General features: G+C 46.8%; 1 long non-coding RNA gene across 1 annotated transcript; it reads left to right on the top strand.

The window, feature by feature from the left end:
• The first annotated feature begins 74,243 nt into the window (after positions 1-74,243).
• On the top strand, positions 74,244-114,878 carry LOC146813510 (uncharacterized). The gene is made up of 3 exons (XR_014966990.1): positions 74,244-74,435; positions 78,047-78,385; positions 110,591-114,878. It is a non-coding gene; the product is annotated as an uncharacterized LOC146813510 (long non-coding RNA).
• Positions 114,879-144,179: the final 29,301 nt, after the last annotated feature.

Genomic DNA, 144,179 nt, shown 5'->3' with positions numbered 1-144,179 from the left:
GGTCATACCTCATAGAGGCTTCTAGGCGGAATTCGCTATATTCTTTGACGAAAAGGTGAAATCACTTGTAGATCAGGTCATTCACCCTACCTCTACAGAGGAGCGCAAATCCTTAACCATTTGGCAAAACTTTGACCCCATCTCTGATGATGCCCTCCTTAAATGCATCCTCGATACAAAGCCCTCTAACCATTCTCTTGACCCCATCCCTAGTGCCATTGCCATTGACTTCTATACCTATTCTCTTTCCTATTGGACCATTCTGGTCAACCTCTCCCTCAGTCAAGGCTCCCTTCCTGTTTCCTTCAAAACTGGGCAAGTCACCCCTCTGCTTAAAAAACCCACCGCTGATGCGAACGGCCTCAACAACTACCGCCCCATCACTAACCTACCCTTTCTTGCGAAAATCACAGAAAAATGTGTAGCGAAACAACTCTCTCGTCATATCAAGGACAATGATCTTCTTGACAATTTCCAGTCCGGCTTCATGCAAAACTGCAGCACTGAAACAGCCCTGCTGCTAGTGATGGATGACGCGCTGCGGATACTCGATTTGGGAGAGTCTTGTCTTATAATCCTCCTTGACCTTTCTGCAGCCTTTGACACTGTCACTCACAACACTCTCCTTAACACTCTTCAAAAGAGAATGGGCATGGAGGGCACTGTGCTTAAATGGTTTGCCTCCTTCCTCTCTGATAGATCCCAAATGATCAAAATAGCGAACAGTCTTTCATCTCCTTTGGCGGTCGGTCAAGGTGTTCCTCAAGGCTCCATACTTGCACCCACATTGTTCAATCTCTATTTAGAACCGTTGGGAAATCTCCTGAGTAAATCCGGGATCCACTATCATCTATATGCGGACGACACTCAAATCTACCTTAAGGTGGCCTCCACTCACGATCTCTCCTTCCTAAGCTCTACTCTCGACTCCATTCAAAACTGGATGTTAACTCATCAACTGATCCTGAATCCCTCCAAAACTGAATTCCTCCTCCTCACTTTCTCCTCCCCCAGTGCAATCATGGATGGATCAGATGAATCTACTGAACAATAAAGCCATCATTGTCGACAGCGCAAAATCCCTTGGTGTCATACTCGACAAAAAACTCAATCTACTCTCCCACATCGATTCCATTTCAAAGTCTGCTCGATACCAACTGTGCCTTCTTTGGGGGATTCGTCGCTTCTTCCCGGAGCACGACCTTAAAACCCTGGTCCAATCGCTGGTTCTCTCCAGATTGGACTACTGCAATTCTCTTCTTACTGGCCTCCCCAAATCCCACCTGTCCCCCCTGAAGTCTGTTTTCCATTCAGCAGCTCGTTTCATATATGGGGCCAAAAGAAGCGACCACATCACACCCATTTTATCCACCCTCCGTTGGCTTCCCATAGAGGCAAGATCTATCTACAAGACTGCCTGTATCACCCACAAAGCCTTGCACTCCTCCTCCCCTCGCTACCTGGCGAATAAACTGAAACTCTCTGGAGGCTCCAGACCATCACGTAATGCAGAAAAGGTATTGCTTGAACCTCCCACTTTCAAGAAGGAAAAATCGATGGCCCAATCCTTTTCAGGCAATGCGGTGAGAATCTGGAACTCACTTCCGCCTCAGCTCCGGACCACCACCTCTTCCCAGGCCTTCAAAACTGACCTCAAAGCTCTCCTCCTTCAAAGACACTTCCAAATTTAATTCACGCCCTCTATTTTCTGAAGGAAGTCCTTCCATTCTAGGAAATTCTGTTCTCCATGCCTATAGAAGTGTCTTCCCAGTGTGTTTTTGTGTTTTGAGTGTCTGCCATTTAGTGCAGTATTATACCTCTACTTGTACTTTGTACTCTTTTGTAACATGCACACATGTCACCTTTCCTTTTGTAACGTAGCGTTTGCTACCTCTTGTATTTTGTTTGCTTTTGATACATGCACAACGGCCACCACTGCCTTATGTAACGTAACTTTTGTTTTATGTTTTGAGTTTCTGCCATTTATTGCAATTTTTTACCTCTACGTGTACTTTGTATGCTCTTGTAACCTGCACACGTCACTTTTTCCTTTTGTAACGTACCTCTTGTATTTTATTTGCTCTTGATACTTGCACAATTGTCACTATTGCCTCATGTAACATAACGTTTGCTTTTGTACATGCTCACTTGTAATTTTTCTCCTTATGTATCATTACTGTTCCTATTGTGAAGTGCTCTGACACCTTCGGGTAAAGTCCGCGCTATATAATAAAGCATTAAATAAAAAAAATAAGAATAAAAAAATAGGCGCTTGTGCAAATGAGACAAAAAAGATACAAGTGACTCTTCCACCCCCAAATCCCTCAGCACAGCCCACAGGTTTGATCCGTCCACTGTATCAAAGGCTGTGCCAAGGTCCATGAAGGCTAGATGTATGTTTCCCCATTTAACAGTTGTATATTTGTTGATTACCAAATATAGTTTAATATTCTCTTCAATTGTCCCTCTTCCCGGCATAAAACCACACTAGATATCTGAAAGAATTTCTCTATGATCAGACCAGTCCACCAATATTTTTAGAAGAATCTTACCCAGGACCTTAACCTTGGAATGTAATAAAGATATAGGACGGTAGCACGCTGGATCATCTCAATTGCCCTTTTTAAAGACTGGTACGATGATTGATTGTTTCCAGGATGTGGGGATATAACTATGGGCTACTGAATTCAAAATGTTGAGTGAGTATAGAGGTCCAGAGTTCCACGTATGATTTGAACAGATCCCCGGGAACCCCATCAGGCCCTGGCGCTTTTCGTAAGGCGGTTCCCAGTATGCCAGCTTTTTCCTTGTCTTATTCAAACGTCAAGGGCAGCTCCCTTTCCATCAGTTTTACTGACTTATGTGCGCCTTTCCTGGAGTAAATATTTTCGAAATGCACCACCCAGTCTTTAGCTGGAATCATTTGCCTCATGTCTGGTTGGGTTAGTGCATTGAAAAGAGGGCAGTTCACAATCCTCCAGAAGGATAAATTAAGTCTCTCTTTGCGTGCTTCCTTTAATTACTCCCAAGCCATTTTTACAAGTTGGCTCTTCCTATCCTCTTGTGCTTGCGCATAATTACTTCGGCAGCTTTAATTGCCGTCCTATTCCTGGGCTTTTGTTTGAGGGCCCACTTTAGATCTTTATGGGCCTTCAAACAAAGCCTATCAAACCATTTGGGTCCTGCCTCCTTTGCTTTCAATTTAGGGCTAAGGAGCGCTTTTTGTACCTCTTTGCAAATATTGACATTCACATCCAGAATAGCCTGATCTGGGGAGTTGGGATTTAGTCAGATCTGCATAGAGGGTGTTGCCGTAGTCCAGCTTGCTTGTGATGAGGGCGTGCATGACAGTTTTTCGGGTGCTGATTGGAAGACATTTGAAATGCTTCCACAGCCCCTTTAGAGTATGGTGGCATGAGTCATTGACAACGTTGATTTTGGCAGTATGTTGAGTTTTCTGTTGATGATAGTGATCCTGAGGTTCTTGGTGTGGGAGGGGGGGGTGGGTCAATCTTAGCTCTATTGGCCACGAGGTGGGATCCTACAGTGAAGTGCATTTCCCTAAGATCACCATTATTGTCTTGTTGAGTTCACCTTCAGACTGTAACAGTCCACAGCGGTATAAAGCACAAAGGGGTCCCCCTCCAGACGTCCCCAACTCTGCTTTATACCCACACAGAGAAATAGGGCAATCAAGCGAGGGAAAGGAATTAGGAAGGGAGCAGCGGGGATGAGGATACCTGTAACAAAAGAATACACGGTTACCACACATATATCAAGACTGCTACTCTCATATGGTCTCACTACACGCGCCTATTACCTTCAGCCCTCTCTTTGTGTGTTCGGGGTTCTTGCGTGTCAACAAGAGATACTTCTCTCCTGTGATACCACTGCGCACCTAATACAATAAAACATAAAACAAACACATCAAGCCTTCCCAGCATTCCCCTTTTATACTGGAATCAATCACACATACCCAGCCATACATACCCTGTTCCTCCCTTTAGCCACAGAAGAAACGCCCAGCAGTTTAAAAGGCCAGAGAACCTCATGTGTCTTGCACTGCACTGGACTATTGGACGTGCTAAGTAAATGCGGCCTTCAATCCACGGGACTCCTCTCCCCTAACTCATGAAAACAAAGCACCAAACAAAAAGTTCCAGGAAGCACTGTCTCTCTCGTGTTCCTGAGTTCTAACTCAACAAATTAACACCACAGTACTTGTTCGGTAGTCTTCTGCAGTGCTTCCGCACCACCACAACCCAAACCTGGTTAGCGCTGGTGGCCCGGAGTCCTTATCCGTCAGGGTCCTGTTCCTCTCCTCCTTCCGCGGTTACCAACAGTTCAGGCTGACAGCGCTTACGTCAGCGCCATCTGAATCCACCAAGCATGATCCTTGGTAGTGCCCCTTTACACCGGTGTACCAACCGGCATCCTCCGCGTCCCTGTTGAGGCGAGAATGGAGCAGGGCACAGTACGGCAGCGCTTGCCTCAGCGCCCCGTAGGAAACGTTAGGTTCATCCAGAATCTCGACCAGACGCCGAGCAAGACTCGGCGGCGCTTACGTCAGCACCCCGAGGGAAATGGAAACAGCCTCCCTAGCAGCCCCCACCTAGTGGCATGTAGGCGTGAGGCAAAATGGTCCGTTAGCCAAGAGCCCTCCCGGCTCTAATCTCACAGTCAGAATTACGCGCACCGGCTCGGTCGTGTCCATTGTTTATGAAGCCGCGGCTCCTCCCATTCGGCCGCCGGACTTCTGGGGAATGTAGTCTTTTCTCTTGCGTTTTCCTGGTAGGCGCCCAGGCTCAGCGCCTGACAGTACGCCCCCCTCCCATGCGCCTCCTAGGTCCAGGCTTATCTGGACAGCGCACGTGGAACGAGCGCACATCCGCAGGAGCATGGACGTTCGTCGACGGTTCCCACGAGTCATCCTCTGCAGTGTATCCCTTCCACGAAATGAGATACCACAGACAGCCCTGCCGGTACTTGGAATCCAACACCTTCCGGACCTCGTATTCCAGTTGCCCATCACGGCACACAGGCGGAACCGCCTCTCTTCGGGCCCCGACCGCTGGCTTCAATAAACTGCAGTGAAACACGGGATGGATGCGAAGAGATGCAGGTAGCTTCAGTTTATATGCGACAGGACCGATCCTGCATACAACGATATAAGGACCGATGAACCTGGGATGAAACACGCTGCGCAATTTAAAGCGGATGTATTTAGTAGACAACCATACCCTGTCTCCCGGATGATAAACGGGTCCTTCCTGCCGACGGTGATCAGCCCAGGTCTTGTAGAGCTGTGTAGCCTTATCCAGGTTCTTCCGTACCTTGTCTTGCATCGCCTGAAGGACCTTCATCTGCAGGGAAACGGTAGGTTGGTTCCTCGTCTCGCAGGGAATGAACAATGGAAGGACCTTGGCGTGATACCCATGATTGGCCCGAAAGGGCGTTTCCTTTATGGAGCTGTGCCAAGCGTTGTTATAGGCCAGTTCCGCCAACCACAACAGAGACACCCATGAGGTGCTGGCTTCCTTCGAGTAGCTCCTCAGATAAGTTTTGAGAGTTTGATTCAGCCGCTCAGTTTGGCCATCCGTCTGCGGGTGGAAGCTAGTGGACGTGGCCACCTCTACCTGTAAGGCCTTGCACCATGTTTTCCAGAAACGGGCGATGAATTGCGGGCCTCTGTCAGTCACAATCACTTCCGGGAGTCCGTGCAACTTCACTACATGAGAGAGCAACAACTGAGCGGTTTGGCTAGCTGTGGGTAACTTTTTACACGGAATGAAATGTCCCATTTTAGTGAGGCTGTCCACCACCATCAAGATTGCATTACAACACTGGTCTAGTGGTAGTCCTACCACGAAATCCATGCTTATGTTTTGCCAGGGCCTAGAAGGAGTAGGCTTGATAACCAGTTTGCCTTTTGCTTTGGAATGGTCTTCCTTGGCACGGGCACAGGTGTCACAGTTTTTTACCCATTGACGGACGTCCTTGCCCATGTGCTCCCACCAGAACTGTCTCTGCAGTAGTTGTAGGGTCTTTGTACAACCCGGATGACCGGCCAACATAGAGTCATGACACCACAAGAACGCCTTGCGCCTGAGAACCGAAGAAGGCAAGAACAGTCTATTCCCAAAGAAGGGCAACCCCTGTTTGACCAGTCGATGCGGCTCTTGTTCCGCCCACCTATGCCATTGCGCTAGCGTGTGATGGGTTTTTATGTCATCCAGGAAAGTGTCCACTGTGATTGAACACACCACTTTCTCCGGAGAAATGATGGCTTCGACAACGCGTTGCCTGGACTCGTCGTCTTCTTCTTGTCGGGATAGCGCATCGGCCTTTCTGTTTTCCGAACCTGGGCAAAGGTAACCACAAAGTCAAAGTCTGCAAAAAACAATGTCCAACGCATTTGTCGTTGTGTGAGTTGCCTGGCCGCTTTCATATACTGTAGGTTCCTGTGGTCGGTGTACACCGTGACTGGATGTTTAGCCCCCCACAGATAATGTCTCCACTCCTGGAATGCCTTTTTGATAGCCAACAACTCCTTTTCCGCTATCGTGTAATTCAGTTCGGCCGGCGTCAGTTTCCTTGACAGGAAGGCTATAGGATGCAGTTGTCCCGATAGATGTTCACGTTGTGACAACACGGCTCCCACTGCTATGTCCGAGGCATCTGCTTCCACGATGTACGGTTCATCCGGTTGAGGGTGCTGCAGAATAGGGGCTGTGGTGAATGCCCCCTTTAAATAGACAAATGCTTCCATGGCCTCCAGGGTCCAACAAAAGGTGCTTCCCTTTCGTAACAAACGAGTGAGAGGAGAGACAATCTGTGAGAAGTGTGAAATGAATCTCCGGTAATAGTTGGAGAAACCCAGGAAACACTGCACATCTCTCACATTCTTAGGAACAGGCCATTCCTGCACCGCCTTCACCTTTCTCTCTGCCATGCACAAGCCCGAGGGACTAAGTACCACCCCCAGGAATTCGACCTTTGCCACGTGGAATTCACATTTGCTCAACTTGCAAAACAAACTATGGTCCCTTAACCTGCGCAAAATCTGTGACACGTGTTTGATGTGTGCGTCCTGATCGTTGGAATAAATCAAAATATCGTCAATGTAGACGACCGGCAACTTATCTATGAACTCCTTCAGGACATCATTTAAAAAGAATTGGAATGCCGCCGTGGCATTGCAAAGCCCGAACGGCATAACCAAATACTCAAATAAACCATAGCGTGTTCTAAACGCCGTCTTCCACTCATCACCCTCCCTTATCCGGACCAGGTGATAGACCCCCCTTAAGTCCAGCCTGGTATAGATGGCAGCCTCCCTCACCTGATCCAGCAAGACAGGGATGAGGGGAAGAGGGTATCTGTTTCGGACAGTGTTTTTGTTCAACACGCGATAATCTATACACGTCCTTAATTCACCGTTGGCTTTCTTGATAAAAAAAAAGGCGAAGCAGCAGGTGAACGAGAGGGCCTGATAAATCTAATGTCTACATAATGTGTCAGGTATTCACGCAGATGAGCGGTCTCGTGCTCCGATAAGGCATACACTCTACATGAAGGCAGGAGCGCCCCGGGAACGAGATCTATCTGGCAATCGTAGTTGCGGTGTGGTGGCAACTTCTCTGCCTTAAGTTCACTAAAGACATCACTGAAGCGTTCATACACGGAGGGAAGGACTGTCAGGGCCGGACTGGCAGTAGCGGGCACCGGGCAATCCCCCGGTGCGCCGCACAGGTGGGGGCCGGTTTTGGGCCCCTGGGGGCCGTTTTTGTTACAGGGCCGTTCTTGCAGCATAGCTGCAAAATCGGCCCTGTTACAAAATCGGCCGAATACCGGCCCTGGCACAGAGCTCGGCAGCACCCGAGGGGGCCGGTCGAGCACTTTACCAGGGCCAGTTGTGGGTCCCAGTCCAGCCCTGAGGACCGTCTCCTTCTCTGCTGCAGTGGCTATTTGGTACCCCTGCGTGAGAGCCAGAACGTGGGGGTGGTGGGTTGTACACACGTCACTCTACACTCCTCTGAGTCAAACACCACCGTCTTTTGTTTCCAATCGACCGTGGGATTATGGCTCCACAACCAGGGCATACCCAGTATGACTTCCTACTGAGGTGCCTCGATTATGTTCAGCACAATAGTCTCCACATGATCCTGAGTGTTCCCTGTCTTTATCAGGATTAGCTCCTCCGTGACTTCGCTAATGGGCCCTGACTTCAATGGCTTCCCGTCTACCGCCAGCACTCTTTCCGGGATCGCCCTGGGGACGTGCAGAAGACCCAGACGCTGCGCTAACCCGCTGTCAATAAAGTTTCCGGTGGCTCCTGAGTCTATCATCACCTCCACCTGATGAGTATGTGAGCCCACAGAAAGGAACATAGACAACACGATGTGTGACTCCGAGGCCACTAGCTCGGTTGTTGCCAACGAGGGCAGTTGTAACACCGGAGATCGGGGTTGGTCTACCCCCTCCCCTAAGGTCGGTTCATCATGTAGGTATGGGGGTACAGTGGTGACCGCCACCTTCTTATTGGGATAATACCCGCCCGGTTTCCTGGGTTTAGCGGAACAGTCTCTCACGTAATGGCACTTTTTCCCACAATACATGCATAAGCCCGATACCCTACGGTTCTCTCTTTCTGCTCTGGATAATGGAGCTCGAATAGTGCCCACTTCCATGGGTTCTGCATGTGAATCAAGGGGGGTTACCGGGGCTCTGGTCCCCCTCTCCGTTTTCTCGACGTGAGCGTACACCCTCTCTCCCTTCCTTTCCGCCAGCCTATGATCTAAACGCAACGTGAGGTTCATTAAATCGGTGTACGTGGTAGGCTGAGGAGCGATTTGCGCAAGCACATCCTTCATGTCGTCTCTAAGTCCCTGATAATACAGAGACATCCTCTTCTCTTCCGGCCACGCCGTCTCTGCTATCAGGCGATTGAACTGAGTGAGGTATGTCACCAGATCTTGCCTCCCCTGCTTGAGCTCTAACAGTTCTCGAACGGCCGAGAAGGTGGTGGCTCTTCGATCAAACACCCTTTCGAACTCCCTGAGAAACGAATCCCAATCCGAAAGCAGGGGGTCATCATATTTCACCAGTGGCACAGTCCAATTGGCTGCATCTCCCGTCATGTACGATATTGCAAAAGCCACCCGGGAATGATGGTTGGGAAAGGAAGCTGGCTTACACGAAAAGTGTAACATAATCTGCGTTAGAAATGTTTGTATTTTGAGGGGGTCTCCCGAAATCCTCTCAGGACTAGCCAAGGGGATGGGAGGAGGTACGTTCACCTGTATGTGAGACGATGCTTGGGTTGCATCAAACGGATTCCTACTCTGTCGATCCACCCGCTCTCTGAGGGCCGCGGTCTCCGCCTTAGAGGCAGCCAATTCCTGCTGCACTAACAGTAGGGCCTGTAATACATCATCTAAAGACGCCATGATTGTGCTTTGCCCGGGCCGTAAGGAGCTTTATTTCGTGGGCGCGTAATTCTGTAACGGTCCACAGCGGCTCTGTAGGATCCGGGCGAAGCACAAAGGAGTCCCCCTCCAGACGTCCCCAACTCTGCTTTATACCCACACAGAGAAATAGGGCAATCAGGCGAGGGAAAGAAATTAATAAGGGAGCAGCGGGGATGAGGATACCTGTAACAAAAGAATACACGGTTACCACACATATATCAAGACTGCTACTCTCATATGGTCTCACTACACGCGCCTATTACCTTCAGCCCTCTCTTTGTGTGTTTGGGGTTCTTGCGTGTCACCAAGAGATACTTCTCTCCAGTGATGCCACTGCGCACCTAATACAATAAAACATAAAACAAACACATCAAGCCTTCCCAGCATTCCCCTTTTATACTGGAATCAATCACACATACCCAGCCATACATACCCTGTTCCTCCCTTTAGCCGCAGAAGAAACGCCCAGCAGTTTAAAAGGCCAGAGAACCTCATGTGTCTTGCCCTGCACTGGACTATTGGACGTGCTAAGTAAATGCGGCCTTCAATCCACGGGACTCCTCTCCCCTAACTCATGAAAACAAAGCACCAAACAAAAAGTTCCAGGAAGCACTGTCTCTCTCGTGTTCCTGAGCTCTGACTCAACAAATTAACACCACAGTACTTGTTCGGTAGTCTTCTGCAGTGCTCCCGCACCACCACAACCCAACCCTGGTTAGCACTGGCGGCCCGGAGTCCTTATCCGTCAGGGTCCTGTTCCTCTCCTCCTTCCGTGGTTACCAACAGTTCAGGCTGACAGCGCTTACGTCAGCACCATCTGAATCCGCCAAGCATCATCCTTGGTAGTGCCCCTTTACACTGGTGTACCAACCGGCATCCTCCGCGTCCCTGTTGAGGTGAGAATGGAGCAGGGCACAGTACGGCAGCGCTTGCCTCAGCGCCCCGTAGGAAACGTTAGGTTCATCCGGAATCTCGACCAGACGCCGAGCAAGACTCGACAGCGCTTACGTCAGCACCCCGAGGGAAATGGAAACAGCCTCCCTAGCAGCCCCCACCTAGTGGCATGTAGGCACGAGGCAAAATGGTCCGTTAGCCAAGAGCACTCCCGGCTCTAATCTCACAGTCAGAATTACGCGCACCGGCTCGGTCGCGTCCATTGTTTATGAAGCCGCGGCTCCTCCCATTCGGCCGCCAGACTTCTGGGGAATGTAGTCTTTTCTCTTGCGTTTTCCTGGTAGGCGCCCAGGCTCAGCGCCTGACAGAGACATCTGATCTTAATCCAGTGCGCGATTTCAGTCATGCAAGCACTGAACTTGTTCCAGGTACCAGGCGCCGGGTGTCTTGTTCGTAAGGAAGAGAATGAGCTATGTGTCATCAGCGTAGGAGAGGACAATGATGTCATAAGTGTGGATGATGCTGGCTGGAGGGATCATGTATGCGTTGAAGAGGGTCGGGCTCAGGGAGGATCCTTGTGGAATTCAGCAGATGCGGTTGTGGGGGAGTCTGAGGTATACAGGGCCAAGCTGACTGACTGGGTCCTTCCAGTCAGGAAGAAGCAGATCGATCAGGGTGCATGTACTTGGATTCCAATGTCGCGTAGGTAGTGCATGAAAATGGGAGACCATCTTAAATGCAGTAGAGAGGTCCATGAGGATGAGGGCTTGCCAGAGTCATGTGTATATCATCCATGGTGGCAATGAGGACAGTTTCCATGCTGTGTTGGGTCTGAAAGCAGACTGAGTGATGTTGAGGAGTTGGCGGTCATTGAGATATTCGGTGAGGCATCTGTTGATGATTTTCTCTAATGCCTTAGCCGGGAATGGTAGCAGGGAGATCGGTCTGTAGTTGGCAAGTGATGAAGGATCTGTGGAGGGTTTCTTCAGCAATTGGAGGGCAGTTGTGTGTTTTCAAGCTTTTGGGAAGGTAGCAGAAGAGGTGGAGTCATTCAGAATGGGTGTGGGCATGGCTCTAAAGAGTTGCAGTCCTCTGGAGTAGGTTTGGTGGCGACAGGACTCCGATGGGGCCCCTGAGTAGATGGATTTCGTGGTGGCTGTTGTTTCTTCTGGGGTGATGATGAGTCATGTGGGTAGCATTGGTTCTTTGGATAAGATCGGAAGGCATTTGGCGAGGTCTGTTTGGTCCAGTTGCGGATTGAAGTTGCTATAAATGGTGGTGATTTTTGTTGCTGAAGAATTGAGTGTTGCAGAGGTCCTGCATGTGAGTGATCAAGTTGAAGGCGGATGCTCGTGAGGTGAAATCCTTCACAATGGCAAATATTTCCTTGTTTTGTTGGTTCTGGCACTGATTATCTCTGCCAGAGTGGCACATTTAGTGTGCACGTCTCAGGGCTGATTTGAACGTGCATCTGTTTGTATTGTTCTGGGTCATTATCCATTTGTACTGCAGTTGCTAGCAGTGGCGTTTCATCAGTCTGAGTTCATTCATGTTCCGCGGGGCCTGGGGTCTATATTTTGTTATATTACTGTCTTTGAGGAGGGCCTGGGTGTCAGCGTAGAAGATGATCCAGTTGTTGAAATTCTTGATGGCTTTGGGGAAGTTGTTGCTGTGTTCGGGTCGGTGAGTGTTGGAAGCTGTGTTCCAGTTATAGTCAGTGATGCTGTTCCAGTTTTAGTAAGTGCCTGGCGGTGGTGTGTGTGCGTTGGACTGGGACACTGGCTGTTTTGAGCTGGAATACTGCCCTTTCACAGTGCCATACCAGCTTTGGATCCAAGGGGAATTACTGGTGTGACTCAGCACAAGACATAAAGCTCAATATTCAAAGATAGACTGACCAAAAATGTCAGTAACTAATGCCTAGTGGAAGCCGGTACAAATAATACAATAATTTCATCCAGAGGAGGGGGTGTGGCTAACAGCTGACCGGGATGGCCGCTTCTTGAAGGAGCTCCGGCCACTCTCCATATTATCCCCCTGTATTATCCGTTAAGATCTCCAATTTCGCATGAATACCTCACTGACCGCTCCGTACTGGTGGGGAAATGCGAGTCGTGCGGTGCTGAAAAACTGCCGAAGACTACAGCGACGAGGTGAAGCCTGCACACATGGGTGTCTCCCTGACATAACAGTTGGGAGTGGCCGGGTGAGATGTCCTGGAGCTGCAGCTGCTGTTCCGGCCGAGGCCCGATGGGGAGAGAGTGGACAAGAGGGCTTGGAGAGCTGATCCTGCCCAGAAGATCTGGATGAGTGGGGGAGCAGCTCTGCGGAGACAATGGACTCGGAGGCGAGAGAGCCAGCTGCGTCGAAACAAGACAGGCTGCTGCACGCCTGGAACAAAGGTGTAGGAGGCTGACTCTGACTTGTGCCCCATGGTGTACTGGGAAGGATGACAATGAAGTCTCATCATTTCATGCTCTCTGTGCCTACAGAACTGGCCCGACCCACGCAGCCCTGGCACTGTCGCTGTCTTTCTTCCTGCTGGGGACCTGGGCCAGACCGGAACTTTTTCCCACCCCCGCCTGTTCTGTCCTCTCTCCTGAGTGCTTGACTCATCTACAGGGCAGCCCCACTTGAGATATTGAGGTGAGAGCCAGCCCGAGCTTACACCTCGGAGTGTGCCTTAGACATTTGATGGTCCGCGTGCTTTGTGTCTTGAGGTTCAACCCTAATCCACAGGACCTGCACACCAGTATTGTTTCCTTCCGGGGCTGAGAGCCTGACCCTTCCCTAGGATCAAAGAGTAACCAGCTCGGCAAAGAGATGTCGGGAAGCAAACAAAACTAGACAAGTTTGTCCATGCTAAGTCAGATCCCCAGGGACCATCATCTGAGGAACAAATGGCGCTTACTCCAGACCCCGCCGTGACCCCTACATTGCAGGATATAATGACGGCTGTCCAAGGGGCCCGCACAGCGCTGGAAGGTAAAATAGATACAGTAGCACCAGGAGTCACCCTGATGTGCGCGGACCTTTGAAACCTTGGCTCCTGCGTCAAGTCTGCTGAAGATTCCATTGTCACCTTGCAGACCTCTACCAAAACATTGTAAGGGCTAGTTCGTACCCTGCTGGCCACTACGGCCGCACTAGAGAAAAGACTGGAGGATTTCGAAGGGCACTCCTGGAGGAACAATTTCAGAATTTTGGGGGTGCCGGAGCGTGCGGAGGGTCAGGCAGTTGATCTCTTTGTGGAGGACCTTATCTCTAAGCAGCTGAAGCCCCGTCGTCTCTCTGCCTTCTTCTTGGTGGAGAGGGCACATTGGATCTCAGGCAGCCTGCCAAAGCCTGGTCTCCAGCCCTGCCCAATTGTGGCACGAATTTTCAATTAAAGGGCTAGAGATATTATACTACAGACAGCTCGAACTGGTCCACCTCTCAAGCTCGAAAATGTGACGATCACTTTTTTCCCAGACTTTACAATCGGAGTACAGAAGTTGCGATGCTCCTTTATAGAAGTCAAGAAGGCCCTGAGGGAAAGAGAATTGAAATATGCTATGATATTTCCTGCCGCGAGTGGCGGCAGAGGACAAGACCAGGTTTTTCAAAACTCCTGATGATGCATGGGCCTGGTTGGAGGAGGGTGCAAGGTTGAGAACCGTAAAACGCAAACAGACAACCTGAGAGATGATAAAAACCCTACAAATACTGAACCACATCGTAATCCGAGGGCCAACACGACAGAGCAAACTTCCTCTGAGACTGCAGCCCCCTAGACACTGTCACACTGATGCAACTAAAGCTTGACTCATGTTGGCCCAGCTAAATAAGTCCGTGGAAATGGGACCCATCCAGGCCTCACAGATTTGATTTCATGCGATATACAGAACCGATTGATATGAAGGGCAGAGGAGAGTGGCCGCCCCAGGTTGGGTCACACCTTTGTCCCTATAATGAGTTGTTGGGAACAGGATCAGAGAACAGGGTACACAGGCGCTCTGTACAGTTGGGAGGTTTGGGCAATTCTGAGTCCACACTGCAGGGAGGCAGGGAAGGGGGTGGGGGGAAGTGGGTATTTCAATGTTCTGGGTTTTTGATAATGTTTAACATTGTGGTTTGTAGAAAAGACAACGAGTATGGTCCGACACATGGGTTGCAATGCTCTACACTGACAGGTGGCATTGTGCTACCTGACACCAGACAGGGGGCCGGGGAGAAGTTCCCGGGAGACGTGAGCACATACCCCTTGTGCCACAATGGGGGACCCTACCCAGTTGTCATAATTGTAATTAGACTAGATACTTAATGACTTCATATCAACACACACGTTTTCAAACTCTTGTCCTGGAATGTGAACGGACAGGGTGATAAGATGAAGAGAGGGGTGGTACTACACGACTTGAAACGACACCTACCGGAGGTAATCCTATTACCGGAGACGCATTTGCAGGGGACATCAGATGGTGCACTGAATAGATGGGGATACAAACTAGTCGCACACTCAGGTAACCAGGGGATCGAGGGGAGTAGGTACCCTTCTCCCGAACACATTCCCTTTTACTGTTCAACACATCTTACAGGACCCACAGGGACGTTTCATCGCAATCTCTGGATACTGGGAGGGGCATCTATTTAATATTATTTCACTATACATCCTCTCTAGACTCCATGCGGCGGCACTGACAGATTTGGGCTCACTCATTGTTAAACTGCAACAGGGGGAATTGATCATTGGAGGTGACTGCAGTGCAGCAATTGATGAGGACCACGATAGGAGGCCGGCACGGGCCATGATCCCTCAGGGAAATTATTAGCAGAGTTTTAGTGGCGCTCTGCTTTGTGGAAGTTTGGCGAATACACGACCCAAGAACTAACCAATTTACTTTCCACTCTGGGGCACACGGCAGTCTCTCGCACATAGACTACATATTTGGACTGGTGCAGTTCTCTCAAACATTTGGGGATGTGGGTCTCCTCCCCAGAAGTATCTCGGATCATTCCCTTATTTGGGTGGTCTATGGTGCGAGGCTTGGCCCGACGGGCCTCGTTGTACCGCTTGATCCTTGGTTCCTGAAGATACCGCGCATTCAGACTGATTTACAAAAGACCACGGAGCAGTACTTTTGGGAAAACGAGGGTACTGTGGAATCGACCCAGGTTCTCTGGGAGGCCTTCAAGATGGTGCTACGGAGTCAAGGCATTGCCTCAAATGCAGGTCACAAAAAAGAAAAGGTGGCGTGGTTGGAGGAACTCCAGAGGGAACTCCACTACCTTGAGTCCGATCTGACAGCTATAGATCCGCAGACAGTCAGACATATATTAATTGTCGAAACGAAAGAACACAAAGACACTCCTGAGGAGGCAGCGAAACTTAGATATAAAGTAACCCTGCATCGCCTATAAATGTGGGTGATAAAGCAGGAAAGCTGCTAGCCTGCTTGGAGAAGCAGGAAGCAGTGTCTATGTGGATGCTGGAAATGACCACGAAGGAGGTAGCTCCTATTCGGAATAGGCAGAGCATAGGGGACACCTTTGCAGCGTACTATGTAGAAAAATACACACCATCACCAAGCGTAACAACAGACTCTGCTCGCAAGCTATTACCACCCTAATGACCTTACAGAGGACAAACTGACGAAGGCCATCAGATCCTTGAACTCAGGTAAAGCAATGGCCCCCAATGGCCTCCCCATTGAACTATACAAATTGATAGCATCTAAGATGTTCCCCCACTTGGTCAAAATGTTTAATGAAAGCCTAGAGGCCGGGAGTTTACCAGATGATCAAAGATTAGCTAACATCGTTGTGATCCACAAGGCTGGGAAATTACTGGACCACTGTTCGTCCGACAGGCTAATCTCACTGCTAAATGCCGAAGTTAAGCTCTTAGCGAAATTGCTGGCAAATAGGCTAACCCCGATCTTGACTTCAATAATACATTCTGATCAGTCAGGCTTGATGCCAGGTAGAAATACTACATCAAAACTGAGAAACCTTCATGGAATACTGGGGAGGGCACATACTATCCAGGAGGATGCCCTGGTAGTTTCACTGGACGCCAAGATGGCGTTCGATATGCTGGAATGGCGCTTCTTATTTGCAGTCTTAGAGAAACAAGGTTTTGGCCCCAAATTCTTATCTTGGATTCGCCTCCTTTATACAGATCCTATGGCACAGGTGTTGGTAAACAGAGGTAGATGAGCAGTATTCACCTTACAAAGAGGCACGAGGCAAGGCTGCCCTCTTTCTCCGCTTATATTTGCTATGGCCTTGGAATCCTTGGCGGTGTGGATCAGGAGCGTCCGTCTGATTGGAGGGCTCAAGTTGTCAGAAACCTGGGAAGATCTAATCTTTCTATATGCCGATGACATCCTTTTATAGATTTCCAACCCCTATGCCTCACTACCCAGAATCCTCCATATTTTGGCCCTATACCAAAATTACTCGAGCTACACTATAAATTGGGACAAATCAGTAATATTCGTCCTGAGTGGTGATACTCCCCGGATTCCAAGGTTCTGCGTGGCCAAGGTTGTGACGGAGGGATTTCAATACCTGGGCCTAAACATTACTAAAGACCCGGTGACCTTCTATGACCACAATCTAGAACCCACCCTGCCGCGACTCCGGACCAATGTACAACACTGGAGAACCTTACCCCTCACATTGTTGGGAAAAGCTGCTCTTGGTGGCATTACCCCGATTCTTATATAAACTGCAAAATACACCACACCCAGTCCCCCGACATATTTTGAAGCTATAGAAGCAACTGTAAGAACACTGTTATGGGATGGGAAAGCTCCGAGAATAGCTTTACACAAACTAACAAAGAGCTGGTATGGCGGCGGTATTGCCCTTCCGGCCATGCAATATTACTACTGGGCTGCACAACTAGCTGTAGTCAATCATTGGGTGCTTTGGCCAACGGGAGACCCAGCTTACCGAATTGACCGCTATAATATGACAACAGGAGTGTATCAAAGGGCGATATATGGGTGAAGATGCAACGTGCAACCTCACAACCCCACCTTGGTAACATCCAAAATCTGGAACACGACATTTACGGCATTAGGGTGGCATGACAGAATTACACAGGTCACTCCTTTATGGGACTCGATGCATCTAGGCCTACTGGCGAGATACAGAGGTTTTGATAAATGGGACCTCAGAGGTCTCTCGTGGGTGGGTGACCTGTGGACTATTGAAGGGATAAAACCTTTTACTGTATTACAGCAGGAGCACGAGTTAGCACTCACAGAAATATTCCGCTACCATCAAATAAATCACGCACTGAAATGAGCATTCCCTCAAACAGAGGACCTGCCTGAATCATCCCCATTAGAAGACAGACTACTCTGATTACATACCAAAGAAGGCAATCTCCCTAACATACTGGTACATTTTAAATAATTCCCCTGATAATTTAACGAAACTCCGAGAGAGATGGGAGGAGGGCCTAGGTCACGTAGATGACGAGGAGTGGCTGGAGGCGATTGCGTCGCCCAAAGAACTTGCTTTACGTTCCCATTTCAACTGAAAATGCTGCATAGAATGCACCGCTCTTGTAAAAATGGGAAGAGGAACCTTGCCACACTGTATGAGGGTCTGTGTTGCCGAAGGCACCTTCTTCCATATTTTGTGGGACTGTCCCATAATCCAACCTACTGGGGAGAAGTGATATCCCAGGTGGATTTGGTTCTGACTGAAAATATTGACCTCACCCCCCAATTAGGCCTGTTGAACATATGGGGAACAACAGATCTCACAAGAGGAGGAAGACTATGGGTTACAATCGGCCTCATGGTCGTGAAACGCAATATAGGAAGAAAGTGGGGCTCAGACTCTGGACCAACCCTGAGGGATTGGGATGAGGATATGGATTGGTGTGTGTAAGCGGAGCGGGTTGTCTATGTGAGCAGGGGCTGCCCCAAACTCTGGCGAAGGGAAACTGGAATAGTGACAGAGGGATTCTGTGTCCCCCCTTCAAGGCAGTCATTCAGCCGGAAGCGGAGTGGAGATGGCGGAGCACACACACTGCCAATTGCTATTCTGCATATTTGGGGAAGTGTGTGGATGATTGTTGCTCATGTATGTACTGACAATATTGTCTATCTGCAAGAATTAAATTGCTGCCGTTCTGCTAACTGTCTATAATAAAAAGAATTCATCCAGAAACTGATGCATTGAATGGAGGCTTTAGTGTACAGCCCACATCCAATGCATCTGATCCTTCTGCGGTTGTCAACACACAGGAATGTGGACTGAAAAAGAAAGACCTAGAAAATATCCTGAGCAAGACACTGCAAACGTTCCTCTGCCCCTGGGCCTGAGTCTGTGCATAACTCAAGGCAGCCTCCTTGTGCACCAGGGCAGATATGACACCATCAGCCAGCCAATATTTGTAGATTTGGCATGCACTGTGTTTTCCCCTTTATGCAGCAAATGTGGTGGCTGTGCCGTGCTGAATGAAATATCAGCAAAATGGAATCTAAGACGTTCTTGTGCCCATAGCACATGTGCATTTGTCATCAGCCATCTATTTACTTTTCATTAGTGCCTCTTCCAGAGGTGGGAGGTTTTCACTGGATACACCTGAGCCAAAATATCTCCTTGAGCACTTTGCGGCGGCTTCTGACCTTCAAGAGAACTGGTTAAAATCATACACGTTTCCACCATTTACTGATATTCCAGAGTCCATCATAGATTAGGGTGGAGGTCCCTGCGTTGAGAGGGCACAATATTCTGCTATGTAGACAATCAGGTTTACCATGCAGATTCAGACCTGGGCGGTGCCAGCTATTTACTCCCAGACATCATTCTGGAGATCACGCCCCCTGTCTCTTGGGTCACATAGCCCAGCGCTTTCAAAGATGGTAATTCTCCCGCACATCCTTTATCATTTCGTAAATTTGCCATCAGCTTTGGCTGCATTGGTGTTTCAAGATCTAGATCGCCTCCTGGGAGGCCTGATCTGGAATACTGGGAAAAGGAGAGCGGCAATCGCCAAACTCCGCCTTCCGGTAGACTCTGGGGTTTGGGGCTTCTCACTTCGAGCTCTACTACCTAGCGGCCCAACTTCAATGGCTGAGTACGTGGCTTGTAGGGCTTTCCCTTGAGGAGACTGCAATACAGTTACCACCACTTCTGGTGGAAGACTTGAATACTTTGTTGCTCACATCTCCTTTCTGTTTCCACCATCACCCTCACTTCCTCCGGGTGGGGCTACATTGTTTCTTCCTCACTGAGAGTGGGGTCCCTTGTGCCCCAGCAGTCCACTACGTGCTCCTTCCCAGCCCTAGTGGCGCAATCTGCTGCGGGAATCGTAATCTCCAACATTGGATCCATGAACAACGAGCTGAGCTTTCGACAATCCTTCAAGACCTGGCTTTTTAGCAAGACGCCTCTTGTTTTGGTGCAGTGGTTCTCTCTTTCCGTCAGTGCTGGGATGCCTTCGGGTCGCCATGTGCTTTACAAATCCCCTAGCATAACATAGCATAGCATAGCAAAGCATAGCATAGCATAGCATAGCATGAGCCAAATATGGCAATGGTGTGGGACCTTTTTGAAGGTGACCGATTGCTTTCCTTTGAGGAGCTCATCGATAATTTCAACCTGCACCAAGGCCATTTCTTTTTAGACTGCACATTTAAACAGGCTTTACACAAAGTGTGGCCCCCATCCTTTTGTTCAAGCTCTCTAGGCGATGGGCCCCGGGTACAGGTATATCTCCTGGTTTTACAAATCATTCATTTTACATGCTTCCTAATGGATAGGAATGGACCCTAGTGATCGAAGTGCCACATTTAATCTAATTTAACGCAAACTTTGTATTGCTACAGTACTTTATATTGCTCAGAGCCTACCTTTCCCCTGCAAGTCTCAATAGATGCTTCGTGAAGGCTGCCGCCTCCTGCACTCGGTGCCTGGGCTCAATGGCTGATTTTACACACATTCTTTGGGCCCGTCGACTCCTCAGGCTTTTTTGAACTTATATTACAAATTACTTGTTTACCATTACAGCCAAACCTCTTGATTGGTTTTCCATCGTCCTAGTGCTTCCAAAACGACTGGGCAACCGCTAAGCTGGCGAACTTGGCTCGCCACTGGCTAAGCACATGATCACTTCTCACTTGAACTCTAAGGGCCTCATTTATGGGATTTTGCCGCAGGGAAGAGCAGGAAGGCACATTGCTGTTCTGCCCTATGCCACAGTGAAAGGGCAGTGATGCTCCGTATTTAAGCAATACAGTCCATTCCTGCCCTTTCTGCCCGTGCTGGTGCCATTTTGGCAGCCTAGTGCCCACGTAGGCACCCTTGCACCATGGTGCCTCTGTTGCAGACAGGAATTTTTTTGTGCAGGGAGGAGCACCTTCCTGCACAAAAACAATCCTACAAGGCGATTTCCTCTTTCTAGGTGGGATGTTGAATGACGCATACATGGAAAGGGAAAAAGACGAAGAGAAATTCACATATTTCTCCTCATTGCGCTTCACCTCGGGAGGTATGTGGATTTGACGCTTCCCCAGGTTTACATCACTTATTAAATCTAGTGCAGTGTCAAATTCCATGGGTGTTGCATGAGAAACCCACTCATGCCCATGGAATGCCTCCATGGTGCAGAGCGATTTGCGCTGTGTCGTCTTACTCATGATTTATGACGCCCCTCAAAAGGTATGCAGGGTGGCTTTGTATGGCTTCATAAATCTTTATGAAAGCCCTGCATCACGCATATACCACTTTACATGATGCAAAATGGAACAGGGCTCCCATAAATAACCCCCTAAATCTCCATCCTTAATTGCGGCCCAGGTCATGGGTCCTCACGAAATGGGCTGCAGCTAAAGGATCTACCATTCTTATGGAGGACGTCAAAGGTCTCAGGAAGTGTCCCCTGGCGGGACAAGCTCCTGGACTGCCTAACGTCCATTTTGGCTGAAAATGACCCCCTACCCCCAACTGAATGCCAGTTTGTTGCACATAATGATCTATTTATTGGCATAACCGCCCTAATGCAGTATTTTCCAGCAACTCTAATCCCTTCTCTTTTTCTCTGTGGCATCCAGAGGCCCCAAGGTAACAATTTGCTCATTTCATCTCACACCTCTTCATATGAAGGCTCACTCTGCTGCATTCCAATTCTCAACCAAATCTGCCCCTTCACCCCCCCCCATCCTTTTTTTCTTTCCCCAGTTATATGCGGGAATTTAAAATTTGCTCCTGATGTGCTTTGAAGCGCCTTGAACATCATTGCAGTATAGAGTAGTGCTTGGCTCAAAGTAGTCATTGAACGTTATTATAACATGAGATCTGTCTGTATTTACCCGACCCTGTGCCGCCCAAAAGGGAAATTACTGCACATTTAAAATAAAAAAAAAATCCAAATAAAAGTAAGTGGAAATAAAATGAGGTTGTTTCTGGTTATAAAGAGAAGCTGATTTCTATTGTCATAATGTAAGTAATTCTAGTAGGCTGTGTTGTGTTAGCAAACAAAAAGATGAGACACAAGATGCTTATCCATGGAACTGACCTCAGTGTTTCCAGGACTCCTAACTTCTACGTGCTCCTATTTCTTAATGGCCAATTTCTCAAGGACATAGGATAAAAGCTTCCTAAATATCTGGTTGACTGGAGATCAAATAATCCAAGGATTTAATAAATTTGACTAATGTGATATTTATTGTACACTACATCATTAAACAATCCTCTTTGCCCCAGTACACCATTTGCTACTTTTAGAACATACACAGAAGTAGTTGAAATGAAAATATCCTACCTCCAGAGTGGGGAAGGCTTGTGCCTATGAAGTGTTTAGTTCTTACTCCAGTGTTCCCACTTTTACTATTTGGTTTCCTGGCTGAGGGGGACTGGGTGCCAGGTGCTTCACCCAACTGTTGTGGTGTATGATGAAAAAAGTCAGAAATTCACTGAATAAACAAGTTTAATGTGAAGTTATGGTTAGATTTGTTATAACACTTTCAGGTATATAATAAAACGTACATTTCATGAAAGTTATGGTTAGGGGTTAAAGTTGAAGAAAACAGAGATATTCCCAGTGTTATGGTCGGCTCCGCAAATCCACAACTCACGCAACAGCCACGAAAATCATCAATCCCAAACCAAAGGCGATACAAGACCTGCATGCACATCAGTAAATAACGACGCAACTCAAAAAATACATTATATTGGTTGTACTTGGATTGATAGTGTTAAAGCTAATGCAATAAGTAGTCTGACAAGCTACATTATTTATAATTGCATCTATTATATCATGGGGAGTCATGGGTGCTGACGTTTGTAGGGGAGGTATGGTTTGCATGGCTGTTGCGTGATTTATGGGTTGCGGAAGTAACCACAACGTGAGAGTGTCAGTCGCCTTTCAGTTGTGACCATTAGTTTAGGTGCGTTTTCTTTGATAGATAGATACATATAGAGATAGACAGATAGGTAGAGAGACAGACAGACAGATTCACATCTTCAAAAATGTAATCGATAAGCTGGTATTAGAAGTATTATTAAGTGCTGGTTCTCCTAAAGGGGAATGAGGATTTGTGTAGATCAAGATGGAGCAAATCTCAAATGACTCACAAAACATCTGAAGCAAGACTTCAAAAAACAAAGTCATATTCAGATCTCTATGATGAGGTTAAAAAACAACTATTTAAAAAAAGGATTTTGATTATATCTTGATAATTATGTTAAAACTAAATTACATGAAACATGTAAAAACTATGAAAACCATTGTTTACAAAAGTGTTGCACTGCATGCCACAAAGCAAATTAAAAATGTTTTTAATTGGTGGTCGGTAGATTGAAAGTGGTGCTCTTTTTGACAGGCATGGCTTTTGAGATTTCAAAGCTATTTACCATGTTGCGTATCAGATAAAAACACGACTATAACATCTGAAAAGTTATTAACCACCTTCCAGTGCTTTAATATCTATTATATAATTTAAACAAGGCCAGGCTGTCCGGACAGACTATAGTGGATTATTTAAACTAACATAAATGATAACGAACATTTTTGATTTTATATAATCTTGAATGAGATGAATGTAACCATTATGAAATTGCCAAGGCTATGCCATCTCCACGCTTAATTTGAATTATGTGTGATGAAAGTTACACAGCTTGTCATTTAGATCAGGTTTATGCAATGAACAGATAACAAAAGCATTATTGTTTTGCATTGGAGCAATATCTTTGTCCAGTTGATTTCTGTGAATGACTTGACAATTATTTTTCATTTCTAAGATTAATTGCGGCTTAAAAATCTCCAGATCATCTTCTTTTCATTAACTTTAGCAACTAACTCAGTAAAACCACAAAGAACATCAAGTTTACCAGAAGCTAAAAAGAAAATGCAATGAGAATGAATCTGTTATACTAGTAATGAACCCCAAACACACAAAAGACGGGGGACTGGGCGCAATTGGAAACAGAGGTCCAGTACCCGCGCTCCCTGGAGTCTACGTTTCAATCGCTAGAGGGCAGCCGTTCCTAGGAAAGAGATGACCAGTCCGGTCGCTTGAAGGACCAGTGACAGGAACTCTACTGCTCTAATACTAGTAATTAATACCACACGAGGAGGAAATGGTTGGCATAACATACACCTGAGCAACAGCCTGTGGCATTAAACAGTTTCAGAGAAAGAAAAGTCATTAGGAGTGTAGCCATGAGAAGCCAGACATGAGAGGAAACATAACATATTGTAAAGGCTGATACTGTGAATGGAGACATAGAATAACATTTCACAAGAACTGCCTGACAGTAAATAGTTATACTTAAATTGCCAAAGAGAAGCTGTGGCTATTGGCTCCATTAAAAGTAACTGCAACTCATCCACAGCAGCAAAGGCAAATCTCCTCCTCAGAGGGGCACTGGCTACTGGCTCTATTGTGAGAAGACTGAAGTGAAATTGGAAATCAAGCTTGTAGTACGGTTGTGACATTCACTGCATGAGTAGCAGAGCTGCAGGAATAGACTAATGCAGTGACAGCCAAAGATGTAAGGGGGTGCAGACATCAAACAAAAGAACAGAAAAGTCATTCAAATGGAGCTGGAGTTTGATATATATTATGAGTTCAGTCACTCCTCTAAGTCTCTTTGGATTCTTAGCCATGCCTGACTCTGCCACCAGGGTTGGTCTGCCTGGACGCTGCGCTCTGAGTAAGAGGTTCCTTCTCATCATCTCATTTCTTCGTGAAAGTTTCTCATCACTGGAAGAAAAGTAGAAGAATCTTGATCATTTTGGCCTCATCGTTTGGTTTAAGCGCCGCTCATCAATGTACATTTTGTGCAGTTCGCTGGGTGTTCAATCGCGTGTTGAGCTGATGGTAGTTTGATTAGAAGTTACATTATGGACTAGAAATGCATCAGTTGATTGCATAAAAACAAATGACAAATGCAACTGATTTTAGATATTGACAGAAATTGATTTTAGAAGTACATTGGAAGTCTTCAGTCCCAGACAATGCCTAGTTGTACAAATATTGAGAATTAATCAATGAGGGGAGCAGAGGGAGTGGCCTTCAAGGTAGACCACCTCTGTGCCAGCCTGCCCCCTCCGGACCGGCCCCTGGCTCCAGCCCGTCACAGCACTGCCAGAGCGGAGCACTGTCTGCAGTGAGGGTGATGTCACAGACTGCAGCCGAGGTGGCAGGGACGTCACTGACCTGATGCGAGAGAGCGGAGGTGTGTCTCGTGCCAGAACAGACTCATCATGAAGAACCACAGCAGGGGTCCTGCTGCAAGGAACGGGTATCATGGCTGAAATGTATTTTACGTGGATAGCTCAGTGGGTTGCTGCTTTTGTCACAGATATCATGTTATACGTGTGGTTCAGTCGCACCTGGCCCTGAGATGGGGGGTGCTGTGCTTATAAATCACTTATGGTTTCAAAGCACTTGCTGCAGAGTTACTTGTGTACCCAGAAGTTTTCAGGCAACACAAAAATGTCAAAGTTAGCTGATGATTAATGTTCCTGCTGTATAGAGATTGTACTTTTGACTCACCGTACAATTGTGCAGAGGGTCACTCTGCCTGCAGCAAAGATCAGGTGCTTGGCAGCAGTTTCAAGATCTTAGAGTTTTTCATTGCTCAAATAGGTTTCATTTCTGATCTGTATGTTTCATAGACTGCATTTTTTGATGTCGCTTGCAAGAAAGTGTCGCTCAAATGTCACACATTTGGCCGTTGAATGTCACACATAAGCAATCTGAAGCCTCGGCAGCTTTGTGCTGTGTGGCTGCAGGCAGGAGAGTCTGAAGCCTCGGCAGCTTTGTGCTGTGTGGCTGCAGGCAGGAGTGTCTGAAGCCTCGGCAGCTTTGTGCTGTGTGGCTGCAGGCAGGAGTGTCTGAAGCCTCGGCAGCTTTGTGCTGTGTGGCTGCAGGCAGGAGTGTCTGAAGCCTCGGCAGCTTTGTGCTGTGTGGCTGCAGGCAGGAGAGTCTGAAGCCTCGGCAGCTTTGTGCTGTGTGCCTGCAGGCAGGAGAGTCTGAAGCCTCGGCGGCCTCTCTGGGGTGCAGCTCTCTCCCCTCTCCCTCAGATTACCTGTGTGGTGTTCAGCACCAGCCGATGCAGGTAAGCGCGGTGGGGCGTGCCGCGTTGGAGTGGGATGTCGACAGACGACTGAATAGGGCAAATTAAATAAATGAATCCTATTCCGTCGTCTGTCAACATGCCCACGCCCCACCGCGCTTACCTGCACCGGCCGCTGCTGATTTGGTGCTGTTGATCATTACATTGTCCAAGGACTGGGACCAGATCTCACCTGAACACTGCAGGATTCTGGCAGTTTAATCCATCTGCCTGCGGCAAACCTTTCGGGCTGTGATGCAGTGTCTCACCTGCACCTCTCTTTAGCGCAGAGGTCTTCAAACGTTTGAATGCCGAGACCCCCCTGTCAAACAATTATAAGCATAAGGACCCCCTCCTGACAAAAAAGTCTAGCACTTGGTCCTCCTCATCATTGCCAACTATCGACAACCATAAACGCCCACAATTCCCACAGCAGATCATTTTTCATGGGGGAAATAAATGAAACAGTGTTTAGCAAAGCAAAGGTCAGTAAGAGAGCTTGGGGGCGTGGTCAAAGGTGTGGCTAAAACAAAGAGCCTTATGAGTCATTGGCATAGGGCAGCGCCACAGAGCAGCGCCGCTATTCTTGCTGCGCTGCCCTACGCCAATGTGCAAGGGCAGGAAGGCACCGTATTTATGAAATATGGCGCATTCCTGTCCTCTCCGTCTGCGTTAGCGCACAAACATAGCCAGGAAGGGGCACGTTCCAGCAAAAGAAGAATCCTGAGAGAGAACACACATAGAAAGAGGAAAAACAAGGAGCAATGAAGGCATTTCTCCTTGTTACGCCTGCTGTGGGGACGCGTAAGGTTTTGGCGCTGCCCAAGGTTTACATGGTTTTCAAATCTGGGGCAGCGTCAAAACCCAAAATTCCTTGCACCACCATGCAAAAATAAAATCACATCTTTGCTACAACAATGCTTGGAGTGATTCAAGCAATTAAAGCCAGAACCACTCCCAAGCATCCTTTACATTTGCAGATTAATTCCTAGCGCACATTTGCATGTCATTCAGGCAAGCAGGTGATGGAGCGGGGTTTTCTTAATTTGTGTGTACCCCCTCTATTTTAGGGATTTAAAACTAAGTTAATTAATGTTTAATCATAATCATATTAATAGGTTTGTCGTTTGGAAACTAACCAACATTACTAATGAGATATTACACGTGGGAATTGCCTTTGCATGGCCTAAATTAATATGTAAACTTATTTGCGTACGCATACTAATGATAGATGATTAGAAATTGCATGTTATATATTGCTTATGTGATGTTAATTGTGATTTTGTGCTTTATTGGTGGTAAATGTGATTGCTTATTGCTAGATAATTACGGACACATAAAGGGTTTAGTGGGGAATAACACTGTAATAGCGTTTCCTATGTATTAATTACGTTTTGTGCTCCTTTTTGCTAGGTTGACCCGACGCCATTGGCCACAAAATGGCTGCTAACTAATCCTTTGACGCTTCTACTGAGTGATGAGGAAGGCGCATGCGTCGCTGCCTGAAGCCGTGGTTTCTGTCTGAACCCGACTAAATGATGACACCAAGGACGGCCAGTCTGGGCTGCCAGCCAGTGTAAAGAAAGCTACAAGTTGTGCGGTCGAATGAAGTAGAAGATGATACAAATGAAACAAACCTACATACTAATGCAGACGACTGGTGTGAAGAAAAATCCAAACAAAGGACGAGTTGGGAAAAAATGAATCGCCATGATGTGTTGACATTACAAATCGCATAGTTTTGCAAGAATTAGGGGATCGCAACTGTTGCAACTTACATGAACATAAATTTTGTGAGGGAAGTGAACATTATAAACAATGGACAATCCAAAAACCAAAGCCAAGCCGGTGCAATTTGATGATTACACTGAAAGATATTGGCGGAACTAAATTTGACCCAGGAAAAGGATGTCCAATATGGATACTGATGTATAATAAAATGTATTAAATTAAGACGCAACATTTAGCGCTGGGAATCAGTAGAATGATCCTAGTGGACCAATCAGAAGCAATTTAGACATATAATGTAACTATGATTTCCGCTTATTTTCCTATAAAAGGTCTTAGATTAGAGAGGGAATTTATCGAAGCCTTTCCTATTCTATGGGAGCGCTCTTCTCCCATTACCCATTGATTTCCTGACACTACGCTGACGGACTGGACGGTGCCTCTGCTGGACAGTGGTCTGCCCGAGACTCTGATGGACTGATCCGAATGCCCAATTCCTTGAGAACTTTCTGATCATTTATGGGCACAGAGACGAAAGATTTGAACCTGACTTAGATGACGACAATTAGCCAGAATAGGTAATTATACTGATAGGGATGTTGAATGTATTATGACGGATAGCCTATGCTTTCTATTAGATAAAATATTTCTTTATTATTACTAAGAATTGTGTTGGAGTATTATTATTTGAGTGATGAATTATTTCTATATTGTTTAGAAGAGTTAAGTAATGCTATACCCAGCAACTCAGTAGATCCATGGCCTATTCATGGGAGGATTTTCTAAATGATGTTTAGATTCCGGTGAGGTAGGGATGACAATTGCTCATTAGGGATTTGAGAGTGTTTCCTCCCAATACAGCGTACGGAGTGATCATCCCCTCTTATGACTGTAGATCTGTGCGGAATGAATGTTGGTGTTATGGGCCCCACCAATGAATGAGTGTATGAATGTTTGTAGATCTATGGTCGTGCTGTTGTCAAGAGGGATTTAGCATTCCGCGCTGCAACACAGGCACCCTGGCATGACCACTTACTTGAAGGATTGTTTTAACAGGCCTCTTCGTTTTACAGCACATGAGAGCCAAGTAACTTCAGCTAAAGCATTTTAACGATCGGAATGAAGGGTCCCTGACTTTGTCTAAAAGGAAAAGCACATTTTGCATTAGGCTTGGAAATGTGCGGCCCCCTTCCCAGGGCTCCACGGCCCCCCGGGGGTCGCGCCCCACAGATTGAAGACTGCTGCTAAACTCTAACTTTATTTATTTATTTATTTATTTATTTATTTTTGAGATTTTTATTGCGCAAACAATTACCCGGAGGTGTCTCGGCGCATGTGTGAGCTAGCAGGATCATAATAGTAGAGTTCACTGATCAAACAGCCATGTCTTTACGAGCCTCCGAAAGCTCATCAGGTTGGGGGCGTTTTTGATATTTAGTGGGAGAAGGTTCCAGAGTCTTGGTGCAGCCACTAAAAAGCGACGATCTCCCCAGGTTGCCGTTCTGGTGCGAGGTACGGGCAGAAGGCAAGTGTTAGCCGATCTCAGCAATCTTTTGGGGGTATACAGCTGGAGTGCCTCAGTCAAGAATTTAGGTCCTGTGCCATGCATGGCCTTGTAGGCAATGCAAAGGGCCTTAAACTTAATACGGCTCTCTACTCTGAGCCAGTGAAGCTGGCGGATGGCTAGGGTGGTAGGCTGGCGGTGAGGGATGTTTAGAAGAGTTCTGGCAGCCGCATTCTGTACAGACTGTAGTTTTGACAGCACTGATTTCTGGGTGTTGAGGAAGAGGGCATTTCCATAGTCCATTTTGGAAAATACCAGAGTGGTAACTAAAGTCTTCCCAGCAGAGGAGGGAAGATAAGGCAGCAATTTCTTTATTTTCTTTAGCATGAAGAGAGCAGAAGAGACAACCTTGTTGACATGAAGGTTGAAGGTTAGTTTGCTGTCGAAGATGACTCCCAAGTTCCTCGCTTTTATCACTGGGACAGGAGGAGAGCCCAGTTGTTTGGGCCACCAGGTGGAGGACCATTCTGGGGCGAGGTTGCCGAAGGTCATAACCTCGGTTTTATCCGAGTTAAGCCTTAGGCAGTTGGAGGACATCCACGTACTGACAGCAAGCATTGCTTCCTGAAAATTAGCTGCCACTGCTGTGCCATTCTTATGGATCGCCAGCACCAGTTGGGTATCGTCTGCGTAGGAAGTTAATCGCACCCCGTAGGCCTTTATTACCCTCGCTAAGTCCGCTACGTAGATGTTAAATAACGTGGGACTTAGCGAGGAACCCTGTGGTACTCCGCATGGTAGTGCAGAGACGGGAGAGTAGAAATTACCCAACTTGACTGTCTGGGTGCGGTCGGCCAGAAAAGATGAAATGAGATTTCTAGCCAGGCCGTCAATCCCCAGAGCTGTGACACGGTCGACCAAAATGGCATGGTCGACCGTGTCAAATGCTGCGGATAGGTCCAGAAGAATTAAGATGGCCATTCCTCCCTGATCCATGATGGTTCTGATTTCATCAGAGGCTTTTATTAGAGCGGTCTCCGTCCCGTGTCCCTTCCTGAAGCCAAACTGCGTTTCGTCTAATAGTTGGTGCGTATCGACGAACTCTGAGAGCTGTGTATTCATCAACTCCACCCACAGCACAGTCTGCTGACTGCCTTTTGGTAGCCTTGCAGTTGTAGGTTTCGCTCCTTTATTCTTTGCTCAGCCCTTCGCGTGTTTCTTTGTATTTATAACTATGCACGCATGTCTTTTTTCCATGCTTTCGGGGCGTAGATGTTTACGTTCTTACGCTGTGTTTGCCCGGTGGATTCTGTTTTTTTTTTATTCATTCCAGATTTTCCTATGACTTTCACAGCATTTCCCCCCTTTTCATTTGCCTTTTGATGCATGCTGGTGGAAATTAGAATGTGCTGATTTCTGCGTTTTTCCCCTTCATTTTTGCAATTGCTATTTTTCATTTGTAAATGTGTTATTTCCTTCTCCCTTTTTTGTTACCTGAATTTGTAATAATAGAGACGATCCTTGCTTCTCCTTAACAAGAGGTAAAACACAAAACCCTTCTTTATTTTTGTAATGGGTGTTTGGCTCCGCCCCTTCCCACAATGTTTGCTTTGTTTGCTCATTAATGTGGTTTATTCTTTTTTCAAGAACTCCAAATATGTATTTCTGTGAAGATTTGGATTCTAAAGTCCAAGCAGTTTCTGTATCAGATGTTAAGCTTCCTTCTCTTCTTAACTCAGGATGGGCAACATTTGCAGGGCTTATTCTGGCCACTCCCTGTGTGTGTTGGGTGGGTGCATTGAAGGTTTTCAAGTGTGCATTGTAGGTTTTAAACCAAGGGAGTCCTTTGCTGCTGCACGTCCAACAGGCAGTGCAGAGACTAAGCAATGAGGGGAATGACCCTGTAACCCACACAGAGGGCAAGGATGTCCACAGTCATGTGCTACCAGGAGTAAACTTCATGGTCCTAGAGAAAGACAGCTTGCAATCAAAGATATGCAAATACATGAAAGACAAGGGTGTACATTTGGGAAGGAGTGGAAGAAAGGAAAGACATCTGTAGGCACAAACCCTCTGGCTTTGCCAATCACAGGGTTTGAAATCTCAGAATGGCTTTGTACATCTGGCTCCTGATGTCAGCCACCTGAAAGTGCACAAGGAATCGTGTTCTAGCACTATGCTTTCTACCCATGTAGGCTGCAGTAATGTAGATGGCTAGGCTTTGGGACTCTGTTAGTGGCCAACGTATTCCAAATGCACAGTCTGCAAATGCTGGAACACCTCTTGAGTGCCAAATGTTATCAATGTTTCACAGATTTTCCACCATACATTTTAATCAGTATTTATAAAGCACAGCAAATCACCTGTGAGGGTCTCAAAGTGCTGGCGCTGCCGGCTGCTGCAAGGTGGTTTGTTCATTTGAACAGCCAGGTCTTGAGTCCTTTCCTGAGTTGCTAGAGCGATGGGGTGGCCCTGAGCTGCAGGGGTGCACAAATCAGAACACAGTAAGTGCCAAATTATGAGTGGCCGTGTCATACCTGTTCTGCCATCATCAGACATTAGTGGACCATTTGTGATTACAGACATCACAGGAGTAGCACAACTTTGAATGTTATCCTTTTGCATGTTTTGCCAGGAAACCCAGGACAGTCATGGTGAAATGTGGAAATATAAAGGCGAGGTGATGAAGGAGAGACCTGAGAATGCTTGAGGACAATCCGATTCCACCAGTTGAACAGCATTTGCAGAAAGAATTGTAATCTGGAGGAATTCCTGCACCGGCAAGTTACCGATTGTACACACTATCAGTAGCTCCTGTGTGCAGGAAGTTTGACCCATTTACTGGCCTAATTGTGATAGGGCCAACGTGGCTGGGAACACATTGCCACGAATAGGGATGTGTGGTCTGGCATTCCACAAATTTTTCATACCAGACAACGCTCCAACAGTTTATCAAGCCATCTCCAAACTGCATAAAATATCTGAATCCATACACGTGGATAAAGGAGATTGGTCACTGATGGGGTGGTTCTGGGAACTGATATCTGCCTGGGGTTGGAAGATTCTGATGGTCATTGGAATGATCTTAGCCATCCTTTTCCTGTTCTGTCTGTGCATCCAGTGTGCTCCTGCGATATGTGGCCTCTGTGCTACATTATGTGTAAGGAAACCTGTATCGAGGGACGAGCTAAGTAATAGGATGATGCTACAGCAACATCTCCATGACTTCGTGAATATTGACCTAGACTCAGATTGAAATAAGTATAGTTATTGCCTATGTAAGGGCAAAAGGAGGGTCTGTCGTACTTTAGAATTTGGGACCGCGTAGGAGGCAGGGCCCTACCCCTGTCTCTCCCGGTATTAGTGAACCGCGAATGGTTAATGCGGTATGTACAAGTGCTTTGTGTAACGTTTTAGCTATGAATGCACTGTGTATACGCTATTATACATCACTACGTGGGTTCCATTTTAGAGCGGTGGCCATCTTATGGTTGCCCTCACATAGGCTACATAGCATGAAGCAAATACGGGCCTTTTAGAGCACATGTGCCTTTCTTTGACTTTTCTGTGACCTGGGCAGCTTGGCTCCGCTGCCCCAGGTCAGTCCGGTCTCACGAGTTCCCCGTCCTCTGGCCACCTGTGATTAGCATCAGGGCTTGACACACCATAAAGCCTTTTCATCCTACACGAGCCTCCAGCTAATCTCTTTCACACCTGACTGTTCCTGCTTTATGGCTTGTTTTCCAAACAGGAGATGCTCATGTTTATTGGGGCCTATCGATATCTGATGTGGGATCTGAGCCTTGCTGGGTAAATAATTGCAGGCTGGCTCAACTGGAATGTGGGATGGTCATCATGACTCTGCCTTTTCGTTTGAAATGTATACATCCAAATGACCATGCCATAAAACTAGGAATGTATGCCTGAAGCAGGATATTTTGTATTTAAGGAGAAGCCCGTCTCTGTGATTTTTAGCAGTCTCCTGAGAACATACACGCTGTTGTACTTCTAGGATACCTGTAATTGGTCTGCAGCCAATAAACTGATCTTTGACTTCAACCAGAAGACTCTGTGTTTCTGTAGGTCTGAAACAGGAAGAACCCGAAGTCATAGGGTGTGTTCCCCTGCACCGCTGGGCTTAAAATTCCCAGTACTTCAGTTGGCGCCCAACTCGGCGCGATTTCAGCGGTACCGGTCCAAGCCAGAGGTTCGTGAGGAGCTTCGTGTGGAAATTCTGGAGGAAGGCCGCCACTTCATCGACCCCTGCATGTCGACGTGGTCCGAAAGTCTTTTCTGCGAGGTTCTCCGCGTCCCGACGGCTACGAAGGACTGCTGCCCTGATTAATCGCCCTGTTTTGGACCCTTGACGATTTTGGTAGAGCGGAACAATCGAGAGAGTCTTCTGGTGACGCCATTGATCATCGATATTCAGTTAAGTATAAGTGGAGCGTCTCCCAGTTTGAATTTGGTATCCTTCGGGATTATTTTGATTTGGAGTTTGCAAACCCCAAAGCCAGAGGACTCGTGTATTCACGAGACTATCGTAATCGATAATCCTTTGAAGTTTGGAACTAGACTAGTGAGCGAAGATGCCTGGTGCTAGTATATTTGGAAGATTATTTTGTTTGAGTTGTGGAAGGGATTTCCAGTTGGAGGATTCATGTCCGGTTCCTCCAATTGGAACTCCAACTTATGAGCTTTATGTAAAACATGGCGTGGGCCCCATTGCATATAATGAAGTATGGATCCGATACACCAGAAAGGACGGTGTTTTAAAATGGCCCCAAAATGGTAGTTTCGATACAGATATCTTAGATAATTTGGAAGTTAAATTGTTTAAAAACAAACCCCGGCCGGCGATGTTTGATTCTTTCCGCCTATGGCGAAAGGAAGCCAAACAGAAGGAAATTAAGCTAGCGAAAAGAAATAAGAGAGAAAGAGGTATGTCAGTGATGCAAGCAGCTGTGTAATTTAAAGATAATGAGGAGGAACAAATGAATGAGCAATTGCACAGACAGCGCAAACTAGGGATTGATAAATGCTACCCTGTTTTGTCACCCCTTGTGCAAGATGAGACAAAAGAGAAAGAGAAAGATTCCCTAATGTCCCATTTGTTAAGTTCGCCACCCCCGTATGCGCAAAATGCCACCGCGCCTCCACAGCTTGTAAATGTGCAGCCTCCAGTAAATATGCCGCAAGCCTTCCCACAGCCGCCAGCTCCTCCTCAGCTGGCTCCTATCCCTGCAGTGCAGCCCTCTCAAGGGCCGCCAGTTTTGCTACCTGTTGCCCCTGCACTTCCTGCGGCTTCCCCTGGCGCTCCTCCTTACACTACCCAGGTACCTGTATCTGAATCTGTTTTTCTTCCCTCTGTCTATCCCCCCGTTTTCGCCTCAACTTCTCCTTCAGCACGACAACGACTAGCTAATGTAGTTACTAGTTTAATGTCGCCTCTCTTTGGGTCATCGAGCGCGACTCCTGGTTTACAGCGTAAGCAATTGCGCAGTCAGCTGCCTGGTCCTGACGAGAAAGAGGTGTTAGATCATCTGGCGCGTAGGTGGATTGGTTTCCCTTCACTCTATGATGTGGAATCAGTTGTTACCGTTTTTCACCAATGGGATGCCCCAACACAGAGGTATGTCTTTGACAAAATGTCCTCTGTGAGGAATTGGAGGATAATGGTGCAAACCCAAACCCACAGGAATTGTGTCGAGTGCGATTTGATTTTGAAAAAGGTACAATTGTGGGTCCCAATGTAGATAAAGCAGTTGCGACTTTACTGTCCTTCAGAAATGGTGATTGTCAGCAATCATTGTTCGAACAGGAACTCCCTGTGGGGAAAAAGGTAAAAGCGCGCCAATATCCGATGCGTGAGGTTCCTCCAGTGTGGAGACCTGCTGATTTAAATGCTAATCCAGCTGTCCCAGCTCATTTTCAGCATGTTTGGGTGCATGTCCCTTGGAAGCGTTCTGAGGTCTTAGCGCTTAAACAGACATTGCCTGACCCCCGTAAAAACCCTACCGGTTATTATAAGGAGTTATCACAAACTGCAGAATCATGTGTAATGAATTTGGCTGACATAGATATGTTGTTTGGGAATGTTGTTCCACAGCCTTTATGGGGATCCATTCGTAATGTAGATCACGCTGCAGAACTAGGGGACACATGGGCTAATATCATTGCTGCAGATGCTGGCCAAGTTGGTGGCGCGAAACCTGACCCTTTAGTAGCAGAACTCCCTGGTCGAATTATTACCTACATGAAAACTATAATGCCTGCGATGCGCGTAAATTGGGATAAACTATCCGCATGTAAGCAGAAGAAAGATGAGACAGTGTCTGATTTCTTCACTAGGTTTGAAGAAACGTTTATCGACCACAGTGGTCAAGACATGAGTACTGAAGGTGGCCAACGGTTATTTGTTGATAAATTTGTGCAGAATCTACTTCCCGAGTTGTGTAAAAAATTAAAAGACTCAAAAAGTTCTTGGGCTGTTTCCTCTTCAGCGCAAATACTGGCTACTGCACAGTATTATGAGAATAGAGACAAAGATGAGAAGGATAGAACAGATAAGAAAACGAAAGAACTAAAGACAAAGGTCCTCTTGCAGCAGGCCTATCCGCCACGGGGAGGACAGAGTAATTATAGGCAAACACAAGGTATCTATCAGCAGCCCCAACAGTTTCAGAATAATCAGCAAATGAATGGGTATTATCAACCACGAATCCCTGTAGGTCCCAACCAATGTTCATATTGCAAAGAGGAAGGTCATTTTAAATACAGTTGCCCTAAATTAATGCAGCGTAACAGTAATGCGTATGGCGCAAGAGGTAGAGGTGGTCAGCAAGCTCCTAGAGGCAGAGGGCGTGGAAATGCTCCCCAGAACGCGCGTCCTCTTCCACCTCAAAATACCATAAATAGCTTTGATCAGCAAGCCAATGCGACTGGTAATACAGCTCAGTACTACAGTAATGATTATTATGCAGAAGACGACAACGTAGAAGATAACGATTACTAGGACAGCCGTAGACAGAGAGAGGGAGTTGTTTCAGTGCCAGTGGATCAGAGCGGACCTTATGTTAAAGTAACTACAGCAAATGTAACGGAGCCTTTTCTGCTGGATACTGGTGCTGCAAAGAGTTCAATTATGCATTCAAAACTCCCTGGCGCGCCTTTGTCTGGCGAAATAAATGTTTCAGTAGGTTTTTCTGGCGCCCCAGTTAGGAACCCGATTTCTAGTCCTATGTCACTTTCTGTTGGACCTTGTGAGCTAAAAGCACCCCTCATCCTAACGACAGGTTGTGGTGAAAGTTTGCTAGGATTAGATTTGCTAAAAAGATTGCATGCAACGCTATATTGTTCTCCCTCAGGAGTACAACTTACATTAGGCAAGAAAGTGATTTCCCCGATGTATTTGTCTAAAAATGCAATGCCACCTGAATTGTCATCCCTTCCGGATGTCCTTTGGGCTACTGGTCCCAATGATGTGGGTCTTTTGGAAATACCGCCATATGTGGTCACTTTAAAAGCCAATGTCAGATTGCCACGTATTCCCCAGTACAAGATCTCCAATGAAGGTCAGAAAGCATTGTTAGCAATTGTCAGTGATTTGATTAAAAAGGGTGTAATTGAAGAGACAAGAGGCAACGTTTGCAATAGTCCTGTTTTACCTGTCTTAAAACGAACGGACCCTTCACAGCCACCTGTTTACAGATTTGTGATTGATCTTAGAGAGGTTAATAAGATTGTTGTGCCACAGTTTCCAGTTGTCCCTGATATAACTGCCTTGTTAACTATGAGTCCAGCCTCTGCTGCATGATTCTCAGTGATCGATCTAAAGAATGCTTTCTTTAGCATCCCAATTGCAGAGGAGAGCAGAGACATTTTTGGCTTTAGTTTAGGAGGTCGCAGCTTCCGCTTTAAACGCGCTCCCCAGGGCTACTGTGAAAGTCCATCAATATACAGTCAGGCTTTAAAAGCGCAGCTTGATGCAATTGTTTTACCTAGTGGTGCTACCCTTATTCAGTTTGTTGACGATTTACTAATCGCCGCGGATACTGAAAAGATTTGCAAAAACGCTACCTTGTCATTGTTGCGTCATTTGTCTGCCTTTCATCACAAAGTGTCTCTCTCAAAGCTCCAATATTGTCGACAAGAAGTGACCTACTTAGGTCATCTCTTATCGAAGGAGGGAAGGAAACTGACCCCAGAACGAATTCAAGCCATTACACAGTTGAGTGTGCCAAGAACACAGAGAGAAGTGCGTGCTTTCTTGGGCATTACTTCATACTGTAGGCATTGGATTCCTAATTTTTCCTTGTTGGCAAAACCTTTGTTAGCATCAACATGCAAAGACACACCGAATCCTATTCCATGGTCTGAAGAGTGTCAGAAAAGTTTTTGGGAATTGCGTAATGCATTGTGTTCAGCTCCTGTGTTGGGTACCCCTGACTACAGCAAGCCTTTTACATTGTATGTTCATGAGAAAGATGGTTGCGCATTATCAGTGTTAACACAGCCTTTTGGCGATAGACCGCGTCCATGCGCATATTTTTCGTCAACCTTGGACCCGGTAGCGAGGGCATTGCCAAGTTGTCTGAGAGCCACAGCCGCCACAGCTATGTCTATTCGACAGTCTGCTGGCCTAGTGATGGATAATACATTGATTGTTATGGTTCCACATGCTGTGGACACATTGTTAAACAGGACCAAGACACAACACTTAACTAGTGCGCGATTATCTGGTTATGAGCTGACACTGTTAGCAAATCATATACACATAAAGAGATGCAACACGTTGAATCCAGCTACACTATTACCAATTCCAGCAGACCTAGATGAGATTGAGCAACATGATTGTCTGTTCAGAACCGAAGAAGAGACGAAAGGAAGAGTAGATCTTAAAGATACTCCCCTGACTGAGTGTGATGGTACTTTATGGGTGGATGGTTCGTGTTTTAAGCTTCCAAATGGTGATACGACTGCTGCATATGCTATCACGACTTTGCACACGATTGTGGAAACTGCACGTGTGCCACAAAATTCGGCTCAAGCAGCAGAACTGATTGCCCTTACGAGAGCATGCGTGTTGTCTGAAGGAATGAAAGTGAACATATATACGGATAGCCAGTACGCCTTTGGCGTGGCTCATAGTTTTGGGCGATTGTGGAAAGAACGTGGGTTCCTGACTTCGCATGGAGCTAAGATTCAGAATGGCAAGTTGGTGAATGATCTCCTTGAGTCGCTGACCCTACCGTCACAAGTTGCGATTATGAAATGCAGTGCGCACAAGAAAATCACTGATGATGTTGGTCGTGGTAACGCGTTTGCTGATGAAACCGCGAAAGAAACAGCAAAAGATGTAAAGACTCGAATGTATGTTGCAGGCCCTGCCAGATGGGTTGGTGATGTTGGAATGTGTGAAAACACAATAGAGAGTGTAAAGTCCCTTCAAGCTGAAGCCACAGAGAAAGAGTTGAGCAAGTGGAGAGAAAGTATGGGTAAGTTGGATGAGAATGGTTGTTGGATTGATCTGTCAGAACATAGGCGATGGTTGTTACCTGAAGCATATGGGCTTCCAGTGGTTACGATGGCACATAGGATGGCACATATCAGTATGAAAGGAATTTGTAAGTTGTTGGCTCCAGTATGGCAGAATGCTGGAATTCCTAAGTGTGCAGAGAATGTGGTCAAGAATTGTATGGTATGCTTGAAGTACAACCCTGGTAGGGGAACCCCAACTCCAGCTGGTCATTTTGCGCCTCCATCATATCCATTTGAAGTTTTGCAGCTAGATTTTATCCACATGGAAAGGTGCAACAACTTGAAATATGTATTGGTGGTTGTTTGCGCTTTCTCAAAATGGATAGAGGCCTATCCCCTAAAAGACAACACTGCTCTATCCACAGCCAAAGCCCTTCTGAAGGAATTTTTCCCTAGGTTTGGAATGCCAAGAATGGTGTGAGTTTGTGGGTCAAGTGATGAAGAATGTGTGTGAGGGATTAGGGGTTAAGCAGAAATTCCACGCTGCAAATCACCCCCAATCAGCTGGATTAGTAGAGCGCTACAATGGCGCTCTAAAACTCAAACTGGCCAAAATCCAGGCGGGCTCAGGTCTTAAATGGCCTGACGCTCTGCCTCTAGCACTCCTGTCCACCAGAATGACCGTGCATTCACGAGTGGGACTTAGTCCCTACGAGGTCGTTTTTGGCTGCCTGGCCAATGTATGGGGTGTGCCAAGACCGACAAAATTCAGTGAAATCGAACATCCAGTACTGCTTGATTACTTGTATGAATTGACGGCTAAATTACGTGTTTTACACCAACAGGTGCACGATACTCTTCCCCAGGCCTCTGAGGCTCCAGGACACCCTATCGACCCTGGCACGTGGGTTTTGGTAAAAAATTTCCAGCGCAAAAGCAACGATGAGCCTTGTTGGATCGGACCTCATCTCGTACTTCTGTCTACAAGATCAGCTGTTCGAGTAAAGGGGAAGAAGAACTGGATCCACGGCGCCCACGTGAAAAGGATCCCTTTGCCTCTGCCGTACGACCAGTGGGTCCAGGAGGGTATCGCAGACTCTGAAACAGACACTGTACCTCGTTTTGTGCCGTTCAGTGATGCACGCATAAAAGGCACAACTTCAGCACAACAGAGTGACGATATTTTGCAAGAAGCTGTGCCACCGTCAATTCGATTGGACACTACAGAGCCTGAACTCTTGTTTCAAGATCAGACAGTACCTGGCCGTTTTCATTATAATCTAAGACCAAGGCCTATGGACAAATAAATATTCTTTTTCCTTACCCTTTTGTTTTTGATACCAGAGCTCTCCCATCTGAAGGACTTTCTTGATTTTTGTTTTTCGAACCACCATCCGGGTTCAGCCGCAGGGTCGCGGTGCCAAGACTTTGGGGTACAGGCCGAAGACGTTAGGTCAACGGTTCTGGTTGGTCTGGGGCATTCCCTGGACTGACAGGCGTACTCCTTAGCAGAAGATACTCACCCGCCGCGAGCGGCACGATTAGAGGATGGAGTTTTTCAAGATGGAGAGACTCACTGAGGAAATGAACTTTAAAGCAAGAATGTGTAAAATAATGAAGAGCAAACGTTTTGTATTTTTATGTTTGTTTATATTATGTAGTATGGTAGTGTTTACTGTAGGATTTGTATTCTTCTCCTCTCAAAAGCCCATTGCAACCACTGAACAGCCTATACCTCCTCCTACTGTCTCCTCACACTCTTTTCACCCTCTGCCTGAACACGAACAAGCTAGACGGTCTGAGTTTGTAAACAACTCGTTTATTCAACTCCTGCACCAGCACCAACTAGTCATGAATACAACAAATTGCTGGGTGTGTGGTTTAATTCCACATATCATTAATAAGGGTATTCCTTATCTAGTGCTGCCGTTTAGTTACAATGGATCGTCATGGGCATTCCAGACCATGTTTCTCTTTGCATTAGATGCCTACTCCCCGCGACAACCGCGTTCCATCAGACCTAGCACCAATAACAAAGCTTTAATGAAAGGAGTTGCCGATATGAGCAGAGATATTGACGCATACTCATCTATTCCCAAAGAAGAATTGAGTGCTTCTGTAGGGTGGAACGCAACGGGGTATAGTATTAGTCTGGGTGAAAGACAGCGAAAAATCTCATCCCCAATCTGGGTCGTACCCCACATAGGTCGGTTCTGTTTGCAAGGTAATGGTCAGAATCCTAGAGCTCAACTGGGAAGAAGTGACTGTACTGAAACGTACACTTTTCCGTCACAGTTTTCCCCTGCGTTTTTGGCTGCCAAGGGTACATATTTTATCTACAATGACCGAGCATATACATGGTTGCCCCCTGACTTCTCGGGCACATGTTATATTGCAAATCTGCTACCGCCAACATTTACTGCCGCCTCTGACTATCACAAGACCAGAGTTGTGAGAGGCGTGATTAGTAAGGAGGATACTGCCGGTCAGGGAGCGGGAGATTTCTTTTTGGGTTTCCTGCCGTTTTGGGGACCTATGGTCAATAGTAGGAACCTGAGACAACTGACTCGTGTGGTTGAATCCACTGTTAATGTTACGGCTGGTGCCCTTGGTAATTTGACAGCTGAGCTCCAAGAGGATCGCCTCATGACTTTGCAGAACCGCATGGTTCTAGACGTTATACTTGCAGACCGCGGTGGGGTATGTAAGGTTATCTAATCTAGTTGTTGCATTTTCATACCAGACAACGCTCCAACAGTTTATCAAGCCATCTCCAAACTGCATAAAATATCTGAGTCCATACACGTGGATAAAGGAGATTGGTCACTGGTGGGGTGGTTCTGGGAACTGATATCTGCCTGGGGTTGGAAAGTTCTGATGGTCATTGGAATGATCTTAGCCATCCTTTTCCTGTTCTGTCTGTGCATACAGTGTGCTCCTGCGATATGTGGCCTCTGTGCTACATTATGTGTAAGGAAACCTGTATCGAGGGACGAGCTAAGTAATAGGATGATGCTACAGCAACATCTCCATGACTTCGTGAATATTGACCTAGACGCGGATTGAAATGAGTATAGTTATTGCCTATGTAAGGGCAAAAGGAGGGTCTGTCGTACTTTGCAATTAGGGACCGCGTAGGAGGCAGGGCCCTACCCCTGTCTATCCCGGTATTAGTGAACCGCGAATGGTCAATGCGGTATGTACAAGTGCTTTGTGTAACGTTTTAGCTATGAATGCACTGTGTATACGTTATTATACATCACTACGTGGGTTCCATCTTAGAGCGGTGGCCATCTTATGGTTGCCCTCACATAGGCTACATAGCATGAAGCAAATACGGGCCTTTTAGAGCACATGTGCCTTCCTTTGACTTTTCTGTGACCTGGGCAGCTTGGCTCCGCTGCCCCAGGTCAGTCCGGTCTCACGAGCTCCCCGTCCTCCGGCCACCTGTGATTAGCATCAGGGCTTGACACACCATAAAGCCTTTTCATCCTACACGAGCCTCCAGCTAATCTCTTTCACACCTGACTGTTCCTGCTTTATGGCTTGTTTTCCAAACAGGAGATGCTCATGTTTATTGGGGCCTATCGATATCTGATGTGGGATCTGAGCCTTGCTGGGTAAATAAATGCGGGCTGGCTTAACTGGAATGTGGGATGGTCATCATGACTCTGCCTTTTCGTTTGAAATGTATACATATAAATGACCATGCCATAAAACAAGGAATGTATGCCTGAAGCAGGATATTTTGTATTTAAGGAGAAGCCCGTTTCTGTGATTTTTAGCAGTCTCCTAAGAACATACACGCTGTTGTACTTCTAGGATACCTGTAATTGGTCTGCAGCCAATAAACTGATCTTTGACTTCACCCAGAAGACTCTGTGTTTCTGTAGGTCTGAAACAGGAAGAACCCGAAGTCATAGGGTGTGTTCCCCTGCACCGCTGGGCTTAAAATTCCCAGTACTTCACTAGAACATGGCCATTCGGATACTTGCCCCTCTTATCCTTTCTTGTGCCGTCTGAAAGGCCCGCCATCCTATGTCTCCATACTTTCACCCACTGTCTGGCGACCTTTGTTGTCAGTTTCTCTGCCCCCACCCCACCCGTCCAGATCTGTTTCCTCAATGCCTCCCTGCTTTGCTCTCTGACACAGTTGTGTCCGTCGTGTTGAAGTCGCATAGTCTCGCTGTCCCTGCAGCCCTCAGTTCTCCCTCCCTCGGTGCCTCCATGTCCCTTTCAACAGATGCAAAAAACAGCCTAAAGGGCTAAACCCATATTTAGTATAGTACGCGCATAGCTTAAAATAAGAATGTTTTGTGTTATGCATATGCCTGTGCAATTTGAAACTGAAGCGAGTTTCACGCTCGCTGCTGACATCAAGTGGGATGGTACATTTACAAGACTCAATGCTAACAAGAACTCGCCCTACTATCCTTACTCACTCCATACATAGTATATCATTCATAATGAGTGAACGTGCAATTATAAAACTAAAGCGAGTTTCACACTCGCAGCTGACATCAAGTGGGATGGTATATTTACAAGACTCAATACTAACAAGAACTCACCCTACTATCCTTACGCACTCCGTGCATAGCATACCATTGATAATGAGTGAACATGCAATTATAAAACTAAAGCGAGTTTCACACTCGCTGCTGACATAAAGTGGGACGGTATATTTACAAGACTCAATACTAACAAGAACTCACCCTACTATCCTTACGCACTCCGTACATAGCATACCCTTGATAATGAGTGAACGTGCAATTATAAAACTAAAGCGAGTTTCACGCTCGCTGCTGACATCAAGTGGGATGTTATATTTACAAGACTCAATACTAACAAGAACTCACCCTATTATCCTTACGCACTCCGTACATAGCATATCATTCATAATGAGTGAACGTGCAATTATAAAACTAAAGCGAGGTTCACGCTCGCTGCTCACATCACGCTCGCTGCTCACATCAACTGGGATGGTACATTTACAAGACTCAATGCTAACAAGAACTCACCCTACTATCCTTACGCACTCAATACATAGCATACTATTGATAGTGAGTAAACATGCAATTATAAAACTAAAGCGAGTTTCACGCTCTCTGCTGACATCAAGTGGGACGGTATATTTACAAGACTCAATACTAACGAGAACTCACCCTACTATCCTTACGCACTCGGTACATAGCATACCATTCAGAGTGAGTGAACGTGCAATTATAAAACTAAAGCGAGTTTCACACTCGCTGCTGACATCAAGTGGGATGGTACATTTACAAGACTCAAAACTAACAAGAACTCACCCGACTATCCTTATGCACTCCGTACATAGCATACCATTGATAATGAGTGAACCTGTAATTATAAAACTAAAGCGAGTTTCACGCTCGCTGCTGACATCAAGTGGGATGGTATATTTACAAGACTCAATACTAACAAGAACTCACCCTACTATCCTTACGCACTCAATACATAGCATACCATTGGTAATGAGTGAACGTGCAATTATAAAACTGAAGCAAGTTTCAGGCTCGCTGCTGACATCAAGTGGGATGGTATATTTACAAGACTCAATACTAACAAGAACTCACCCTACTATCCTTACGCACTCAATACATAGCATACCATTGGTAATGAGTGAACGTGCAATTACAAAACGAAAGCGAGTTTCATGCTTGCTGCTGACATCAAGTGCGATGGTATATTACGGCACATATTTCTAACATTAGCTCTGCAAACCCTACGCAGTTGGTACATGACAGAGCATTAATAAAGAATTCCTAAAACCAGAGGACAAAACTAGATTACAACTGAAAGCGCTGAGCCCATATTCAGTATAACATAAGCAAAGCTTTAACAAATAATGCTTTGTTTTGTGCAGATGCAAAAAACAGCTTAAAGGGCTAACCCATATTTAGTATAGTACACGCATAGCTTAAAATAATGTTTCGTGTTATGCATATGCCTGTGCAATTTGAAACTGAAGCGAGTTTCACGCTCACTGCTCACATTAAGTAGGTTGGTGTGAGAAGTTGGCCTGGTATATGATGCTCACTAGTTAAAGTGATCACCTTGTACCATGCCAAGCAACCCTTATGGTGTGGTTGTAAGTCAACCTTTTCGGACTAGCTGCCCTAGTGGTAGCGTAGGCTAAGCAGTCTTTGAGGCTAAACTCGTGAAGCGTGTTAAGCCAGCTGTTTTACCAAATGCAACCCCCTTTTATACCAATGAAAGGACACCACACAGAGATATATTCAAAATATATATGTATTTATTTCTCAAAGTAACCCCTAGTCTCTTTATGAGCACAGGAGCACAAATCGTCAAACAAGATTACAGTAGAATACACAGAAGTTGCACTTTATATGGATAGGCCCTGGTGGCCGCTCAAACCATATACTAAAATAGTGGTATAAGTACCACGAACAGAAAAGGGAAAAGGCCTAGGGCCTCTAGAATCGCTGGGCCTACAAGGAGCTAACTTCAGTTAGTGACCAGGAGGTCCACGGGTGGCGTGTGCAGAGCAAATAGTCACACGCGTGCTCCCATAGGTTTCAATGGGTGCGTAAAAAGTACAAAGTTACTGCAAAGAGGATCTTCCGGATGGACTAGGAACTCAAGATTTGGAACACAGGCACTAGAGATGTATTACTACACTTGGGCACAGGTGTGCCAGCTTTACCTCACCCACAGGAAGCGGGTGCATAGGCCTCGAAGTGCGTCGGGTTTCTTCTATCTGTTCCGTGGAGCTGGAAGACAAAGATGCTGCAGGCGGTCGGTCCGGGAGAGATGCAGTGGATCCAAGAGTGGATCGGAGATGTTGAAGACCTGTAAGCAGAGGGGACAGTGTTCACAGTCACTAGCCAGTGACCAGCGTGGCACCAGGTGGGTACCAGGCAATGTCGGGTGCAAACAGGAAGAAAGGTGTAGCTTGTCTCTGCAGCCACGTGGTCCCTGGAGGTCGACGACGTCCAGGAGTCGGTTCACGAGCTGTCCCACGCAGGCTCTCGCTGTCGGCGGTGCCGGCGACTTGATCGAAGCAAACAAGCCTTGGCAAAAGCAATTGTTGTAGGAGATGAAATAAGCTGATGGTTCTGACCAGCAAGGTCAGAAGGACTGCTCCTTTGGAGGGGAGCAAGGGCCAGTCTGGAGCAACCAGACCAGCGGTGTATTTTGTAGAGTTCGTCGCCAAGATGGCTACTAGCCAGCGGGCCAGCAACCGGTTAGGCGCGTCGAGTGGCAAAATGCAGAAGGGCCCCACGCAGATCGTGGAGATGCTGGAGGGCTCACCTTTGGTGCAGATGCTGCTCGGGGGTTGGGCTTCTCAGATCCCAAAGCACAACTTGGAGGGAGCCTCGGTTGTTGCACTTGTCAGCTTGTCGTGGTCGTTTCAAGATGGCTGGCTCCACGTGTCTCGGTGCCTCCACGGGTCTCTTCTTTTCAGGGACTGTGGATCGGGCGGTGAGAGGTCTGGAGGTCCAGGTCTTGTCAGGCTCTGGGCTCGGGCTCCGGCGGGAGGCGGCGGCAAAGCAGATGTTGATTCGCTGGATAGTGCTTGCGTTAGCAAGGTGGTCACTCCCTGACCACAGGGGAGATTGGCTTCAGTTCTCTGTGCAGCAGAGCGTCGAAGTTCCCGTCTTCTTCTTAGTGTTAAGTTGATTCCAGGATGTCTGAAGTCTTAGGACACAGCTCCTACCTTTAAGCGGATTCTAGGGGCCGGACTACCTGCTAGGTCCCTCCCTATGGGTGGGACCAGGAAGGGGGGTGGTTACACCCCCAATCCTTTGTCCAGCTCGCCCCAGGCCCGGGACTGGTGTGCCCCAGGACCGGTTTGAACTGGCATATGCACCGAGGCTCCTTGTGAGCCACAGGCATGTCTGGTTTCTTTCAAGCCCTACCTGACCAATACAAAAAATCCTGTCTGGGGTGGTGCACGCACCTCCCCTGGCAGGAAACCCTTTGTCCACACCTCCCAAGCTGGAAGGACTCCCAGCAGCAGGAAGGCAGACTTGTGTCTGTGGTGGCAGCATCCATTTTGTGGAGCTGAGGCTATGTCTGATTTTACCCGGGTTTCAGGTACTGTACATGTCGTGTCCCTCTAGAAGGGTGGAATGCTAACCCCGTCGCCAGAATTGGCGAGGGGTTAGTATTCCAATTCGTATGACACCTTACTCGACATGTTTTGATAAAGCCAAACCAAAGATAGCATTTAACCGCGAGGTTCATAATGCACTTAAGAGTATATGGTATGACGATATCTGGAAACAGTAGAAGGAAGTTGTTCCGACCACTGCAGACAGGCTCAGCTCATGCCAGAGCACCATCTCACATGGAACCAAGCACTCTGCCTTCAGGATTGTTAAGGCCTGCCATAGGAATGACTTATAGGTTACCTGGTGTCCCATTTAAGGTTAGGTATAGGTATACTACACATTAGTAAGAGGTGATTACACCAACTTACCCCAGCTGAGTGATCAGCCAGTTGTGTCAAATCGTTAGGCCAAGCCTGGGGTGGCATAATACATGCTTCAGCCCTTGGCAGGCCTTGGGTACACCAATGCCCTGGGTACCTAGTGTACACTGGTACAGGGGCTGACAGGGTGATCCACTTCCAATTGGTTATGCACCTAGGGTGCATAGTTTTAATTTAGTAGAGAGAACAGCAGGCTGGGGGTCTGATTGGCAGGCCCACAGCCTCAATATGTCAAAAACCAGTGAAGCAAAAAGCAAAAATTTGGGGTGACCATAGGATAGCAGACCCTACTCTCCTACACAACCCCCCCCAAACGCTGGGACATTAAACTAGCCTTGACCAGTCTCGTCTTCATGTCCTAAGTGGAAGTACCTGGAGAGACCATCTGCATTCCCATGGTCAGTACCTGGCCGGTGCTCCACTGTAAAGTCCATCCCCTGTAGGGAAATGGACCACCTAAGCAGTTTGGGGTTTTCACCCTTCATCTGATTTAGCCACAAGAGGGGCTTATGGTCGGTCTGTGTTAGAAAAGGTAGATGGACCGGGAGGGTCGGCCGGGGTCAGGAGGAGAGGTCTCCGGGGAGAGCCGTCTCCAGCGATCGTACAGACAAGTAACTTCCCCCCCACAGACAGATATCACACACGGATAAGGTTCAGTGTTCTTTATAAGCACTTATTTAAGGTACGGTTAAATGGTACAAGGAGGTCTGGACTCAGGGGTCCCCTCGATTAGAGTCTCGCAAGGTAGGGAAGGGGGTAGCGGGACAGTCTATTTACCAATCAGGTAGTTCGGATGAGATGATGATGAGCTCACAATCCTCGAGCTTGGTGATTAGGTGGTATGGGCCGCGGCAGCGCCAGCAGGTCCCGGTGTGGATGGGCGATACAACGGGCCGCGGCAGCGCCAGCAGGTCCCCGGAAGATATACGGTCCGCGGCAGCGCCAGCAGGTCCCGGTGAGGATGGTCGTTACAACGGGCCGCGGCAGCGCCAGCAGGTCCCAGGAAGATGACTGTTGCAGAAGGCCGCGGCAGCGCCAGCAGGTCCCGGTGAGGATGGTCGTTACAACGGGCCGCGGCAGCGCCAGCAGGTCCCAGGAAGGTGAAGGTTGCAGAAGGCCGCGGCAGCGCCAGCAGGCAGGACGATGGTTCACAAGAGCGGGCTACGGCAGCGCCAGTAGACCGTCAGGGTTGAGTTCACTCGGTGTCTCTCGACTCCAGGATACAACTGCCTTCCTGCTCCGGAGCTGCCCCAGTTATAGGGCTGGTGCCCTTTGATGTCCGGACCCTCGCACTTGGAGGTCGGAGGGTCCGGGATGAAGGTGTCCAGACACCCAGCAGGGGGTGGAGCCAGTGCCTGGGGGAGCTGGGGGCGATCGGCACCTGGCGGGGGAGAGCCCTTGACACTTTGTTCTCCCATTGACCTGCCAAGTGGTCCGCTCACCTCCTGGGTGGATGGTGGTGCCGGGATGTCGGGGCCGGCCAGGCCCGGGGTTAGGGTCGAGGGGAGGCCATGCGGCCGCGTGGTGCAGGGCCCAAGATGGCGGCTTGACCCGGCCGGGAAAGCCGGTGGGGCTGGACCCCGTGATGAGTAGGGGTCCGAGGGCAGAGGGTCCGTCGGGAGACGGAGTACAGGTGCTTGTTGCGGGGATATGCCAGGTGGGCCGGGGTTCGGGCCCCGTCGAGCGGGGAGGGAGCAAGCCGTTTGTGAGGCCTGTCCAACATGCGTCCCCCCCAGCTGAAGGCGGGGAGAGTCACCCATCTCCTTGGGGACTCTCTTCGTCGAGGCGGAAAAAGCGGGACAGGCCATCTGCGTTGGCGTGATCTTGGCCTGGTCGGTGCTCCACGGTGAAGTCCATTCCCTGCAGGGAAATGGACCAGCGCAAGAGTTTTGGGTTCTCCCCCCGCATCTGCATCAGCCATTGCAGGGGTCGATGGTCGGTTTGTACCCGGAAGTGGGTACCGAAGAGATAGGGTCGGAGCTTTTTGAGGGCCCACACTACTGCAAATGCCTCCCTCTCGATGGTGCTCCAACGCTGTTCTCGGGCCAGGAGACGTCGGCTGATGAAGGCCACCGGCTGGTCATGACCTTCGGTGTTCAGCTGAGAGAGGACGGCCCCGATGCCGTGGTCGGAGGCGTCGGTCTGCACCACAAATTCCCGACTGTAATCGGGGGCCTGGAGCACCGGGGCGGTGCACAGGGCGGCCTTCAGCTCCTCGAAGGCCGCTTGACAATCAGGAGTCCAGTTGACCCGCTTCGGCTGGTTCTTGGATGTGAGACCCGTGAGGGGCCCCACGATGCTGCCGTAGTCCTTCACGAACCGCCGGTAGTAGCCGGTGAGCCCCAAGAAGGCTCGGACCTCGGTCTGGGTGACGGGGGGCTGCCAGGACTGGATGGCAGCAATCTTAAGTTGTAGTGGGGCCACCAGCCCGCTCCCCACTTGGTGCCCAAGGTAGGTCACAGACCCTTGGCCAATCTGGCACTTGCCGGCCTTAATGGTGAGGCCGGCCCGCTGGAGGGCTTGCAGGACCTCTTGGAGGTGGCGGAGGTGGTCGGACCAGTGGCGGCTGTATACAGCGATATCGTCCAGGTAGGCAGCGCTGAATTCTTCAAGCCCTGCCAAGACCTGGTTCACAAGGCGTTGGAACGTGGCGGGGGCATTCTTCATGCCAAAGGGCATGACCTTAAATTGATAGTGGCCATCGGGGGTAGAGAAGGCTGACCGTTCTTGAGCCCTGGGTGTGAGGCCGATCTGCCAGTAGCCCGCCGTTAGGTCGAAGATACTAAGGTAGCGGGCGGCCCCCAGCCGGTCGATCAGCTCGTCTGCTCGGGGGATGAGATGAGCGTCGGTCCGGGTGACAGCGTTCAAGCCCCGGTAGTCGACGCAGAATCTCAGTTCAGGGGCGGAGCCGGGGGCAGCGGCCTTGGGAACTAATACGACCGGACTGGCCCAGGGACTGTCCGAGGGCTCGATGACCCCGATCGTGAGCATCTTGGCCACTTCCTCCTGGATGCAGGCCCGTACCCGATCTGGTACGCGGTAGGCCCGGTGCCGGACAGGGGGACTGTCCCCGGTGTCTACGTCGTGCAAACACCAGGGGGTGACCCCGGGGGTGAGGGAGAACAGGGCAGCGAACTGCAGCAGGAGGTTCCGGCAGTCCTGGCGTTGCTCTGAAGTGAGGGCGTCCGAGAGCCGGACCCCGTCCACGGAGCCGTCCTTCTCCTGAGTCTTCAGGAGGTCCGGGAGGGGCTCGGAGTCTTCTTCTGTGCCACTGTCTGTAGCCATCAAGAGGCTTAGTTCGGAGCGCACAAAGTGCGGTTTGAGCCGGTTGGTGTGGAGGACCCGAAGGGGGTTCCGGGAGGACCCCATGTCGATGAGGTAAGTGACGGGGCTTTTGCGCTCGACCACTTTGAAGGGCCCCGTCCACTTATCTTGCAGGGCACATGGTTCGGTGGGGGACATCACCCATACTTGCTGCCCAGGCTCGAATTCAACGGAGGAGGCATTGTGATCATACCACCTCTTCATGTCCTCCTGGCTGGCCTCGAGGTTCGCCTTGGCCATCTCCCTGAAGCGCCGGGTCTGGTTTCGTAAGGCCAGGATGTATTTGAAGACGTCTGGAGGGGTCGTTAGGGGGGCCATCTCCCAACCTTCCTTGACTAGGCTGAGGGGCCCTCGCACAGGGTGTCCGTATAGGAGTTCAAAGGGGCTAAAACCGAGGGACTTCTGGGGCACTTCCCGGTAGGCGAAGAGGAGGCACGGGAGCAGTACATCCCACTGGCGACGGAGAGGTTCTTCCAATCCCCCAATCATCCCTTTGAGAGTGCGGTTAAAACGCTCCACTAGTCCGTTCCCTTGGGGGTGATAGGGGGTCGTGAATCTGTAGGTGACCCCGCATTGTTGCCAGAGGGACTTCATGTACTTTGATATGAAATTCGTGCCTCGGTCGCTGACGACTTCTCGGGGGAAGCCTACCCGGGAGAAGATCCCCATCAGGGCCCGGCCAACCACTGGAGCGGTCACTGTCCGTAGGGGCACCGCCTCGGGGTAGCGGGTGGCATGGTCCACTAGCACCAAGATGAACCTGTGTCCTTGTGCCGTGCGGGGGTCCAGAGGTCCCACAATGTCTATCCCCACCCTCTCGAACGGGGTGGTGACCACCGGGAAGGGTTGTAGAGGGGCCTTCAGCTTCCGGCCACTCTTCCCGCTGGCTTGGCATGTGGGGCACGATCGGCAGTGGTTCAGGACGTCATTCCTCATTTTCGGCCAAAAAAAGTGGGTCACCAGGCGACTGTACGTTTTGTCCTGGCCCAGGTGTCCAGCCAGGGGGACATCGTGGGCTAGGTTGAGCAGAAAGTCTCGGAAGCGGAGCGGTACCACCAGAACTCGACCGGCCCCCAGTTCGGCGATTCTTTGCTCGCTGTAGAGCAGGTCGTTATCCCAGTAGACCCAGTGGGTTCCTGTGGTGTCCCCGGCGGTTTGGGTGCTGGCTTGTTGGCGGAGTCCCTCGAGGGAGGGACAGGTCTTTTGTTCCTGGCGGAACTGTTCTTGGGTGGGCCCCCCTTCTTGCCGCCACTGAGCCAGATCCGGGAGGTCCTGGTGTTGCGCGTCTTCCTCGGTAGTCGGGTCCGGGAGGTCGGACTCGCCGTTGTCCTCTACGGGGGCAACCGGGGGCGGAGGTGCTGGCCATTCGGTTTCTTCTGATCGGGGGGCGGCACGGGCGGCCATGGATCGGGTGGTTATGCAGGCCCAGTCCGGGAGGCCCAGCATCCCCAAGTGCTCTCTTCTCTCGACGGTGGCCCACGGGGAACTCTCGAGGTCATTCCCCAGGAGGCAGTCCACGGGGGCATCGTCCCGGACCGTCACCTTCAGTAGGCCGGAGACCCCTCCCCATTCAAACGGGACGCAGGCCATCTTACACATGCTCTCAGAGTTATCGGACGGGGCAGAGAATGTTCGGCAGGATCTGCTCGGGCTTCACCAGGTGACAGCGGACGGCCGTCACGCTGGCGCCGGTGTCACGCAAGGCCTCGGCTCTCTGTCCATTAATGGTCACCCACTGACCATATTTTCTGGTGTTGGCGGGTAGGGGAGCCCGCGGAACCATGTCCCTTCCCCCTAAGCATGCCAGGACCATGGCGGCCGGTTCCCACCCTTGCTGGTCCGGCTCATACTCCTCGGGTCCCTCCGATGATTGCTCTTCCCCCAGGGCAGCGGCAGCTACCTGGCGGGGCTTGGGTGGTTGGTTTAGCGGGCAGTTCGGATCGTTGGCGTAGTGGCCTAGTCGCTGGCACCGGTGGCACGTGACGTGGGCTCGGTACCCAGGCCGCAATGGGGGGTTGCCCCGGCCGGCCGGAGGTGGGGTGCTGGCCACGGGGGTTGCTGGTAAGGCGTCTCTCCCTCGCCCCTGGCCCCCTCCTCCTCCCCGAGGACGGTGCTGGCCTTGGTTGCTTCTGTTCTGGTCGTGTGGTCCTTTCCGGCCCACTCGGGTGCTTTCCCACCGGTCAGCTTCGGCGGCGAGCTGCCGTGGGTCAGTCAGCTTACTGTCGAGTAGGTGCTGCCTGAGCTCGACGAAACAGTTGTTTGATAGGTGCTCCCATACCATAAGGTTGAAGAGTTGTTCGTAGGTGGTGACCTGATTTCCCTTGATCCAACCCTCGAAGGCCCGGCTGAAATAGTTCACGTATTCCACCCAAGTTGTACCGGGGATCCGGGTGCAATCTCTGAACCTCTGGCGGTACATCTCGGGCGTGAGGCCGTAGCGGGTGAGGAGGGCAGCTTTCATGTGGTCGTAGGACGACATTTGGTGATCGGGGAGCTGCAGCAGGGCATCGCGACCCTCGTTGATGAATCTCCCCCAAAGTCCGGCTCCCCAATCACTCCGGTCGATCCGGTGGGAGGTCATTGCGATCTCATAGGCTTTAAACCACTGTTGTATGTCGTCTTCTCGGACATACTCGCGGACCACATCCTTGGGGATGTGAACTTTTTTCTCAATAGGCCCCGGGGTGTGTGGTCGCTCAGGCACCCCCAGTTCCTTATTCTGTTTGCGCAGTTCTATTTCCGCCAGTCGTCGCTCGTGCTCGAGCGTTATTTTTTTCTCTTCCAGCTCTCTTTGTCTCTGCTTTTCTTCTCGTTCCTCCCGAAGCCGCATATGCTCGAGGTTGATTTTCTGTTCAGCCAACTTAAGTTCCCCATCCATCTTGAGTCGTGCCATCTCTAATTCGTGTAATCTGACTCTGTCTCTTTCTCGTATCTCCTCCTGTGAGAGGCCCGTTCCCCGCTCCTCGGGAGCCGTGGCGTTCCCCTCTGGTGTGATGCTGGTTTGGTCTGGTGTGACGCTGTTTTGGTCGGAGGGTCCTGTGACCCCAGTTTCTGTCCATGACTCAAGAGCGCGCTTTAGATCATCCTTGGTACTCAGGCCGGTGGTAGCAATGCCAAGTTCTATGCAAAATTGTCTCAGTTCGCGGTGGTTGTATTCTTCTAATTTCTCCATTTGGAACTTCTCGGTGGGGCTGCTATCTTTGGTCGACATCGTGCTTTGTCGTGGGGTGAGCTACTCTCTGTACGATTACGCGTTGATTCGGATCGCGCCGCTGGCCACCAATGTTAGAAAAGGTAGATGGACCGGGAGGGTCGGCCGGGGTCAGGAGGAGAGGTCTCCGGGGAGAGCCGTCTCCAGCGATCGTACAGACAAGTAACTTCCCCCCCACAGACAGATATCACACACGGATAAGGTTCAGTGTTCTTTATAAGCACTTATTTAAGGTACGGTTAAATGGTACAAGGAGGTCTGGACTCAGGGGTCCCCTCGATTAGAGTCTCGCAAGGTAGGGAAGGGGGTAGCGGGACAGTCTATTTACCAATCAGGTAGTTCGGATGAGATGATGATGAGCTCACAATCCTCGAGCTTGGTGATTAGGTGGTATGGGCCGCGGCAGCGCCAGCAGGTCCCGGTGTGGATGGGCGATACAACGGGCCGCGGCAGCGCCAGCAGGTCCCCGGAAGATATACGGTCCGCGGCAGCGCCAGCAGGTCCCGGTGAGGATGGTCGTTACAACGGGCCGCGGCAGCGCCAGCAGGTCCCAGGAAGATGACTGTTGCAGAAGGCCGCGGCAGCGCCAGCAGGTCCCGGTGAGGATGGTCGTTACAACGGGCCGCGGCAGCGCCAGCAGGTCCCAGGAAGGTGAAGGTTGCAGAAGGCCGCGGCAGCGCCAGCAGGCAGGACGATGGTTCACAAGAGCGGGCTACGGCAGCGCCAGTAGACCGTCAGGGTTGAGTTCACTCGGTGTCTCTCGACTCCAGGATACAACTGCCTTCCTGCTCCGGAGCTGCCCCAGTTATAGGGCTGGTGCCCTTTGATGTCCGGACCCTCGCACTTGGAGGTCGGAGGGTCCGGGATGAAGGTGTCCAGACACCCAGCAGGGGGTGGAGCCAGTGCCTGGGGGAGCTGGGGGCGATCGGCACCTGGCGGGGGAGAGCCCTTGACACTTTGTTCTCCCATTGACCTGCCAAGTGGTCCGCTCACCTCCTGGGTGGATGGTGGTGCCGGGATGTCGGGGCCGGCCAGGCCCGGGGTTAGGGTCGAGGGGAGGCCATGCGGCCGCGTGGTGCAGGGCCCAAGATGGCGGCTTGACCCAGCCGGGAAAGCCGGTGGGGCTGGACCCCGTGATGAGTAGGGGTCCGAGGGCAGAGGGTCCGTCGGGAGACGGAGTACAGGTGCTTGTTGCGGGGATATGCCAGGTGGGCCGGGGTTCGGGCCCCGTCGAGCGGGGAGGGAGCAAGCCGTTTGTGAGGCCTGTCCAACAGTCTGAATCTTGAAGTGAGTGCCAAACAAGTATGGCCTCAGCTTCTTCAGGGCCCACACCACAGCAAAGGCCTCCCTCTCAATAGCTGACCAATTCTTCTCTCTGGGGGTCAACCTTCTGCTAATAAAAGCAATGGGTTGGTCTTGACCATCTACATTAAGTTGTGACAGCACAGCTCCCACACCCAACTCAGAAGCATCTGTTTGGACAATAAACTCTTTGGAGTAGTCAGGACTTTTCAGGATAGGTGCAGAGCACATGGCCTCCTTCAGGTCATCAAATGCCTTTTGACAGCTTACTGTCCACTGAACCTTTTTGGGCATCTTCTTGGATGTCAGATCATTAAGAGGAGTCACAATGGACCCATAGTTCTTAACAAACTTCCTGTAGTACCCAGTCAAGCCCAAGAAAGCTCGAACTTGAGTCTGGGTGGTTGGAGGGGACCAGTCCTTGATGGATTGTATCTTACTCTCCAGTGGTTGAACTTGGCCTCCACCTACAAGGTGGCCCAAATATACAACCTTACTCTGCCCTATCTGGCACTTAGTAGCCTTGATAGTGAGGCCTGCCCTTTGCAGGGCCTCAAGAGCCTTCTTCAGGTGGATCAGGTGATCCTCCCAGGTGGAGCTAAAGACAGCAATGTCATCAAGATATGCTGCGCAAAAGTCATCCAACCCAGTAAGGACTTGGTTCACCAGCCTTTGGAAGGTGGCAGGTGCATTCTTCAGACCAAAGGGCATCACCACAAACTGGTAGTGCCCACCTGGGGTTGAGAATGCTGTTTTGGCCTTAGACTCCTCAGCTAATCTGATTTGCCAATAGCCAGCTGTTAAGTCAAATGTGCTCAAAAACTTTGCAGAAGCTAGTTTGTCTATGAGCTCATCTGCCCTTGGAATAGGGTGTGCATCTGTCCTGGTGACAGCATTGAGACCCCTGTAGTCCACACAGAACCTCATCTCTCTCTTGCCATCTTTGGTGTGAGGTTTGGGGACCAGAACCACTGGGCTAGCCCAGGGGCTCTCTGAGGGTTCAATGACACCTAATTCCAGCATTTTATGTACCTCAGCCTTTATACAGTCCCTGACGTGGTCAGGTTGTCTGTAAAGCTTGTTCTTTACAGGCAGACTGTCACCAGTGTCCACCACATGGGTACACCAGTCAGTTTGACTAGGTATCAAGGAAAACATATGTGAAAATGATTGTAGAACCTATCTACATTCAGTCTGCTGATGGGCAGTGAGGTTGCCTCCAAGGGTCACTCCTTCAACTGAGCCATCTTCAGGGTTCTGAGACAACAGGTCTGGGAGAGGGTCACTCTCTTCCTTCTGTCCCTCATCTGTAGCCATGAGCAAGTCCATGTCTGCCCTGTCAACATATGCTTTAAGCCTGTTAACATGGAGTACCCTGTGGGGACTCCTGGGAGTTCCTAGGTCGACCAAGTAGGTGACCTCTCCCTTCTTTTCCAGGATTGTATGGGGTCCAGACCATTTGTCTTGGAGTGCTGCTGGGGCCACTGGCTCCAACACCCATACCTTCTGTCCTGGCTGAAACTCAACCAAGACAGCCTTTTGGTCATGCCAAGCTTTCTGTAAGGCCTGGCTTGCCTCAAGGTTTTTGGATGCCTTCTCCATATACTCAGCCATCCTGGAGCGGAGACCAAGTACATAGTCCACTATGTCTAGCTTAGGCTTTTTGAGAGGTAACTCCCATCCTTCCTTCACCAAACACAGTGGGCCTCTTACAGGGTGCCCAAACAACAATTCAAAGGGGCTGTAGCCAACTCCTTTTTGTGGGACCTCTCTGTAAGCAAACAGAAGGCAGGGTAGAAGGATGTCCCATCTTCGCCTGAGCTTTTCAGGTAATCCTTTGATCATACCCTTTAGGGTCTTGTTGAATCTCTCAACAAGCCCATTGCATTGTGGGTGATAAGGGGTGGTGAACTTGTAGTTGACACCACATTCCTTCCACATAGCTGTCAAGTATCCTGACATAAAGTTGGTACCTCTGTCAGATACTACCTCCTTAAGAAACCCCACTCTGGAGAATACTCCCAGCAGGGCCCTGGCCACAACAGGAGCTGTAGTGGTCCTAAGGGGAATTGCCTCTGGATACCTGGTGGCATGATCCACTACCACCAGTATAAATCTGTGCCCAGATGCAGTGGGAGGATCCATGGGACCCACTATATCTATTCCCACTCTTTCAAAGGGGACCCCCACCACAGGTAGTGGTATTAGGGGGGCCTTTGTTGTGCCACCTGATTTGCCACTGGCTTGGCAGGTCACACAGGAGCGACAAAACTCCTTTGTATCTTCATTCATATGAGGCCAGTGAAAGTGAGGGACAAGCCTGTCCCAAGTCTTGTTCTGGCCTAAGTGTCCTGCTAAAGGAATATCATGGGCCAAGGTAAGAAGGAAGCCCCTAAATTGCAGAGGTATAACCAACCTCCTGGTAGCACCAGGCTTGGGGTCTCTAGCCTCTGAATAAAGGAGCCCTTCATCCCAATACACTTTATGGGTACCTTGAGCATTCCCAGCAGCCTCAGCAGCAGCCAGCTGTCTGAGGGGTTCAAGAGAGGGACAGGCTAACTGAGCCTGCCTCAAGTCAGCCCTTGAAGGTCCCCCTGTCCCCAGAAACTCAACCTGATCAGGTTCAAGCTCTTCAGGGACAGTTCCTTCAGGGTCCTCTAGATCAGCTTCCTGGGAAGGCTGATCATCACTCTGAGACAGGGGGGAAGGCACAGCCTTGACCCTCCTGTTCTTCTTCTTGGTAGGTGCTTGGTCCATTGTTCCAGGATCCAAGACCTGAGGTTCAGTAAGGCACTTTTTGGCCTGTGACCTGGTCACAGCAAGGACATGTGATGATATACCTAACATCTCTGCATGAGTCCTGTACTCCACTTCTGACCATAGAGAACTCTCTAGGTCATTGCCCAACAAACATTCTACTGGGAGGTCTGCACTAACCACAACCCTTTTGAGGCCAGTTACCCCTCCCCATGAGAAGTTAACAACTGCCACACTATGTGAAGTAGTGGCATTGCTGGCATTGGTCACCAGGTAGTTCTCACCTGGTATGTACTGTCCAGGGTTCACAAAGCCTGGTGTCACCATAGTGACACTGGCACATGTGTCCCTGTAGGCGTGAGCCACTTTCTCATTAATTAAAGGAGTCTGTCTGTACTTGCCCAGGTTACTGGGGCTCACAGTCAGGGACAAATCAATGTCCCCATCACAGATCAAGACTGCCTGTGTCAGGGTTCTGTCTAAGTCAGAATCTCCTTCAGTTCCCATAGTGATTCCCACTACACCCTTTGTCTGGGGACCAACACTGCTAACAGTTGTACTGGGAGCAGGTGCCTTAGGGGCAACAGTGTTGGGAGCTCCACCCTTTTTGCAATCACTAGTCCAGTGAGTTGTATTTTTGCAATGATTGCACCAGGGTTTCTTTTGACCTTCTTTCTTCTTTTTGGACTGTTGTTGGGACCCACCCTCCTTAGCAGTAGTTTGGGGCCCTGTTGAAGACTTCTGGTCTTTAGATTTCTGATCTCCACCCTTTTGGTCTGTTTTCTTCTGATCACCCCCTTGGCCCTGGTTCTGGTTCTTTTGCTTAACCCTGGTTCTGACCCATTTGTCTGCCTTCTTTCCCAATTCTTGGGGAGAGGTCAGATCAGAGTCAACCAAGTGTTGATGCAGTTGCTGGTTTTGACAGTTATTTAAAATCTGTTCTCTCATCATCAAATTATACAATCCTGTAAAATCAGATACCTTACTTCCCAGCAACCAACCCTCCAAAGCCTTAGTGGCACATTCAACATATTCAGACCAGTCCTGAGTCTGTGTCTTTTGGGTGTCTCTGAACATTAACCTGTACTGTTCAGTGGTTAAGCCTAACCCATCTACCAGAACACTCTTCAGGACTCTGTAGTTTCTGACATCCTCTTCTCTAACAGTGAGGAGTCTGTCGCTGCCTCTTCCTTCAAAGGAGAGCCAGAGGATTGCTGCCCACTGGTCTTCAGGAACCTGCTGTACTTTGCAGGCTCTCTCAAGAGCAGTTATCCATTTGTGGATGTCATCCCCACCTTTGTAGGGGGGCACAACCTTAGACAGGTTCCTATTATCAAAGACCCTATCTTTGTCCTTAGGGACAATGCTGCCACCAGTGGGTATAGACCCACTCTCTCTAGGTTGCCTAGCCTTGTTCAGTTTTTCTTCCATCAGGGCTACCTCTAGCTCCTGCTTCCTGATCCTCAGCTGGGCTTCCTGCATCCTGGCCTCATGTTCCCTCCTCTGAGGGGTGGTCATCCTTTTCCTGGAGTGACCTTGAGAGCCTCTAGAGCCATGGGAAGCATTGGAGTCACCTGAGCGATTCCTTTGCCTCCCAAGCCCTGTGTTAAGTCCACTGGGGAGATCCAATGGGGTAAACCCACTGTCAATCCCCAATAGCCTTAGTTTAGCTGGGCCAAGTATAACACTTGGCACTGGGCTAGTTCTCCCTTCATCATCACTACTTTCTGTATCCTCACCACTTTCCTCCCCTGTAGTATGATTCTCATCTAAGGGATGGCTATTGGAACTGGGTACCTCTGTAGCATCTTCAGAAGGGGGGCCTCCTGTTCCTGACCCTAAGGGGGCTAACTGGGAAGCTTTCCTGAGTTCTCTCTGATTCTCATCATTTTGTAAGAGTTCTCTGAGCTCAGCAGAGGTAGGGTTCTTGGGCTGTTTAAGGCCTCTAAGAGTTGCCAAATGCCTGAGCTCATTCTGGTTAAGGGTAGCAAAGCTGGATGGTGCCCTCTGGGGGTCACTCTCAACAGAGATGGGTACAGTGGACCCCTCTGCCCCGGCCATTGCTCTTAAGTGTGGGTGGATGTGTTGCAATCTACCTACACTTGGGTTTACCTACTAAACCTATCTAGTAGTTGTAGTCAGGGTGTGCTACTCCCTTTGCTCTACAACAACTAAGTTCAGTAGAACTTATGTATATCTAATCTTGTTTTATATGTACCTACAGGTACCTATGTGATCTTTCAATTGGTAACCAAGAGATTACAATGGTAAAACACAGCAAGCTCAAATCCAACCGCTGCTCACCAATGTGAGAAGTTGGCCTGGTATATGATGCTCACTAGTTAAAGTGATCACCTTGTACCATGCCAAGCAACCCTTATGGTGTGGTTGTAAGTCAACCTTTTCGGACTAGCTGCCCTAGTGGTAGCGTAGGCTAAGCAGTCTTTGAGGCTAAACTCGTGAAGCGTGTTAAGCCAGCTGTTTTACCAAATGCAACCCCCTTTTATACCAATGAAAGGACACCACACAGAGATATATTCAAAATATATATGTATTTATTTCTCAAAGTAACCCCTAGTCTCTTTATGAGCACAGGAGCACAAATCGTCAAACAAGATTACAGTAGAATACACAGAAGTTGCACTTTATATGGATAGGCCCTGGTGGCCGCTCAAACCATATACTAAAATAGTGGTATAAGTACCACGAACAGAAAAGGGAAAAGGCCTAGGGCCTCTAGAATCGCTGGGCCTACAAGGAGCTAACTTCAGTTAGTGACCAGGAGGTCCACGGGTGGCGTGTGCAGAGCAAATAGTCACACGCGTGCTCCCATAGGTTTCAATGGGTGCGTAAAAAGTACAAAGTTACTGCAAAGAGGATCTTCCGGATGGACTAGGAACTCAAGATTTGGAACACAGGCACTAGAGATGTATTACTACACTTGGGCACAGGTGTGCCAGCTTTACCTCACCCACAGGAAGCGGGTGCATAGGCCTCGAAGTGCGTCGGGTTTCTTCTATCTGTTCCGTGGAGCTGGAAGACAAAGATGCTGCAGGCGGTCGGTCCGGGAGAGATGCATTGGATCCAAGAGTGGATCGGAGATGTTGAAGACCTGTAAGCAGAGGGGACAGTGTTCACAGTCACTAGCCAGTGACCAGCGTGGCACCAGGTGGGTACCAGGCAATGTCGGGTGCAAACAGGAAGAAAGGTGTAGCTTGTCTCTGCAGCCACGTGGTCCCTGGAGGTCGACGACGTCCAGGAGTCGGTTCACGAGCTGTCCCACGCAGGCTCTCGCTGTTGGCGGTGTCGGCGACTTGATCGAAGCAAACAAGCCTTGGCAAAAGCAATTGTTGTAGGAGATGAAATAAGCTGATGGTTCTGACCAGCAAGGTCAGAAGGACTGCTCCTTTGGAGGGGAGCAAGGGCCAGTCTGGAGCAACCAGACCAGCGGTGTATTTCGTAGAGTTCGTCGCCAAGATGGCTACTAGCCAGCGGGCCAGCAACCGGTTAGGCGCGTCGAGTGGCAAAATGCAGAAGGGCCCCACGCAGATCGTGGAGATGCTGGAGGGCTCACCTTTGGTGCAGATGCTGCTCGGGGGTTGGGCTTCTCAGATCCCAAAGCACAACTTGGAGGGAGCCTCGGTTGTTGCACTTGTCAGCTTGTCGTGGTCGTTTCAAGATGGCTGGCTCCACGTGTCTCGGTGCCTCCACGGGTCTCCTCTTTTCAGGGACTGTGGATCAGGCGGTGAGAGGTCTGGAGGTCCAGGTCTTGTCAGTCTCTGGGCTCGGGCTCCGGCGGGAGGCGGCGGCAAGGCAGACGTTGATTCGCTGGATGGTGCTTGCGTTAGCAAGGTGGTCACTCCCTGACCACAGGGGAGATTGGCTTCAGTCCTCTGTGCAGCAGAGCGTCGAAGTTCCCGTCTTCTTCTTAGTGTTAAGTTGATTCCAGGATGTCTGAAGTCTTAGGACACAGCTCCTACCTTTAAGCGGATTCTAGGGGCCGGACTACCTGCTAGGTCCCTCCCTATGGGTGGGACCAGGAAGGGGGGTGGTTACACCCCCAATCCTTTGTCCAGCTCGCCCCAGGCCCGGGACTGGTGTGCCCCAGGACCGGTTTGAACTGGCATATGCACCGAGGCTCCTTGTGAGCCACAGGCATGTCTGGTTTCTTTCAAGCCCTACCTGACCAATACACAAAATCCTGTCTGGGGTGGTGCACGCACCTCCCCTGGCAGGAAACCCTTTGTCCACACCTCCCAAGCTGGAAGGACTCCCAGCAGCAGGAGGGCAGACTTGTGTCTGTGGTGGCAGCATCCATTTTGTGGAGCTGAGGCTATGTCTGATTTTACCCGGGTTTCAGGTACTGTACATGTCGTGTCCCTCTAGAAGGGTGGAATGCTAACCCCGTCGCCAGAATTGGCGAGGGGTTAGTATTCCAATTCGTATGACACCTTACTCGACATGTTTTGATAAAGCCAAACCAAAGATAGCATTTAACCGCGAGGTTCATAATGCACTTAAGAGTATATGGTATGACGATATCTGGAAACAGTAGAAGGAAGTTGTTCCGACCACTGCAGACAGGCTCAGCTCATGCCAGAGCACCATCTCACATGGAACCAAGCACTCTGCCTTCAGGATTGTTAAGGCCTGCCATAGGAGTGACTTATAGGTTACCTGGTGTCCCATTTAAGGTTAGGTATAGGTATACTACACATTAGTAAGAGGTGATTACACCAACTTACCCCAGCTGAGTGATCAGCCAGTTGTGTCAAATTGTTAGGCCAAGCCTGGGGTGGCATAATACATGCTTCAGCCCTTGGCAGGCCTTGGGTACACCAATGCCCTGGGTACCTAGTGTACACTGGTACAGGGGCTGACAGGGTGATCCACTTCCAATTGGTTATGCACCTAGGGTGCATAGTTTTAATTTAGTAGAGAGAACAGCAGGCTGGGGGTCTGATTGGCAGGCCCACAGCCTCAATATGTCAAAAACCAGTGAAGCAAAAAGCAAAAATTTGGGGTGACCATAGGATAGCAGACCCTACTCTCCTACAGTTGGCATATATTTACAGGACTCAATTCTAACAAGCACTCACCCGACTATCCTTACGCACTCCGTACATAGCATACCATTGATAATGAATGAACGTGCAATTATAAAACTAAAGCGAGTTTCACGCTCGCTGCTGACATCAAGTGGGATGGTATATTTACAAGACTCAATACAAACATTAACTCACCCTACTATCCTTACGCACTCCGTACATAGCATACCCTTGATAATGAATGAACGTGCAATTATAAAACTAAAGCGAGTTTCACGCTCGCTGCTGACATCAAGTGGGATGTTATATTTACAAGACTCAATACTAACAAGAACTCACCCTATTATCCTTACGCACTCCGTACATAGCATATCATTCATAATGAGTGAACGTGCAACTACAAAACTAAAGCGAGGTTCACGCTCGCTGCTCACATCACGCTCGCTGCTCACATCGACTGGGATGGTACATTTACAAGACTCAATACTAACAAGAACTCACCCTACTATCCTTACGCACTCAATACATAGCATACTATTGATAGTGAGTAAACATGCAATTATAAAACTAAAGCGAGTTTCACGCTCTCTGCTGACATCAAGTGGGACGGTATATTTACAAGACTCAATACTAACGAGAACTCACCCGACTATCCTTACGCACTCCATACATAGCATACCATTGATAATGAGTGAACCTGTAATTATAAAACTAAAGCGAGTTTCACGCTCGCTGCTGACATCAAGTGGGATGGTACATTTACAAGACTCAATACTAACAAGAACTCACCCGACTATCCTTACGCACTCCGTACATAGCATATCATTCATAATGAGTGAACGTGCAATTATAAAACTAAAGCGAGGTTCACGCTCGCTGCTCACATCACGCTCGCTGCTCACATCGACTGGGATGGTACATTTACAAGACTCAATACTAACTAGAACTCACCCTACTATCCTTATGCACTCAATACATAGCATACTATTGATAGTGAGTAAACATGCAATTATAAAACTAAAGCGAGTTTCACGCTCTCTGCTGACATCAAGTGGGACGGTATATTTACAAGACTCAATACTAACGAGAACTCACCCGACTATCCTTACGCACTCCGTACATAGCATACCATTGATAATGAGTGAACCTGTAATTATAAAACTAAAGCGAGTTTCACGCTCGCTGCTGACATCAAGTGGGATGGTACATTTACAAGACTCAATACTAACAAGAACTCACCCGACTATCCTTACGCACTCCGTACATAGCATACCATTGATAATGAGTGAACCTGTAATTATAAAACTAAAGCGAGTTTCACGTTCGCTGCTGACATCAAGTGGGATGGTATATTTACAAGACTCAATACTAACAAGAACTCACCCTACTATCCTTACGCACTCAATACATAGCATACCATTGGTAATGAGTGAACGTGCAATTACAAAACGAAAGCGAGTTTCACGCTCGCTGCTGACATCAAGTGCGATGGTATATTACGGCACATATTTCTAACATTAGCTCTGCAAACCCTACGCAGTCGGTACATGACAGAGCATTAATAAAGAATTCCTAAAACCAGAGGTCAAAACTAGATTACAACTGAAAGCGCTGAGCCCATATTCAGTATAACATAAGCAAAGCTTTAACAAATAATGCTTTGTTTTGTGCAGATGCAAAAAACAGCTTAAAGGGCTAACCCATATTTAGTATGGTACACGCATAGCTTAAAATCATGTTTTGTGTTATGCATATGCCGGTGCAATTTGAAACTGAAGCGAGTTTCACGCTCACTGCTCACATCAAGTAGGTTGGCATATATTTACAGGACTCAATTCTAACAAGCACTCACCCTGCTATCCTTACGCACTCAGTACATAGCATACCATTGAGAGTGAGTGAACGTGCAATTATAAAACTGAAGCAAGTTTCAGGCTCGCTGCTGACATCAAGTGGGACGGTATATTTACAAGACTCAATACAAACATTAACTCACCCTGCTATCCATACGCACTCGGTACATAGCATACCATTCAGAGTGAGTGAACGTGCAATTATAAAACTAAAGCGAGTTTCACGCTCGCTGCTGACATCAAGTAGGACGGTATATTTACAAGACTCAATACTAACGAGAACTCACCCGACTATCCTTACGCACTCCGTACATAGCATACCATTGATAATGAGTGAACCTGTAATTATAAAACTAAAGCGAGTTTCACGCTCGCTGCTGACATCAAGTGGGATGTTATATTTACAAGACTCAATACTAACAAGAACTCCCCCTATTATCCTTACGCACTCCGTACATAGCATATCATTCATAATGAGTGAACGTGCAATTATAAAACTAAAGCGAGCTTCACGCTCGCTGCTAACATCAAAAGGGATGGTACATTTACAAGACTCAATACTAACAAGAACTCACCCTACTATCCTTACGCACTCAATACATAGCATACTATTGATAGTGAGTAAACATGCAATTATAAAACTAAAGCGAGTTTCACGCTCTCTGCTGACATCAAGTGGGACGGTATATTTACAAGACTCAATACTAACGAGAACTCACCCTACTATCCTTACGCACTTGGTACACAGCATACCATTCAGAGTGAGTGAACGTGCAATTATAAAACTAAAGCGAGTTTCACACTCGCTGCTGACATCAAGTGGGATGGTACATTTACAAGACTCAATACTAACAAGAACTCACCCGACTATCCTTACGCACTCCGTACATAGCATACCATTGATAATGAGTGAACCTGTAATTATAAAACTAAAGCGAGTTTCACGCTCGCTGCTGACATCAAGTGGGATGGTATATTTACAAGACGCAATACTAACAAGAACTCACCCTACTATCCTTACGCACTCCGTACATAGCATACCCTTGATAATGAGTGAACGTGCAATTATAAAACTAAAGCGAGTTTCACGCTAGCTGCTGACATCAAGTGGGATGTTATATTTACAAGACTCAATACTAACAAGAACTCACCCTATTATCCTTACGCACTCTGTACATAGCATATCATTCATAATGAGTGAACGTGCAATTATAAAACTAAAGCGAGGTTCACGCTCGCTGCTCACATCACGCTCGCTGCTCACATCAACTGGGATGGTACATTTAAAAGACTCAATGCTAACAAGAACTCACCCTACTATCCTTACGCACTCAATACATAGCATACTATTGATAGTGAGTAAACATGCAATTATAAAACTAAAGCGAGTTTCACGCTCTCTGCTGACATCAAGTGGGACGGTATATTTACAAGACTCAATACTAACGAGAACTCACCCTACTATCCTTACGCACTCGGTACATAGCATACCATTCAGAGTGAGTGAACGTGCAATTATAAAACTAAAGCGAGTTTCACACTCGCTGCTGACATTAAGTGGGATGGTACATTTACAAGACTCAATACTAACAAGAACTCACCCGACTATCCTTACGCACTCCGTACATAGCATACCATTGATAATGAGTGAACCTGTAATTATAAAACTAAAGCGAGTTTCACGCTCGCTGCTGACATCAAGTGGGATGGTATATTTACAAGACTCAATACTAACAAGAACTCACCCTACTATCCTTACGCACTCAATACATAGCATACCATTGTTAATGAGTGAACGTGCAATTACAAAACGAAAGCGAGTTTCACGCTCGCTGCTGACATCAAGTGCGATGGTATATTACGGCACATATTTCTAACATTAGCTCTGCAAACCCTACGCAGTCGGTACATGACAGAGCATTAATAAAGAATTCCTAAAACCAGAGGTCAAAACTAGATTACAACTGAAAGCGCTGAGCCCATATTCAGTATAACATAAGCAAAGCTTTAACAAATAATGCTTTGTTTTGTGCAGATGCAAAAAACAGCTTAAAGGGCTAACCCATATTTAGTATAGTACACGCATAGCTTAAAATAATGTTTCGTGTTATGCATATGCCTGTGCAATTTGAAACTGAAGCGAGTTTCACGCTCACTGCTCACATCAAGTAGGTTGGCATATATTTACAGGACTCAATTCTAACAGGCACTCACCCTGCTATCCTTACGCACTCAGTAGATAGCATACCATTGAGAGTGAGTGAACGTGCAATTATAAAACTGAAGCAAGTTTCAGGCTCGCTGCTGACATCAAGTGGGATGGTATATTTACAAGACTCAATACAAACATTAACTCACCCTGCTATCCATACGCACTCGGTACATAGCATACCATTCAGAGTGAGTGAACGTGCAATTATAAAACTAAAGCGAGTTTCACGCTCGCTGCTGACATCAAGGGGACGGTACGTTTACAGGACTCAATACTAACAAGAACTCACTCTACTATCCTTACGCACTCCGTACATAGCATATCATTGATAATGAGTGAATGTGCAATTATAAAACTAAAGCGAGTTTCACGCTTGCTGCTGACATCAAGCGGGATGGTATATTTACAACACTCAATACTAACAAGAACTCACCCTACTATCCTTACGCACTCAATACATAGCATACCATTGATAGTGAGTGAACATGCAATTATAAAACTGAAGTAAGTTCCACGCTTGCTTATGACATCAAGTGTAATTGTATATTTACAGGACTTAATTCAGACATTAAATCACCCTGCTATCGTTACAAAGTCAGGACATGGCGTGCCATTTGTTATAAATTTATAAAGAGACAGGGAAGAACTGTAAAACTGCATAAAGTGCTGCACCTATGTACACAATAACACTAGTGTTTTCTACCTGCGTCCATACAACACCCAAGCAGCCACTTCGCATTCTATGTCAGGACCGGAGGCTCCGATTATGCTTCTCATTTCTTTACTAGAAATTCGCTCAGCAGCCAATCATATTACAGTATAACAAAAAAACTACAATACCCATGAACCCAATGGGTATGACGAAGTAACCATAGAGTATGCACATATAAATAGTCAGCCAGGGAATGTCACATCCTCTTTCTTTGCTGCTCCGCAGCCAGTTAAGTGCATTTCTCTTTATCTTTATCGCTATTTGTTTATTTATTTATACCGCTTGTTTGGTATTGTTGTTCGCTGCATTCTGCATTGGTTGCTCTTCTTAGCGCTGTGCGCCGCTGGCGGTCCTTGTTACGCTGTTGGGGTTTTTTCTTCTTGGCTGGTTATCGGACCCGTCGTTGCAGGGAGCGCGTGTCTGCCTCCCCGGTTCGGGCGCTCTGCGCCCGCGTCTTTTTTCAGTGGAGCGGGAGTAATTTAAGGGGCTGAAAGTCTACGCGCGTGTCGCGTAGGTCTTTCCTCGTTTGATTTCAGGCGGCCGTTACCGCGCATGCGCGGCGGCCATTTTTTCTTGGGAAAAACTTTCGGTTTCCTCAAGAGTTCAGCGCGAGAGCAGCGCTTCATTTGCTCATGCCCACTGCCTGATTTCTCTTGCCCCTGTTGACGCCCTGCTGCAGGTTTGAAGCAGTTGGGGTTGTAAAATTTTGCATAGGCTTTGCCTAGAGTGGCTTTCATTTGGCAAGTCCTCCCTCCACATTTAAATAATTCATATTTCAGGTTCATATTTTGACCTGTTTGTTTAAACTTGCCTTCGGGGTTTGTGCCGCTCCCCCTTTATTGTGCTTGGCATACCAGATTTACTGTTGTTTTTCCTTCCTCTTGTGGGCATTATTTGCGCCAGGTTCTGCCATGGCTGATTATTATGAGGAAGACGACTACTATTATGATTATGAAGATGAGGACGCCTCTGGCTCTATGGAACAGGACTTGGTAGAGGCTTTGGATTTAGGTGTACAGTCCTCTGTGAATAAAGCGCTGGTCCGCGCTATTACACCTCTAAAACGTCATTTATCGCACTATGCTGTGCAACAGGGTTGGTTGCCCTCGTCCTCTAAGTCTTCGAAATCTTCTCAGTCCTCCAAGTCCTCTAAATCTTCTAAATTGACTAATCCTCACAGGTCAGATTTTGTAAAGCTGGCTAAGGCCCTTTCCTCTGAACATTCTTATGGTCAACCTCCTAAGGAGCCTTCCTCTCCTTCAGTTCATCCAACAGACGATGACGGTACCTCTCCATCTTCTTCAGACCAGGGGGTTTCTTCTCCTCCTCCTCGTAAAAAGGCTCGCAAGGAGCATTTTGTTGATGCGCCGTCGCATCCCCAGGTTCTCACGTTTGAACCTTCAGATATCATTCATCCCAATTCCTCCTCTTGGCTCCCGTCTCCTGAGGTGGCGGAGTACGTCCAGACGCATATTCGTCAACCTTTTGACAAGGAGGTGCGTTCCCGTCTTCGCTCTGAATGTCCCCATCCTGACTTGGCTGATAAATTAGCAGACACCCCTGAGGTGGATCCCACTATGGTGACATACCTTAAAAAATATGCCAAGGACCCTAAAAGGGGCATTGACAGAGCATGGCGCTCTTGTCAAGATAAACTTTTGGATTTATTGGGACCCCTCACCAAAATTTTGGATTTAGGTTATCGGGCCAAGGAGTCTTCATCTGCCATTGACCCGGATGACCTTATTGGTTGGGCTCAAAGGGCAGTTTGTCAATTGGGTAACGCCAATTGTGCTATGTCTTCGGAACGTAGGCGTTCTATTTTACTGAAGTTGGACCCAAAATTGGCCGAACTTTCTACTTCTGAATCTGGTCCTTTGGCACAGGGTTTGTTGTTTGGACAGTCTTTTCTCAAAGAACTCACTAAATTTGTGGCCACTTTTAGTGGTCTTGATAAGGCGCAAGCATCGATCAGACGGGCTTTTCGCCCGGTTTTTGGAAGGGCCGGTCGATATAGGGGACGATCGTCCGGCCGAGGTCATAACCAATCTAACCAACGTGGTTTCCAGTCCCACCGTGGAGGAGGTCAGGACCCCAACTACTCCACCAACAAGCCTTCCTTCTACCCCTCCCGTCGAGGTCGACACCAATTCCGGAAGGGGCGTTCCGGCGGCAATCAAGGAGGGCACCACGATTCCTCCGCTTCAGGTGAGTCTGATCTCTGCCTCAGAGGTCATGTTGGGGGGCAGAATTCAGTTTTTTCTTCCCAATTGGCGTTTGATCTCCAACGATGCATGGGTGTTGGAGACGGTCCAGGGTTTCAGGATAGAGTTTTTCAGTTGCCCAAGTCAACCCGTCCCTCCTTTACCCTTGGTTTTTTCCCTTCAGGATCAGGCGATTATTTCCACGGAAATAGACTCCCTTCTGACAAAAGGGGCGGTTGTCCGGACTTCTCCTCACCCGCAGGGTTTTTCCAGCCACATTTTTCTCGTTCAGAAAAAAGGAGGCGGTTCCAGGTTGGTTCTCAACCTGAAAGAGTTCAACGGCTGGATTGTTTATCGCCACTTCAAGATGGAGGGCATCCATCTTTTGAGGGATCTTCTTCAGGAAGGGGACTGGATGGTTCGTCTGGATCTAAAGGATGCGTATTTGTCAATTCCCATTTACGGTCCTCATCGCCGGTTTCTCCAATTCCAATGGCAGGGTGTCTGGTACGAGTTCCAGGTTCTCCCGTTCGGCCTCTCGTCAGCACCCTGGTGCTTCACGAAACTTCTGAGGCCTGTGGTAGAGTCTCTACGATCTCGGGGAGTTCGTCTGATAATTTATCTGGACGACATTCTTATCCTGGCGCACTGCCCGCGTCTGTTAATGCTCCATTTGGACTGGGCAATAGATCTTTTACAGTCACTCGGGTTTCTAGTCAATCCTCAGAAATCTATGTTCCGCCCTTCCCAGTCGATAGAATTTCTGGGTTTTCTGATCAATTCCCTCTCTTGCCAACTGTTCCTGCCTCTTCAGAAGATCAGGATGATCAAACGGGAGTTGCGATTGATTTTACACAAACAGCTTGTGTCATTGAGGTCTCTAGCTCGGATTGTCGGTCTGTTAGCTTCTTCAATTCAGGCCATCTTCCCGGGTCCCCTCCATTATCGGGCACTTCAGCGACTCAAAATCCGGCATCTCCAGAAAGGCCTCCGATACTCAGATCAGATTCCTCTTTCAGAGGAGGCGAGGTGGGAGATGTTGTGGTGGTTGGAACACATGGAGTCCTGGAATGGCAGAGCCCTGTTCGGAGTGTCTCCAGAGGTGGTGATCGAATCCGACGCCAGTCGGTGGGGATGGGGAGCCCGTTGCGGTCCAATGTCCACAGGCGGCCGGTGGTCCTCGGAGGAACTATCTCTCCATATCAATTGTCTGGAGCTTCTGGCGGGGTCGTTTGCGATCCGTTGTCTGTCTCCACGCATGACGAATTGTTGCATTCTCCTACGCATGGACAATGTCTCAGCGGTTCGATATGTCAACAAATTGGGGGGGACACGTTCCAAGATTCTGGCAGAAATTGCCAAGGATTTTTGGCACTTTTGCCTCCAGAGAAACATCACGGTGATTGCGGAGTACCTGCCGGGTCACAGCAATTTGATAGCAGACTGGAATTCGCGACATCTTCGCGACTTCAGCGACTGGAGACTTCACCCTCGGGTGTTCCGATCTCTGTCTCGAATGTGGGGCCCCTGCCAGATCGATCTTTTTGCCTCTCGCCTCAACACTCAACTTCCTCGGTTTTTCAGTTGGCGTCCGGACCCGGAGGCTCTTGCCACGGATGCATTTCTTCAGACCTGGCCGTCTCTTCTGTGTTATGCCTTTCCCCCGTTTGTCATGATATCCAGGGTTCTGGCACGCATGAAACTATATCAGACGGAGTTGATTCTGATCACCCCTCTCTGGAGGGCTCAAGCTTGGTTCCCTGTTCTCCTGCAGTTGTCTTGTGCAATTCCAGTTCTTCTTCCCCAATTGTGGAATCTGTTATTGGACCCACTCAACAATCCTCATCCTCTCATAGAGTCGGGTCAACTCTTTCTGGTGGCATGGCGGGTTTCGGGGATCGCTGGCAGATCCCAGGCCTTTCGCGAGACGCTTCCAGATTTATCGACGAAGCTTGGTCTCCCAACACACACAAACGTTATGCCGCAGCATGGAGACGTTGGTGTGATTGGTGCACTCAACGGCAAGTGGATCCCTCTTCTGCGGATGTCGCTTTGATTGTAAATTTTTTAGCTTCTCTGGCATCCTCCGGCCTTGCATATCGGACTGTCAACAATTTCCGTTCGGCTATCTCGGCGGGGCATATTCCTATTAATGGTAAACCTGCGGGTGAACACCCTTTGATTTCCAAATTACTCAGAGGCATCAGATTGGTAAAACCTCCTTCTCCAAAGTATGTTGCATTATGGGATGTGTCTATTGTCTTACGTTTCTTGGAGGCTTGGCCTTCCAACGACACTTTGTCCCGCAAACAGCTTTCAGCAAAGTTAACTATGCTGTTGTGTCTAGTCTCTTGCAAACGTGTGTCTGATGTTCGCGCGCTAGATCTTGCAGGTCGTACTTTTTCTCCTGAAGGGGTTACTTTTTCCATTTCCAGACGTACTAAGTCTAATACTACCTCCATCACTTACCCAAGTTTTCCCAACAATCCAAAACTCTGTGTAGTGCAATGTCTTAAGGATTATGAGGTAAGTACTGCTCCTTTTCGTCAAGATTTACATGGTCAATTGTTGATTGCGTTGCAAAAACCCTTTTGCCCTGTGACCCCGGCTACTTTAGCCAGATGGGTCAGATGGCTCATGGGTGAAGCTGGTATTGATGTTACTACTTTTGGTGCACATTCAACTCGTGGAGCTATGGCTTCCAAGGCTTTTTCTATGGGTGTGACCTTAATAGATATTATGAAAGCAGCTGATTGGTCTACTGATTCTATGTTTAAGACATTTTATTATAAACCTGTTCTGGATATTGCTTCTGTTGTGGTGGCTCAGCTTTGAACAAGCATAATCGGAGCCTCCGGTCCTGACATAGAATTAAAAATTTGCGAACATACGTGACAAGAATTTTCAATTCTATTAAGGACACGGAGGCGAGGATTATCCCACCCATTTTTCTGTTATGTTTTTTGCATATGATAATTTTTCAATTATATATTTCTGGTATACTATTATGATGTATTTGGATACAGTCCTTGTTTTTTCTCTTCCCTCCCTCAATATTTTATGCTTTCTTTTCATTTCGGAATGGTATAATCCCACTTTATATCTTTTTCAGGTTCTGACCCGAAGTGAGCTGCGCTTCTTTCTTGACCTTGGATTATTTTTTGGACATCTGCTGGTTTCCTGTTTTGGAGGATGTTGTTTCACGCATATAATCAGCTGTTCTATCCTGTTGGTCTGCAATTGAAGTGTTCGAACTACGATTTTATCTTCCACGCCTTTTTTCCAGTTGTTGCACTTTTTTTTTTTTTTCTTCTTCTGACTGTTGCTATTTTCCAAAGAAAGAGGATGTGACATTCCCTGGCTGACTATTTATATGTGCATACTCTATGGTTACTTCGTCATACCCATTGGGTTCATGGGTATTGTAGTTTTTTTGTTATACTGTAATATGATTGGCTGCTGAGCGAATTTCTAGTAAAGAAATGAGAAGCATAATCCTCGCCTCCGTGTCCTTAATAGAATTGAAAATTCTTGTCACGTATGTTCGCAAATTTTTAATTGTCCTTCAATTGGGAATAGGATGTGAAAAAGAGAGACAGAAAGTCTGGTACAGTGTGAAGTGTCAGCTTGTTTGCACCAGCTGAGAAACAAAACCAGGACAAGATAATTAAGTGCTTTAAGATTGGCAGTAAAGATTGCAATCTCTTTGTTCCCAGCATCAGTGAGATGCAAATGAACAAACAGCGTGATGCCAAAGGTCTTATTTGTTTTTTAAAACAAACCAGGTCACTGCTACAGTGAAAGGAACAACAAGCAGTTGCAATGCAATAGATCTCGCATTTACGCGAGTTTAAGCTATTGGCATTGTAAATGACGATGCCTTTTATTTATGTTTGAAAAACGAAAACACAAATAAAAGGCATTGTTATTTGCAATGTGAATAGCTCAAACTCGTGTAAATGCGAGACCTATTGCATTGTAAATGCTTGTTTATCTCGTTTTCTGTACATGCGTACTAGTACAATGTCTCTTGGTCCGTCATCACTGTCTGGGCGTGTGTTTTTTTTATCTCGTTTTCTGTACATGCGCACTAGTACAATGTCTCTTGGTCCGTCATCACTGTCTGGGCGTGTGTGTTTTTATCTCGTTTTCTGTACATGCGCACCAGTACAATGTCTCTTGGTCCGTCATCACTGTCATGGCGTGTGTGTTTTTATCTCGTTTTCTGTACATGCGCACCAGTACAATGTCTCTTGGTCCGTCATCACTGTCTGGGCGTGTGTTTTTTTTATCTCGTTTTCTGTACATGCGCACTAGTACAATGTCTCTTGGTCCGTCATCACTGTCTGGGCGTGTGTTTTTTTTATCTCGTTTTCTGTACATGCGCACTAGTACAATGTCTCTTGGTCCGTCATCACTGTCTGGGCGTGTGTGTTTTTTTATCTCGTTTTCTGTACATGCGCACCAGTACAATGTCTCTTGGTCCGTCATCACTGTCTGGGTAAGTGTTTTTACCGTGCCTTCTGGGCATGCGCAGTAGAATGATGGCAGGCACCTGCACCATCTCTGAGAGGGAGCAGATACTATGCTCTCCGTTGGTGATGTCTAACTAGTGACCGCTGAATATCATCCTCTCCCTGGCGTATCAGCGGCCCCGGGCCCCGGTGAAGGAGTGTCCCAGCTGGAGGCGGTGAGTCCTGTGGTCCGAGGGCTGTCAGAGCTGCCGTGAGAGTCACTCATTCATGAGTCCTCGTCGCCAGCAGTGGTGTGCTCCGATGCTGTGCTAGTGTCACTGACCCAAGAATGCAGTCGTTCAAAGGGCCGCGCAGTTGTAGGCCAGGCGCTCGTTCCCCCGGTCATGCGTGGGTCACTGATGCAGAGTGATGCGTGTGTATGAGCAGTATGGGGGTCCCCAGGGGGAGGGGGGGCTTTGCCATCTATGGCCAGGGCCCGATAACTGCTCTGATGCCACACTGGGGCTGGCCTAAGAAGAACACAATTCATAAGAAAAGGTATATAGATATAAACAAATGTAAAACTGTCGCTACGGAGGTTGGAGCACAAGGTACGGCATACATTAAAGACAAGAGATTGAACATTTCTCACAACTCTGTCACCTCAGCTTGGTTTACACATTAGTAATGGGAGTGATGTGGAATTACCGTCCACCCCAGTGCGGTAAAACAGATTCCACCAGTTGGCAATTTTCCATTATACATGGAATAACTCTAAATTCATGAAATTCCAATATGCATCACCAAATTACCAATAGCTAAGACATCAGTAATTTCACGTGTGCCTTTTAGTTCAGCATAATTCCCAATGTGCTTGGATTGTGAGCCTGTCATGTTAGTATAGAACAAGGTTTTTGATTAACCAAAAATGGAGAACTTTGCAGGAGCTTGTAATTTATGATGTTTGTGAACCCTTCTGTAACCCCAGAGGTTCATTCACACCATGCTGGCAGGAGCTCAGAGTACATGTTGGGGCCATGACTCAAAAGTCAGTAAGTGAATTGTTACAGAATTAATGTGTGGTGGAAGACAAGCCGAATCCGTGTGGGGAGAGCTGCAGACTCCACTGGAGCTGTGTGGCATTCTGTGGTTCTGCACTGGTTGCCAAGACTCACAGAATGCTATGATGCAAAGCTGTATCATGGAAGGTTATGATGCAAAGTAGAAGAGACTTCAGTTAGAGCTTGTTGGTTTGATTGTAACTTCTCATATGTGGATGGGGTCCTCTTCTTAGAATAAACCTATCTTAATTACTAAGCCTGCGCCCCTTGGATCTTACAAGCTGCTTCTCCCCTCAGAGGTTGTTTACCAGTGGCACACCGCTGAAGCCCCGTAGACAGGTGAAATGGGATTTGGAGATGTTGATTCTTGGTCTGTCTCTCTGTACACTGTTCGGTCTTCTGAGTCAAATTGTATTCCTCTTGGTGTGAATGTTGCAAGAGGAAGTCATATCAGAGGACCCAAACAAGTTGCAATCACAATTCTACCAATCTCTACTCAAACTCTCCCTCTAACAGCTCAACACACAGTACCTGTGGTTTCACTGCTGCACAACTACCTCCTTATGTCTTTAGTGTTTGACTATCTTGCTTTAGATAGCCAGTAGAGTCTGTATTTATGGAAATCAGTTTCTTCCCCTATGTCCTAAAATGCCACAAGATGATTTTCTTTAAAAACATTCTTCTTGCTGGTGTGTTATCAGTGTCTGACCGAGATATCCATGTAGTTCTGAGACTCTCGCCACCTGGCACATCATCCATCTAGAGCTGCACATTGTCCCATTTCCTTTCTGACTGTGACTGGTTTCCTGGAGCTCAGTGGCGGCATTTGTGCCTGGGCCCAGTCTGTGCTGCTGTCCAATGCCATGGGAGGGGATGAGTGTGGCGACATGCTCTTTGCCGAGTCTCTGTGTCTGGAGAGCAGGAGCCAACATCTTTGTTCTCCTCGTGAGGATGTTGCCCGGCACTGGTGTTGAGCAATACCCTCTAAGCCCCCAGTACAATCAGAGGTGGACCGCTGCTCATTCATGGACTCTCCATATTCCTGCGGCATGGCTATTCTGACTGGCTAGCTGATCCTGGCCACACCAAGCCTCCAGGTGGACTTTATTGCGAACACTGCTTAAGGACTGCTGTTTCTCTGACAGCATACGTTATCCCACAGTGAGGCTGAAATCTTCCTGTCACATTGATTCAAGAGTGTGATTGTGGAGTTGCGGGTGGATCTAATCGGTGCTCCGCCACTATGCCCGACAGCTACAATACTGTATCCACTCAGCCCTTCTTGGTAAGTTGAGCTCAAACTCCATACCTTATTTTCGTCAACACCAGTGTGCTCCCCTAACCACAGATTATGTAATTGATTTTTGCCTATGCCTTCTTGTACCATCAAAATGCGGAAATGCCATCCTAAGCTGAGCAAACTGTCATTTAATAATAAAAAGAGGGCTACCCATGGCAGGACAGCCCAAGAACATGGAGACTTCTCACTGGTCCCCGCCGTAGATTAGGCAGAGCAGGACTCCAGCTAGATCCTTTTAGAACTAAGGAATAGCATGAAAGTGATCAGTGCCAAAATCGACTTACTTTCTGGTTGTTTCAACGCAATGAAGGAATGCCTGGACAAGCATAATACTAGGATTGGTCAAGTAGAGCCACGCCTCTCGGAGGTTGGGTTTGTGGCCGTCATTTCCTCCAAACCTCTGCCACATATGGAGATGACACTAACCATTTATCAAGGCTAAGAAAGTGGATTTCGGATCGTGTTCTAGATGCACAAATGTGAGGATAGTTGTCCTTCCTGCCTGAAGCACAGCTGTGCAGAGTCATGAGTCAATCATGGAAGATTTCCTCACTGATCTGTTTGTTAGAGAGTATTTTTCCAAGCACTTGCATTTTGGTGGGGAGCGAGACACTTTTCAATATCAGAGCTCCAATCTTTCCCTGTTCTCAAATTTCACAGCGCTGGTGCAGGAGGCAAGGCAATTTCTGCATACGCAGAGTAATCGCAGCAGGAAAACACCCACATCACCAAAGAAGCCTGCAAATACAGACATTAGAACACCAAAGAAAGGCAGACTTTTGGTGGCCTGTCTGAACCGTCATAACATAGATGTGGTGTCACTTTTGCAGGAATCTCACCTCGACCCCTGTAGAATGCCCTTCTTCGCTCCTAAATGGTTCCAGTGTTTTTGAGCTTAGCAAAGGAGACATGCCAATAGTGCCCAATTACTCTTTTGTACCAAATTCGTATTCTTGAATAGATTATTGGCTAATGACCAGTGCTCTCTCCTGATATTTATGGTGCACACTCCCTCAGACCATTGACCTGTCATACTGTAGATCTGTCTGGGGTCTGATAACTGCTGTCCTTGCCAGTGGTGCTTTCCTTCGGACGTCCTGCTAGGTGCAGCTTTCAGGACTGAAATCAGATCTGCGTTTGTTGAATCTTTTAGTATTACTGTGGGATCTTTGTCCCAGTGTTCTAAAATAGGCAAGCCTTTAAGAAAATATTTGTGGGTTTCACCACCTCTAAACATGCCTTGGTTTTATGATCCGTCCAGGCACAACCTTCCTTTGAAGGGGAGATCTAAAGGACCGTAATGCACAAGTAAGTACAGCTGCATCACTTTTAAAAATGAATGAGCGCTTGGTCACGTTCGGGGAGAAACTGTGGATAGAGGTGAACTTCCTGGGTAAACACGTACTGGCTCATAAATATAAGGCGCGGGGTAGGACTCTTGCCTGGTTACTCAAACTAAACTCCCCTTCATATCTCTGATTTTTAGAGCTGGAAAGAGAAAGGACTGCTGCCATTGGTGACATCCTGAACACCTTCACTGACTTCGATCTACATCTTTGCACTTCACCACACAATAATCACGCCTACCTAGGTGCACTGGTGTGGATGGATGACCCTTTGCTGGAACCTTAGTCTGAGGAGGAGATTAAGAACACAGGTGATTGCCTGGCAAGTGGCAGGGCTGCTGGGCTCGTTGGCCTCACTTCTAAGTTTTATAACCAGTTCAAGACACTCCAACCACCTACTTGCTGGTCATGTATGAGGAAGCTCTACCCACCAACGGCCCCAACCAGGAAGGCTGTGGTGACACAGCTTCTTAAGCCTGGTAAGGAACCGTTAGTCTGCTTCTTGTTCAAGCTTTGTCATTATTGAATATAAGCAATAAAATTCTTGGCTAGGTATTGATCCTGGCATCTTTGCCGTTTATGAACAAATTCCCCTTTCTGGACCGGTTGGACTTCTTTCCAGGTAGGTCAAGTGGCCATAATCTCCACACTTTCTTCGCTATGCTACACGACATCACACCTGATGTTGATGCTGTTTGGATCCTACTGAATGCTGACAAAGGCTTCAACTCCTTAGAAAGGCCATACCAGTTTACTGTCTTTTCAAGACTGGGCCTGGAGAATTGCCTGCTTTAAACCAATCAATCAATCAGGGGTTTATAAAGTGCATACTCACCCGTGGGGTTGGTCAGCTCCGGATCAGTCGAAGGGCCAGGTCTTGAGGTTCCTCTATGAAGGAATACAGGATTGGCGAGCGTCTAATGTTCATGGGGAGCTCTATCCATGTCCTGGCTGCTATGTAGGGCAAAGCTCTCCCGCCCGTTCTGTTTCTGCGGATGCAAAGGTTCCTCTTGGGTACGTGGAAGGATACTCTCTCGTTAAGGTATTTGGGTCCGGTGTTGTAGAGGGATTTGTAGGCGTGGATGAGGAGTTTGAAGGTGACCCTTTTCTCGACGGGGAGCCAGTGGAGGTCTCGCAAGTGTTGTGTCATGTTATTTTATTTTATGGTTTTATAGAGCGCGAACCAGACCCGTGAGGGTATCAGAGCGCTTTACAGGATTGAGGGGGAGGAATACAAAGCGTAAGGATGGAAGGGATCAAATTGGGAGAGATGGGGATACATTATACGGGAGGAGCACGCAGTCTAAAGTCCAAGCTACATGTGGGATAGAAATTAAGGCAGGTAGATATAATATACAAAAAAGCTACATTATACAGGAGGAGCACGCCGTCTGAGGTCCAAGCTACTACATGTGGGATAAAATTTAAAGCAGGAAGGTATAATATACAAGAAGGCACGCAGTCTCAGCTCTTGGGGGTTGCCCAGGAGTGCAGAAAAATGTATCATCCGTGGAGGCCGTGGATAATGCTGCGGTGTCGATGAGGTGATTGTAAAGTATTCATTAGATGAGGTATTTTTCCATTAAGAAGGTTTTGGTTTCCTTCTTAAAGTGTGCCAAGGACGGAAGTCTTCTGATGGCGGGTGGGAGAGTGTTCCAGATTCATGGTGCGGCCCCAGAGAAGGCCCGATTGTAGGTTTCTTTCTTCCGGAAGCGTGCTGGTTGCAGCAGTAGGTCTTTGGCAGATCGGGAGTTTCTGGCTTCTCCGGATATCACGAGTTTTTGTGCGAGAAATGTAGGGGAACTTGAGTACAGAGCTTTGTGAGTAATGCAGGCCAGTTTAAATTGTATTCTGGCCTCTAGGGGAAGCCAGTTCAGAGCTTTGAGGTGGGGAGAGATGTGGTCAAATTTTTTTGAACCCGTTAGGAGTCTGGCGGCGGTGTTGAGGCAGGGTTTCAATGGGGCCAGAGAGTTCTTGGGTAGCCCTGCAAGAGTAGAGCATCCATATTCAAGTCTGGAAATGACTAGAGCTTGGGTTGCCGTTTTCAGGTCGGACACACCAAGGAAGGGTTTTAGGTCTCTTAGGTAGCTCAGGTGGAATCTAGCCGTTTTTAGCCATCAAGTTTATATGGCCATGCATATTCAGGCTGCCGTCAAGGGTTATTCCAAGGGATTTCGCCGAGTCAACAATGGTAGGAGGGCAGTTTAGTGCAGTGATGGTCTTGATCCATTCCTGGATGTCTGGATTGGGTTTGGGTGGGGAGATCAGAAGAAATTCAGTTTTATTTGCGTTGAGTTTAAGCTGGTTGGCGGTGAGCCAATGGACTGTCAGCTTCAGGGCCTCGTTTAGGGAGAAAATGTCCTCGGGCGAAGAGATTTTTATGTAGACCTGTGTATCGTCGGCGCACATAAGGTAGGATATGTTGGCGCACGAAGCACCTCGGTGAGAGGTTCAAGGTAAAGGTTGAAGAGGGTTGATCCTTGGGTGACTCCAACAGAAACCGGAGAGGGGGCGGATAGATCACTGTTGATGAGGACTCTCTGTGAGCGGTTTTGGAGGAAGGATCTAAACCATTCAAGGACGGTGCCATCCAACCCCATCATGAGTTTGAGGCGTTCTAGGAAAATTTCGTGGTTAGCCGTATCAAAGGCGGAGGAAAGGTTTAGAAGGATTAGGAGACAGGTTTTGCCTTGGTCGAGGGCTTGGAGGGCGTCTTCCACGATGTGGAGGAGGGTGGTTTCCGTGCTGTGTCCAGGTCTGAAACCTGATTGGAAGTCATCTAGCAGGTGAAAGTTGTTGATGTGTAGGCTTAGCTGCTGTTGGCAAGGAGTGGGATGTTGGATTTGGGTCTATAGTTCTCAGCGGAGGCAGGGTCCAGCGTGTTTTTTTTTCAGGAAGGGAACAACTTGGCCAGCCTTGAGCGAATCAGGAATTGAGCCCTGTAGGAGGGAGGCGTTGATTGAGGTCCAGGAAGGGATGATAGCCTGAGAGGCGGCAGCTAGGCAGTTAGAGGGAAGAGGATCATTAAAGTGATTGTTCGGTTTTAAGGAGGCAAGAATTCTCGAGATAGACTGATCGTCATAGATTTTAAAGTTGGACCAGTGCGCTAGGTTTTTGGGTGAGGTTTTGCAGGACAACGCGGAGAGAAGAGGTGGAGCTGGCAGATTTTGATTTTGGTGGTGGGTTGCGGATTTAAGTTCAATTCCAAGGGCAGAGATTTTTTCGCAAAAGAAGGAAGAGAAATCCTCGCTTTATATTAGGGGTTTAGGTGTTTCTTTGGAGGTTTTCGCTATTTTGTTGGATTGGTGTTTGACCAAGTCGAACAGCTTGCAAGGTCGATTTTTGGCGTTCTCCAGTTCAGTTCTGAAGAATTCTTTTTTAGTGTTGAGGATTTTCTTATTGTAGGCATTTCTGGCCTGTCGGAGAAGTTTTAGATGTGCTGCAGATTGGTGTTGTTTCCAGATTTGTTCAGTCTGTCGAAGGGATCTCCTCTCCTTGTTGAGTCACTATACCCCAGTTGGCTCAAGCAGGGAGAGTAGTCCTGAACCAGTTGATACAACCCTCAAATTTCAGTGTGAACAGTTTGCAAAGTGTGTCCTTTGGCATCCAACCACTTTAGCATAATACAGGGTTCCCCATGGAGTCTAGACAGCAAGCGATTTCATTGAGTTCAGGTCAACAGCGAAAGTACAGTATGTGATCATGTCACCAAAACAATGCAATATAGCTCCACAGTAATGGGTTAACCATGCTACTTCTGAGAGAGGAAAATGCAAAAGGGCCGAGGACACCAAGTTACTTCACAGTATCCTCTCTTTTTCAAGAGCTACCTTTCTGCCGCCTCCTTCACAGGAGTGAAATCCTCGTGCCAAGGGTTCTGTCCAGTAATGTGCTCAGTCGTGTTGCTGTCTTAAAGTTTATCACTGCGCCTCACCACTTCAAGGGCATCTGGTAGGGCCAGATACCAGGTTGTCTGGAGCCCAGTGTCTCTTACGACACCTTATCCAGTTGATGTGCATTGAGCTGCACTGGTGAGCCAGTCCATTGGAAAGGTTGTTTATGCTGTGAATGAAGCACTGGAGCCTAATCAGATATTGGGCTATTACAGCACCATGCCACCTCCCCCTTTCTGGTTTATTTTGGAACAAGACATGCTAGCAGGAATTGCTCATGAGGTGTCTGCGGCTGGTGCACCCCACTTCAGGGTCTATATGACTGCTAGTACTGCTTTAGTTCATGTTATGATGCCTGAAAAATACCGCACTGACAGAATCCGGCCATCTTGGTTGTGGTCACGCCCCAACTCCGCTTGTCTTAGTTTCATTGTCGGGCCAGTTCTACATGGGCATTTCTTTTTCAATTATAAAGAAAAATATATAAGTAATATTATATGTATATTTTTTTTAGGGTAGACTAAGGATGAGAGGATGGGGTAATGGGTAGTGCGGTAAACAATTAAGATTAAGAGTAATGTAATAGCAAAGGAGTAAGGTTTAATGGTAAATGGATATATTAAGGGCAAGGGGTGTGGGGTTAGGAGTTAGGGGGTAAGTCACTGTGTAAGGAGTCAAAAGTACAAAGGTAGTGAAGTGGTAAAAGAGGAGGGTTTAGGGGTATGGTAAGGGGTTAAAAGGGTTTTTTGGTACAGGGTTAAGTATAAGGGGCCAATGTATTAATTGTACAGAGGTAATGCTTAAAGGTGCAACGGTAAAGGGCTAAGTGCAAGGGGTCAAAGGTATGAGAGGGCTACGGAGGTTAAAGGTAAGGGGTTATGAGTAATGTGAAGAGATTATTGTAACTGCAAGCAAATAAAGACCAAGGGCTTTTATATATTTGCATATGTTATACAGTGCCAGTCGCTACTATATGTTTTAAACAAACTTTATTGGGTTTTGCAAAGGTTCAAGTTATCCATTATACAAGAATCTCAGTATAGTTCAGGCCTACAATTGAACGGCTGGGAACATAATTAATTTATTATAAGAGACACTGGTCCCTGAAAACGAGAAATATTCGCAAAAAACAATGAATATAGCCAAAATTGGTGCTATATTATAGCCTATGTCCAGCCGGACAAGGCGACTTTAATAAGAAACAATAGTTTAGCAGTGATCAAAAGGGATGTAAGCAAAATGTTGGTGGGACACAAGCCTGTATCCTGTGGCTTACATATCAAGAGAACATAATATTTTGGAAAAACATACAGGCAATTGCAGTGATGTTTCTATGTCAGAGAATACTAGATAGTGAAACATCTTAGTATACAGCTTGTCACCTTCACCACATTCTATACACATAGATTGTTTAAGTGTAAGGTGAACCACATAGTCGACGACGTTTCGATCCTTAACGGGGGGATTTTAGGATCATCATCAGGACTAATTAGTATGAATTGCCAATTTAAGAAATGCCTGAATTTACACAATTAGTACAAAAAACGACATAAACAATGAGGCAGGGGAAAAAGATGGGGAAAAAGAAAAGGAAACATGGTGATTAACGATTAAATTAAGTTAATTATACAACATAAGACCAAATTTGTCAGAACACGGACCAGTCTCTATATGGATACAATCTAACTGAATTGTGGCGTTCAACTTCATTGACAGTAGAAAAAGAAAAAAGAATAAGTGGTGATGAACATGCTCTCAGGGTAATGCGAGCCGGAGGTAATCTACCAGCGTGTGCGGAAGACGGTGAATAAAAAATTATTAGTGCGTCACGAGGGTATCGGCGAGTGGAGCGGGGGTGTTGAGTGTGAAGGGAATCGTTACCTCGGGTGGAGACGAGTTACAAAAGTATGGTGATTCGTCTGGGTCCAATGACAGGAACGAGTCAAGGTTTCCGAAGGAGCGGCCTGCGGAGGAAATTCTAAACGTAAAAAACGAGGCGGGAAATGGTGAAAGGGTGGGGCGAATAAAAAGCAGGAATCATTTACCTCGAGTTTCCGAGTTTTTGAGGCAAAAATGGAAATTCGTCTTGGTTCGATGACCTGAGCGAATTTAGGGAATCCAAGAACCCTGCGAAGGAAATTCGAGTTGTAAAAAATCGAAGCAGGAAAAGTGAGAGGGACCGTGTCTAAGGGGTGACAGGCTTACCTTGGGCAATGAAGGTACAATCAAGTCAACACGGTGATGCGGTATCTATCGAGGAAAAGGGAGAATGAGAAGGGGTCTCATACTGTGACGGCGTAGTGCGTGGCCGGCATAGAGATCGTGGCGGACATACCTCGTTACAATGAAGGAGATGCGTTCCGTGGGGGTCTGCAGGACAGCGCGGTCGGACAATCCCGGATGGGCTGTGAGGAAGGAGTTTGTTTGTGGCTATTTTGTGAGTGCAGAGAATCAGGTGATCAATCACATGGTGGTCATGTGATCGATCAAGGAAGTGAAGTGAGGGCAAGTGAAGGAGAGTTGGCGAGTTTTGAACGCCATATTGGGTGAGTGAAAAGGACTAATTTCCGTAGATGCCGAGAAAAAAGACCGATAGTGTAGCATGAATAGACAGTCAAGAAAACGAAACGAAAATGGAAAATTAAGGGAGCATCCATATTCTGTTCAAGAACATAAATAATAAATCAGTTGTTTAACACAGTCAGCGCGATTTTTCCATTAGTTCAGCTAGTGCGGAAGGCAAAGTCATAGTTTTACACATGAGCAGAGGCTCTGTGTTTGCTTCAAGTTTATAGGGAGAAGACTGTGAGATCATAGCAAGGATGTCCAATCCTCTAAGCGATTTAATCCTTTGTGTATGCTTTCCGTCTTCAAAATCCATTTTAATTCTTCTTTGTTCAGTAATTGGGATATATCCGCACCTCTTGGTGGAATTTTAACAGCTGAAACGACTGTCCAACGAATGTCATCCTCAGTATGGCCAGCACTCTCAAAATGTTCTACCAACGGTGCATTAGGTGTTTTGCACCTCAGTCTGCTTCTGTGTTGGCAGATTCTGATCCGGATTTTTTGTGTTGTTTGACCTATGTAAATCATTCCACAGGGACATAAAATTGCATAGATGACATTACAGGTGTTACAATTGCTGAAGTGATTATGAGGTTTACGTATGGTGCCAAAAACAAACTCCTTACAATCAGCAGTGAATTCACAGACAGAGCAATTGCCACATTTGTTATGCCCAACAACTGCCGGTAAGGACCAATAATCAAGGAGTGTGCCGGTGTTTTTGGGGTCAGGGAGTGCTGCTCTGATCAGATGGTCTTTGATATTTTTGCTTCTCTTAAAAGCAAAAAGAGGTCTCTCAATGTTCAGTATTCCTGCATTCAACACACCCCAGTGTTTGAGAATACTTTTACGTACTTTATTGGAGGAGGGACAAAAAGTCGTGACGCAAACTATGCGATTCTCCCTTTTCTTAGTTTTGGGTTCCAGAAGGACATCCCTTGGGCAGTACCATGCTCTCTTCAAGGCACTACGGACCAGCTTTTTTGGGTATCCCCTAGAAGTTAGTTTACTGCTTAGCGTTTTTGCCTCCCTGAAGTAGTCCTCTTTAAGGGTGCAATTACGTCTAATCCGTAAGTATTGTGAGTAGGGAAGGGAATCTCTTAAGGCCCTAGGGTGATTGCTATTGTATTTTAACAGTGTATTTCGCTCTGTAGGTTTCCTGAAGAGGCTAGTAATCAGGTGTCCATCATCATGTGTTATGTTCAAGTCCAAAAATGGTATAGATGTGTTGTTGTGTGTGAGTGTGAATTTGAGACCTCCACAGTTATTGTTGAGCCAGTGTAGAAAATTCTCAAGCAAGGTTTCAGTGTCATGCCAAATAAAAAAGATGTCATCTATATAGCGTTTCCAGTGTGTTATTGCTGAGTGGAAGGGATTGTCTTGGACCATTATGTGATTCACCTCAAGGGCATTCATGTATAAAATGGCCAGATTCGGTGCAAAAACTGCTCCCATGGATGTTCCCTTGGTTTGTTGGTAATAATGGCCATCAAATAAAAAGAAATTTCTGGTGAGGCAGATCTCTAGAAGTTGTAAAATGAAAACAGTTGGAACAGCGTGTGGTCTGGTGCGGCTATCTAGAGTTTGCTCAATGATAAGTAGTGCGTCTCGTTGGGGGATGTTTGTGTATAGTGATTCCACATCTAAGGTGCAGAGTGTGTCGGTTGATGGATTGAAACTATGATTTTCTACTAGGGTGATCATCTGCATACTGTCTCTAACATAGTATGGAGTGGATGGGACAAAATTTTTAATGAAGTAGTCCACATATAGACCCAGTGGCTCTAGGATAGACCCGCAGCCTGATACAATGGGCCGTCCGGGTGGATTTGAACTGTCCTTGTGGATCTTAGGTAGAGTATAAATGACTGGTATGCGTGGAGCCTTGGCATTAAGAAAATCATACTCATGTTTGGAAAGGAAGCCTTCTTCCAGACCTGATTTTGTTGTCTGCTGTATAATTTGTTTAAGTTCATTTGTAGGATTGGTGGGGAGTTTGCAATAGTGATCTGTATTGCCTAGTTGCCTCAGTATTTCGTTTTTATAGGTGGTGGTATCCTGTAATACTATTCCACCGCCTTTGTCGGCAGGTTTGATGACCATCATGTCATTGGCCTTGAGAGTTTGCAGTGCTGTTTTCTCTTCCAGTGCAATGTTATAAGGGATGAACTGGCGTTCTGTCGCCAGTTGAGAAAGGTCCTTTAGGACCAATTTCTCAAAAGAGGAAACCTCAGCTGGAACCATGCTTGCTGATGGGGAAAAAGTGGATGGAGGTCTCAGGGGAGTATTGGATGTTTTAGGTGGAAGAGGATTAAGTAAGAAATAACTCTGTAGTCTAATCTTCCTGAAGAACCTGAGTACTTCAGTCTGCAGGTCGAGAAAGTTGGTCCTAGTTGTGGGTACAAATGAGAGTCCCTTGCTAAGTATGGATAGTTCGTAGTCATTCAATTGATGCTTAGTAAGATTAAATATGGGGAGTAGAAGATTGGTTTGTGTCTGGTGAGAAGAATTACTATAGTGAGTGTGAAGGGAATCGTTACCTCGGGTGGAGACGAGTTACAAAAGTATGGTGATTCGTCTGGGTCCAATGACAGGAACGAGTCAAGGTTTCCGAAGGAGCGGCCTGCGGAGGAAATTCTAAACGTAAAAAACGAGGCGGGAAATGGTGAAAGGGTGGGGCGAATAAAAAGCAGGAATCATTTACCTCGAGTTTCCGAGTTTTTGAGGCAAAAATGGAAATTCGTCTTGGTTCGATGACCTGAGCGAATTTAGGGAATCCAAGAACCCTGCGAAGGAAATTCGAGTTGTAAAAAATCGAAGCAGGAAAAGTGAGAGGGACCGTGTCTAAGGGGTGACAGGCTTACCTTGGGCAATGAAGGTACAATCAAGTCAACACGGTGATGCGGTATCTATCGAGGAAAAGGGAGAATGAGAAGGGGTCTCATACTGTGACGGCGTAGTGCGTGGCCGGCATAGAACAGAACAAAAAATCTACTAAAGTTAAAAAAGACATAAAATCCTATTCCACCGAACGTACTTACCCTTACCTGACTAAGGATTATTATACCAACAGGTCCTACAACAATCAACGTTACAATCGCCCCTGGGGGAGATTTAACAGAGGTAATACCCTTGTCGGATTTTCTGATACTTCTGTAGATTCGTCAGACAATTCAGATCCCGGTGAAGGGACTAGCAGTGGGAACAGGGCACTCCCCAATCCACAATCCTCAGCGCCCTCTTTTTTAGGCCGCGGCCCCAACGAACCTCCAAGAAGAGGTGGGTTGAAACGTGCTCACTGGCAGAACCCTCCGGGAGAACGACAAACCCGACGCAACTACTACCGTTGGTAAATTGTCCCTCCGAATTAAATTGTCCCTCAGAACTATATAGTAGTAATTCTTCTCACCAGACACAAACCAATCTTCTACTCCCCATATTTAATCTTACTAAGCATCAATTGAATGACTACGAACTATCCATACTTAGCAAGGGACTCTCATTTGTACCCACAACTAGGACCAACTTTCTCGACCTGCAGACTGAAGTACTCAGGTTCTTCAGGAAGATTAGACTACAGAGTTATTTCTTACTTAATCCTCTTCCACCTAAAACATCCAATACTCCCCTGAGACCTCCATCCACTTTTTCCCCATCAGCAAGCATGGTTCCAGCTGAGGTTTCCTCTTTTGAGAAATTGGTCCTAAAGGACCTTTCTCAACTGGCGACAGAACGCCAGTTCATCCCTTATAACATTGCACTGGAAGAGAAAACAGCACTGCAAACTCTCAAGGCCAATGACATGATGGTCATCAAACCTGCCGACAAAGGCGGTGGAATAGTATTACAGGATACCACCACCTATAAAAACGAAATACTGAGGCAACTAGGCAATACAGATCACTATTGCAAACTCCCCACCAATCCTACAAATGAACTTAAACAAATTATACAGCAGACAACAAAATCAGGTCTGGAAGAAGGCTTCCTTTCCAAACATGAGTATGATTTTCTTAATGCCAAGGCTCCACGCATACCAGTCATTTATACTCTACCTAAGATCCACAAGGACAGTTCAAATCCACCCGGACGGCCCATTGTATCAGGCTGCGGGTCTATCCTAGAGCCACTGGGTCTATATGTGGACTACTTCATTAAAAATTTTGTCCCATCCACTCCATACTATGTTAGAGACAGTATGCAGATGATCACCCTAGTAGAAAATCATAGTTTCAATCCATCAACCGACACACTCTGCACCTTAGATGTGGAATCACTATACACAAACATCCCCCAACGAGACGCACTACTTATCATTGAGCAAACTCTAGATAGCCGCACCAGACCACACGCTGTTCCAACTGTTTTCATTTTACAACTTCTAGAGATCTGCCTCACCAGAAATTTCTTTTTATTTGATGGCCATTATTACCAACAAACCAAGGGAACATCCATGGGAGCAGTTTTTGCACCGAATCTGGCCATTTTATACATGAATGCCCTTGAGGTGAATCACATAATGGTCCAAGACAATCCCTTCCACTCAGCAATAACACACTGGAAACGCTATATAGATGACATCTTTTTTATTTGGCATGACACTGAAACCTTGCTTGAGAATTTTCTACACTGGCTCAACAATAACTGTGGAGGTCTCAAATTCACACTCACACACAACAACACATCTATACCATTTTTGGACTTGAACATAACACATGATGATGGACACCTGATTACTAGCCTCTTCAGGAAACCTACAGAGCGAAATACACTGTTAAAATACAATAGCAATCACCCTAGGGCCTTAAGAGATTCCCTTCCCTACTCACAATACTTACGGATTAGACGTAATTGCACCCTTAAAGAGGACTACTTCAGGGAGGCAAAAACGCTAAGCAGTAAACTAACTTCTAGGGGATACCCAAAAAAGCTGGTCCGTAGTGCCTTGAAGAGAGCATGGTACTGCCCAAGGGATGTCCTTCTGGAACCCAAAACTAAGAAAAGGGAGAATCGCATAGTTTGCGTCACGACTTTTTGTCCCTCCTCCAATAAAGTACGTAAAAGTATTCTCAAACACTGGGGTGTGTTGAATGCAGGAATACTGAACATTGAGAGACCTCTTTTTGCTTTTAAGAGAAGCAAAAATATCAAAGACCATCTGATCAGAGCAGCACTCCCTGACCCCAAAAACACCGGCACACTCCTTGATTATTGGTCCTTACCGGCAGTTGTTGGGCATAACAAATGTGGCAATTGCTCTGTCTGTGAATTCACTGCTGATTGTAAGGAGTTTGTTTTTGGCACCATACGTAAACCTCATAATCACTTCAGCAATTGTAACACCTGTAATGTCATCTATGCAATTTTATGTCCCTGTGGAATGATTTACATAGGTCAAACAACACAAAAAATCCGGATCAGAATCTGCCAACACAGAAGCAGACTGAGGTGCAAAACACCTAATGCACCGTTGGTAGAACATTTTGAGAGTGCTGGCCATACTGAGGATGACATTCGTTGGACAGTCGTTTCAGCTGTTAAAATTCCACCAAGAGGTGCGGATATATCCCAATTACTGAACAAAGAAGAATTAAAATGGATTTTGAAGACGGAAAGCATACACAAAGGATTAAATCGCTTAGAGGATTGGACATCCTTGCTATGATCTCACAGTCTTCTCCCTATAAACTTGAAGCAAACACAGAGCCTCTGCTCATGTGTAAAACTATGACTTTGCCTTCCGCACTAGCTGAACTAATGGAAAAATCGCGCTGACTGTGTTAAACAACTGATTTATTATTTATGTTCTTGAACAGAATATGGATGCTTCCTTAATTTTCCATTTTCGTTTCGTTTTCTTGACTGTCTATTCATGCTACACTATCGGTCTTTTTTCTCGGCATCTACGGAAATTAGTCCTTTTCACTCACCCAATATGGCGTTCAAAACTCGCCAACTCTCCTTCACTTGCCCTCACTTCACTTCCTTGATCGATCACATGACCACCATGTGATTGATCACCTGATTCTCTGCACTCACAAAATAGCCACAAACAAACTCCTTCCTCACAGCCCATCCGGGATTGTCCGACCGCGCTGTCCTGCAGACCCCCACGGAACGCATCTCCTTCATTGTAACGAGGTATGTCCGCCACGATCTCTATGCCGGCCACGCACTACGCCGTCACAGTATGAGACCCCTTCTCATTCTCCCTTTTCCTCGATAGATACCGCATCACCGTGTTGACTTGATTGTACCTTCATTGCCCAAGGTAAGCCTGTCACCCCTTAGACACGGTCCCTCTCACTTTTCCTGCTTCGATTTTTTTACAACTCGAATTTCCTTCGCAGGGTTCTTGGATTCCCTAAATTCGCTCAGGTCATCGAACCAAGACGAATTTCCATTTTTGCCTCAAAAACTCGGAAACTTGAGGTAAATGATTCCTGCTTTTTATTCGCCCCACCCTTTCACCATTTCCCGCCTCGTTTTTTACGTTTAGAATTTCCTCCGCAGGCCGCTCCTTCGGAAACCTTGACTCGTTCCTGTCATTGGACCCAGACGAATCACCATACTTTTGTAACTCGTCTCCACCCGAGGTAACGATTCCCTTCACACTCACAACACCCCCGCTCCACTCGCCGATACCCTCGTGACGCACTAATAATTTTTTATTCACCGTCTTCCGCACACGCTGGTAGATTACCTCCGGCTCGCATTACCCTGAGAGCATGTTCATCACCACTTATTCTTTTTTCTTTTTCTACTGTCAATGAAGTTGAACGCCACAATTCAGTTAGATTGTATCCATATAGAGACTGGTCCGTGTTCTGACAAATTTGGTCTTATGTTGTATAATTAACTTAATTTAATCGTTAATCACCATGTTTCCTTTTCTTTTTCCCCATCTTTTTCCCCTGCCTCATTGTTTATGTCGTTTTTTGTACTAATTGTGTAAATTCAGGCATTTCTTAAATTGGCAATTCATACTAATTAGTCCTGATGATGATCCTAAAATCCCCCCGTTAAGGATCGAAACGTCGTCGACTATGTGGTTCACCTTACACTTAAACAATCTATGTGTATAGAATGTGGTGAAGGTGACAAGCTGTATACTAAGATGTTTCACTATCTAGTATTCTCTGACATAGAAACATCACTGCAATTGCCTGTATGTTTTTCCAAAATATTATGTTCTCTTGATATGTAAGCCACAGGATACAGGCTTGTGTCCCACCAACATTTTGCTTACATCCCTTTTGATCACTGCTAAACTATTGTTTCTTATTAAAGTCGCCTTGTCCGGCTGGACATAGGCTATAATATAGCACCAATTTTGGCTATATTCATTGTTTTTTGCGAATATTTCTCGTTTTCAGGGACCAGTGTCTCTTATAATACGTTACTTCCCAAGGTCCCTGACTTATTGCTTTGGGTGCCCTTGTGTTTCTTTTACTGATTAAGCGCAATCGCTGGATTGCAAGGGCTCACGCTCTTATTCCCTCTTCTTCTTGAAAGTGGGTCACTTTCCTCTCCTTCTGACTATCATATCCAAATTCCCCCCACTCCCTCCCCTTTCCTTGTCATGTCAGATCACGCACCACTCTACACAGATGAATACATTAAAAGAATTCTAGAAGGCCCTTCCCTCTTTACTGACTCTACTAATGTCCCCCAAGAAATTAGTTCCACCTTATCAGAACAACTGGAAAAAATCAAGAAAAAGTCTGTCAGGTTGCAACTTATGATACGGATGCTTACAGAGTACTTAAAAGCAAATATCATTCCTACCGGCCTCCAAGTTAGAAACGTACCTGGTATTTTCACAGATATCCCGAAATACATCACTAACTTTAGCTATATTAGCACAACCTGCTCGAGACATTGGCTAGTTCTAGGCATAGACACAGCGACAGAAGAACTCAAAAAAACTCTGGATGAGATAACAGACCTTGAAAGACAAATCACAACCAGTGACACTATATCAGACAGCAAGAAACTGCTAGAACAAATACAGAAAACAGTGGACGAATTCTACAGAATAGAACAGAACAAAAAATCTACTAAAGTTAAAAAAGACATAAAATCCTATTCCACCGAACGTACTTACCCTTACCTGACTAAGGATTATTATACCAACAGGTCCTACAACAATCAACGTTACAATCGCCCCTGGGGGAGATTTAACAGAGGTAATACCCTTGTCGGATTTTCTGATACTTCTGTAGATTCGTCAGACAATTCAGATCCCGGTGAAGGGACTAGCAGTGGGAACAGGGCACTCCCCAATCCACAATCCTCAGCGCCCTCTTTTTTAGGCCGCGGCCCCAACGAACCTCCAAGAAGAGGTGGGTTGAAACGTGCTCACTGGCAGAACCCTCCGGGAGAACGACAAACCCGACGCAACTACTACCGTTGGTAAATTGTCCCTCCGAATTAAATTGTCCCTCAGAACTATATAGTAGTAATTCTTCTCACCAGACACAAACCAATCTTCTACTCCCCATATTTAATCTTACTAAGCATCAATTGAATGACTACGAACTATCCATACTTAGCAAGGGACTCTCATTTGTACCCACAACTAGGACCAACTTTCTCGACCTGCAGACTGAAGTACTCAGGTTCTTCAGGAAGATTAGACTACAGAGTTATTTCTTACTTAATCCTCTTCCACCTAAAACATCCAATACTCCCCTGAGACCTCCATCCACTTTTTCCCCATCAGCAAGCATGGTTCCAGCTGAGGTTTCCTCTTTTGAGAAATTGGTCCTAAAGGACCTTTCTCAACTGGCGACAGAACGCCAGTTCATCCCTTATAACATTGCACTGGAAGAGAAAACAGCACTGCAAACTCTCAAGGCCAATGACATGATGGTCATCAAACCTGCCGACAAAGGCGGTGGAATAGTATTACAGGATACCACCACCTATAAAAACGAAATACTGAGGCAACTAGGCAATACAGATCACTATTGCAAACTCCCCACCAATCCTACAAATGAACTTAAACAAATTATACAGCAGACAACAAAATCAGGTCTGGAAGAAGGCTTCCTTTCCAAACATGAGTATGATTTTCTTAATGCCAAGGCTCCACGCATACCAGTCATTTATACTCTACCTAAGATCCACAAGGACAGTTCAAATCCACCCGGACGGCCCATTGTATCAGGCTGCGGGTCTATCCTAGAGCCACTGGGTCTATATGTGGACTACTTCATTAAAAATTTTGTCCCATCCACTCCATACTATGTTAGAGACAGTATGCAGATGATCACCCTAGTAGAAAATCATAGTTTCAATCCATCAACCGACACACTCTGCACCTTAGATGTGGAATCACTATACACAAACATCCCCCAACGAGACGCACTACTTATCATTGAGCAAACTCTAGATAGCCGCACCAGACCACACGCTGTTCCAACTGTTTTCATTTTACAACTTCTAGAGATCTGCCTCACCAGAAATTTCTTTTTATTTGATGGCCATTATTACCAACAAACCAAGGGAACATCCATGGGAGCAGTTTTTGCACCGAATCTGGCCATTTTATACATGAATGCCCTTGAGGTGAATCACATAATGGTCCAAGACAATCCCTTCCACTCAGCAATAACACACTGGAAACGCTATATAGATGACATCTTTTTTATTTGGCATGACACTGAAACCTTGCTTGAGAATTTTCTACACTGGCTCAACAATAACTGTGGAGGTCTCAAATTCACACTCACACACAACAACACATCTATACCATTTTTGGACTTGAACATAACACATGATGATGGACACCTGATTACTAGCCTCTTCAGGAAACCTACAGAGCGAAATACACTGTTAAAATACAATAGCAATCACCCTAGGGCCTTAAGAGATTCCCTTCCCTACTCACAATACTTACGGATTAGACGTAATTGCACCCTTAAAGAGGACTACTTCAGGGAGGCAAAAACGCTAAGCAGTAAACTAACTTCTAGGGGATACCCAAAAAAGCTGGTCCGTAGTGCCTTGAAGAGAGCATGGTACTGCCCAAGGGATGTCCTTCTGGAACCCAAAACTAAGAAAAGGGAGAATCGCATAGTTTGCGTCACGACTTTTTGTCCCTCCTCCAATAAAGTACGTAAAAGTATTCTCAAACACTGGGGTGTGTTGAATGCAGGAATACTGAACATTGAGAGACCTCTTTTTGCTTTTAAGAGAAGCAAAAATATCAAAGACCATCTGATCAGAGCAGCACTCCCTGACCCCAAAAACACCGGCACACTCCTTGATTATTGGTCCTTACCGGCAGTTGTTGGGCATAACAAATGTGGCAATTGCTCTGTCTGTGAATTCACTGCTGATTGTAAGGAGTTTGTTTTTGGCACCATACGTAAACCTCATAATCACTTCAGCAATTGTAACACCTGTAATGTCATCTATGCAATTTTATGTCCCTGTGGAATGATTTACATAGGTCAAACAACACAAAAAATCCGGATCAGAATCTGCCAACACAGAAGCAGACTGAGGTGCAAAACACCTAATGCACCGTTGGTAGAACATTTTGAGAGTGCTGGCCATACTGAGGATGACATTCGTTGGACAGTCGTTTCAGCTGTTAAAATTCCACCAAGAGGTGCGGATATATCCCAATTACTGAACAAAGAAGAATTAAAATGGATTTTGAAGACGGAAAGCATACACAAAGGATTAAATCGCTTAGAGGATTGGACATCCTTGCTATGATCTCACAGTCTTCTCCCTATAAACTTGAAGCAAACACAGAGCCTCTGCTCATGTGTAAAACTATGACTTTGCCTTCCGCACTAGCTGAACTAATGGAAAAATCGCGCTGACTGTGTTAAACAACTGATTTATTATTTATGTTCTTGAACAGAATATGGATGCTCCCTTAATTTTCCATTTTCGTTTCGTTTTCTTGACTGTCTATTCATGCTACACTATCGGTCTTTTTTCTCGGCATCTACGGAAATTAGTCCTTTTCACTCACCCAATATGGCGTTCAAAACTCGCCAACTCTCCTTCACTTGCCCTCACTTCACTTCCTTGATCGATCACATGACCACCATGTGATTGATCACCTGATTCTCTGCACTCACAAAATAGCCACAAACAAACTCCTTCCTCACAGCCCATCCGGGATTGTCCGACCGCGCTGTCCTGCAGACCCCCACGGAACGCATCTCCTTCATTGTAACGAGGTATGTCCGCCACGATCTCTATGCCGGCCACGCACTACGCCGTCACAGTATGAGACCCCTTCTCATTCTCCCTTTTCCTCGATAGATACCGCATCACCGTGTTGACTTGATTGTACCTTCATTGCCCAAGGTAAGCCTGTCACCCCTTAGACACGGTCCCTCTCACTTTTCCTGCTTCGATTTTTTACAACTCGAATTTCCTTCGCAGGGTTCTTGGATTCCCTAAATTCGCTCAGGTCATCGAACCAAGACGAATTTCCATTTTTGCCTCAAAAACTCGGAAACTCGAGGTAAATGATTCCTGCTTTTTATTCGCCCCACCCTTTCACCATTTCCCGCCTCGTTTTTTACGTTTAGAATTTCCTCCGCAGGCCGCTCCTTCGGAAACCTTGACTCGTTCCTGTCATTGGACCCAGACGAATCACCATACTTTTGTAACTCGTCTCCACCCGAGGTAACGATTCCCTTCACACTCACAACACCCCCGCTCCACTCGCCGATACCCTCGTGACGCACTAATAATTTTTTATTCACCGTCTTCCGCACACGCTGGTAGATTACCTCCGGCTCGCATTACCCTGAGAGCATGTTCATCACCACTTATTCTTTTTTCTTTTTCTACTGTCAATGAAGTTGAACGCCACAATTCAGTTAGATTGTATCCATATAGAGACTGGTCCGTGTTCTGACAAATTTGGTCTTATGTTGTATAATTAACTTAATTTAATCGTTAATCACCATGTTTCCTTTTCTTTTTCCCCATCTTTTTCCCCTGCCTCATTGTTTATGTCGTTTTTTGTACTAATTGTGTAAATTCAGGCATTTCTTAAATTGGCAATTCATACTAATTAGTCCTGATGATGATCCTAAAATCCCCCCGTTAAGGATCGAAACGTCGTCGACTATGTGGTTCACCTTACACTTAAACAATCTATGTGTATAGAATGTGGTGAAGGTGACAAGCTGTATACTAAGATGTTTCACTATCTAGTATTCTCTGACATAGAAACATCACTGCAATTGCCTGTATGTTTTTCCAAAATATTATGTTCTCTTGATATGTAAGCCACAGGATACAGGCTTGTGTCCCACCAACATTTTGCTTACATCCCTTTTGATCACTGCTAAACTATTGTTTCTTATTAAAGTCGCCTTGTCCGGCTGGACATAGGCTATAATATAGCACCAATTTTGGCTATATTCATTGTTTTTTGCGAATATTTCTCGTTTTCAGGGACCAGTGTCTCTTATAATACGTTACTTCCCAAGGTCCCTGACTTATTGCTTTGGGTGCCCTTGTGTTTCTTTTACTGATTAAGCGCAATCGCTGGATTGCAAGGGCTCACGCTCTTATTCCCTCTTCTTCTTGAAAGTGGGTCACTTTCCTCTCCTTCTGACTATCATATCCAAATTCCCCCCACTCCCTCCCCTTTCCTTGTCATGTCAGATCACGCACCACTCTACACAGATGAATACATTAAAAGAATTCTAGAAGGCCCTTCCCTCTTTACTGACTCTACTAATGTCCCCCAAGAAATTAGTTCCACCTTATCAGAACAACTGGAAAAAATCAAGAAAAAGTCTGTCAGGTTGCAACTTATGATACGGATGCTTACAGAGTACTTAAAAGCAAATATCATTCCTACCGGCCTCCAAGTTAGAAACGTACCTGGTATTTTCACAGATATCCCGAAATACATCACTAACTTTAGCTATATTAGCACAACCTGCTCGAGACATTGGCTAGTTCTAGGCATAGACACAGCGACAGAAGAACTCAAAAAAACTCTGGATGAGATAACAGACCTTGAAAGACAAATCACAACCAGTGACACTATATCAGACAGCAAGAAACTGCTAGAACAAATACAGAAAACAGTGGACGAATTCTACAGAATAGAACAGAACAAAAAATCTACTAAAGTTAAAAAAGACATAAAATCCTATTCCACCGAACGTACTTACCCTTACCTGACTAAGGATTATTATACCAACAGGTCCTACAACAATCAACGTTACAATCGCCCCTGGGGGAGATTTAACAGAGGTAATACCCTTGTCGGATTTTCTGATACTTCTGTAGATTCGTCAGACAATTCAGATCCCGGTGAAGGGACTAGCAGTGGGAACAGGGCACTCCCCAATCCACAATCCTCAGCGCCCTCTTTTTTAGGCCGCGGCCCCAACGAACCTCCAAGAAGAGGTGGGTTGAAACGTGCTCACTGGCAGAACCCTCCGGGAGAACGACAAACCCGACGCAACTACTACCGTTGGTAAATTGTCCCTCCGAATTAAATTGTCCCTCAGAACTATATAGTAGTAATTCTTCTCACCAGACACAAACCAATCTTCTACTCCCCATATTTAATCTTACTAAGCATCAATTGAATGACTACGAACTATCCATACTTAGCAAGGGACTCTCATTTGTACCCACAACTAGGACCAACTTTCTCGACCTGCAGACTGAAGTACTCAGGTTCTTCAGGAAGATTAGACTACAGAGTTATTTCTTACTTAATCCTCTTCCACCTAAAACATCCAATACTCCCCTGAGACCTCCATCCACTTTTTCCCCATCAGCAAGCATGGTTCCAGCTGAGGTTTCCTCTTTTGAGAAATTGGTCCTAAAGGACCTTTCTCAACTGGCGACAGAACGCCAGTTCATCCCTTATAACATTGCACTGGAAGAGAAAACAGCACTGCAAACTCTCAAGGCCAATGACATGATGGTCATCAAACCTGCCGACAAAGGCGGTGGAATAGTATTACAGGATACCACCACCTATAAAAACGAAATACTGAGGCAACTAGGCAATACAGATCACTATTGCAAACTCCCCACCAATCCTACAAATGAACTTAAACAAATTATACAGCAGACAACAAAATCAGGTCTGGAAGAAGGCTTCCTTTCCAAACATGAGTATGATTTTCTTAATGCCAAGGCTCCACGCATACCAGTCATTTATACTCTACCTAAGATCCACAAGGACAGTTCAAATCCACCCGGACGGCCCATTGTATCAGGCTGCGGGTCTATCCTAGAGCCACTGGGTCTATATGTGGACTACTTCATTAAAAATTTTGTCCCATCCACTCCATACTATGTTAGAGACAGTATGCAGATGATCACCCTAGTAGAAAATCATAGTTTCAATCCATCAACCGACACACTCTGCACCTTAGATGTGGAATCACTATACACAAACATCCCCCAACGAGACGCACTACTTATCATTGAGCAAACTCTAGATAGCCGCACCAGACCACACGCTGTTCCAACTGTTTTCATTTTACAACTTCTAGAGATCTGCCTCACCAGAAATTTCTTTTTATTTGATGGCCATTATTACCAACAAACCAAGGGAACATCCATGGGAGCAGTTTTTGCACCGAATCTGGCCATTTTATACATGAATGCCCTTGAGGTGAATCACATAATGGTCCAAGACAATCCCTTCCACTCAGCAATAACACACTGGAAACGCTATATAGATGACATCTTTTTTATTTGGCATGACACTGAAACCTTGCTTGAGAATTTTCTACACTGGCTCAACAATAACTGTGGAGGTCTCAAATTCACACTCACACACAACAACACATCTATACCATTTTTGGACTTGAACATAACACATGATGATGGACACCTGATTACTAGCCTCTTCAGGAAACCTACAGAGCGAAATACACTGTTAAAATACAATAGCAATCACCCTAGGGCCTTAAGAGATTCCCTTCCCTACTCACAATACTTACGGATTAGACGTAATTGCACCCTTAAAGAGGACTACTTCAGGGAGGCAAAAACGCTAAGCAGTAAACTAACTTCTAGGGGATACCCAAAAAAGCTGGTCCGTAGTGCCTTGAAGAGAGCATGGTACTGCCCAAGGGATGTCCTTCTGGAACCCAAAACTAAGAAAAGGGAGAATCGCATAGTTTGCGTCACGACTTTTTGTCCCTCCTCCAATAAAGTACGTAAAAGTATTCTCAAACACTGGGGTGTGTTGAATGCAGGAATACTGAACATTGAGAGACCTCTTTTTGCTTTTAAGAGAAGCAAAAATATCAAAGACCATCTGATCAGAGCAGCACTCCCTGACCCCAAAAACACCGGCACACTCCTTGATTATTGGTCCTTACCGGCAGTTGTTGGGCATAACAAATGTGGCAATTGCTCTGTCTGTGAATTCACTGCTGATTGTAAGGAGTTTGTTTTTGGCACCATACGTAAACCTCATAATCACTTCAGCAATTGTAACACCTGTAATGTCATCTATGCAATTTTATGTCCCTGTGGAATGATTTACATAGGTCAAACAACACAAAAAATCCGGATCAGAATCTGCCAACACAGAAGCAGACTGAGGTGCAAAACACCTAATGCACCGTTGGTAGAACATTTTGAGAGTGCTGGCCATACTGAGGATGACATTCGTTGGACAGTCGTTTCAGCTGTTAAAATTCCACCAAGAGGTGCGGATATATCCCAATTACTGAACAAAGAAGAATTAAAATGGATTTTGAAGACGGAAAGCATACACAAAGGATTAAATCGCTTAGAGGATTGGACATCCTTGCTATGATCTCACAGTCTTCTCCCTATAAACTTGAAGCAAACACAGAGCCTCTGCTCATGTGTAAAACTATGACTTTGCCTTCCGCACTCGCTGAACTAATGGAAAAATCGCGCTGACTGTGTTAAACAACTGATTTATTATTTATGTTCTTGAACAGAATATGGATGCTCCCTTAATTTTCCATTTTCGTTTCGTTTTCTTGACTGTCTATTCATGCTACACTATCGGTCTTTTTTCTCGGCATCTACGGAAATTAGTCCTTTTCACTCACCCAATATGGCGTTCAAAACTCGCCAACTCTCCTTCACTTGCCCTCACTTCACTTCCTTGATCGATCACATGACCACCATGTGATTGATCACCTGATTCTCTGCACTCACAAAATAGCCACAAACAAACTCCTTCCTCACAGCCCATCCGGGATTGTCCGACCGCGCTGTCCTGCAGACCCCCACGGAACGCATCTCCTTCATTGTAACGAGGTATGTCCGCCACGATCTCTATGCCGGCCACGCACTACGCCGTCACAGTATGAGACCCCTTCTCATTCTCCCTTTTCCTCGATAGATACCGCATCACCGTGTTGACTTGATTGTACCTTCATTGCCCAAGGTAAGCCTGTCACCCCTTAGACACGGTCCCTCTCACTTTTCCTGCTTCGATTTTTTACAACTCGAATTTCCTTCGCAGGGTTCTTGGATTCCCTAAATTCGCTCAGGTCATCGAACCAAGACGAATTTCCATTTTTGCCTCAAAAACTCGGAAACTCGAGGTAAATGATTCCTGCTTTTTATTCGCCCCACCCTTTCACCATTTCCCGCCTCGTTTTTTACGTTTAGAATTTCCTCCGCAGGCCGCTCCTTCGGAAACCTTGACTCGTTCCTGTCATTGGACCCAGACGAATCACCATACTTTTGTAACTCGTCTCCACCCGAGGTAACGATTCCCTTCACACTCACAACACCCCCGCTCCACTCGCCGATACCCTCGTGACGCACTAATAATTTTTTATTCACCGTCTTCCGCACACGCTGGTAGATTACCTCCGGCTCGCATTACCCTGAGAGCATGTTCATCACCACTTATTCTTTTTTCTTTTTCTACTGTCAATGAAGTTGAACGCCACAATTCAGTTAGATTGTATCCATATAGAGACTGGTCCGTGTTCTGACAAATTTGGTCTTATGTTGTATAATTAACTTAATTTAATCGTTAATCACCATGTTTCCTTTTCTTTTTCCCCATCTTTTTCCCCTGCCTCATTGTTTATGTCGTTTTTTGTACTAATTGTGTAAATTCAGGCATTTCTTAAATTGGCAATTCATACTAATTAGTCCTGATGATGATCCTAAAATCCCCCCGTTAAGGATCGAAACGTCGTCGACTATGTGGTTCACCTTACACTTAAACAATCTATGTGTATAGAATGTGGTGAAGGTGACAAGCTGTATACTAAGATGTTTCACTATCTAGTATTCTCTGACATAGAAACATCACTGCAATTGCCTGTATGTTTTTCCAAAATATTATGTTCTCTTGATATGTAAGCCACAGGATACAGGCTTGTGTCCCACCAACATTTTGCTTACATCCCTTTTGATCACTGCTAAACTATTGTTTCTTATTAAAGTCGCCTTGTCCGGCTGGACATAGGCTATAATATAGCACCAATTTTGGCTATATTCATTGTTTTTTGCGAATATTTCTCGTTTTCAGGGACCAGTGTCTCTTATAATACGTTACTTCCCAAGGTCCCTGACTTATTGCTTTGGGTGCCCTTGTGTTTCTTTTACTACCGGGAACATAATTAAGGCAGTAATCAAACATGAGGGTTGCTGGTCAACCTAGTACTCTCAGCTGTTCCTTCGTTCTCCCACATTTCAGTTTACATACGTTGGATAGTGTTTGATTCTGGGATTTTTAGGCTTACCTTCAGTCCCGTCCTTAACCTCCCTTCCTACAACTCTCCCCCCCCCCCCCCGCCCTCCCCTCCAGGCATGTCCCTGGTACTCAGGTCGCTAATTTGCGGTATCCCACAACTCCAGGTTGGGCTGCAGTATTTAGTGGGGTAACTGGTTAGGGAATCTCAATCAGACAGAGTGGCAATCTGTTGTGCTTGCTAGTGAGTTCCATGGTTCTAAGATTCACTCATACTCAGGCAGCTTAGTCTACTCCTACCGGGGGTTCATCTATTGAGTCATCCTCCTCATTGTCCTCGGGGACCTTAAGTGCTACAACTAACATTTCCCAAGCTCTTGCTGCCTCCAGTGCTCTCTCGCTTCCCGTTCTTTTTGCTATTTGCATTCTGATCACACCTTCACATTCAGCCCACTTAACGATTTCTGTTTTTCATCTTGCTATGCTGGGACGCTGCTTCGCTTTCCAATGCATGGTGATGTCTCTTTTGGCCAGTAGTAGGCCCATATCTAAGAACTTACTCGGGATTTTATTTTTAGATGTATGACGGAACAAGTGTAATATGCAGCATTTCTGAGTCGTCTCTATTTCTCCGTCGCTGATGTCAGTCAGCAACGTCATCCCCTCCCCCCAGAAATTACTCAGGTGTGGGCAGTCCCAGAACATATGCCTTAAATTTGCTCCTTCTCTATTGCATCTCGGGCAAGCAGCTGCTTGAGTCGGGAAATACTTGTTAATCTTTTCCGGGGTGAGGTATGCTCTATGTAGTATGTAAAAATGCACCACCTGAAATCTGGTGTTTCTGGTGCTCTTCCAAGCTTTCTCCACTAATTTGCCCCAGCTTTTTTCTGGGATAGCTTCTTCAAGGTCCGCCTACCACTTCAGTCTCAACTCCGATAAAGGCAGTAATGTTTCCCGCATTATGGGCTTGTATAAGCACGTAAGCACCTTGAACGTACCTGCCGCCAAAACCACATATTGGCAGCACAGTGACGTTTTTGTTTCAGTAAGTCACTCTACCCAATGTTTTTGTATGACCGCAGTGAGGGCAGGATACAACAGGAAATTTCCCCCCCCCCCCCCCCCCCCCGGTAGCTCATACCAGGCCTGCAGGTCATTGAACGGGATCATGGCCTCCTCCTCATATAGGTCTCCTATGTTAGCCAACCCTTGTGTCGCCCATGTTGTCAATCTCTGCCAATTACCCCCATGTGGCAAGGCTGCACACCTAAGTAACGGGATTTCCGGGGCATAAGGGTGTCTAATCTTGGCCCGCTGCAAGATCCTATTCCAGTACCGTTGTGCTGTGTCGAGCTCCGTGGTGAGGCTTGGGGTTTGAACAGGAAGCCGTAATATGATTTGCGATACCAGTTTTAAGGTAACACAGTCTTCCTTCCGTTCTTCTTTCCCCCTGAGACAGTTAACCACCCATTGCGTGAGCCATTGGAATTGTGCCGCTAGAAATTAGGCCTCAAAATCAGGCACTGCCATTCCTCCCTCTGCTTTTGGCCGCATGAGAACAAGCGCCACTCTACGTCTACCATTGCCCCATAGAAAACCCGTGATTATTGACCTAAGTTGGGCAAAGTACTTCGTTGGTATCCAGACCAGCAAGGTCCCAAAGTAATAGAATAACCTCGGTAGGGTCACCATTTTAAGCAGAGCTACTCGGCCGGCTTCAGATAGCGGCAAGGAGCTCCAGAAGTCGAAGTTGCATTTTGCTCCTCTGATGGCCTTCCCTATGTTACTCTCTAGCATGTCCTCCTGAGTGTGGTATATTTGAGTGCCCAGGTACGACAGGCACCTATCTTCCCACCTCACCCCCTCTGTTTCCTGTGGGCCTATCTTGCCCTCTTTTGCAGGGAACTGGCAAGACTTTGCCCAGTTCACCTTTAGCCCTGCAATCCTGCTGAGTCCCCGTAGCAATTCTTTCGCTCCCTGCAGCACCTCCCTTGAATCCGCCAGAAATAATAAAAGGTCATCGGCATACAGGACATTGTGGTGGATCTGCCCATCAACGTTAAGATCCTGATAGGATTGCCCTAATCGAGCTTTTACTGCTAGCAGCTCCATCGCCAGGGCAAACAGTAAGGGGGAAAGGTAGCACCACTGTCTCGTTCCTCGTCCCACGTTGCAGATATCCGATATCAGCCCACCAGTTTTAACTCCAGCAGTCGAGTCGGAATACAGGATATCTGTCCAGCCCACATAGTTGTCTCCCAGCCCGAACTACCGCATCACATGGAACAAATATGGCCATTCTAGGCTATCAAACGCTTTTTCTATATCAACTGCGAAGATTGTCCCAATATCTTTCCCATAGGAGTCAGCCTCCAGCACTCGCAATAGGCGCCGAATATTAAGCGCTGTGTTTCTGGTGGGGATGAACTCGGATTGGTCTTTGTGTTTTAGAATGGTCATGTGAGGGAGTAAGCGAGTTGCCAATATCCTGCTCAGTATTTTGTAGTCTAAGTTGAGCATAGAGAGCTGGCAAAACGCCGTTTTATCCCATGGTGACTTCCCCGGTTTGAGCAGTGGTATGATGATCGCCTCTCTAGTAGATACGGGCAGGTGTCCCACTTGTTTTGCATCATTGTATAACTTTACTAGCCTGGGGGCCAACACATCGATGTGTGCTAGGTAAAATTCAATTGGTAGGCCATCTGTGCCAGGTGTTTTATTCTATGCCATATTCTTAATAGCCCCCCTCACTTCCCCAATCTCGACTTCCCGCCCCAGGGTATCTGCAACTTCCTCAGCCAGACCTGGTAGTTCCACATCTCGTATGAATTCATGCAACTCCTCCTCCACTGGGACCAACTTACTCTGGTATAGGTCCTTGTAATATGTTAAAAACAAATAATTTTTTCCCTGTTGGTCATACATCACTGCTCCATCTTGTTCCCTAAGTTCCACGATTACCATGCCTCTCCTGGCAGGGTTAGCCAGCCAAGCCAGAAGAGCACCTGACTTGTCCCTCTCCGAGTAAGTACGGGTTATGTATTTTTTGTAATCGAAGCAACAAAGGCGTTCTACCTGGACTGCCACTGCCTCTCTAGCCTCCAGGAGTTCCCTCTGCTTGTCCACTTTCTCAGGTCTTACTTTTTCTAGTTCTCTTAGGTGCTGTAGTCCTGGGGTAGTACCTTTCTTGTACCCATCATCTCAGATATACAGCATCCTCTAATAACTGTTTTAAATGCATCCCACTCCACCAATGAATTTGCTGCAATGTTAGCATTTTTTGGGAAATAATGAACTATAGCTGTGTCTATCGCTGCATGGAACACCTGGACTTCCAGATTTTGGGTTGCGCGCGGGACCATTGCGAGCTTATCATCTCAGGATTGTGGTTGAATATCGTCCTAGTGAGGTATTCACTGCTTCAAACCCCCTCATGCACATCAGGGGAGCACAGTATGGCATCCAATCGGACATGCAATTCGTGCAGGGCTGAGAAAAAGAAGTAATCCCAGGTCCCGGGGTGTTGTGCTGTCTACATATCTATCAATCCCCACCTATGTTGCCAGTTGCATCTTGCCTCTGCTAGTTTGTAGGCGGGTGCGTCAGGGAGCAGAGGGTGGGAATGGTCAAGTGTAACATCTGATGTACAGTTAAAGTCTCCTCCCTATAAAACTGAACCTGTGAGTGCAGTGGCCAGTTTCCCAGAAAGGTGTGAAAAGAAGGTTGGTTGGTCTGAATAAGGCACGTATATGCTACCCAGTACCAGTTCCCTGCCATCTAGTCTCAGTGTCAGTCCGGGACACAATTCCCCCATATTGGGCGCCCCCCTGTACCCATCCCCCCTTCCGCCACCTCCCGAGCCATGTGAGTCACCCATCCCTAATTTGCCCCCCAAGCCCTCCTCCCCCGCTCACTGAAATCTCCGCTTCCTTCCCAACTCTCCACAACTTGCCCCCCATTAACAGATCAAGCCCGGCAACACCTCCATCCTCCTGAATGGCAACCAAACCATACCACCATCCTCCATGCTCGCCGCTGCAAGGTCTGTCAGGTGGCCCTGGGCCTAGCCTCAGGTGCAGCCGCACCCAACCTCCCCTTGGAAACCGCACACAATCAGCCCCACTGCCCCCAAGTTCCCCCCAGCCAGGCTCTATTACCTCCCACCTTTGAGGGTGACAGTCTGCCCGGCACCCCTGCACCCATCACCCTCGGCCCTCCCCACATCCTCCCTTGCAATACACCCCTTCACCCCTCCCATGACTGTGCCCGGCCCCCCGCCATGTCTCCCGAGCACCCGCAGAAACTGTAACCAACCACACCGCGCTCAGAAGTATGAAAGGCTATGGCATGAAGACTACCCAACTCCTGCATACGTCCCCTCCTGCAAGCCCCCCCTGTTGCTCCTGCACTCCGCTGCTTTCCCACCCGGCATTCCCAGCGCTCTCCTTAACTTCACAATGAAACCCCTTGCTGCCCCTTCCTCAGGCTGCCCAATCACGGTGTCCCCTCCTTTCCCCCTTCCAGCTGAGCCCGCCGACGAGACCAACCACCCTGCCCAGGAATCCAGGACGTTGAACCACGCCGAGACCCAAACCCAGCCCCCACCCCCCCTCCAAGATCGGCAGCTCCGAGCATAAGCCCCCTTCCGCCCAGGAAACCCCGCCATCCCCACTGTCTTGTTACGCCACCCTGTGCTCCCGAGCCCCACCATCTACGCCTCTGCAACCCTCAACTGAGCATTCCACAGCCCGAGACCCACCCCCTTTCTCGAGCGCCCTTTCCTGCACCCAAGCATTCCCGTGTGCACCCCGGAGCCCACCCATCCAAAACTTCACTCCCAACCTCACTGTGGTCCTCCTCATCCCTCTGTCGCACTTAATCCCTGAACAATTGCATTCATACGCCACATCCAAGCACCACGACCACCCACACACACGGCCCCCCGCAACCAGATGCGCACACTCCACACCCGACTCCTCCGGCCGGCAGAGGCGGCCACGGATGCAACCCATCAGAGAGTAAACCACATTGTCGCTAGGAGCCGTGTATTCATTCATTATTCATTGGTAATACCAAATCTTGCAAAAGCTGCTACCAACCGCTAATGGAATGAGGACGCTATTTGTGGATTGCGCTCAGCCGCACCATTGTTCAGCAAGACACCGTGTCTGTTCCAATCACCGTTTACAAATGCATTTGTCGTAATCAAATGCAAGGTGGCATCCGGGGGTGGAGCCCCATTATGCCGCTCCGCGCTGACCACCCGCCCCACCCCCACAAACCACCTCCGCCTTCCCCAGCATTATTCCCCTTCCAGTGTTATAAGTGTAGACTTATAAGTGTTTAACCATGCAACAGTTGGTGTTGTTGCACCAAGGATATTCTGCTGCATAACTAATTACTTATAAGGTGCCAAAAGCGAGACCTATTGGCTATGCCAATGCTTGTTTAATTAGTAGGTCAATTCCCAATTCTTCCATATTCTACTTAGCTTAACTGTGGAGCCCACCCTTTTAGCATACAGAACTTATCTAGTGTATTCCCTTTGCATTTTCAAGAACCATTGGGAAACTGTAGGGGTTGTCTCCGATTTCCAGTTTGCTAAAAGGAAACCTTGCCACTAAGATGGCGATAAAAATAAATCAACGCTGTCTAATAGTTCTTCAGCTATCTCAAGCATGCCAAATAGAGTAGCAGACGCTTCTGTCTTGCCAGAATTTAATTAAATGGGTGCATGTAAATGCTATAAGAAGCCAACCTCCATAGGCTTGCCTGCATCTAAAACATTTTGATTCTACCCCGGGATAAATATTGAGTTTGACGGGGGTGTAATAATCATCCATTTACTAAACTGCGCCATTCTCCTTAAATTGGCTGCTCTTACTGCCTTGCAGCTCCATCGATTATATCCCTGCCATTGTGAGAGAGTTATACAACAGCCTGTAGAAGTTTGTATTTCCTCCAAATGGTCTGAGATCTCCAATTGATTTGCTGCTGGTTTGAGTAGTCTGTACCAATTGCCTACTTCTTTAATTCTGGAGATACCTTATGGTTCCCAAGATGCATCTCAATAAATTCCTCTTTCCCTGTTCTTTCTGATCAAAACTGTTTAATTTTAACAAAGCTAAAGAAATAATACACCTTAATGTTGGGATTCCGATTCCCTATTTCCTGCCATTTTAATAAGTTCCCCCCACTGAAAAAATCCTGTAATCTATGAAACCTCAAAATAGTCCATTGAATGCATGTTTGCAGAGGCCACCTTAGCGCCAATGGAATACAGTCTGATATTTTTAACAGAAGATGAAGCCAGGGGATTTCATATGAATCCCAGATTTTTTTCTTTTTTTTTTTAAAGCACTATATAACCGGAGATGTCTTATATGTCGATTTTGTAGGTAACCTAGGAATGCCTAGGTCTTTTTATCATAAGATTCAAATAGAAATTGGCCTCCTGTTAGTCCTTAGTGGAATTAATATTTGGCCAATTAAGCAGTAACGACTGATAGTATACTTTTAAATTAGGAAGGGCTAGGCCACCTACATCCACATCTAGCTGTAGAGCTTGAATTTTTAGTCTCTGCTTTTCCCCCTGCCAAATAAAGTGTTTAATTTCCCTATTAATAGCATCATAAAATGTTTGGGGAATCGTAATCATAATATTTGAGAATAAAAATAGTGGGAGAAGTTTCATGTTAATAAGTGCCACTCACCCCATAATAGACATAGACAGGTTTTGTAACTGTTTTAGAAGATTATGCATTTTATTTAACATTATGATAAAAGTTATTGAAAATAAGTCTTCTAGTTTAGCGGTTACAAAGATCCCCAAAAATCTTACTACCTAAGTTTGTGAATGATCGACCTGCATAGAGGTCGATAATATTTCTGAAATGCAGTTAAAAAGTGGCGCCTCTGACTTTGAATGGTTGATTTTCTAACCCCCTATTGCTGTATATTTGCTTATTGTGGAGAAGGCTCGAGAAATATTATCCTTGTCTACTGCTTTATAAAGAACCAGATCATCAGCAAAGAGTTTAAGTTTTGCTGATGCTGAGATTGGGGCTTTAATAGCGCTGTCTTGCTGAATAGCACATGCCAAAGGCTCAATAAAGAAAACAAAATAAGGGAAAGGGGACAACCCTGGTGCATCCCACGACTGATTAAGATAGATCCTGCTGTAGTTCTGTTAATAATTATAAATGCCCTTGCAATATAATAAAGATATTTTACTACCTGACTGAATTTAGATGGAAAGCCAAATTTTTTTAAGACTGTAAAAAGGACATTCCACTGAACTCGATCGAATGCCATTTCTGCATCTAGCTTTATTATTGCTGCTCTAATTTTATTTATCTAGAAACCCTGAAATCTCCATACAGAACAAGATTCACTGGGGCACTTTTTTGGGAAACGTTTGCGAAGATTCGTCAAACTGCACGAAAGATATAGGCAAGTCAAACAATGCTTATCCTATGGAAACGTGGTCCTAACTATCTACTATATATATATAACAGCCAGTTAAAAAGATAAAGCTATTGTTCCCTCCATCTCAGTGCACTATCTATGCTGCAATTGTGCTATTAGGTTTTGAAAGAATTTGTAATACCCCACAAATCCAACACTGTATGCCAATGCCTCCTGGCTCCAGGAGTCATTAACCCTACTTGTGTGCTCTTTAGTATATAAACCCAATTCTTCAATCAGTGCATTAATGCATAAAGTAGGCAGTACTGCTGAACAAATTAAATTGGCTTGCTTTCCTTCTAAAGTGTTAACCAAATATGTGCCAGAAACGTATTGTGCGCCTTGACTATCTCTAGCACTTATGAGAATTCAAATTTCCTAATTGATCCAATAAAAAAAAAAGTTAAGATATCATAGTGAGCTTCATTGGTTCTTTTCATAAACATAGACCAAATACCTCGCTTCGCACCCCGCTAATTTTAGCATTCACAGACACACATGAATAAAATATACACAAACTGCAGAGCATTACATCTTTCATGTATTGTATCATTCACAGGCACACATACAAGCAGCACGTGTACTACACACACACTGTACAGCACTCCACATCAAACCAATGTAAGCCAAAGGTGAGTTAAGCGCACAGCAGCAGAACTTTAAATGAGTGAGCCTGTTGGCCTCTCCCCATTGACACAGGTAAAAAAGACCTGCTCACTTCTGCTGATCACTGCACAATATGCTGCCACTACCGCGCTTGTGCTGCTTAACTTCTGGAAAAAGCATCAGCACTATGAGGGTAGCACTGTGGGCATCCGTCCCAGTCAAAAAAGACCACACATGTGAGACAGACCTTTATCAAGGAACACACTCATGATCTGTATTCACCCATGACAGCAAAAATCAACATCAGAGATTCATACATCTTCACAATTGGGGCAGTCAGGGCAGGGTTGCATGCCCATCACCATGAGAGGTTACCAACACAGAGCCATAACATTCATACCACACTGAAATACCCTGTGTCATGTAGATAATGTTGTGTTAACATGAATAAAGCTAATGCTATGATTCTTCTTTTGATTTAGGTGACGACTCAAATGTGAACTGAAAAGCAACAATTCTCAGAAAGACTAAAACTACCGGCAGCTTAATTCATGAAAAAGTAATATTGTCAATTTTCTGTGACACCTAGTCAAAAGAATATGAGATCTTACATGTCAGGCACACAAAGTAAATCTGGAAATAGTTGTTAAAGTGTTCATCAGCATGAGAATGTTTTTCTTTCAGGAGAATCACATAGAATATTGATCACATTTAAGACCAATTTAGTTAATAATGTTAAGCATTTGCAGATGAAATGAGCAATAATCAAAGCAGTGTATTCTTGAAAAGCCTCAATCACACAGAAACCTTTTCTGTCAACAAATGAATGCATACCTCATATAAATATCAATGTACTAAATGTGAAAATTGCAACAAAGAAGTTAAAGTGTTGCAGGGTATCAGGCAACCCATACCAATGAGAAACCTGATGTACATGCCAAGTGTGGGGAAGGCTTGAGTAAGAAAGATCTTGTTAAAGCCAACCAGAGAGGGCATACAGGCAAGAAAACTTACATATGTACAGCAGGGTAACAAATGCTTTAAGGTACGTAGAATGATGTCTGAGCACCAAAGAACTCATTCAGACAAGAAACCTTATGCATGTACCGAATGTAGTGAAACATTCAGTTTGAAAAATACTCTTACTATGCACTGGACAGTTCATAGAAATGAGAAACCGTACCAGTGCACTGAATGTATGAAAAGTTTTATTCGGAAAAATCATTTAATTGTACATCAAAGAGTGCACACGGGTGAGAAACCGTACCAGTGCACTGAATGTATGAAAAGTTTTATTCGGAAAAATCATTTAATTGTACATCAAAGAGTGCACACGGGTGAGAAACCTTATCAGTGCAGTGAATGTTATCAAAACTTCGGACACGTAGCAAGTCTTAATAGGCATGAAAAAACACATACTGGAGAGACCCCTTATAAATGCAGTGAATGTAGGAAAAGCTTCATTCGTAAAGAAAGCCTTACTGTGCATGAGAGAATACACACTGGTGAGAAACCGTATCCATGTGCTGAATGTGAGAAAAGCTTTCGTCTGAAAAAACATCTTACTGTCCACCACAGAATACACACCGAAATGAAACCTTATCCGTGCACTGAATGTGGGAAGAGCTTTAGTATGAAAGCGAACCTTACTAGGCATGAGAGAATACACACTGGTGAGAAACCGTATCAATGCACTGTATGTGAGAAAAGCTTTAGTCGGAAACAAATCCTTACTAGGCACCATAGAACACACACACAGACGTGACACCCTATCAGTGTACTGAATGTGGAAAATGCTTCAGGCGAAAGGAAAGTTTATTTAGGCACTACTACACACATACAGGAGTAAGTCTTTATCAGTACTCCGAGTGTGGCAAACAATTTAAAAGTGAACGAAAGGTTACTCTTCATCAGAAAATACACACAGGCAAGAAACCTTATAATAACTCTGAAAGAAGACAAAAGGTTCACTAGAAAGGACCATTATATTGCTCACCAAAGGGCACACATTTGCAAGAACCCTTATCGATGCTCAGAAAGTGGAAAGGAGTTCAGAACGAAGCAATATTGTACTTTTCACCAGAGAAGACACACAAGTGAGAAACCTCATCAGTGCTCAGAATGTAGGAAGTGCTATTCTGAGAAAGCAGGTCTTAGAAGACACATTAGGGCACACACGGGTAAAACACCATATCAATGCTCATAATGTGGGAAACACTATTCTGAAAAAGCAGGTCTTAGAAAACACATTAGAGCACACACGGGTGAAAAACCATATCAATGCTCAGCATGTAGAAAAAGGTTCAGTGAGAGAGCAGATCTTGTTGTTCATTACAGAGCACACACAGATGAGAAGCCTAATCAATGCTTGGAATGTTCGAAAAGATTCCTTGTGAAAGCAAGTCTCATAAGTTATCAGAGGGTACACACAGGTGAGAAATCATAGGAGTACAGTAAATGTGGGAAAAGTTTCAGTTCAAAAGGAAGGCTTACTGATCACCAGAGTACACACAGGTGAGAAACCACATGAATGCGAGAAAAGATTCTGTTGGAAAGGAGATCTTACAATTCACCAGAGGACACACACTGGTGAAAAACCATATCATTGCTCAGAATGTGGGAAATGCTTCTTACGTAAGCAATGTCTTAATAAACAGCAAATCGTGCATACAGATTAAAACCCTTATCAGTGCAGTAAATGTGGGAAAAGGTGCTGTTCCAAAATAAGTTGTATATGTCCCCAGAGGGCACACACAGGAGATAAACCATATTGATGCACAGAATGTGAGAAAAAGTTCAGTGAGATGATGCATACAGGTGTGAAACTTCATCAATGCTCATAGTATGGGAAACTTTTCTGTACAAAAGCAAGACTTGTAATTCATAAGAAGGCAGACACAGGTGAGAAACCACATCAGTGTGGTGAGTGTTGGAAACGTTTCAGGGTGAAAGTATATCTTGTTGTTCATTACAGAGCACACACAGATGAGAAGCCTTATCAATGTTTGGAATGTTGGTGAAGATTCTTTGTGACAGCAAGTCTCATAATTCATAAAAGGGCACACACAGGTAAGAAATCACATGAGTGCAGTTAATGTGGGAAATGTTTCAGTGTAAATAAAAGACATTACCAGAGGGTACACACAGGTGAGAAGCCGTATCAATGCCCAGAATGTGAAAAAAGTTTCAGTTGGAATGAAGGTCTTACAAAGCACCAGAGGACACACTTGAAAAACCATATCAACACTCAGAATGTGGGAAATGCTTCAGGCTGAAAGGAAAACTTATTATACACCAGGAAATTCACACAGATGAAAAACCTGCTGCTGCAATGAATGCGTTAGAAAGAAAAACATATCACCAAAGTGACCATATAGGACAGAACCCACATTAATGCAGTGAATGTGAGAAAGGTTCACTGAGAACGGAAGTCTTACTGAACACAAGAGGACACATGCATGTGTGAAACCTCATCCGTGCCCAGAATGTGACAAAAGCTTCATTATGAAATTAACTCTCATTGAGCACCAAGCATGCAAGCGAGAAACCTTATCAATGTATTGAATATTGGAAAAGATTCAGTACTAAAGGAAGTCTCGCAGATCACCAGAGAACACACACAGGCAAGATACCTTATCAATGCTCAGAATGTAGAAAAACCTATAGTGATAAAAAAAGACATATTTGGGGACACACATGAGAAACCATTTCAATGGTCAGAATGTGGGAAAAGATTCAGAAACAAAGGAAGCCTCGCTTCTCACCAGGTGATGCATCTGGACAGAAGAGATGACTAATTTATGCTCTTTCAAGGCTAAGCTGATCAGCTTCACATAATGGAAACCGTTTTAGATCTTTAACAAATGTAATGAAGTCAACACCGCTGTCATAACTACATCATAAGAAAAGACCGTCCGCCAACACAGGCCATGTGCTTTGAGTAATATGTCAAGCTTTCAGTTTGACTAACGAGTCTTTTGAGGTCATTCCAAAGTACATTTTGATAGTTGTACAGTAGCAGTCTGAGACAATAGTTAATTTTTGCTTTATAATTACTTAAATAACTTCCCACCCTTTTCTCCTACAAACTCAATGAATAAGTAATTTACAAAGTTAATAATGAGTCATTATTACATAATTACCTTTCCACACTATTCCTCGAGTAAATACATTTTTAAAAATAATTAAAAAGCACAAACTATATTCAAAAACATTAACGACAATTGCATAAACAATTTAAACAGAAATACATACATTTAAAACAATATTTTTGACAACTATATTTTTGTAAATGATATTAACAACACAGATATTTTTGACAACTATATTACTTACCATAAAAAAATCCATGTTTTTGTAAACAATATTTCTGCACCACGCTATTTTAGTATTACGATATTAAAAACTCAATGTTTGTGTGACTTGATATTCTGTCCAAATACCTTTTAATTGTATGTCCTTTTATAGCAATGTGCCAAAATAAAGTTTGATATGATGATGTAAACACTTAATTCTGTATGTGTGGAGGCTTTCCCTTCTTCGTCCTTTATACTACTGCCGGAGTACGAAGGACGTAAAGGTCACATCCTCTCACTCAGACCATGGATAGCCTATGGTACATGCATGTCATAATTTTCCCCTGTTGTTTTCACTGTTCAAGAAATGCTTAACTGCTTTTAATTTTTAGTTTGTCATGTTGCCAAAAAATACTGTTTGCACTAGATTCAGGAGTTTTAAATTGTTTTCTTAAAATAAATATATCAAAATGCATATTCTGTTTCCAGTGGTCCTTAAGTGTGTAACTAATTAATGAAAGATCATTTAGATTGCCACTGCTTCTTTGAATCATTTAGGAGACTGTTTGTATTTCAGAAAGCACAAACATGCCTGCAGGAATGGTCAATGGATTCTGTGGGGCTACCATAACCTAGACACCCGTGGTCAAGCGATGGTGCACTAAACTCAGTTGCAACACACAAAAAAGGGGAGAGAGGTACATCTCCTTTTCCATCCTCCCTTTGTTAGAAATCATGCACACACAAAAAAGGGAAAATGAGGGAATGTGAATATTCTGTGGAAACAAGAATATCACAAAGTACAAGCCCATGGTTCTTTAAAATTGCCCTCACCCACTAATAGTAGCATGCTTCATTATACGGCTACACCAACATTGCTGCGCAGACCAAGGTTTGGGTGGAGGCACGGGGATATGGGGAAGACAATACATACATATGTAAAGGGATCTACTCTTCAGAACAAGAAGATATGAATGGTGTGATTAAAACTATCTCTGGGATGGCCTAAACACTCTTTATCATTGGACTCCCAGTAGAGAATTAAAAATGAAGATGCTGGTAATTATTGCCCCTTCATTCCTCTTATCTGCTCTCTCGTGGACATGTTCCGGCCACAAAATCTCACTCAAAAGGGTTGTTTTTGTGCCTTCCTCAGGACTAAAGATCCTGCTTATTTATCCATCCTTACCAAATAGTTCTGGTAATGAGGATATGGATATATTTATCCATAATATAATGACCTTGCTTGTCACTTTCTAGGTAAACACACAACGGGTATTCCTGCAATGACAAACAACATAAATGAATTTAAAAAAAATGCATTTCTCGTTAAGAACATGGTACAGACATCCACCGAGTAGAACCCACACATGCATGGTTCAATTGTTGATGTGAGAGAGACAGCCTCATTCCTAACACAGAATCTCTTACAGCCTGTGTCTTTAAGTGTAAATGGGTAATCCACCTCCACATTCGAACATCGCCCAAGTATAAAGTGCCGGTCAGAAAAGCTGCAATGCAAAGAATATCACTTACCAAGTTTCAATAAGCTTTTCTCTGAAACGAGTGCAAACGAGAGTGTCTCCCTGTAGTCACACTCTTTCACATAGGATAAAATACATGTTAAATACCCCTAAACTTCTAAGGTCTACTCATTTCTTAGCACATCATGCCGTTTTGTTTATTTCAATCTGGCAAGCAGGTCTGCAATAATGCCCAGAGTTATAAAGAACGCCGATTCTAGAATGAGTCTCTCTGTGATCCAGTTAATTAGCACTACCGGGCCAGGGTTTGTTTGCCCCACTATTTAGATTTGTCTGTGTTCTAGATATTGTGTCTCAAACTAATCTCACATAGTTCTGGTCACATGGTCTGATCAGAAATGAATAGTCAGCCCCAATGAGACAAGGTTGTAGAGTCCCTTGATAGCACTCCCTGCTACCCCGTGTAGGTGCAGTCCCCTCAGCATTTTTGCTCTAAATGCACCCTACCTGATCAGGTGACCCTGGTCACATGTTCTGTTCAGAGCTAGAGAGTGCCAGTTCCTTAGAGGAGCCAAACACGACCTCCATGTTGGGGAAGGACCACCAGCAAAATGCGCACTTTAAGCTGTTTTTCACACATTTTAACAGAGGGAGAAATGCCACTCCGTCACACCTCTCACTGCCCCTGTTATAGCCAGTCATACCGGCGTCTCTGTTCCAGACTCTTATAACAAACACATTTCCGTTCTTATGGTCCGATCGCAAATAAATATTCGTCCCGATGAGAAAAGATCATAGATTATTAATGTGTTAAAATAACGGGAAGTGCCCACATCTATTTGTCCCCGTGTTACTCACTACTTCAAGGGAGCGATTTATGTCATTGCAGGAATACCCGTTGTGTGTTTACATAGAAATATATTGTGGATAAAAATAGTCCCATTCAAATAACCAGAACTGTTAGGTGGGAGTGTATAATAAGTGGGAACTTTAGTCCTGAGGAAGTCCGAACAACCTTTTTGAGTGATTGTTAGTGATCAAAACATGTCGATGAGAGAGCAAATAAGGGGGATGAAACAGCACCACTTACCCCCATTTATTCTCCATCTTAATTTTTAATCCTAACCTGGGAGTCCAGTAATAAAAAGTGCTTAGGCCATCACACCATTCATTTCTTGTTGTTCTGCAGAGTAGATCCCTTTCTATGTATGTACTTTCTTCCCCATATCCCCGTGCTCCATCCCAGGTGTTGGTCTGCGCAGGCACGTTGTAGCAGCCCTATGATGGAGCATGCCACCATTAGTGGGTGAGGTCAATTTGAAAGAACCTTGCGTTATTGACATTCTTGTTTCCACAGAATATTCACCTTTCCTCCTTTTCGGTTTTTGTGTGCGCCCTGAACCCAGTCCCTGAACCCATAGGTTGTGAATTTAAACCTTGTAGACCTTGGCCATAGACTCGATATACAACAGTGTCATGTTCATTCCTCTAGCTTCACAATTCACTAAGAATGATGCTCACAAATGCGTTTCTACTTGTCAGGAAGGACTTTGGCACTTTAACTAGGTGAAGTGGCATCTCATCAATGAGGTTTAAAAATATCAAGGGTGTCTAGAATATATCTTTATACCTTGAATATTGAGGAGATACCTACAAATGAAATGTACAGGTTGCTCAGGAGAGCTAGAACTCCTGCACCTTTGTGGTAAACATGTTTCTGCCTCATTGTCGCATGCAGAGTCCACAGCATTTATCAGAACCTCAATCACAAATATGAACAGACGACTCTGCCCATAGACAGACCCTGCATACAGCACACTCAGATGGTACTTGCTGGGAGTAAACAGTAATCACGTTTTGCATTGATTTGGAACCTGTAATTTACAATGAAACAAAATGTTAGACATACAGGACAACATTTAAAAAAACTTAAAAGGTAAAAGCTACCGTCATTGTGTATTGCACACTAATGTATGCTCAAAGTTTATGTGACACTGCAAATACACATTTGAAAAGCCACAGCACAAAGACTAATGTAGTGCTTATAGTGACACACACTCTCGACCCACACAATCAGACGTCCTACTCTAACTCGGGGAGTACATTGCCCCATGGAAGAAACGCTGGAGACTCTCCTTGTAGTCACATGATGGGGATATAGCACCAAAGGTCAGTATATAATTGGCAAGATTAGATCAATCATGGATACAGAATATTCCAAACTTACTCTGTCAAAGGGAGATCCCCCTCCTCATACCTACTCAAAAATGCATCCTCAGGAAATTGACCACAAGCAGACGACACTGACTAAAGAAACATCCACCAGTGTAAATGCATCTGCCAGGCCTTGGTGTTGCATTTGTATTGCGGCACAAAGTCACGAAATGGAGCATGTCATGCTTCATAGTCCTCTGAATGCGGGGCGGCAATGGCAGGCCAGTTCACGTGGGCATTCATTCCTGATACACACCCAAGCTAAATCACTCATGTTTCTAACCCCAAATTTAATGCAGTAGTTCATGCGGACATAGTGTCAGATTATGATGTGCAATACTTTTAAACGCCAATCATTGTCTAAAATATCCATGAGTGTGAGTAGGAGCAGTATTTGCCACATGTAACTGGGTTTATGTCACTGCAACATCCATCACTGGTTTTCTAAGTGTCACCTATTAACAATTGAGAGACAACAGCTGTTGGGAATCTAAATAATAAAGTAATAGGAAGTATGCTCAAAGGTATAGTATCCATATTATAAACTGATGTTTATGGTATGCCTGTTTGATTCCTAAGGGCCTAAAAATCTTTTGATGGTGTAAGGTGGAGTAGGTGATCATGTTCCAGACATAGACCATGGTGGGATAACCAAAAATGCAGTAGTGTTCCTTTCCTGTACACAAAAGAATAGCATTACTTGTATGCTCCCCGAGGTTTGATATCAGAGGCCTTCTCAACAGCATACCTCTGCCCAGTGTCAAAACCTGCCAGGCAATTACTCTTCATGTAATTGGCCACAAGTAAAAGCAGGAAACTGGCAATGCCACAATGCCATGTTGAAGGAGCCAGCTTTAGACACAACCATAAAGAAACTCCTCTCCGTCAAAGTGTTCTGGTCAACCATTGAAGAGAACACAGTGAGAACCCCTGAAAAACGGTTGTCCCTATGAACCGATAGAGCAACATTCAACACACTCCTGTTGGTGAAAGAGGTGACAAGCAAAGGTAGCACACATGATTTTAACAGCAATAGCCTGGGAAAAGGTACACTGGCACATACAAGTGAAGCTGTCATAAGTAGTGAGGAAATTCTGAACTTACCTTCAAACTTACCTTCATTGTGAACCACGCCGCCATCGCCAGGAGTCACGGAGAGCCAGTGAGTGCAGCCTGCAGCGTCACCGCCCCGGGACTTCAGTTCCCGGCTGCCCCAGCGGCGGCGCGTTCTCTACACGTTGCGCCAGCGCCAGGAGGCGCATATAACTAACGCTGAGGCCGGCGGAGCTGGGGGACTGAACTTACCTTCATTGTGAACCACGCCGCCATCACCAGGAGTCACGGAGAGCCAGTGAGTGCTGCCTGCAGTGTCGCCGCCCCGGGACTTCAGTTCCCGGCTGCCCCAGCGGCGGCGCGTTCTCTACACGTCGCGCCAGCGCCAGGAGGTGCATATAACTAACGCTGAGGCCGGCGGAGCTGGGGGACTGAACTTACCTTCATTGTGAACCACGCCGCCATCGCCAGGAGTCACGGAGAGCCAGGGAGTGCTGCCTGCAGCGTCGCTGCCCCGGGACTTCAGTTCCCGGCTGCCCCAGTGGCGGCGCGTTCTCTACACGTCGCGCCAACGCCAGGAGGCGCATATAACTAAAGCTGAGGCCCGCTTCGCGGGACGCGCCGGGCGAAGCCCGGGCCAAGGGCGGGCCCGTTTTAGCCCGTTCGAGACCGGACAAGGCCGGGACGGGCCTGGTCTCGTTCATGTCCTAACCACAGTAAAGGTCAGTCTGTGGATTCCTTATTTCTACAACCAAAAAACAAACGATTTTGTCTGTATTATTTGTCGACGCTAGGTTCGGCACTGTATGCATTTATAATGTCTGCTTCTCCACCAATTCGTAATGCCAAAGAAATAAGAAGGCCAACAGGAGGAGCACTAATGGGCACCTTGGATAATTTTTTAGTTAGAGTGTCCTCTGCCCTTGCCAAGGACATTGAGCTTACAGAAAAAAGATTATCACTTGATATTGCCTTTGAGAAAAGATCTTCCATGGGCAGGATAGCCGAAGCTCGATCTCCGGATCTACATCGGAGTTATACCCAAGATTCTCTGGTGTTAATGACTTCTGTAGAGGAGGGGGGTGGGCAGGGGCTACCAGGGTCACCAGAATCAGTAACACCCATGACCAGTGAGCCTCCAGGTATTGTCAATATTTCGGATATGAACATTGATATAGTTACCCCTGCTGTGACTGGAGCCATACGCTATGATAAAATTAAAAATCGGTCTACTACTAGTTCTAAGGTGGTGCCGTCTAAAGGTGAACAGGGTCTCTCTTTAAAACGGAGCCGTAACAGAAATAAAGCACAGACCCCCGGAAAGATTAAAAAACCTAGTAAAGTTCATCCTGCGAACAAGCCCGTAATTCAGCCTGGAAGTACTCGCATTGCCAGTGAAGATATAATCAACGTCCCTTCTGACGAACAGAATAATATAAAAGAAATGAGTCCATCTTTCTGGATAAAAATGGAACATTTGATCAAGAAGTCCTGGGCCCCATTAAGTGAACGTTTGGATTCAATTGACTCTAGATTAACTTGCCTTGAACTATTGTTAGCCTCATCCCGGGGCAGGGAAGGGAAACAAGTTACCGGGCCAGTCAATAACCATGCTGAGAGAGGGGGAGAGGGGTCTATTATAACCCATGTAGAGATACCTCCCTCTGTCACCAGGGGGCTTATAGCTTCTACTACAACGGCTGTAGATGGAAATACGGCAGTACCCCGGGTAAATCCCCCTGAACCAGTCTCTAACAACTTATTAAGGGCAGCACATCCAGGTGGTAGGGGTTTGTTGCTGAGTCTGGTATGGCTTTATCACATAAAGTAGCATCGCACACAAACATAAGGGACCATAGTGAAGTTCCACTACCAAACATTCAGCTCCCTCCGGAGTCAGCACCCTATGTAGTGGTTCTGGTGGGGGTGCCCTCATTAAGTCAGGGCAAGAAGGAATCACACCAGGAGCTGAAGAACAAGTGTATCCACTGGCTCAACAAGAATCGCCCACTTCCAATTCATGTTTCCGCTGAAATTCTCCACGCTAGAAGAGTCGGGTGGGTGGGGTACAAACCAAAGTCAGTGGAGGGAGACTGTATAGCTGTAAATTTTAGGGACTGGAGGTACGGTAGAATATATTTGTGATTGGTTTCAAGACGATTTGGTATCCGCTATTCACCCTCTTTCCCTGTCCTATTTCTACGCAGCTGCGTAATTAGAAAGCGGTAGTAACCAGCATTATGGAGGTCATAAGGAGCGGAGGTTGGGGGAAAATTTAGTGTTGTCTAATAGGTTTGATGCGCTATATGGCTTGGAAGATTGCGACTGACTTCAAGGGGATAATCTAGGTCTGGGGGAGGTTAATACAGCCCCCAATGAGACAGTGGTGGTTGTGGCACAAAGGGTAAATGCTATAGATAGTTTAGTGGTTAATATTGATCCGCAAACTCCTATTTGTAAAATTCTGAGTTGGAATATCGCCGGGATGAGAAGTAAGTGTAAGGACAAGTCCTGGCTGGAAGAGATAAAGTCCTATGATATCATGGCATTTCAGGAAGCTTGGGACACAAACCATAATTTTTATATAGATGGGTATACACATTTTCTTATCCCTGCCAAACAGGCCCACTATGGTAGAGCACAGGGAGGGTTAGTAATGTTTTTTTCCCTAAAATTGAATGGCTTATTAAAACAGATCGATGCGAGCTGTCATAATTGTTTGGCAGTGGAGCTATCCCGGCCACATTCTGGGAAAATATTACTGGTAAATTTTTATAACTCTCGCAATAGTGAGTGTACAAATCAATTTTTATTACGTCTAGAGGACTTTTTAACTGCCTATCAAGCAAAAAATCAGTGGGCTGAGGTTATTGTTATGGGCGACTTTAACATTCACCCATGTGGACAAAATTGTATCTTTGATAATTTAGATGGTCCCCCATATTCTGCCCCAGTACACTTTGAACACACTGAGCAAGGGGAGACCCTCGAGAAACTTTTGGCTACCACAAATCTTTATGAATCGGGATGTACTGTGGGAGGCCCTAGGGTAGCTACCTTTAAGGGTACAGACACAGGTACAATTATAGACTGTATTTTTATGACTGCCCCAGTCCTAGGCAGTGTTGTTTCTTATAAGGTGGGGTCTTCTGTTTTTAGTGATCATAACCCTGTAATTTTAGGAATGGCCCAGGGGGCACAATTAACTTTTACAGTATCTGAAAATATGGCTATTAGTCGAGAGGTGATACCAACGGATCAAGGCAGGAGATTGAAATGGTTGAAAGTAATTCCAGAAATTTTTGTGGGGGAGGTTTTGTCCAATACAGAGAAGGAAGTTAGTATCTGTTTGGATATTATTGCATCAAACATACTGATTATAGAGGCTTTTGAAATTATTTGTAAACATATCAGCAGTAAGTTGATGAAGCAAATGCACCCCGAATCTACTACCAGAAAGAAAAGATGGTTTGACAAAGACTGTACTAGGGCTCATTCTGCTCTCCTTAAAGCATTAAAACAGTGCCCCAGAAATAGTGAGTTAAGTAGGGCGTTAAGGAAGTCCTATAAACAGGCCATTCGGTGTAGGAAAAATCAGATTAAAGATGAGGCTTGGGACAAACTTTTGTCCCTGGGGGTCTTGAGGGACAGTGCGAAATTCTGGCAAACCATCAATGACCCTTTTTTTTCAAGTGAACATAATTCACGACTTGACTGTAATATTCAAGATGAACAATGGATTGCCCACTTTGCGACAATCTATGGTAGTCAGGGGGTTGAGAGCCCACAAGAATATACTTTCAACTCGGAATTAACGTCAGTAGTGGTTTTCCAGGAGAGTGAAGTATTTAAAGCAATAACGGAGACTAGGATAAACAAGGCGCCAGGCCCGGATGGGGTCCCGGCGGACCTTTATAAAAGTCATCCCAGATTTTGGGCAAAGGTATTGACTAATATCTTTAATGCATCAGGCTCAAATATAATGCCCATCTCCTGGTCAAAATCCATTATTATTCCGGTTTTTAAAAAAGGTCTAAGAGATGACCCAGCCTTTTATAGGCCTATCTCTTTGATAGACTCTGCTGTGAAGATACTAGGCAGAGTTATATTAGCCAGGCTGACAGATTATTTTGAGGGTAGGGGGATCCTCTCTAATGCTCAATATGGATTTAGAGCCAAAAGGAGCACATTAAACCAATGTCTTAATCTACAGCTCCTTATTAGTAAGTACACTGTTGCTAAAAAGGGCTCCCTATACCTGGGATTCATGGATTTATCAACAGCTTTTGACCTAGTAAATAGGACAAAGCTGTGGCAAATCTTAATCAATATGGGTATTGACACTGCATTAGTTAAATTTCTTGCCGACCTCCACTGCGGCTTGATTGCCTCTATACGTGTCACCCAAGATGGGAGATGCACAAGGCATTTTAAATCAGAAAGAGGGGTTAGGCAGGGGTGCATTTTGGCACCCCTGCTCCTTACATTATACATCAATGCATTAGAGCCCGTCCTGAAGGCAGCCTCGTTGGATGTTCAGAGAGTAGGAGATACAACTATTCCAGTTCTCCTTTATGCCGACGCCGCCGTTTTACTGGCCCGCACTGGAGTCGGGCTAAATAAATTGCTAATGGAGTTTGATAAATTCATGGATTCACTTGACTTAAAAATAAACGCAAAAAAATCTCATGTTATGATAGTAGGGGAACAAAGAAAAAAGAAAAATACAATGACTTTTTTTGTGGTAAAGATGAGGTTAGTAGGGTCCCTGTTTTTACATACCTAGGTCTCTTATTTGATGAAAAGGGGTCCTGGGGTCCGCAAATGAAATTTAAAAGAAATGCATTTGCAAGATCCACACCAGCCCTTATGGGTTTCTCAAAACGTTTAGGAGCCAGACCTATGGAAGCTATTTTAAAGGTCTACAAGGCAAAATGCCTTGCAATAGCTACTTATGGCTCTGAGATCTGGGGGTATGTTTCACAAAACCATCAGATCCAAGTGGTGGAAAATACATTTCTAAGAACCTTATTATCTGTCCCACAGTCAACCCCTACTTTTTCGATACATGAGGAGATGGGGTTGGATTATGTATCAGATAAAGTGAAAATGGCCCCGATATTATGTTGGCTCAAGACTTGGCTCAACGAAGAGATATCTTTGAACCACATGATCCTGAAAGATTGTTTGGCTCTCGATATGGCCAGTAGGATCCCGTGGTTAGCATACATTGAATCAACTTTTAAAAAACTTGGTCGGCCGGAGCTTTTTTCAGCTCCGTGTACCATTAAGAAATTAGACATGGATTTGATAAAATCTACCATGGCAAACTTTCAACTAGCAGAAAGGGAAGAACTAGAGCTGAAAAAACCTCTAGTTAGACTACACTTTGGGTTAGTGAGTCTACCAGGCCTGGAACTCTACCTGAAGGTAGTAACACGCCCCTTCCATCGTTTTCTGTTAATTAGATTTCGATTTAACTTAATTCATCTCTCTCTGGGAGATTTTCCCATATGGGGTGCACCGGATAATGCTGAGCCCTGCAAGTGTGATAGTTTGTTATTACAAGATACCTTACACTTTGTCATGTTTTGCAAGTATTACTCAGACATTAGAAAAAGGTATCTATTACCGGTGCTAAAGGAAATAGGGTTTGCTCAGGTTAGACCAGCACTTGTACATTTACAATTACTGAGTAGTGTCCGGACTATTTTCCATGTTGCTAATTTCCTAGTGGCTGCTGTTCGTATTAACAATGCGAAGAAAAAAGCTGGTTCAGGGTATGTGGTACTCTGATTCGGTACGATGCTGTGGTTTTTATTCTGATTTTATTATCTGGTTATGACCTTTTAATTAATTTTAGTATAATATTTATTACTGATATTAATTGTATGGAATTTTTTTGTATACCCCAGTATGAATCTGAGAGGAGTGTGTCATAGGTCCCTGTTTTTATGCCTGACATAATGATAACTAATAGAATTTATGGAGCTTTATCTGTTTCTACTTTAAATTGTGCATTTATGTAATTTACTGTAATTGTTTCTTTTTGTGATATTAATTTTATCGAATAAAGCATATGACTATGACTAGTGAGGAAATTCGATTTTCGATCTCGATCGTATTCAGCCACCATTTTGTGTCCCACTGCCATTTTGTGTTGCCCTCACTCAGGCAGCACGGCAAAAAAATCTTTTCTGCTTTTCCTACTGCAACGTTTCAAATAGCCTTCTGCCTCTGTTTACGAAACTGATGTCAGGGACTGGCCGAGTCCACTAATCCTCGTCTGGTTTGACTAATCCCTGTCTCGACTATCTGTTGGTTCACACTATTCTCTCCTGACTTTATCTTATCTTCTGGCCTTCACTGTTCTCTGCTCGTATTCTCTCATTTCACAACTGTCCTCCAAGGCATACAAATGTGTCCTGCCACCTGCAAGTACTATAATTGATTAACTTATGGGGAGGGGTGACAAACACAGTTGGAGGAGAGGCTTATTTGGGTTACTTGATATCTTGTTTTCAAACTCTTCCCATTGGTTATATCTTGTTTTCAAACTTTTCTCATTGGTTCACCATGTATTCATTGAGAGTGTTCTTTGTAAATCTGTATGCTATCTATGTGCTATAAAAGATTGTGCGCCACGGAGTGAAGTGGCAGTCTCCTGAGAACATACCGAGTGTACTTCTGGGACAACTGTGCTTAGCTGCAGCTAATAAACCCGATCTTTTACGCCTAACCGAGTGTCCCGTGTCTCTGTTCAATAAAACAGGTGAACTCAGGAGATTAAGGCGTACCCTGCGCCGCCAGGCCCATAAGGCCGTGGTTCTTCAGTAGAAGACAGGAATAGGAGAAACAACCTTCCCTGAAGCACCAGAAAAGATGGAAAAAGGCATCATGGTAGCCTTTTTGAAGAGTTTCCTCCTGAACTCATCAGCTTGTCTGATCTGCGGCTAGAATTCCCACATGTGGACAGAATCAGGGTACAGAACTCTGGTAAACTGAATACTCCAAGGAAATAATAGTCTGATTTCTCCATATCAGCAGGGAAAACGGAAACTTCAAGAGGCAACACATATAGGGGCATTTGTGGTTGGAGACCTCAAAATATACGCCTTTCAGGATGTTTTTAACAAAAAGCTACAAAAAGAAATCGCTTTCTGGGTTTAAAAACACAACTTTGGAAGATGGCCATTTTTTATATTCTGCTAGAACTTGCCACTATGTTGCTAACACATAAAGGTCGCAGCATGGAATTTCCAGATCCAGGCAACCTAGAAAGATACCTTGATAATCGGATATGGATACAGCTCAACTGCGACCAGACTTGAACACTCCACCATCCATCTGAAGGACTGGACAGAAACCTCTCGACCTCGGAGAGAGGGCGCCTCTAGGAAGTCACAAGGCATTGAGGCTCAGGAGAGAAAAACAGATAATACCAGATTCCTCAGTTAAATAAATACAACTCTCCACTCAAACCTGTGCTCTACTTCAGGAGGGATACCGTGAATGCCCTCCATGAATGAGACCGTGGTAAATGATCCCTGGTTGTATTCAAACGCTGGAGATCTACTCAACCCCTGCACATTAAGCCTGTGATGCAGCGGTCCACTTCAACTGAAAGACTTGACACTATGGCTGTTTGCCCGGTTTTGGACGCAGGGGTGGAAGTATAGGGTTGAATTGCCTATAAATACTGCTTCAGAGGAATGTTAACATTAAACAACCAAAAGGTGATGGGAGAATGCTTGCAATAGGTCTAACCACTGGCATTCGCTTGTGGTAGCATTCCAACCCATCGTTCTTTTGCCCATGCTGCCTCAGATTAGACCCAGTTTTTTTTTATTTTTATAAATCTTTTTATTGCGTGAACATAATAAAATAAAACACGGACAGAGAAAAAGAAAGTGCAGTGCAGTCCATCATTTTCAACAATCTCATTACGATAATACAGCAATCATCATATTGATTCACAGGATCTACAATGCAGTCGCGTGTCTTATACATCACGTCGTAGACAAAACATTACTCAGCTTCGTGGTCTGCTTAATGTGGGGGAGCATCACTGAAAGGTGTACATATCAATTTCCTCTGCTTACATTCCAAGGACCCCCGATTCTAGTCCATTTTCGTGGGCATCCTCTGCCTTCATATATGACTCTCAGATTCCCAGTCTCTGAACCATGGCTTGGCCACTCCTTTCCATGTTCTGGCAATGTTGCGTTTTGCCACCATACAACCCAGGGAGACCCACAATCTCTCAGTTCTCGACAAGTCAGTAGCCTCCCAGATGTTAAGAAAACAAAGCCGGGGAGAAACATGGAGGGGTTTATGACAAGCTAGAGACAGCGCTGATAGGACCCTTTTCCAGTACTTTTGAAGGATCGGGCTTTCCCACCATTGGTGTAAGTAGGTGCCGGTTTGTCCACATCCTCTGGGACAGACTGAAGAGCCCAGAACCCCCATCTGCACAAGCACTGAGCTGGTGTAATAGGCTCTGTGTAACAGTTTAAGTTGGATTAATTTAAAATGAGATCGGATAGCCACCTCGAGGGGTGAAGCCAGGGCCTCCTGCCAGTCTTTGTCGCTAATATCCCCGACATCATCCTCTCATTTTGCACAAATTTTCCCCCAAGTGTATCCAGTGTATTATTAAGTATTTTATGATACGTCAGTGAAATGGCTTTTTCATGGAGGAAGTCGTCTAATAGTCTGACCTCTAGGGGCGATGAGAATGGCAGGTCAGTCCCCCTGGGTATCACTCTTTGTAGTGCACTGCGGGCTTGAAGGTAGCGAAAAGTTTCTCCGCATTGCAGTTGATAATCCCGTTGAAGATCACTGAACGGGATCACCTTGCCTCCTACCCATAAGTCACCAACTCTCAAGAGACCTATCAAGTCCCACTTATCAAATCCTGGTTGTTTTGATAACACACCCAGCTGGTATGCGTCAAGCAATGTGCTGACTTGTGTGATTTTGGAATTCCACCCGAGGGCAGCTGTCGCCGTATGCTATATAGCAATTGTGGTGGACGCTTGAGTGTGTTTGGGTGCATGTTTCCCCCCTCCATAGAGTGCCCTGGAATAGTTACCGGGGAGCATGTTATTTCTGTCCATCCCATAAGCAGGATCTGTAACGGGTCGGTGCACCCAATGATTAAGAACCACTAGCTGCGAGGCCCAATAGTAGCTTTTAATAGCAGGCAGGGCGATACCTCAGTCTTACCAACTTTTAGTAAGTTTGGCCCGAGCTAGTTGGGGGGGTGGGGGTACCATTGTTCCAGAGCAAGGCGTGCACCTCCGATTCAATAGCGTGAAAGTATTGTGATGGGACCAAATAGGGTGTGTTTTGTAGGTCATAGAGAAAGCGGGGAAGCGCCTTCATCTTATAGAGGGTGGCACCGCCTAGTAAAGTGAGGGGTAGAGTCTTCCAGTGTTGCACGTCCGAATGAAAGCGTCGCAAAGGCGGAGCAAGATTTCGATTGTAGAATACTGTAGAGTTGACAGTAATGTATATTCCCAAGTACAAAAAGCCGTCTGTGACCATCTTGGCCTCGCAGCCCGTAGGTAGGGTTGGGCGTCCCTGCTCTGAACATACAACAGGGATTTATCCCAATTAATAGTATAACCCAAGTACTTTTGAAATAGGGCAAATATATGAAGTACACGGTGAGTGGAAAACCGGGGTCTGCCCAAACAGTGCAAAATATCATTGGCATAAAGGGAAGCTCTACCCAGAACTCCGTAAACGCGTCGAAGATTTAGCGCAGTATTCCTAGCCGGCATACAACCTGATTGATCTGGGTGTATCAGTTTATGAAGATAAGGTGAAAGACGCCTTGCCAGAATTTTAGCCAGTATTTTTACTTCTGGGTCTAGAAGGGAGATGAGCCTGTACGAGCTACACTGCTGGGGGGGTTTACCCTTTTTATGTATGACAACAATGTTGGCTAGTCTCTGTGTTTCAGGCAAGACGCCCTTGGTCACGCTCTCCTCGTACAGCCGTATGAGGTATGGGGCAGTCGTAGAGGCATTAGATATGTAAAGTTCAATTGAGAGGCCACTGGGGCCCATGGCCTTTCTGGGTTGCAGGGTGCCAATCTCTTTGGACACCTCCTCGTTTGTCAAGTCGGTGTCTAGGTCTTTACATCCAGTTGTTCTAGAACGGGTAGTTCCAGAGTGGCTAGCAATGCTTAAGAGTCTGTATGGGTGGAGGCCTGAGTAGCGGTGTAGACCCGCTCAAAGTGGTCCGCAAATGCTCTTGCAATCACAGATCTGTCCTGCAGTTTCGTACCATATTGGCCTAGAATCTCAGCCACCCATCGGTTGGCCATTTCCCGTTTATCTAACCAGGCTAACAGTTTGCTAGCCTTATCGCCAATATCATATACACGATGCTGAGTGGCCAGATATTGGGCCTTAGCTGCATCTTCAGTGATGTTTCTATACTCTGCTTGCTTCATGAACAGTTTATGTGTGGTATCAAACAATCAATCAATAAGTGGTCTATATAGCGCGCTACTCACCTGTGAGGGTCTCAAGGCTCTGGGGGGGGGGGGGGGTGTAGCAGATCCATGTCAGTAGAACAGCCAGGTCTTGAGGTCCTTCCTGAAAGTATGGAGGGTTGGGGAGCATCTGATGTTGACCGAGAGCTCGTTCCAGGTCTTGGCTGCGATGTAGGAGAAAGCTCTCCCACCGGTTCTGTTTCTGCGGATGCGGGGGACCTCTGCCAGGGTGAGGTCAGCAGAGCGGAGGTTCCTCTGGGGTACGTGAAAACATACTCGGTCGTTGAGGTATTTGTGGCTGATGTTGAGGGATTTGTAGGCGTGGGTGAAGAGTTTGAGGGGACCCTCTTCCCAACGGGTAGCCAGTGGAGGCTTATGAGATGTATGGTCATATGTTCGTGGCAAGGTGTCCCTAGGACGAGCCTGGCTGCAGTGTTCTGGATGGTTTGGAGTTTGTGTAGAAGAGTTTTGTTGATTCCTGCGTAGAGGGCATTGCCGTAGTCTAGTCTGCTGGTTATGAGTGTTTGGGTGATGGTTTTTCTGCAGTCGCGGGGATCCAATTGAAGGTGTTCCGGAGGATGCGGAGGCAGTTGAAACTGGTGGACGCGACGGTGTTGATCTGGCGCTCCATGGAGAGGTAGGAGTCTAGGATTATGCCGATGTTCCGAGCGTGGTCTGTTGGGGTGGGTGGGATGCCGAGGGCGGAGGGCCACCAGGTGCTGTCCCAGGTGGAGGTGCAGGGTCCGAGGATGAGGACCTCGGTCTTCTCAGAGTTGAGTTTTAGGCAGCTGTCCTTCATCCAGGCTGCTACGTTTCTCATTCCTTCCTGGAAGCAGAGTCTGGTGTCTTCTGGGTTCTTGGTGAGGGAGAGGATGAGCTGGGTATCGTCGGCTTAGGATATGATGCTAAGCCCGTGCAGTCTGACCATGGCGGCGATAGGGACCATGTAGATGTTGAAGAGCGTCGGGCTTAGTGAAGATCCTTGGGGTACTCCGCAGATGGTGTCAGTGGGATCGGATAGGAAGGGGGGAGTCTGATCCTCTAGGTTCTGCCGCAGAGGAAGGATTGGATCCAGTCGAGGGCTGATCCCTGTATTCCTGAGTAGTGGAGTCTGGCGGCTAGCGTGCGATGTGAGACAGTGTTGAAGGCTGCAGAGAGGTCTAGGAGGATGAGGGCTGCGGTGTGTCCTTGGTCTCGCAGCATGTGGATGGTCTCGGTGCTGTGGTTGCTGCGGAAGCCAGACTGGGATGCGTCTAGGACGGAATTTTCTTTGATGAAGGCAGTCAGCTGGGCGTTCACGAGTCTTTCGGTGACTTTGGCTGTGAAGGGAAGGAGAGAGATGGTCCGGTAGTTCTTCAGGTCAGTTGGGTTGGCCGTTGGTTTCTTGAGGAGGGGTTTCACCTCCACATGCTTCCAGTCGTCTGGGCGGATGCTGGATCTGAGGGAGGAGTTGATAGTCCGTCCTAGTTCGGGTGCGATGACAGTGGCCCTGTGGAAGATGTGAGGGGGGCAGGGGTCCGTTGGGACTCCTGAGTGTGTCTTCTTCATGGTTGAAGAGAGCAACTCGACGGACGCGGGGGCCCAGGAGATGATGGTTGGCTTCTCGGCAGTGGTGGGTGGTGTGGTGCTGTCTTCTGCAGGCTCGCTGAAGTTGTTGAAGAGGGCCTTGATCTTCAGGTGGAAGTTGGAGCTGAGTTTGTCGCAGAGTTCCTGGGAGGGTGTGATGTCAGTGGCTTCGCAGGTGGGTTTTGCGAACTGTTGAATGACGTTGAACAGTTCCTTGGCGTTGATACGTGGGTCTTGACTTTGTCTCTGATGAAGTTTCTTTTGGTGTCCCTTATACGCTGGTGGTAGACCTTCATGGCGCTCTTGTGGTTGTTCCGTGCTTCCGTGGTCTTCTGGTTCCACCAGGTTTTCTCCAAACGTCTGCAGGTGCTTCTGGCTTCTTGGAGTTCGGTGGTGAACCAGGTGGCCTTCAGCGGGTGTTGTTTGGCAGTGTGCGGAAAGGTGCCAGCTTGGCGCAGCAGGAGACCCAGCGGTGGAATTCCCTGGCTGCGGAGTTGGTGTTGGTTGTGGCCTTGGGGGGGGGGGGGTCTTGGAGGAGGGCAGAGTTCAGGTGTTCCTCTGTGACCTTACTCCAGTTCCTTCGAGGTGGGTGCGGGGCGGGCGTGGGTGTGGTGGTGGTGTTGAAAGTGAAATGGACGCAGTGGTGGTCCGTCCAGAGGGGCTGGGTGGTGTGGCTGAAGCAGATGTTTGATCCTCCCGCGAAGATGGGGTCGAGGGTGTGACCCGCTCTGTGGGTGGGAGTGCTGACGAGCTGTTTAAGTCCTAGGTTGGTGAGGTTCTCGAGGAGTGTGGTGGATTCGGGGTCCTGGCTGTTCTCTAGGTGGAAGTTCAGGTCTCCGAGCAGGATGTAGTCCATGGAGGTGATGGTGTGAGGTGCAGCGAGCTCGGCGATGGTGGTTGCGGGCTGGGCATGGGGTCCTGGCAGTCTGTAGATAAGAGTGCTGCGTAGTGTGGTCCTGGGGCTTGTCTGGATCTGGAAATTGAGGTGTTCCGTGTTGGAGTGAGGGTCGCTCGTGCTGGATGTGGAGAGTCGGAGGGGGGTCTTGTGTGCGATGGCGAGTCCTCCTCCCGGGCGGTGTGGGCGGTCCTTTCTCTGGATCTTGTAGCCGTAAGGGATTGCTGTGATGATGTCGGGGCCTAAGGTGACGTTGGTCCAGGTTTCCGTGAAGAATGCGAAGTCGGGCGAGAGGGTGGCGATCAGGTCCCAAATCTTTACGGCGCGTCGGTGTAGGGAGTGCACATTGAGAAGGATGCAGGTCAGGGTTTCAGTGGGTCGTTCGTTAGGTGGCCCTTCGGCGGCTGCGGGCGTCTTGTCGACGGTGAAGGATCTTCGGCAGTGTCCGCACGAGAACTGCCCATGGGTCGTGTTGGGCGAGGATCTTATGCAGTCGGCATGGCCTACGGGGTTGAGAGCGTGGAGGCTGGCTGAGTCATAGCGGTGGGGACCAGGAGAACCAGGGTTTCTGGCGCTGGTCACGGTCGAGTCGCGGACGAGCGCAGACGGGCTTGCCTTAGGCGCGCCCGTGCAGCGGTCACCATTTAGTAGGGGAGGGGGCGAGAGCAGAGGAGTGGGAGGCAGGAGCAGGGCTGAACGGTGGCGGGGCCGCAAGGGCAGCAGCAGAGGTAAAGTAAGGAGAACGGATGCGGGAGATCCTCAAAATACAGAGAGACAGTACCACTAAGAACAGTAAAGTACAATAAGCAGGCAATACAATAAGCAGGCAACAGTCAGGCACAATTTAGGAATTGCAGGGGGAAAACAGCAATACCGAGGTACCACAGCAGCCTCGAACCCTGGGGAGAGAGGCTCAAAACTTAGCGATCCGGCTGAAGTGTGAAGTGCGGTGCTGCTGGGGAGAATGCTACTTGACCAGAGGTCAAGGGATAAGGCGCGCTCCCCAGCAGCGGTCGCCATTTAGTAGGGGAGGGGCGTGAGCAGAGGAGTGGGACGCGGGAGAGGGGCTGAACAGGTGGCGGGCCGCAGGGGCAGCAGCAGCGGGAAAGTAGGCATAACGGACGCGAGAGATACGCAAAATACAGAGAGACAGTACCACTAAGAACAGTAAAATACAATAAGCAGGCAATACAATAAGCAGGCAACAGTCAGGCACAATTTTAGAATAGCAGGGGGAAAACAGCAATACTGAGGTACCGCAGCAGCCTCAACCCTGGGGTGAGAGGCTCAAAACTCGGCGATCCGGTTGAAGTGCGGCTCTGCTGGGGAGAGTGCTACGTGACCAGAGGTCAAGGTATCACGCGCGCTCCCCCCCCATCTGGAGTGTCTGATGTCACAAGATCACGTTCAAGAAGGGCAATCTTACTTTCCATCTCTTCCAGTTGTTTTGGCTTTTCTTTCCTATGTCCCGCTAACGCCGCCACCCCGCTGCCTCGAATCACCGTTTTGTATGCCTCCTACAGCATCACGTCTGAATCAACAGAACCATCATTCTCAGTGAAATAATTGTTGGTGGTCTCCGTGAGTTTGTCTCTAATCGCCAGCACCTTGAGATACCAAGGGTTAAGAACCATTTCATGGCTTGCATTACAATCACCCCCCACCAGTAAGTCACCCCCAGGCAGGTTTAATATATGTGGGCCCAGGTCGGTCAGTGTCATGGAGTGAAGTCTGGGAGGCACATATGGGGAAGTCACATTGAGGGACCTACCCTCCCACAGGCCAGAGACCGTGACAAATCTGCAGAGTGGATTGCGAGTGACCCTATGCACCTGGAAGGGGAAGGAGTTGCGTACGAAAATACCCAGCCCTCAGATTAGACCCAGTCTTGAACCTGTTCCAATACGAACAGTCCGGCCCGAACTACCAAACCATGTCCTCTCTCAGCTGGATCCAAGACTAGTTCAAAACTAGTTTCGCCATACTGAAGAGCCCCAATCAGGGCAAAACCGGTAGACCAGTAGTTACACTTATTGGAAGCAACTTTTGAGTAATTGATGAATCCACTAAGTGGTCACTGATGTGCCTAGATGTAGTTCCCATGCTCACTGTACCACTGGAACCATGTTACACCCAACTAAAGAACCCCACTCAGGGCAAAACTGATGTTGGGTTGCTTATGTCCTGGTTCAGAGAGGACCTGACCCATGGGATGTTTCACATAGACTACAACATACACAAAAAGTGAAACTGTGGGCAAACACAGGAATCTGTATGGGGCACAAAGAACCACACTTGCCCGACTTTGAAACTTAGGGCACTTGTGCAATTCCGATAAGTCCGAGGTACTTTTCTTTGGGTGTGACACGGAGCCAGACTGGCAGGCTTGGTGGCCTACCAATATGTTCCCCCCAACTTGTTCATCCCAAATGGCTAAGAACTTGGGGGTCAAGATGGACAAGGGGTTGACTATGAAGTCCCAGATCCTGGGGGTGTCGGGCACTTGCTTCGGCCTCCTTAGGATGTTACGGAGGTTTCTTCCCCTCTTATCGGAGGAGCACAGGAAGCTGACTGTGCAGGCCCTGATAGGCTCTAGGCTAGATTATTCAAACGTTCTGTACCTGGGCCTGCCAGAGTACCTGCTACAGCGGCTCCAAATTGTGCAGAATGCTGCGGCGAGAGCGATTTTTGGATTGAATAGACGCGTTAGTGCTGCGGGCTTGCTCCAGACCCTGCACTGGCTCCCAATCCGCAAGCGGATCGCCTTTAAGGCTTTGACCCTGACATACAAGGCCCTCCATGCGACGGGAGCAAAGTACCTCCAAAGGACACTTGCCTTCTACCGAACGGCTCGCTCTCTGAGATCAGAATCCCTGCTTTTGGCGATCGTCCCGCGAGTGAAGAGAGTGCGCTTGGGAGGTCGCTCCTTTGGACTACTGGCGCCACAGCTGTGGAACTCTCTGCCTCTTACACTTCGGGGAGCCACCAGCTTACTAGCTTTTAGAAAGGACCTCAAAACCTGGTTGTTCACCCAGTAGGTCTTTTTTTGCTCGTTGCTTTCTTTCTGTCTGTGACACTTTCTCTTTTAATGTGTTATGTTAGTATACTGCAGCCTACCCTAAATAAAAGCGCCGGGACACTCTTTTTGAGTAGCCGTGCGCTCTATAAAAGCCATTTTAACATAACATAACATAACATAACTTGTAAAAGGGTGATTTCTGGAATATACAAAACGATAACCAATCACATGTTTTAATGCCCCCACTGCTCTAAATTTGAAGAATTGGTGAATGTATGAATTAGAATACGACTATTCTAAAGAATAGCGGAGTGAGACGTTACTGAAACATGATAATATCAAATGAGAAGGCCAACTTGCTTGTTCCTTACCACCCTTTACCAGTACCCACCCCTAAACCCTAAAATTACCCTTACCATCCCTAAACCCTAAATTTACCCTTACCATCACCCACCCCTAAACTCTAAAATTACCCTTACCACCCTTTACCACTAACCCCACTCTAAACTCTAGATTACCATTACCACCTTTACTTAAAATCCTAAAACTACTCTTACCCCCTTTGCCATTACCCACCCCTAAACACTAAAATTATCCTTACCACCCTTATCCACTATCAATCCCATAACCCTACAATTACTCCTAGTACCCTAAACCACTACCCAACACAAAACACTAAATTCAGCCTTTCCGTTATGTGTAACATATGCCCCCACCAGTCACAGTGTTGCCATCGATGATTTAATTTCAGATGTTGGAGTGATGTTATTGTTGTGTCCTAGCAACTGCTTACACATTGTAGTTATGTTTACCAGTTACCAGAGGTTCTAGAAGCGGGGAAGAGTAGGGGACAGTTGCTGTTGTGAGGACATGTCCAGGGGTTGTTCCCCCTATCTCAATAAAGTTCTCCTATCCAACACCACTGTCTGCGCCTCTTAAAAGTGGCAACAAGGGCGGGATGGTGTTTCCCAGAGGGCACACTGGATAGGGAGAAGCTAATCCGGACTTAATGCTGATTTTGTGAGCACTGGGCTATCAAGTGTCCAAACTGTCGGTTGGTTGGATGTGCAACTATGTGTCCACGATGGGGAACAGTGCGGGAGGTTTAAGCCCAGCTGTTTTGTGCAGCATGGAGGAGCAAGATTGAATTAAGCAGCTGGTTGAGCAGCTGTGCCTGGGGAAGTCGTTGGAGTTGCTGCGCAACCCTGGTGATTCGGCTGAAGTGGTGTGAGCACTTGCCAAGTACTGGACGTCGAAGGGCTTGACCAGTGAAGGGAGGATGCAGCGGTTTGTTTAGCATGTATTGGGGTGAATGTGTTAATCTGGCTGTGAGTGTACATAATTGCGCTCCGTGTTGAACTCCGGCATGGCCAACGGCCTGCGATTTGTTAACATTCAGAAAGGGCTTACCGGCAAGCTCTGGCGTGTTCCTGATCCCTCCATTCTGGTCCCGTACGCGAAGATCTCTCCATTCCGGTTCTGTGCTTGACGAGTGAAGAGACGCACATCACGAAGGCAACGCGAGGCTCCAGCGTGTTGCGTGAGAATACGGCATGATGTCACAATTGAAGTGATGTGTCATTACGCTGCCAAGCGACGTGAACTCCGCGTTTGATGACGTTACCTAGCAACTGTTTGTGTCTGAAGCAAAGCTAACTCTGCATGGGACGCTTTGTGTTATAAAAAAAAAAGAGGAAACTCACAAAAGCATCCTACAAGGAAGGAACTTCTACTGATTTTACGCATCCCATGAACAAGTAACTTCTGCTGATGTTGCAGCTTCATCAGTGAAACTGACAGAATCTTCCGAACAAGGTGTAACTGACCTGAACAGCGCTGACCACTGTCACTACTTAAATTATTTTGGTTTATTTTCTTTCTCGATTTAAACCACAGTAATTTGTTTCTGTTCAAACATTAAGGGTACCTTGTGCTGTTATTATATTTGTGACACCATTTACCTTCTAGTATATTTGGTATATTTTATACATATTAGGGATTCTAGATTCACTGCTAGCTCAATATTAACAATATGGACATGACGTCTGCTATTTTAGCCCCTCCCAAATATTTACAAAATCCTGGGGAACCTACTATTCCATGGGAAGATTGGTTAGAGTCTTTTGAAACCTACTTAGAGGCAATAGGTGGTGAAGATTTTGTAGCTTTCCGGAAGGTAGCATTACTCGAACAGGGACGAAGCAGAGCGCTGTATTGCCATAGCGTTAACTGCCATCCAGAACAGGCATCAAGAAGGTGGCTCTGCGTTTCCTAGAGAAGGCTTAGCGGTTGTTTCCAAACAAGAAGGCACGCGGTGAGTGAGACCGGGGGTCCAGAGGAGAGGGTGCAGCCCGGCCTGTCAAGGAGGCGGTCATGGAGGAGGGAGCTCATCAAGTGACCAGCCTTAAGTTCCGCTAGACGCATGCGCAATACCAATGTGCATGACAGGAGATGAAGTCATCTGTCGCGCCTCTCTTTTCAGTCCTGTTATTTGAAGTTACTTATTTTGCACCGGCAGTTCATGTGGTGGCAACAATTAGGTTTCATTTCTGTTGCTCTCATTACTGAATCTGCACATTTCCCTAAAGACCTGCTCTCCCCCCGCAGCTCCGCTATCCAGTGCCATCACTGTTGTTCTGGGTGCTGCTGGTGCTCAGGTAGGTGTTGAGGCCCTCCTCCACCCGCAGGCTCCTGCCTGCGCCTCTTCCCTGGTGGCCCAGTGGGAGAGCCTTGCTGGCCGCTGTTGTCTGTGTCTGTCTCTGTGCCACCTTTTCTGGTTTCCTGTCTCTCTTGTGCCCGTGTGTGTCTTTGTGCCATTCTCTGTTTTCTGTCGCCTTATGCCCGTTTTCTGCATCATCTCTGTCTTCTGATTTGTATTTTATTCCTCTCTGTCTCCCTCTCTGTCTTTTTTGTGCCCGTTTTCTGCCCTGTGTCCTTCCTGCTGCTGCTGCCCCCCTGCCGGTTTCCCGCCTCCTGCTTCCCGCCTCCCAGCTGCGCTTCCCACCCCCCCTACTTGATGGCGGCCACGCGCAGCGGGTGCGCCGCTGGTGCGCCGAAGGTGCTCCAGAGGCAAGCCCGTCTGCGCCCTTCCCAGACTGCGGCCAACGCCAGGGACCCTGGTTCTCCGACCATCCAGCGCTACCACTCACCTGCCCTTCTCGCACTCAACCCCGGAAGACACAACTGCCACAGATCAACGCCAAACACCACCCACGGCCAGTTCTCCTGCCAACACTGCCACCAATCCTTCACCATCAACAGCCCCCCATGACCGCTGAACCCACGACAGATGCCCGCACTACCGACGCCCTGATGTGCATACCCCTCAACGTACGCTCCCTCCACAGACACGCCACGGAGATCTGGGACCTGCTCGACACCCTCTCGCCAGACATCGCCTTCTTCACGGAAACATGGACCGACACCACCTCGGCCCCTGACATCGCCACCGCCATCCCTGACGAATACAAAATCCAAAGAAAGGGCTGCCCACTCCGCCCACGAGGAGGACTCGCCATCGCACACAAGAGATCCCTCCGACTCTCCACCTTCAGCACTAGTGACTCCCTCTCCAACACAGAGCACCTCCACTTCCAGATCCAAACCAACCCCAGAACCACGCTGCACGGGACCCTCATCTACAGACCCCCGGGCCTCACGCCTTTTCCTCCACCACCATTACTGACCTTGTCGCACCTCACGCACCTCACGCCATCGCCTCCATGGACCTGAACTTCCACCTCGAAAACTGCAATGACCCCGACTCCTCCACCCTCCTTGGCAACCTCGCCAACCGCTGACTGAAGCTGCTCGTCAAAACCCCCACCCCCAACCACAGAGCCAGACACACCCTCGATCCCATCTTCACAGGAGGGACAAACATCCACTTCAGCCACACCATGCAGCCCCTCTAGACAAACCACCACTGCGTACACTTCACCTTCAATACCACCATCGCATCCAAACCCGCCCCGCGCCTGTTGGAGAAAGATTACAGAGGAACTCCTCAACACCACCCTCCTCCACGACTCCCCCTCTGCCACGACCGACGCCAACTCCGTAGCCAAAGAACTACACCTCTGGATCTCCAGCTGCGCTGACAAGCTTGCACCCCTCTGCCACCCCATCAATCAACACCCCTTGAAGGCCGCCTGGTTCACCACCGACCTCCAAGAAGCCAGACGCTCCTGCAGACACCTCAAGAAACTCTGGCAGAACAAGAAAGCAACTGAAGACCCGAACAACTACAGGAACGCCATGAATGAATACCACCAGCGCATAAGAGCCACCAAGAGGACCAAAATACACTCCAACACAAGTAACGCAAAAGAACTCTTCAACGTCATATGGCAGTTCACCAAACCCCCCAGCGAAGCCACGGATGTCACTCCATCCCAGGACCTCTGCAACAAGCTCAGTTCCTACTTCCACCTGAAAATCAAGGCCCTCTACGACAACTTCTGCGAACAGACTCCTGACACCACCCCCCTCTCCACCACCGACAACCGGCTGACCATCACCACCTGGAAACCTGCTACCACTGAAGACACCACCAAGACCATGAAAAACACCCACTCAGGAGCCCTCACGGACCCCTGCCCAACGTACACCTACCACAGAGTCACCGCCACCATAGCTCCCGAACTAGGCCGGACCATCAACGCCTCCTTCGAATCCGGCATCTTCCCCGACGACTGTAAGCGGGCAGAAGTCAAGCCCCTCCTCAAGAAACCCTCAGCCGACCAGACGGCCCATCTCTCTCCTTCCCTTCGCAGCCAAAGTCACAGAGAGATTCATCAACACCCAACTGACCACCTTCATCGAAGAGAATGCCATCCTTGACTCCTCCCAGTCCGGTTTTCGCAGCAACCACAGCACCGAAACCGCCCTCCTCGCCGCCACTGATGACATCCGCCTCCTCCTTGACCAGGGCCACACTGTGGCCCTCATCCTACTAGACCTCTGCGGCCTTCGACACCGTCTCACACCGCACTCTCGCAGCCAGACTCCACGAAGCTGGTACACGAGGAACCACCCTCGACTGGATCATCTCCTTTCTCTCCAGCAGAACCCAAAGGACCAGGCTCCCTCCCTTCCTCTCCAAACCTACAGAGATTAACTGTGGAGTACCACAAGGATCCTCGCTCAGCCCCACGCTTTTCAGCATCTACATGGCCCCACTCGCCGCCATATTCAGACAGTATGGGCTCAGCATAGTATCTTACACCAATGACACCCAGCTCATCCTCTCTCTCACGAAGAACCCCGAAGACACCAGACTCAGCCTTCAAGAAGGAATGAAAGGCGTCGCAGCCTTGATGAACGACAGCTGCCTAAAACTGAACTCTCAGAAGACCAAGGTCCTCGTCCTTGGTCCCTCCCCCACAGCATGGGACAGCTCCTGGTGGCCCCCTGCTTTCGGAAACCCACCCACCCCGACGGACCACGTCCGGAACCTCGACATCATTCTAGACTCCTCCCTCACCATGACCCGCCAGATCAATGCCATCGCCTCTACTTGCTTCAACTTCCTCCACATCCTCCGCAAGACCTTCAAGTGGATCCCCCATGAATGCAGAAAGACCGTCACCCACACACTCGTAACTAGCAGACTGGACTATGGTAACACCCTCTATGCTGGAATCAACAAAACCCTGCTACACAAGCTCCAAACCATCCAGAACACCGCAGCCAGACTCGTCCTCGGAACCCCACGACTGTAACACATGACCCTGCACCTATAAGACCTCCACTGGCTCCCAATCGAGAAGAGAGTAACCTTCAAGCTACCCACCCACGCCTACAAATCCCTCCACAACATCAGACCCAAATACCTCAACAAAAGAGTCTCTTCCATGTACCCAAAAGGAACCTCTGCTCCGCCGACCTCACCCTGGCAGAGACCCCATGCATCCGCAGAACCAGAGCAGGCAGAAGAACCTTCTCCTACATCGCAGCAAAGACCTGGAACGATCTCCCAGTCAGCATCAGACGCGCCCCCCTCTCTGCAAACCTTCAGGAAGAACCTCAAGGCCTGGCTTCTCAACAGATCCGGAGCTGAACCCCCCCCCAGCGCCTTGAGACCCTCCCGGGTGAGTAGCGTGCTTTTAAAATCCCTGATTGATTGATTGATTGACTGAAGCATAATCTGGGGGTAGAAGGCAGAAAGGTGCTGAAAACATTACCCATCACTACAAGAGTAAATTCCATTAATGTTGGTGATAAAGCAGGTAATGGGGATGGTGGGGAAAGTGGTGAAGGTGAAGAGGTGCAATATGACGAAGAAGTACCAATCGACGAACAAGTCGTGAAAGCCTTGGAGTAAAACTATGGTCAGTATAGTGGTAGAGAGGTACACATTTTTCTCTAGGTCACAATTACCTGGGAAGTCAGTGGAACAGTACATTTCCATATTAAGAACCTTTGCGTCTACTTGTAGATTCTTACAGGAGGAGATTTTAAGCGATACATTTAAAAACTGGACAAATAATATTAAAATTCAAGATAGGTTGTTGGACATGAAGGATCCGTCTCTACAGAAAACCATAGAAGTAGCTAGACGCATAAAAAACACTTCCAGATATGTTAAGGAATTGAGCACTGACCAAGTGAAGGAGAAATCTGATGCTGCTAAGGTTTGTGTTGTAGAAAAAATCCATCTAAGAGAAAGGAAAATAGCCTGAAAACCAGCTTGCTAAACACAACCGAGTTTGTTACAGATGTGGTAGCATAAGACACACTGCAGACTCAGATAAATGTGTTGCCATCAGGGAAAAATGCTATGAATGCAAAAATATAGGTCTTTTCGCACGCATGTGTAAAGCTGCTTCTTCATCTTCTGAAAATTGGAAGCGTTCTGTACATGTGATAAGAGAATGCTTTGAGGATGAGAATTCTGCTGATGAGGGAGAAGTTGAAGTAATGGTTATTTTCGATAATGCTGGCAATGACATCGGTGAAGGATACAATCTGGGCAGACTCTTGCTCTCCATACATTATTGATAAGGGTACATGGAAGGAGGTGGGTGGTTACAAATTGAATTCCCCTGACATTGAGCCAGTTGGTTACTGTTAGGTTTCTTCAATTGTATTTTATCACACAAGGGTAAAGAAGCAACCAGCAAGGTGTATGTAGTAGAGAAAACGTACTCATGGCACTCAATAAAGTATGTATATTTGCGAGTGAGTCACAACGTATTTTAGCTTGGAGAAGCATTTTTTCTTTCTCTTTTCTCACTACGGGGTCCAGTTGGTATAGAATGACACAAGCCCTTACTGTGCATTCTTGCAAATGTTATTTCTTTCTTTTCTTCACTTCTAAAAATTAGGCGACTATTATTCTTTCTTCACGGTCATGAAAGTTACCAATGATGAAAGCGTAAGCAAACTGGTGAGTACCAACCAGCAGCTCCCATGGTGATGCATACATGAGATACTACCTGTATTTGCTTTCCAAGGAGTTTTGCATTTGTGCTGTTTAATTGCATCTTGTTTAAAGCCTAAAAATATTCATCATGGGGAAGAGGAAGACAATTGAAGGGTCCTCAGTCGCCATAAAAACCAAGAAAACCAAAGGATGGCAAAAGCTGTTGGAGGGAACTGTGTGATCGACCAAATCGACAATTTAATTGTTGAATGTGAAGAACTGTTACTTTCGGATGCACCAGTACCTCGCGAGCAGGGGCGTAACACAGGCCCCCGCGGTGCGGGGGGGGGCCCTCACGCTCCAGGGGCCATCCTCACTCTCAGCAGAGGGAGACGGCTGCGCCTGCAAGCAAGCCTCTTCAGTCTTCGCAAATAAAATGGTGCTCCTGCGCTCACGGCCTCCCCAAGTCCCCATAAATTAAACTGTGCGCGCACGCCACGTTGACGGCCTCTAAGCCTCCGAGTCGTCCCTCTCTTTCTGTCTCGCTTCTCAGTTAGTGAAAACCCAGACTTCAAGAAACGGGTATTACCCTCTCTTTCCTCCTTTCGTTTATTTGCTCCCCTGTGAAATGGACCCAAAAAAGAAAAACATTTTTGCTGGAAACGTCTTTTTCTGACACAAGTGCAGCCTCGGTGTGGAGAGAAATAAAACATTCCAAATGTGAAAAATAAATAACTAATTAAAGCAAGACAGAGTGGTTGCAATGTGGCCAGATTGATTTATTTACCCCTAAACACATTAGTGCCACTTTACAGTGTTTGCCAGTGAAGTGATTCTTTTGTTTTCTCCTCTCTCTTTGAACAATATTGTTTTCCCTGTGTGGGAAAGTGCACCTTGCCTGGAGATACTGAAATACCTGCTTGATGGGTGAATTGGAAAACAAAATGTGTACAGCGACTGTGTGTTTGTGTTTACGGATGTGGTCTTTTTAACCCCTTGTGCGCTCATGACAGGACCACGCCGTCATGAGCCACGGGCGGCGTGTGCTCATGACGGCGTGGTTCCGTCATGGTGCGGCCGTTGGCGGCTGCTCCTCCCACGCGGCTCTAATTCCCCGCCTGTGCGGGCGAATTAGAGAGTGGGCGGAGTCGTGACAGAAACACGCCGTCATGAGCACAGCTCGCCCGTGACTCATGATGGCGTGGTTCCGTCATGAGCATGGCGGCACCGCGCTCACCCCTCACCCCCCCAGCACTGCGGCGCAATTCGTGCCGCAGCGAAGGGGTTAAACCATACTGCCTATGTTTTGAAAGGATATAAGCAATGGGCACTGAAACGGGTCCCTTCTGGGCCCTGTAGTCATGGCCTTACCTTTTCATGCAAAAGCACTCACTAATTTCAGAATAATGAGTGTAAAAGGAAAAAGGTAACCATGTTGTTCCTGCTTACATGTCACATGCTTTACTTAATCTTGCATTCCCTATGAGGGTTTACTTTTTCTAGGATGTTGTTAAATGTTTTTTAGGCAGCATATTGCTCTTGTCTAGTGCGTAATTAGAATTGAGTCACATCCAGGTGTTTATAGTGGGTCAGTGCAGTGCAAGTTTCTCTAAGTGGGACTGTATGGTGTTCAGTGGGGGAGAGGATGTGGCGCTATGGTCAGAGCTGCTAA

This window comes from Triturus cristatus, chromosome 7, assembly GCF_964204655.1.
Source record: "Triturus cristatus chromosome 7, aTriCri1.1, whole genome shotgun sequence".
NCBI classification, from domain to species: domain Eukaryota; kingdom Metazoa; phylum Chordata; class Amphibia; order Caudata; family Salamandridae; genus Triturus; species Triturus cristatus.
Note: the sequence above shows the minus strand (reverse complement) of the source record. Positions and strands in the feature narration are given on the sequence as shown.